We start from the raw sequence: 144,179 nt of genomic DNA on the forward strand, positions 1-144,179 counted from the left end.
AGCAGCAGGTGCAGGATTTCATTCAAAGCTGCCGCTGCGGACTGAGCGGGGGGGACTCAGAGCGGGGGTCCCCCTGTACCCCCAGTCTGGGATTATAACGGGAGAGGCCAGTGGGGGCGCGATTGAGCGTCGGGGGAGCAGAGCCGGAGCCGGACCGAGGGGAACAGAGAAAAGCTGCGGAGCGGGAGGAGAGGGCATCGCTCGCAGTCCGGATCCGGCGGGACCAGAGGGACCCACCCCAGAGCGCCTACCCGGAACGAGGCTTCTTCTGTGCGCTGGGGTCCCCCTCAGCTCCGGGTTCGCCCTCTGCCTTGGGGGCTCCCCTGGCCGCTCTGGGGGTCCCCTCCCGTCCTCTTGGTTCCGTGGGGTCGCTGAGCGCCCCCTCGCGTTGGGAAGGCACCGGGGCATTGGGGGTGGGGGGGAGGGGAAAACTCCGCTACCCGCCTGTCCTGGCTCCCCGTCTCCTTTCTCGAGGTCCGACCCCCGCTCTCCCAAGCCGGGCTCTGCCTGCGTTTAGCAGGGCGGAGAGTCTCCCCTCTCGCGTTTCCTTGGGGGTGAGAACCTTTCCCATCTCCATTTTGGGGGTATCGGGTCTCCTGGGCTTGGGGGCGCCCCGGCAGTGAGCGGGGGTCTCCCCTCGGAGGCAGGGAAGCGACACTCGCTCCTTGAATTTCTGGGGTTGTCTCTACTCCGCGGCGCTGGGGTCCTCTCGGTCCGATTGTGGGGTGACGGGGGGGTTCTCCCCTCACCATGGCCTTCACTTTCGCTGCCTTTTGCTACATGCTGTCCCTGGTGCTGTGCGCTGCCCTCATCTTCTTCGCCATCTGGCATGTGAGTATCCGACACGCCCTCCCCGCCCTGCAACAGCGCCCCGCCCCCAGCCCCCCAAAGCCCGGGACAGGAGCAGCCCCCTCCCCACCACATCTCCCCCTGGCTCCAGGGCAGGGAGATCCGACGCTCCCAAGATCCCGGCCCGGCTCAGCTCCTGGGAGCGCAGGAGACAGCTCAGATCCACAGCCCCACTCCCCCCCCCCCCCACCCCCCGGTGCTGCGATGAGTCGAGGGGCGATAACAACGAGACGCTGGAAAATGCCAGCCTCGGTGGTGGGTGCGTTTAGAAACGATTCCAGACAAAGGGAAAGAAACAACCGATGAGCGCGGTGGGGGAGGGGGACGAGAAAGGAAGCGTGTGACAACTGCAGAGGTACACGGGACCCTTGGGCTGAAGGAAATGGGAATTTACAGCACCCTCCGTTTTCCTTCGTGCCTCCGAGACGTGGCCTTTGTTGGCCTGGGCGCTGGTGGAAGTGCTGAGGCCCCGGGCTCAGCGCACGTGGCGTGACTGAGCCATCAGAAGCTGTAGGAGTTAGAGATGCAGGAAAAAAGCAGCAGGGCGGGTGATAGTGGCGCGTGCTTTGCAGAGTAGGAAAGTTAAATCCCGGGGCTTGTCTACACTCAGCCCTGCACTGCCGAGAGTGAAGACCTGCCCAGTGTACAGGGATAAGTAGGACCTTTGGCTGAAGATAAGGGTAATTTACAGCGCACAGTCCGGGATGCTACAAAGGCAGGAGATGAGCGGAGACAGCCTTTGTTGGCTGAGCAGTAAAGCCGAGGGCCCGACCACTTGGTAAAGACCCCCCGGTACTTCTTGCTGGAGCAGGTGTGCGAACCTTTGTTTCATATCCAAAGCCAACTCGGCCACCTCAGGATAAAGTTGCCCCTAGAGTTGTGTTTGTATAAAACAAGCTTTTAGGAAGCCAAAGACCAGTACAGTAAAAAGATCCTCAGGATTTTTTAAAAATCGCAATAAGGAGACCTTTGAAAGGCATGTTCCCTGAATGCTGGGCCTGATCCTGTAAAGTGCTGAGCACTCTCCACACCCGCTGACTTTTATGGAAATCAAGGGCGCTCAATGCCGCCGTGTCCGGTTTGGGTCCATTGATCATGCTAATACATGAGAACTCAGAAGTAAAGTGCTAGTCATTTTCATTGTCCAGGAAAGGTGGAGCATAAATAATGAAGAGTAAATTAGATTGTTTCAATTTTTTCAGTTTTAATAATGTAATGTGTCACTAGTTACATAGATGAGGGCATTTGTGTTAAAATGTTGAATTTATTTAACCTGAGATTGCCCCCTTTCCCCACCTTTTTTAATTTTCCAGCAGTTATGGATATGGGGTTCTTCATTTCCTGTCCTAACTGTGTAGCTGTGTGGTGTTAAACAGATTGTGGGGGGGGGGGGAGGTGGAAGGCAGGGTGCGTTTCAGTGATGGGTTATAGTTATCCCTATATATAATTTGCCAATCAATTTAAAATTGTTACATGTTTTAGAAGCCTTTGGGATGAAGATGTGCTATATTAATAATAATTAATAATTTCCTTAATGTCATAAAAAGACCTAAATTGGGACCAGATAGAATAAAGCAAGATAACCTGGAAAAGGGAGAAATCACCATATAGAGCTTATGGAACAGATGTCTGATGGAGCAGGATAGAGGGACTTAGGATTTATTATTAATGAAACATGAGAAGGATAGAGCTGCTAATTTAGGTCTGCTTAAGCATTTCAGGAATATTAAGTGAAAAGATAAACACATCTATATAGTGAAACAATTTTTGAATCGTAATCATTCTAGGCTAATACAGGTGCAGTAACCAGGTTTCTAAGTGTTAATGCAACTGTAAAAGTTTTGTGATAGGCAGGGCCGGCTCTGGCTTTTTTGCCGCCCCAAGCAAAAAAAAACAAAAAAAAACTGCAGGGGGGCTGGAGTGGCAAAGCACACACACACACACACACAAAAAACACCTGCAGGGCGGCCGGAGCAGCAAAGCACACACACACACACACAAAACACCTGCGGGGCGGCCGGAGCAGAAAAGCACACACACACACATACACACAAAACACCTGCGGGGTGGCCGGAGCGGCAAAGCAGAAAAAAAAAAAAAAAAAAAAACCTGCAGGGCGGCCGGAGTGGCAAAGCAAAGCAAAAAAAAACCAAAAAACCTGCAGGGCGGCCGGAGCCAGAGTGCAGGGGGACTCCCTGTGCTGCAGACGTGCAGCAGAGTGCGCGCCTGGTCTAGCGGGGGGGAGGGGAAGGGAGGGGGAGGGAGAGAGAGAAGGGGGGGCAGCCAGGGCTTCAGCGGGGCGCTCGCCACGCGGCCCCTCCTGCCGCGCCGCCTGCCGGGAGGGCTCTGCGCCGCTCCGGTTGGCTGGGAGGGAAGGACGCAGGCTGCCCTGCCGAGTTTGCTGCAGGGCGCTCCCCTCCTCTGCGCCGCCGCCCCCTACAGGGCGGCTGGAGCGGCAAACCAAAAAGAAAAAGAAAAAAAAAGGGCGGCCGGAATGCCGCCCCTTGGAATCTGCCGCCCCAAACACGAACTTGCTCGGCTGGTGCCTGGAGCCGGCCCTGGTGATAGTTACTACCTCTATAAAGACATAGAGCACCTGCAGCCCCTGGGCCAAATTTTTCTGATGAACTGGTGTAAATCAGTAGAACTACTCAATTTTCTCCAGTGTAATAAAACAGAAAGTGGCCTAGTCTCTTCTTGTAGAATGATAACAAATAATACTACTTAAATAAGCGGTTTATGAAAGTAGTAGAATAACAGAAGATTAAATCCCACACCAACTTTTAAATGTGCCTTCCGTATATAAATAAAAAACCTGACAGAGCTTTTATTATTCCCATAGTGAGAACAGTAATACTCCAATTTGTTATGAGATTTAACTGGAAGACGAGGATATATGATGCAATATATTTACTTTAGTCTTTTATTCTAAATATTTCAGTGCAGAAACCTTCCCATCCTTTCCCCAGAATCTGACTTTGGTTCTTATATATTTATAAGGGAGAATTGATGTATTCCAAATGGATTCTCATATTCACAACAGAGGATCTTTTTAACGATTAAGTTGGCTTGATTGTAAGTCTCCTTAAACAGTTTGGCTACTATGACTAAACTGAAGATTGATCCAATACCCAAATACTCAATAACTTTTGAAAGAGGTTGGGAGATTCAAAAACTGAACCTGAATCTTAATTTTGGAATTATTTTAAAGAACCAGAACAAAATCCTATATTCAGACTTTGTGGTGTTCAGAGCCAGATCTGAAATGTGAGACTTCGGCAAGTTTTTAGAATGAATCCATAGAGGTTCAGAATAAAATTAAAGTTCTCATTTTCATCCGTACCTCATGCTAAAAACATTAAACTGTACTAATGGTTTGTATAATTATTATTAGTATTACTGTAGTGCCTAGGAACTGTGAAACCAAAATAAAAACAAAGACTGACAAAGGCTATTGTTTTATTTTTATTTATTTTTTACTTCCATAGTGCTTTTTATCTGAGATGCTAAAAGTTCTTTAGAAACATTAATACTTGCAGCATCCTAGTGAGGGAGATCTAATAATGGTATATAGTATTTAAAGTAAATTATTTGAAGTGTGTGTAAATCAAAATCTAGATGAAACTCTGTTAATTATCTGGAAGGGTCAACATTATCTTTCCTACTTAAGGGCTGAGTGCACCATCCCTGCAATACTCCCAATGTCTGCTTGCATGGAAAGAACTCTCTAGTTAGATGACCCATTGATTCAAAAAAATCCTGTGCACGGTTTACACTCGTGATACTGTTGTTATCACTATTGAAATTTCACTGATGCTAAATTAGTGGTGGAAAAGTACTGAAATTTCACACTGTCAATGCACCCCATAGTACCAAGACTTAAATCCAGGGCCTTGTCTACACTACGAGAGTACTTCGATTTTAGTTAATTCGACTATGTGGAATCGATATTACTAAGTCGAACGTGTGTGTCCACACTAAGGACAGTAATTCGACTTTGTGAGACTTTGTGAGTCCACACTAACGGGGCAAGCGTCGACATTGGAAGCGGTGCACTGTGGGCAGCTATCCCACAGTTCCCGCAGTCCCCCCTGCCCATTGGAATTCTGGGTCGAGCCCCAAATGCCTTCTGGGTAAAAAAATGTGTCGAGGGTGCTTTTGGGCGCCTGTCGTCATCCGTCCGTCACTCAAGCCCTCCCTCCCTCCCTCCCTGAAAGCGCCGGCGGGAAATCAGTTCGCGCGCTTTTCTGATTACTGACAGCGCGGACGCCACAGCAGTGCGAGCATGGATCCCGCTGCGACCATCGCTGCAGTTGTGGCAGTTCTCAACGCCTCGCAGCTTCTCCTCCACCTGTACCAGAGGCAGCTGCAGATCAATCATGAGAGGAGGCTACGGCACTACCGTGACGGCATGAAGTCGGACACTAGCTCCGACCTCTCTGAGAACATGAGACCCAGCGCCCAGGACATCTCGCTGTCACTGGGTCTTGTTGATACTGTTGAACGGCGATTCTGGGCCCGTGAAACCAGCACGGAATGGTGGGACCGCATAGTGCTGCAGGTCTGGGATGAATCCCAGTGGCTGCGCAACTTTCGCATGCGGAAGGGGACTTTCCTCGAACTGTGTGAGTTGCTGTCCCCTGCCCTGAAGCGAAAGGACACCCGGATGCGGGCAGCCCTGACTGTCCAGAAGCGAGTGGCCATAGCCCTCTGGAAGCTCGCAACGCCAGACAGCTACCGGTCCGTCGCTAACCAGTTTGGCGTGGGCAAGTCTACCGTGGGGGTTGCTGTTATGCAAGTAGCCAGGGCAATCGTCAAGCTACTGCTATCTAAGGTAGTGACCCTGGGAAACGTGGAGCTCATCAGAGATGGCTTTGCCGAGATGGGATTCCCAAACTGCGGTGGGGCTATAGATGGGACTCACATCCCTATCCTGGCACCGGACCACCAGGCTAGCCAGTACATCAACCGGAAGGGCTACTTTTCCATGGTGCTGCAAGCACTGGTGGACCATCGGGGACGTTTTACCAATATCTACGTTGGATGGCCTGGCAAGGTTCATGACGCTAGGGTGTTCAGGAACTCTGGTCTGTGTAGACGGCTGCAGGAAGGTATTTACTTCCCGGACCACAAAGTAACTGTTGGGGATGTGGAGATGCCTACAGTCATCCTCGGGGACCCTGCATACCCGCTAATGCCCTGGCTCATGAAGCCCTACACTGGCGCACTGGACTCAGGGAAAGAACTATTCAACTACCGGCTCAGCAAGTGCAGAATGGTGGTGGAGTGTGCTTTTGGCCGTCTCAAGGGCAGATGGAGAAGCCTACTCACTCGCTGTGATCTCAGCGAGACCAATATCCCCATTGTGATAGCTGCTTGCTGTGTGCTCCACAATTTGTGTGAGAGCAAGGGGGAGACCTATATGTCGGGGTGGGAGGTTGAGGCAAATAGCCTGGCTTCTGATTACGTCCAGCCAGACAGCAGGGCGATTAGAAGATCACAGCGGGACGCACTGTGCATCAGGGAGGCTTTGAAAGCCAGGTTCCTGACTGAACAGGGTCTCCAGTGACTTTTTACTTTGTGGACACAGATGCTGAACCTGCCCCCGTTTCTTTACCCAGTTACTGTTGACTATCCTTCCAAGTTACATACCCCCTTCCCCACCTTCCCAACAAATAAAATCTGTTCTGTTAATGAACAAGGTTCTCTTTTTTACTGTTTTCGCGGGAATGTTTTAAACCGGGGACGCAGACTGTGGCGGGGGGCGGGCTTACTGTTTTGATGCAAATGATGCTTCTAAAGTCCGGGAATGACAGGCTCCGCAGTGCTGCATTGGTTGTTTCAACGCAGCCTGCCAGCAGTCCTGGGCGGGACTGGATGTATGTGTCGGCCAAGTGACTTTCTGGCAGGGGGCGGAGGGTAACAGATCCCCTGCTGCGTGGCTCTGTGATCCAGGATAAGGACCGCGGCATAGGATCTCTAACTGCCCTCCCCCGACACAAAGTCACAGATCAATCCCCCTCGCACCCCAGAACAAGAAAACCGCCTCCCAGACTGACCAGGGTAACTGGTGACTGTGCTGTGTATGTGTCCTGATGCTGGACCTGCCCCCGCCTCTGTAGCCTGCTACAGGTGACTGTCCTGTCCAAGTAACAAACCCCTTCCCCCCCTTCAGACAGAATCCCCTCCAAAAGACACTCTCGGAAACAGTACTTAACAGAAACCGATGTTTTATTACGAACCGCACATGAAAAGGGGGGGGGGGGAGGAAACTTGGACATGGGCTAGTGTGAGATGGGTAGGAAAGGACTTTTCAAACTTTGGAACGAGAGCCTTCCATTGCTGCAGCAGTGTGCAGTGGCCGACTGACAGTTTTAACGGCCCTTGCCGCCCCTCCTTCTTTGTACTTTTGGTGAGGGGGGTGTGGGACTTGGTGGCGGGGGAGGGCGGTTAGAGATAGACAGCAGCAGTGCTCTGTCCTCCTGCCTCCGGTCTTGCAGAACATCCACTAGGCGCCGGAGCGTCTCCGTTTGCTCCCTCATTAGTCCAAGCAGGGTTTGAGTAGCCTGCTGGTCCTCCTGGCGCCACCTCTCCTCCCGTTCCATGACTGCTCTGTGCATTTGTGACAAGTTCTCCCTCCACTGTGTCGTCTGGGCTGCCTGCTCTCGTGAGCACTCCATAAGTTCATAAAACATGTCTTCACGAGTTTTTCTCTTCCTTCTTCTAATCTGCGCTAGCCTCTGGGAGTGTGATGCCAGGCTGGGTTGGGAGACAGTCGCAGATGTGTCTGTTGGAATGGGAAAAAGGGAGTAAATTCCTGAGACAGATAAATGAAGTTGCTAACAAAGAGCATAGTCTTTCTCTGTGAACAACACCATGCACTGCACCTTTCACATGCGCACTCAGGACAAGGTCGAATTTTCGGCCCTCGCCTTATGTGTCTGGGGTCCTGCAGTTGCGATCAGAGAAGCGTTGCAGGACACCTCTACTTCTGCTGCGGGAAAACATGGTAAGCCGTAGACTTGTGGCAGCTTAAACATGTAATAGTAGCACTGGGCTCCTTTCGCACTGAATGCAAGGCCACTCTCTGCTGGCAGCAATCAGGGAAGCATGAGCTCTGCCCCTGTCCCACCACCTCGCGGCTGTCCCCGGGAAAGATCCCTGTATGCTGCCCCTCTGCCGCCTCCACCGCGTGGCTGTAAAGCAGTCCAAATACTAACATTCCCCTCCCTAATTTAAAGCAGGGCGTCATGTGTGACATAACCCTCATGAGGATCTCGGAGACCGAGAGGGGAAGGATGCTGCGTGAATGCATGCAGAGGCCTGGGCCATATGCCGCCATGCTGTGCCGCGCACTGATCCCCGACTACCTCATGGACTCATGGCGTGGGAACGTGTGCTACCACGGGGGACCAAACAAGATTGCCCTGCCGTTGAACCTCGTGCGCATGCTGGAGCGGTACCTCCAGGAGAGCTATGCGGAGCTATCACAGGAGGACTGTCTGTCCATTCCCGGGCACATTGACCGCCTTTTCCTTTAAGTTGAGCATAACGGACTACAGAGTGGAGGGGCCGTGTTGTGGACTAATCATGAATATCCGGACAGTACTTGATTTTCTATACATAGTTAGTAGAAAAAAGTTTACTAAGCCAACTAAATCATGAACAACAAATTACTGATATAGTTATTATTCCTGTTTTGTTATTAATAAAAGTTTCTATGTTTAACTGAGTGACTGAAAAGCCCATTCTTAACAATATAAATATTCCACTTATGTTAAAATGAAATGTTTAGATGTTTAAAGCACTCACTGCTTGATCCTTCCCCTGATTCGGTGTCCGGGGTAAGGGCTGTGGACGGTTGGTAGGGGATCTCGGTAAGGGTGATGAAGAGCTCCTGGCTGTCGTTGAAATCAGCGGTGCAAGCGCTGTCGACTGCCTCGTCCTCCTCATCTCCTTCCTCATCTTCCCCGTCACCTAACATTTCCGAGGAGGAACCGGCCGTGGACAATATCCCATCCTCGGAGTCCACGGTCACTGGTGGGGTAGTGGTGGCGGCCGCACCTAGGATGGAATGCAGTGCCTCGTAGAAACGTGATGTGTGGGGCTGGGATCCGGAGCGTCGGTTTGCCTCTTTGGTTTTTTGGTAGCCTTGTCTCAGCTCCTTGATTTTCACGCGGCACTGCGTTGCATCCCGGCTGTATCCTCTCTCTGCCATGGCTTTAGAGATCTTCTCATAGATCTTTGCATTCCTTCTTTTGGAGCGCAGCTCTGAAAGCACGGACTCATCGCCCCACACAGCGATGAGATCCAAGACCTCCCGATCAGTCCATGCTGGGGCCCTCTTTCTATTAGATTGCACGGCCAACTCTGCTGGAGAGCTCTGCATCGTTGCTAGTGCTGCTGAGCTCTCCACGCTGTCCAAACAGAAAATGAGATTCAAAGTGGCCAGACAGGAAAAGGAATTCAAATTTTCCGGGGCTTTTCCTGTGTGGCTGGTCAGAGCATCCGAGCTCAGACTGCTGTCCAGAGCGTCAACAGAGTGGTGCACTGTGGGATAGCTCCCGGAGCTATTACCGTCGATTTCCATCCACACCTAGCCTAATTCGATATTGCCATTTCGAATTTAGCGCTACTCCTCTCGTTTTCGAGGATTACAGAAGTCGAATTTAAAAGAGCTCTATTTCGAACTAAGTAGCTTCCTGGTGTGGACGGGTGCAGGGTTAATTCGATGTAACGGCGCTAAATTCGATATAAGCTCCTAGTGTAGACCAGGCCCAGGTCTCCGTGGCATGGCAATCATCACACCTCTCAGAATTATTTTTATTTGGAATAACATAGTACTAAAGTAATTCTGTATTATGGACATTCTGTCCTGCTCTCGTGGAAAAGTACTAGAGAGGGTGGAAGAGAAGATGACTTCTCTATAAATTTCTTTTAATCATTTTATGGAATTTAATAGAAAATTATATTCCTGCTATATGATGGTTAAAATAATCTATAGAAAGGTTAGCATTTTCTGTGAAATTCTGTTGATGTTAGAGTAAGTTTTACAGACCCCTAGTGACTTAGTCCTTTTCAAATTCTCTCTGTCTTTTTCATAAGGTTAACCTACCCAGGTCCTAAAGTATTTCCAAGAGCTTGTTCAAGATCTCTGACAGGGCCAGATTGTGAGACACTTGCTTATGTTTTGTTGTACCTTACTCCTTGAATAGTTACTTTGAATTCAGTGGGACTTCACATGGAGTAAGGCACTACTCAGTGTAAGGAAGGGTTGGGCAATTTGGCTCATAGATAATAAATGTCTGATGTAACAAATATTACAAAAATAATTCTAAATGTTAAAATATGACAAGCTGGTATGTCTACACTGACTGTATGGATATGTCCAGTTAGCTCAATTGTGTTAACATGATTGAAAAATCCTATTAAGATGCAGGCTATCATGTATGAAGCCAGGCTAGTTGGCTGTGTTGTTGTCTGGTGGGAGCCTGGCTTCAAATGCGTTAGCCTGCATTTTAATGTGGCTTTTCAGTCATGTTAACCTAATTTGATTGAGATAACTCAACTGAAAAACTCACCTTTGCCCATCAAGGTATACTCTATGGGATTGTAAAACATTGCAAAAAATGTAGCAAGCTAGAATATATCCCTCAAATATATCTATTTTGAATTACTAGCTGAAATAGCCTCCGTATGTAGATATTTGGCCCAATTCTGCTCTCAGCTGCACTCTTGCAACTCAGCTGACTTCAGTAGAGTTGCATGGTGTAACTGATAGCAGAATTTGGTCCATTTGCTATATAGTTTGGTATATTTTTCTGATTTAGTTATTAACCCAATAGAACAATATCATCCTCTTTGCTAAAGATCAAAGTTAACTCTATCTCCTCCTAAATCTCAGCTCTCATTGCTTCTCCCTTTAAACAACTTTCCAACTATCCAAATCAGGATTACTCTTTGTCCTTACACTACTACCCTCAACTAGGATTCCGCTAGTTACCATTTATCTAAGCTATGTTAAGTCTTTTTGAGTTCCTAGCAGGACTTAAGGTGACACATTCATCCCTGGTATAACTCCATTGATTTCAGTGAAGTTACACTTGGATTGAATGTGACCCAAGATGTCTTAAATTGATGTTTATTCCCAGTCACTTGAAATGCGACTCCCTTATACAAAGTCCTACAACCTTGACACTCGCTTCAGATTACTATATTTGAACATCCATAAGTGAGGCCATCCTCTTTCAAACGTTTTAAGATGAAAGATGCTTATGCTTTCAGGTTTGTCACATTAAAAGCTATGTTATCAATGGAGAGCATGGCTTTTTTCAAAATCTCTTTTTTTTTATAGTACAACTTAGTAACAATTCATAAATGCAAAGTACTGTACTATTAACATTAATTAATTGTATACAATTTTGAGATCACACCACCATGTTTCTTTGGCGTTAATGGAGTGTGTCCTGTGAATGCATAACAGTATTTAGCGCTCAGTACTATGTAAGAATATATTAAGAATACAATTTTAATGGACAAAACTCATTTCACAATATTGAATATATATGTATAGAGCTAGTAAGGTTCATTCAGTGCTTGCATAAAGAATAACATAACATCACCTAAGCATACGGGGTATTTTGCTACAACCTTAGGTCCAAACAAGCCTTGGACTCCATTAGCCTAGTTCTCTGACATGGCAAAAGTAACAATCTTTGAAATCAATGGGAGTTACTTGTATCCTGGGGCAGGAGAATAAGACCCCAGAGCATGACAATCCACATTCCTTTCCCTTATATTTAATGTCATATTTTTTTAAGAGAGTGGAGGGAGAGGGGAAAAACATTAATCCTTAACAAATTACATTCATATAGTTCTGAGCCTGACTTAAAACCACAAATATACATTTGCAGTTATATTTGTGACAGTGGCGCTGGAACAACTTGTATAGTGGGGGTGCTGAGAGCCATTGAACCAAACTGTAAACCCTGTATATGATGGAACCCCCTTCAAGCCATGGGTGTGGCAGCACCCCTAGTTCCAGCACCGATTATTTATGATGTATTTCCCCCCCACCTGTTGTGCCTAGACATTATGGGGGCAGTTATTAATGCTACATACCTTGGCACAGTGATATGGATTAAAGTTGGCATTTCAGTTTTAACTGAAGATAGGGAATGATAACAGCAAGGAGGTATGACTCAGGAATCCTGTGTTCTGTGCCTAGCTTTGCAGCTGACTCACTGTGTGATTACTCGGCAAGTCATTTATACCTTTCTGTGCCTCAATTTCCTATCTGTTAAAGGTGGATAATAGTACTAAATTCTCAGGGATGCTGCAGGTGGTCTTGGTCAATTTATATCTTCAAAATGCTTTGAGATCTTCCAGTGAAAGGTGCAGTGTGTATACATATAATTTTGTTATTAATCACTGTATTTTCTTGCTGGTATAGATTTAATTTTATTGGAATTCAATGTTTAGTAGTTTATGCTGGGATTTTCAAAGGCATTTGAGAGAGTTAGGTACTCAACTCCTTGAATTCAATGGCTATTAGACAGCTAACTCCCAGAATCTCCTTTAAAAGTGCTGGCTTTAATTTTTGTCAACCTGCATAAGCTTAATTTCGGAGATGGATGAAAAGAGCATAAGGGGATGTCTTAAAGTTCTGTGCTGATAGGGAAGTCAATAGTTCATTGCAGATAATCAGTGTACTTTAGTAACCAGACATATATGAGCAAGTCAGTATTTTTCATATATAATGCCTCACCTATCTCTTTAGCCATGGCTTGGAGGGTACGTGTCTTACCTGGAAACTGTTAATGTGATTTGTGAACTAGCTTGACCCTGGGCCTCTCTTGTGTAGAGGTTGTCATTGTCAGTCATCTTGGTTCAAATTATTTGCAATGCATTAGAGTATGCGTTGGAATGAAAGGCATTTCCTTAAGGGGTTGAGGTTAGCCTTGAATTTACCTCCAATTATACAAGGTTAATACCATCCCTTAATGATTGATTACTGGTAATTTATCTGAGTACACTTTATGATTCTTTGGAGTTAAGGCAAGGGTGGGTCAAGGTTGAGGCACATGGACAGAAAAGGTACACTGCCACTGCCTGTTTTGTACCTGTTTGTTGAAGATTTTTCTTCCCTTCCCCCTCAGTGGCTGAGCCCATTGATCCCTGCAGATTTCCTAACCTCTCCAGTTTAAGGCATGAGACTGAGATTGAAACCTTCTCTCATGGTTCTGTAGAGGCAGAGCACCACCAGGCTGGGCTGACCATAATGCATTTTAATAGTCAGCTAATAACCACCTTTGGAAAAGTTTGTCATATTAATGCTGACTTTAGCAGCCCCAACAGCATCAATATGATAGACAAATGAATTTTGTATCTTGAAAAAAGAAATAGATTTCAGTTTGTTTACTTTCTCATTTAAATAAATAAATCTTTGAAGGATTTATGAGTTGTCACAAAATTAAAAATAGTAAAATCATTTAATGGGTCCAGAAAAAAAAGCCAGTGTGTATGTTTGAACTGTGCACATCCAGATTATTCTGGGGAGGGATTCTAAATTGTGAGTGGGTAACCATCTTGAGTTTAGAAGTAGCTCCAGATGCTTTCCAAGTCACAGCCACTTCATCATCAATGAGCCATGAATTATTCTGTGGAGTCTTATGTGCATTTTTATTGGAGTCACACAGAACTGTTATAATGTAATTTGAACACTGGCCAACACTGTATCTGAACTTATGTTGGCTGTAGAAGGAAAATCTGCTTATTGCTGGGATTTTTCCTCTTAGTTGGTTTAATATTTTTTTAAAAGCACAAGCAATATGCCTATTATTACAGTGTTTCCTAATAAGCAGGGTAACACCACTGCCACGTTTTATTGGACCATTAACACACCTCTCAGATGGGTTGGGAGGAGTGAAGTTATAGGCACCTGTTATATAAATTTGCATCTTCAGCCACACAAGATATATGTTAATTCACCCCTAGAATGTCTTAATTCAATTATAAAATGGATCCCGTGTTTTACAGTTGATTTTTCTTATAAATACAAAAAATCTTTTTATCAAATATCTTTCCAGTAAATGGGGAAGTCTGCACTGCCATTGTTGTGCCTGTTCAATGGATAAAAAATACTTACCCCCGAAGGAGCGTGAGAGTCAGTGGAGAATCTTGATCCTAGACCTCTAGATATTGGGGTATCCACAAGGATTGTCAACTCCTTGACCTCTCTTCCTTCCCCAGCTTCCTTGACAGCACAGCTCACTTACGAGCAATATTGCCACTGACAACCAGCAGGGTCTCCATCTTTTCCAGACTGTCCTTCAGCCGGGTCATTCTCATTGAAGTCTCTATCTTGGCCAGTTACTAGGAAAGCAAGGAAGCTGTGCTGTCCAGGTTTGCTGGAAAGGGGATATAGGTTGTACATCATCCGGGTTAGAACTGGTCTGGAATTTTTTTGACTAAAAGGGGAGAGAGAAAGAAAGGCAGCCACCTGTGAGTCACCCGATTTGGAGCAAGGACCTGAAACTGAGTCTCTCACATCCCAGGTGATTTCCCTAACCACCAGCTTATTCTGGAGGTGGCTCTTTCTTAAACTCTCCTGTAGGAGCTATTCCACTTTGTATTAATAATTAAATATTCAGTGGGCCAAAGAGATTGATTCTAGAGCCCAGTGGTTATGGCCCACACCTGGGACATGGGAGAGTCAGCTTCAAGTCCCTGTTTTGAATCAGGCAGGGCAAGGACTTGAGCTTGGGTCTGCCACATTCCAAATGAGTTCCACCAGGCTATAGAGTCTCTCCCTGTCTCACTTCTTGTGAAAAATTTCATCCCAGTGAGGAATGGGCAAATGTTTGAAATCTTAAAAATTACTGACAGCATGGTAGCCCTAAATATCTTTCAGTCTTTTCTGGTGGCCTACGTATTGCACAGGGAGGGTGACAGAATCCAACCTTAGGGACTTTGTATGAGAAAATCTTTGGGGTGAGTGAGGCGCTGTCAACACCAACCTTTGACACAACACAGGAAGGAATGGAGCCACCAAACAATAACCTCCTCCAGCCCTGTCAGTTGATATTTCAGCAATTACGTGCCACACATAGTCATAGTGATACTAAAAATGTATGCGCTTTCTCTCTGGCTTCCTTGTGTCCTGTCTCATGTATTTATTTTACCACAAAGGCAGTTGCTAATTCAGCACTTTTACAATATTGTTACCCAGACAGGCTAGTTCCATTCTAATATTTTATGATTTACAGTGCCCTTTAATAGAACCTTTATCAATTATATCCCTAAAGTACAGTTCTGCTTCCTATAGTGCAGTTAAAATGATTTTATACTATTAGAAGTGAAGAACATTATAAACTCTCCTCTGCATTATGCTTTGATGTTTCACATTTGGATTTTGTATACACACACCGAAACAATGGGCAACAAGGAGGCTCCTTTGTTCTGGTAGAGCAGCATACAGCCCAGGAGATCAGCATCTCCTTCTTTTGCTTTAATCCCTGGTAATTTTGTATTAGCTTCTTTTGGTGTGGCAATTGGGCATTCCTTAAGGGTTAATTACTAGCTGCAGCAAATACAGACTACAGTAGTCATCCCACTGAAAAGAGTTGCATGACACCCCTGCTAAAAACATAATTGTTGAGAATTTAATTATTTTTACTGAATAGAAAAATAGTGGACAGTTAGGAGGCAGTGTTGTCTAATGGTTAGACTGGGAGCCAGGATTCCTGGGTTCTGTTCCAAACTCCCCCACTGATTCTACTCTGTCACCTGGGTGAATCACTTAATCTCTATGTGCCTCAATTTTCCCTTTTTGTATAATGAATATTATACTTACCTACCTCACACAGGGATGTGATGCTTTCTGAATAATTTGCAGCATTGCCAATTCCAAGCATTCAAATATAATGACTCAGGCCACCAAAATCATAACTGGATTTAAAAAAAAATATTAAAAAAAATAAAGTTAGAGTTATTTGCCTTCTGGTTTTTGAGATTTTAAGTTGCTCTCTGGTCACCTTTTCAAGGTTTATTCTGCAACTAGAAGGGCTAGAAACTTATTTAAAAAAAAAAAAAAAGCAAACTGAGAATATCACCTAATCACTTGAATCCAGGAACTGGAGCTTTAAGAAAAATACCAAATATTGTGACAACTCAGGAAGAAATGGAGACAATTGGCAACACTCTTTGTACAGTCCTTTGTGATTCTTTGATGATAGATACTATGTAAATGTCAAGTGTTGTTATATGGGCCAGCTGCTTAGGTGCAGTAAAGTTCAATTTCCTATAAATTTAAATGCCAACCATCTTCATGCTGTGAGTCACTCTTTAAGTGTTTGAATGTTTAAAGTCAATGTTCTATCTTGTTATTATGTTTTCAAGTTAAGAGTGCTGGCTAAGTAGTGTAGAGGTTCATAGCTAACGTCACTATGCATGATTTTTTCCTCCCCTTAATAACATTTTAAAGAGAACTTATTGCTCACATATTGACAGCCCAGAAGGCTAAAGCTCTTTTATACATTCACAGGATGGGTAGAGAGAGACAGAAATGGTGAAAGTTCTACCAAGATCATTTGGCTACATGCGCTTCAACCTTGACCTGCCGTTACTATTACTAACTCGGCAATTACAACATATCCTCAGAGATGCCATTTCTGTTTGGATGCAAGTTCAAGGCTAACCACATTCCTTAACCAGACCATATCCCTTTTATTACACGAATGTGTTTCATGAGAACATAAGCGACTGGAGGAATAGAACAGGAAGATGCTTTTAAGACCAGCATACTTGCCACTTCTGTGGTTATCTTAACCTCACCTTCCTGCTTTACCACCTAATCCCTTTCTTCTTATTTATGTCTACGCTTTTCTTTGATTGCCCTCCTCCCATAACCACAGGTGCAACCACTGCTGGAGCAAACATGTGTTTTCCTTCCCTTGTTCAGGGCCGGTGCTACCATTAAGGCAAACTAGGCGGTTGCCTAGGGCGCCAAGATTTGGGGGCACCAAAAAGCGGTGCCCCCAATTTTTTTTTATAGCGTTCCTGGCTGGGCTGCCAGCGGCGCGCTGACACGTGCGGCTCAGACTCCCTTTCCCAGCGCAGTGGCCGCTCCACTTCTCCCTCCTCCCAGGCTTGCGGCGCCAATCAGCTGTTTGGCGCCGCAAGCCTGGGAGGGGAGGAGAATTAGAGCGGGGGCGGCGTGCTCGGGGAGGAGGTGGAGCAGAGGTGAGCTGGGGTGGGGTGCTGCCGCACGGCTCCCCGGGGGGGGGGGGAGCTGCCATGGGGGCGGGCGCCTCAGGGCGGGGGGGGGAGCTGCCGTGGAGGGGGCACCTCAGGGTGGAGGGGGGGGGCGGGGAGCTGCAGCAGGGCTGCGGGGGTGTGTGTGCAAGGTGGAAGTTTCACCTAGGGCGCGAAACTTCCTTGCACCGGCCCTGCCCTTGGTGATGTCCACACCCAACTCTGCATGCTCTGTGGATGGAGAGGAAAAAATGGAAAGATCTTTGAACCTTTCCCTGAAAGGCCCCTTTGCTGCTGCTCATCTCCACTTAATATCCCTGGAGTAAAGCCTGTCTCCCCTACCCTAGCTCCCGCTGGAGTCATTTGGCTCCTGCTGTGCTGCAGATGGCAGAACCTGCAGGGGGAGGAAGAAGCACAGATGCCCCAGCACTTCCTTCTGGGGCCCCACAACAAGCTCCTTTCCTCCACCGTGGGAGGACTACAAAGCACCAGGAGGTTGAGTAGGGGCATGGGGAAGAGAGCACCTGGGCAGGAAGGAATCTGGGGATAGAGGGAGAAGGAGGAGGTGAGGAGTGTGACAGGGTGACATCTCTCTTTTGCTATGTCTATACAGACTTGAAGACATTCATTTGTCAAGCACCCAAGTGCAGTGTATTTTCATTTGCTCTTCCCACCACTTTACTGAGCCATACCTCATAATTATTTACACTTTCAGTTTCTCCTCAGTTCTCTGCCAAGGAGTGGAAAGGGAAAAGATCTCTCTACTCAGCAATCCTTCTCAGTTCTGGCTTTGCTAGCCTGCCCCTCTCTCTCTCCCCTGCACTTCCCTCTTGTGCTTTTACGCTTACTATGTTAATGGACCAATTGCTCATTATTCCTCCCCCAGCCCATTCTAATCCACTTATTAGGCCCCATCATGTCCACCCTGCAGAGGAATTAATTGGTGTTTAAGTGACCAGAGTGCTGATTCAGCTGTTGGTTCCCAGCACTCAGTCATAAGGAGAAGAGAGAACATGTATGTGCATGTGTGGGTGAGAGGGAAAGAAGGAGGGGATAGTAAGCATAACAATTCTTGGGGTTGGGGATAGGAATGGAAGAGGAGAAAGGTGGAGAAGAGGAGGCTGCATGAGTCTATAAGGTGAAGCTGAATGTATGTGTATGTGGACTCTCTTGGAATAACCTGTGTAATGAGTCCTGTGTAGTTAGGGTGGGGGAGCCTGCATGTATGTGTGAATGGATGTGTGGGGGAGGCAGCCCACAGGTGTGAGTGGATGCTGGGGGACCTTCAGGTGTTTGTGTATTTTGCTGGAATTTGGGGGAAGGCAGTAGTGCATGTGTGAGAAAGTGGGAATGGGAGCACAAGACAGAAGAAAAGAGTAGGGAAAGAGCAGGGCCAGCCTCAGGGAAAATGGCACCCTGGGTGAACTTGTATTTTCGCGTCCCTGGCCTCCGCTGCCTCCCCATCCATCTCCTGGCTCCCCTGCCTCTCCCCCATTCCCTCCCCCCCAATTGGCCTGAGCTCCCTTCCACGGCCTCACACCCCAGGCCCACCCTGCTCCTTGCCTCTTGATCACAGCTCCCCCTGACCACTGTGCCCTAGGTGGTCGCCCAAGTCGCCCACCTATAAGGACAGCCCTGGGAGAGAGATGGAACCATTGGGGGATGGAGGAAGAGAACACAGCACAAGAAAACGAGAGGAAGGGATGTGTGGGAGGAGAAGGAACAATGTTCACAATATAGAAATAATATTGAGATGGACTGAAAGACAGAGAAGATAATAAGGGAACTAAAAAAGTGAAGGAAGAGAGGAGATGAATCTAAGGGAGACAAAGTCACGTTTAAAGTGTTCACTTAATAGAAAATATAAATGCCAAGAAAGTATAATCAGTAACAGAATATAGGAAGCTTTTTAAAAAGAAAATGGATGGGATAAAATGGGCTGTGAGGGCGAGACTGGAAACTTGCTAAGGGTCAGCACTGACTAGCTGTCCTGCCTCTTTCCCATGATTTTTGTCTTTCTTATGCTGAACAAAATTCCTTCTCCTGGTCTCTCTCCTCCCTCCCGTCTTCACCTGCAAATATTTTCTCTGGTTGCACCTAGACCAGTAACTTATTCCATCTGTTTATTACCCTTTGCTTGAAGTGATTCTGGAGAAACTTCCCATTTACTCTTAGCTTTGGGTTATTATGTCCCTAAGCTTTTGAACCCTTATATAGAATATACTCCATTTCCTTCTAAGAATGTAACTCAGGAAGAAAAGACAGTGTGGATTTTATGCATTTGTTTTTCCTCTTGATGTTCCATGGGGAATAATTGATATATACTCTGTGTGTGATAGAAAAAAAAGAAACAAAGGAAAGTGGGAGTATTACACAGGAGCATATTGCACAAATAAGCTGCAAACGATTTTGAATGGGGAGAGAAAACAAGGGCAGAAGAACATTTCCTTTCATGACCGTAGATGGGCCAGTAATGTGGCCCCCGGTCAGAATTAATCTGGGAACCACATGGCTGATGGTGTGAACTCTTGTAATACGCACACTTTTTGGAAAATTTCTTTCTTGTTAGAGATGGCTCTTGTTGGCTGAGAAAACCAGAAGACTGGAGAAGCCTGATTTCCACTGAAATCAGGCCCACAGAGTGCCCATTTGGACTTTGGTGCTGCAGGCAGAGGAAGCCCTCCACTGCTGCTTACACATATCACAGCCATCAGCTTGCTAGAAGATTGCACACCTCGTTGTTTATGTAGGCAGAGCTGTTAGCCCAGCTGGTCCCTTGCCCCACTATGGCCTGCCTTCCTAGCCAGGCCCTTTGCCCCTTGCCCCCAGCTCTGGTCAGCCGTGATAACACACAGCTCAGCCTACATAAGCAACACAGTATGCAGTCCTCTAGTAATAAACCTGTGATGCACAGATATGTAGGTAATAAATTTTAGTTGTTTATTTCCTGGCTGCAGCTTCCTGATCTGGGCCTGGGGTGTAAAACAAGGAGTAACAGGGGGCAATGCAGCTCCCCCTCTTATATACCTCTACCTCGATATAATGCTGTCCTTGGGAGCCAAAAAATCTTACCGCGTTATAGGTGAAACCGTGTTATATTGAACTTGCTTTGATCCGCCGGAGTGCGCAGCCCAGCCCCCCCCCCCCCCCCCCCCCCGGAGCACTGCTTTACCGCGTTATATCCAAACTCGTGTTATATCGGGTCGCGTTATATAGAGGTAGAGGTGTACTAAAGCAAAGGGAAGCCCTCCCTTCTCTGCCTGTCTTGTTGTCTTGGATAAACAGCAATTCCCTGCAGCTCCCTCTTCTCCTTTGCTGAGGTGGGGACAGCTCCCGCTCCTGGCTCAAGCTAATGGACCCACTGTATGGGTGACTGTCAAAAAGGTTAATGCTGCTGCCACATGACAGTGGTCAGTGTTCTTTGATGCCAGTGGTTTCTATTAGATGCTTGTGCTGCAAAATTCAAATCCAAATTTTCCCAGAATTTGGGGTTGTTGGGATCTGGGTTTTCTGGGATGGTACATTATAGAAATTAGGGCAAGCTGCAAAGTTTGGATGTGGATTTGAACTTCCCATAATTCAATTGTTTTTGGGTATGGGTATTTGGTTCAGACCCATCTTTATTATGGGCTTTCCAGGCAGGAGGAGAGAAGAGAAACTGATTGGAGGACTCGTTGAATAACACAAGAACGAGTTCCCTGCTCACCTAGCGTGAGACAGTCCCTGAGAATTCATCCCAGGGTATTTTGTGGCATTCAAACGTCAGAGTAAACTAGTTCATAAACAATAAGTCATGGCTTTCCTGATGTGTGATGTCAATGTGTTGTCACCTGCCCAGTCAATAAAGTATTGCATTGGGTTTTCTGGGTGTAGTCATACCTGCCTGTGAACCCTTTAAAAAAAGTTAAGTTACACCAGGGAGGTGTTTCACCCATTGTGTAATGCAACTTTCTACAACAAACTGTTGGCTTCCCTGTACTGCATGTAGTAATAGGAGGGTTCTAAATAATAATAATAATTAATAATGGAAGAACTGTGACAACAATATGATGAAGTCCCTCCAGTAAAGAAAAGCCTGACAGTCTGGGCTTCAGAAATTCTTCCTCAACTTGAAATTTGTTTTGAAATGTATTCTGACTGCAGATATAGTAAGTAAAATCATCAGCCTGTTTAGGAACAGGCTCCGTACAACTACATTTGCAATGTCTCTTCCACATAGCTTGCTTGTTTTCATCTCCATAATGAACACCAGTTTATCAGTGCACAGCTGATTTCCCCAGCTGAATTCACTTGGTGCTGCGTGAAAGTCCATGAGTGAGTTTAAAGCTATGGTGGAGGCATAGAGAATTTCTGAACCTCTCTGTGTGGATTTGGTGAATAGTTGGATCCTCTTTCTCCCCCTCACTAGAAAAGAAGGTTGAAATCCTCCAGTTTTGGCAGCCATCTGGGTAAACAAGGAACATATTTCAGTGGCTGGGGCTGAGGAGGTGGAATGTATATGTCAGTCCCATATCTGCCAGTAAAACCTCCTCTTTCAATTGCCATTGGATAAGATGGTTTTCACAGCAGTTATAAAAATCTGTCAGTTGTTGCCTGTCAAGTCAGCCATCTGTGAACATCATGTTCTCAACCATCTTATGATGCTGGAAAGCTCCCAGTGGCTTGGACACAACCAATAACAAGTGAATACGGATTCCTTTAACTTCCAAAATGTGTTTGCTTTTCCCAGGCATTGCCTGTAGTGTTACAATAATAATATTTAATAACTTACATGGAGACAGAGTCCTTCAAGATAAAAATTGCTATCTTGAAGGATACTATTGCATTCCTTAAAATAAACATCCTTATACACTTCCAAAACTTGGGTTTTCATGACAGAGTTCTTCATTCTCAGACTAACAGATGAATTCTTTTAAGTGACTGCCACATAATGATCCTTAGGAGTTTGCACTGTACTTGTCCACTGGCTTGGAAATCTGACTTTGCTCTAGCTGAGGCTGCGTGCCACACTTGTATGTCCATACAGTCATGTCTATATGGGGAAATTTGCCACCATAACAATACCACTGTAGTCATACCGGTATAAGTTTCTGTGTGGACACTCTTATTCCAGAATACAGGATGGTGTATAATTATGCCACCAAATTTTCCTGAGTAGACAAGCTGTTAAAATCATATTTACAGAGTCAAGACTGAGCCTGTATTGTGAATATGTGTCTTAAATTTGTCATACTGTAATGCCATATAAAAGACATAGTAGGTTAGCTTAAATCACTGAGAAATTAAAATGAGATTTTCATGCCTGTTGAGTTAGCTAAAATACTACAGTAGTTAGTGCCTAAGAGGCAAAAATCATGTTTGGTAGTTGGACTAAACCTGATACTCTTCTTTCCTTAGCACAACCAAACAACAAACCTAGAATTTAATTTCAAGAAAAAGATTAAGACCAAGTGGCTGGGTTTAAATGGGTGCAACTCAGATTGGAGCCAACAGAAATTGTGCCTGCTTACACCAGGGCTGAATTTGGCCTTCAGTTCAGAAAGATGTTTTTAAGTGGTGGCAGATGCATTAGCAAGTTCAAATCAGATGGAGCAAGAAAGTGCCATACGGTTATTGATGTGAAATTTGACAAAAACAGTTTAAAACCACCCAAGGGTGAGAAATTGCTATTTTCAATCTTAACCCAAAAGGCATTGCCTAAAGCAGACAACTAACAATACGTGTTAGCTATGGGGGTTGCATTTATTACATTTTATATTAGTCAATTACTATTAGCCTCTTCTGCAATGTAGTATTCTGCAGGCACTAATCTGTTTAGGCTTAGACATTCTTATTCTTCTAACATTCCTGCTTTTCTATGTACTCCCAGGCTCATTCTCTTGCCCCCCCTCCCCAATAATTTATAGGTTACAGCTTTCTCTCCCCCTCCCATTATTATTCTGTGGGTCACTTCTACTCACCACCAAATGCATTAACCAAGTTAGACATGCACCCCACAAACACATAAAATGTACACAGCTCCAGCTTTTAAGTGGTCCAGTCTAGAGTTGGGCCAAAATTGGAACTGTCAATCTGTACTTCTTTGACTTTCTAGATGTGTAGGTTCAGATTCAAATCCCTGGATCTGAAGCTTCTGTAAAATATTGGCCTTCAGTCAAAGCTGGAAGGAAACCTCGGTTCTGTGTTTGGTTGGGGCACAGACAGAATCTCGAAGTGTTCTGACAAAATTTCAACTCAAGATCACAGAAATTCCACAGGATCAGTTGATCTTTTGAGAAAAGTTTGTGAGATTTCGGTGCCAACACTACCCACATCTAACTCTGTCTTGACTGCCAAAAAAGGTGTTTTTACTGTGGGATAACTAACCCATGTTAGCTATCCCACTGTAAAATCCTAATGAAAGCAGGCATTTGTAGTTTTTACTGGGAGGTAGCTAGGTGAGGTCAGCACTCCACTCCACCCCACCCCCCCACTATGCTTGACCTTACCTAGTTTATCTTGTGGTAAAACTATAGTGTCGTGTTTCCACTAGAATTTTTATGCGAATTAGCTATTCCACAAAAACGCACCTTTTTTTGGCAGTGAAGATAAACCCTGAATCTGAACCTTGAACTACAGCTTATGCCTGATTCTGAACACTACCTCCTTGGCCCATGTACAATTCTGACTAGAGCTAGTTGGCTTTGTTTGAGTTTCAAAAATAAAGGCATTTTGAAATTTTAGTGATTTTTTTTTCCCTCCTGTTTTTTGACATTCTCTAGAACTCATCATCTGCCTTTATCAAATACAAATGTCAAATGTTGAAATGTTTGTATTGCTAATTATATTACATTAGTGCCTAGTTTTGGATCATGGCCCCCTTGTGCTAGGCACTATACAAAATGTAATAGAGATGGTCCCTGCCCCAAACAACTTCCAATCTTAAGTATAAGATGAGAGACAACAGGTGGATACAACAAACATAATTGGAGATTTTTAAGAGCAGGTTAGACAAACACCTGTCAGGAATGGTCTAGATAATACTTAGTCCTGCCATGAGTGCAGGGAACTAGACTAGATGTCCTCCTGAGGTTCCTTCCAGTCCTATGATTCTATGAGTCCTGACCCCTAGGGCATTTCTCTAGCTCTAGATTACATAGTGAAGCATGGAGCCAAAGAGAGGCAGTGTGATTTAGCTGTTAGAATATGGGGCTATGTGTGAGGAGGCCTGAATTCTGTTCCTTCTTCTGCCACTGATTCAGATCATTTGGCAAATCATTTGATTTTTCTGTGCCCTGTTTTCCCCTTATGTAATGTGAGACCAATACTTTCCCCACCTTTGCAAAGTGTTTTAAGAGCCTTGTTGAAAGGTGATTTATAACGGCAACACTTTGTTTTTATTATTATTGCAGCAATACAGAACTCATGGTTTTGACTTCCTACAGGACAGAGACACCTGTAAGACAAGGCTTGGTGTACAGGGCAAGGCCATACTTTGCATCGTTTGTTGTGGCAATGAGTTCATAGCCACAACATTTTGTATCTTGCAGCATCCTCATAGTCTGCAGAATAACAACATCAATGTTATTCACCTTGAGAACTCTTGAAACCTACTCACACTTAGCATGTGACAGATCTTCTACATTAAGCTGGTATACACATAGAGCTGGTCCTACAGTTCTTTGATGCTGTCCCAGAAAGGCCTCTTAATAAATTTCACATTGCTATTCGTACCTGGAGATTGACAAATCAATGTCCAGTAGCCTTTTGACAACATTCATTGTGTTAATTAATAACACATAACAGGAGCTCCACTTGAAGGTTGTCATCTTGACTCAGTGTCACCTTTTGTGGTCAACAGATCCAAAGTACTTGGGGATAACGTTAGAAAGAAGCTTGACTTTTAAAGATCAGCTGGAAAAGATATGTGAAAAGGTAAAAACGAGGACTAGCCTTGTCTGAAAACTTGCGGGCACAACATGGGGTACCAATGCACACATATTTTGAACAGCAACGATAGCGCTGGTATACTTGACCATTCAATATTGTACACCAGTCAGGATGGGCAGCTCCCATACCAAATCTCTGGATGCACAGCTTAATGCCACGATGTGACTCATAACAGGAACATTAAAATCAACATCTGTTCAATGGTTGCCTGCTCTGGCACACATACATCCCTTCCCCAAAATCTGGAAAGACACTCAGCTGTGAGTACAGTCAAACCATGGCCAACATGAACCTACCAATTAATCAGGACTTCCCAAACCTTCTGAAGGCACCTCTGAAATCTTGCAAGTCTTTTGGGGATCGTGCTAAAGCTCTTTAAGCACCCTCATTCAAGCCTGAGGCACACTGGAAAGCATTCTGGGATAATGCTACAGTCCCAAACAAACACCTGATTACCAACCCAAGTAAAGAACTTCCAGGCTTCTGCCTACCCTGGAAACAATGGTCTTTGTTGAACCATTTCAGAACATTAACACCAGATGCTGTCATCTTTTACACCTCTGAAAGATGAGACATGACACACAATGTGACTATGAACACTAGGTGCAAACTATGGACCATGTAAATCAGTGCTTGCCTCAGTCATTTGTTGGTGGCATCTCAGACTTACATCCAGTCACTTCCAAAGCTATTCAGTGATTCACTAATCTGGACTTGGTTATTTGAACGTTGTGGATTTATTATTACTATTATTATTAACCCAACCATGAATTAATTATTTTAAATATACTGCTCGGGAAAATATTTAAGTAGCGGAGCAAAAGGAATGTCTTTGATCTCCTTTTCCCTTCCCACATTTCAGTTGGCTGTAGTGGGCTATTAATCAAACCAAGCATTTCAGACATGCTTGCTCGGGGAACCTAGGAGTTACACAAGAGGCTATTGCTGAAATCCAAGATTTTTCTTTTTTTCTTTTTTTTTAAACTTGAAATGTTTAAAAGGATTTTGTTAAGTAATAAAGATAAAGAAATATTTAAGCATGAGATGCTGTGGCACGTGAGGCAGGTTGCTGAAGATTTTGAATGATCACTCCAGGAAACAGCTGTCTGTCATTTCCTAATGGAGGAGAGAAAAACTCTTCATAATAACAGGAAGTCAAGAGGGTTTATTTCCAGTGAAATTATACTTGACACTGCAAAAATTACCCCAAATTATTTTGCTTTATGTCCGGTACTTGCTTCAGTGATCATGCAAGTCCAATTTCCAAAGAGGTCTAAGACCCACTTAAATATTATTGAGATGCAAATGTGCCCTGCTACAGTAACTTAAAGCATTAGGCAAGTTGTAGCTGAGATTGTAAGGAGAAAAAAAAAAGGAACTAAACCACTTGAGATTATACTGAGAAATTGGTCAATATACCCATCTGGCAAATGGGGAAATGCTGTTACAGAAATAAAGGTACCTTCTGGGTTTTAAAGATTAGCAGTTAAAAGAACCAAAATAGGGAATATTGTTGAAGATAAAGAGTTGATGCTTTGATGGTCTGATAATATAATGCAACTGGAGTTGCATACTTCAGTCACCAGAACAAAATACACAGCAAAATCAGATAATTTTTGGCAAGCTTTAAAGTGAATGGTCTAACTTTATCCCTGCAACTTCATCCAATGGAATTACACTAGGCTTGAATTTTGCCAGTCTTCATACATGTTTTGTAATGAATCCATGTCCGATAGAAAGAGTTAATACATGAATCACATACATCCCTGGGTTGCTGGCAGTAGAACGCTAGGGCTTCAGCTCTAAAAGCACAGGTCTCTACTACTTTACCAAAGGAAGTGATAGCCTTGGGGTGCCAGTAATCAGCTCCCTATCTGACACACAAACAAATCTGATATATGATTACACCATGCCTGCACAAATACCACATAGGGCCTGGATTTGGTCTCTTAGCTTTTGTACTACCATTCCTTTGAATCTGAACTTTGGTCTTAAAACTAGATTTCACTTTCTGTTTAATAAGAGAAAAGAAATCATAGGTACCAAACCCCATGCAGTTGTTTCTGTATAATTGTCCACGAATGCAAAGCTTTATGCCATCTCTATATGGTAAATTGAATTTGGGAAGTGAATAGTCACTCCAAAAAATACTTATGATGACACGGCAGTCATTCAGAGAATTAAGCCTCACACCTGCCATTTGTAAATACCAGCAGCGTGACTTTGATGTGAGAGAAGAGATTAAAGCTATGTCAAAACTCCCAGCTCATACAGCCTCTAATCAAACTGGAGCCTTCGAGATTCAGTGAAGTTGGTAGCTTACGAGCAGCTTTCCTTATCTCTCTGGCTCCAGCTTGGTTCACGCAACTGATTTCCCTGCCTTCTGAAGAGTCTGAAGATGAAATTCCTGCTTCGTTTCCTTGCCAGGGACTCTTGTTATTTTTGAGGATTTAGCAGCAAATGTAGAATTGAGCAAACTCCTTTTGGAGCCAGTCACTGAGTAAGTCATCATCAGCACTATGTGTCCCTCCCACCCCAATATGAAGGGAGCCGAGTGCTGGATTTCCAAGAGAAGCCAAAGTATGTAGGCCATACTTTCAGGATGGTTACTCTGTCCTGGGAAGCAGTGACTCTGAGAGGCTAAGCCCAGGTCTACACTAGTGGTGGGGGGGGGCAGTCGACCTAAGATACGCAAGTTCAGCTATGCGAATAGCGTAGCTGAAGTTGGCGTATCTTAGGTCGACTTACCTGGCCATGAGTACGGCGGAGAGTCGACCGCTGCCACTCCCCCATCGATTCCGCTTCCGCCTCTCGCAAGCTGGAGTTCCGGAGTCAACGGGGAGCGCGATCGGGGATCGATTTTATCGCATCTACACTAGACGTGATAAATCGACCCCTGATAGATCGATCACTACCTGCCAATCCAGCGGGTAGTGAAGACCTGCCCTTAGGGGTCATCCTGGATGATCTGCTGAACTTGAGCTCCCAAAGTAACTATGTGGTCAAAAGGACTAATGTGTTCCTTGGATGCATTAACAGGGAAATCTTGAGTAGGAGTAGAGAGGTTATATTATCTCTGTATTTGGCACTGCTGCAACCACTACTGGAATTTTGCATCCGGTTCTAGTGTCCACAACTCAAGAAGGATGTTAATAAATTGGAGAGGCTTCAGAGAAGAGCCACAAGAATGATTAGAGGATTAGAAAACATGACTTATTAGTGGGACACTCAAGGAGTTCATTCTATTTAGTTTTAACAAAGTGAAGGTTAAGGGGTGATTTGATCACAGGCTATAAGTACCTCCATGGGGAACAAATATTTGATAATGGCCTCTTCTATCTAGCGGACAAAGGTATGAGAAGATCCACTGGAAGTTGGTGCTAGACAAATTAAGACTGGAAATAAAGTGTAATTTTTTAACTGTAAGGGTAATTAACCCTTGGAATAATTTACCAAGGGTCATGGTGGATTCTCCATCACTGACAATTTGTAAATCCAGTTTGGATGTTTTTCTAAAAGATATGCTGTAGTTTAAAAATGAATTATTTTGGGAAGTTCTATGGCCTGTGTTATGCTGGGGAGCAGATGAGATAATCACCATGGTCCTTTCTGGCCTTAGAATCTATGAAATATTTATCTGATTTTACCTCTTTTTACTTAAGTAACATCGATTACCATGATGCTACAGCACTAGTGTCCTTGGTCCTATCATGAGGACCTTCTCCTCTGTCCCTAAATCCTGGCAGGATAGGATTAATAATGCTGTGACAGTGCATGGGATTAGTGCAGCAGAATTTGATAGGTAAGTGGGGAGTTTAAGGTTTGGGTGGTTTTGGTTTTTTAAATGAGGCTGGTTGCTTTTGTTTTTTATTGGTAGGTGTGACGCTGGTAGATATGGTGCCAGCTCATGCCATGGCCCCAAGCCTCACTAACCACTGACAAATGCATAGCTGGAAACCAGTCTGGTTCACCTGTGTGTTAGTATTGTTAAAATAGATATTAGAGTTATAAGAATGTGTATAATGTTTACATTTTGGAATGCTTGTAGGATGCTGCATGTGTTAATCCTACTGATAGTATCCGTATCCCATGTTATAGGGTAATGTTTAAATGTTTGCTTTGTAACTATAAAAATGTTTTTTAAGACTAAATCACCCACAATCAGGGCAGAAGCATTATCAAGTATGAAGTGCTAATTTACCTCAAGTGGTGTTTTCTCCTCCCCAGCAAAAGAAGGTCTACAGATATCAGACAAGCCACTATGGACAAAAGACTTTGTTGATTAATTAAGGAAATCATCTGCAAACCCTTGGAAGGTGGTAAGGTGATAGGGAACAGCCAGCATGGATTTGTAAAGAACAAATCATGTCAAACCAATCTGATAGCTTTCTTCGATAGGATAACGAGTCTTGTGGATAAGGGAGAAGCTGTGGATGTGGTATACCTAGACTTTAGTAAGGCATTTGATACGGTCTCGCATGATATTCTTATCGATAAACTAGGCAAATACAATTTAGATGGGGCTACTGTAAGGTGGGTGCATAACTGGCTGGATAACCGTACTCAGAGAATTGTTATTAATGGTTTCCAATCCTGCTGGAAAGGCATAACGAGTGGGGTTCCGCAGGGATCTGTTTTGGGACCGGCTCTGTTCAATATCTTCATTAACGACTTAGATATTGGCATAGAAAGTACGCTTATTAAGTTTGCGGATGATACCAAACTGGGAGGGATTGCAACTGCTTTGGAGGACAGGGTCATAATTCAAAATGATCTGGACAAATTGGAGAAATGGTCTGAGTTAAACAGGATGAAGTTTAACAAAGACAAATGCAAAGTGCTCCACTTAGGAAGAAAAAATCAGTTTCACACATACAGAATGGGAAGAGACTGTCTAGGAAGGAGTACGGCAGAAAGGGATCTAGGGGTTATAGTGGACCACAAGCTAAATATGAGTCAATAGTGTGATGCTGTTGCAAAAAAGGCAAACATGATTCTGGGATGTATTAACAGGTGTGTTGTGAGCAAGACACGAGAAGTCATTCTTCTGCTCTACTCTGCTCTGGTTAGGCCTCAGCTGGAGTATTGTGTCCAGTTCTGGGCACCGCATTTCAAGAAAGATGTGGAGAAATTGGAAAGGGTCCAGAGAAGAGCAACAAGAATGATTAAAGGTCTTGAGAACATGACCTATGAAGGAAGGCTGAAAGAATTGGGTTTGTTTAGTTTGGAAAAGAGAAGACTGAGAGGGGACATGATAGCAGTTTTCAGGTATCTAAAAGGGTGTCATAAGGAGGAGGGAGAAAACTTGTTCACCTTAGCCTCTAAGGATAGAACAAGAAGCAATGGGCTTAAACTGCAGCAAGGGAGGTCTAGGTTGGACATTAGGAAAAAGTTCCTAACTGTCAGGGTGGTTAAACACTGGAATAAATTGCCTAGGGAGGTTGTGGAATCTCCATCTCTGGAGATATTTAAGAGTAGGTTAGATAAATGTCTATCAGGGATGGTCTAGACAGTATTTGGTCCTGCCATGCGGGCAGGGGACTGGACTCGATGACCTCTCGAGGTCCCTTCCAGTCCTAGAATCTATGAATCTATGAATCTATACCCCTGAAGAGTGTACATGCACAGGCTCTTGTTCCATCACTAGGGCCCTACCAAATTCATGGTCCATTTTGGTCAATTTCACGGTCATAGGATTTAAAAAATAGTAAGTTTCATGATTTCAGCTATTTCAATCTGAAATTTCATGGTGTTGTAATTGTAGGGGTCCTGACCCAAAAAGGAATTGTGAGGGGGTCACAGGGTTATTGTAGGGGGGGTTGCGGTACTGCTGCTGCTGGCAGGGCACTGCCAGGGCCGGCTCCAAGTTTTTTGCTGCCCCAAGCAAAAAAAATTTCCTGCGCTCCCCCGGCCCCGCCCCAACTCCACCCCTTCCCTGCCCCATTCCAACCCCTTCCCCAAATCCCCGGCCCCACCTCCTCCCCCGGACGCGCCACATTTCCCCTCCTACCCCTCCCTCCCAGGCTTGCCTGGGAAGGAGGGGTGAGAAGCGGAGCGGCGGCGTGCTCGGGGGAGGAGGCGGAGATGAGCTGGGGGGGGAGCGGTTCCTCTGCCCCCCCCCCAGGGTTACTTCCTGCAGCCCTCCCCGCGCCCCCCACCACTGCAGCTCACCTCCGTTCAGGGCCGGTTCCCGGCTTTTTGCGCCCCAAGCAAAAAAAAAAAAAAGGAGCTAGAGTGCCGCTCCTTGAAAAGTGCCGCCCAAAGCACATGCTTGCAGCGCTGGTGCCTAGAGCCGGCCCCGGGCACTGCCTTCAGAGCTGGGCGCTCAGCCAACAGCCGTCGCTTTCCGACCACCCAGCTCTGAAGGCAGCACAGAAGTAAGGATGGAAATACTGCGACCCCCTGCAACTCCATTTTGAGTCAGGACCCACAATTTGAGAAATGCTGGTTTCCCCTGTGAAATCTGTATAGTATAGGGTAAAACCACACAAAAGACCAGATTTCATGGGGGGAGACCAGATTTCATGGTCCGTGACATGTTTTTCATGGCCGTGTGTAGCAGGGCGGTCACACTGCTCCAGCTTGGAAAGGGTTAAAAGCCAGCCCTTGGAGAGGGCTGGGGCTGAAAGCAGCCAAGGGAGGCTGATTGGGTTGGCAACCGCAGGTGTGGCCACACCCAATTAGGGTCCAGCTGGCCCTGATAAAAGGGCTGGGAGCTAGGCAGGGGGAGTCTCACTCCAGTGGTGGAGTGGAAAGGACCTGGCTAGAGGAGGGTATCCCAAACAGAGCAGTGCTGGGGAAGGACAGGCAGAGCTGGGGAGCTCTGGCCAGGTGAGTCCCCAGGCTGAGGCCAGGCTAAAAGGGCCTGTGGTGGTACTGAGGCTCTAGCGGTGCAGCCAGGCCAGGAAAAGGCAGCAGGTCCAAACCCTCTTGCCAATGATAAGCAGCCATTGCAGACTACAGTTTGCCCCTGAGAAAAGGGGCTAGATGAAGACTGGCCATCGGTCACTGAGGCAAGGTGGGCTTCAGGGAATTGGGGTTCCCAGGGAGGGGAAGTCCCCTGAGCAAAGGGGCACCGTGGGCTGGGGGGGGACGTGGGGCCTGACCTAAAGTGTGGTGGAGAAAAGGGAGAAGCAGGTGGCAGCAAGGGAGACATTGGCCAGCAGGAGGCGCTCTGAATCTGGAAGAGGTAATTCCCAGACCAACCAGCAGGATGTGCCATGCCAGTGAATGCGTTCCGCCTTGTTACACCGCGAATTTGGTAGGGCCCTACCCATCACAGCTTGAATGTTGGGGGAAGGGAATAAAAATTCCTGTTAGGGAGAAATTGTTATCCCTATGCTGCTTGAACTCTGAGGGGCAAAGATTTCTAAGCATAAGCAATGAGTCTCCAGCTGTTTAGCTTGGGTTAGCCCTGAAGGACATATAGAGCTTGCTACTATCATCTTTCAGAGCTTAAGACTGTATCTTGTTTGTGTGTGTGTGTGTGTTTACCTGCTCCAACCTTCTCAATAACTCTCATTTCTTTTTCCTAGTTAATAAATCTTTAGTTAGTTAAAGGATTGGCTACAAGTGTTCTCTTTAGAGCCCTGTGCAGATACAAAATTTGTATCCACATCAGATCCGTGATCCGCAAAAATGATCTATGGATATAAAGTGGATATTTGCAGATTTTCAGGGCTTTAGATATAAAATTTGAATCCGCATCTATCTGCAAAATAGTCTGTGGATATCCTCATCCACATCTGCAGATGTGGATATCTGCGGATATAAAGTGGATCTGTGGATTTGCAGGATTCTAGTTGTCTTTGATTTGTGATCTGAGTACAATTGACCTGGGGTAAGTGACTGATTCTTTGGGACTGGGAGTAACCTGAATATTGTTGTGATTTTTGGTGTAAGGGACCATCTATCACAGAGGCAGGCTTACCTGAGTGGCAAGATGCACTGAAGTACCCAAGGGGACCATCTGTGTCTCCCTATTAGGGTTGTTATAGTGCCTCAGGAATTTACACTTGTTACTTGGTTGGTGAAGTCTAAATATAAAACACCCAACCGCTTTGGGGTTCATGTTCCATTTCTTGGCAGTCTGCCCTGAGGTTGGCACCCATGGTCATGAGTAAGGCTGAGAGGCTGCCACAGGGGTTGTGGAAGTCACAGATTCCGTGACCTCCGTGACTTCTGCAGCTGCGGTGGCCAGTGTGGCTGACCCTAGGGCTGCCCAAGCAACGGGAGGCGGCCTCGGGGACCGCTGAAGTAGCAGCGGTCCTGGAGGCTGCCCTGGAGGCGGCCTGAGCAGCGGCTCCGGGGGTGGCTGGAGGTAGCCAGCCCCCACCGCCAGAGTATGGGCAGCCGTTGGGCCCCAGGACCTCCCACAGCAGTGGTGTCCCAGGCTCCCCAGAGTAGCAAGACCCTAGAAGCAGATAAGATTTAGTCAGGGGTATTTATAGTAACAGTCATGGACAGGTCGGGGCAGTGACTTTCTGTTTATTGTCCGTGACCTGTCCATGACTTTTACTAAAAATACCTGTGACTAAACCTTAGCCTTAGTCATGAGCCAGTTAGGCAGTGTAACAGTAGGTTTCAGAAGAGAAAGCCCATGGAACCTGCCCAGAAACCCAAGAATTAATTCATTTATAAAATAAAGTTTGAAGTGGAGATTTAGTGCAAGCACTGCGTGGGCCTATTATTAATCCTGACTCTCGTGCAGAGATTTTAATGCACTGGCTTTGTGTGTGTGTATGAATGTCGATATCTTGTGCCTGGCCCACAGAGAGAATGAAGAAGCTGCTGCTAGTGCTAGTTAAGGGAGTGTTGCCAAAGGTGGCGACTTGGTGTTAGGGGGCACTGCTGCTGGATGCTGTTATCTTTTTGTAAGAGACATAAAACTAAAGGCCAGACTACCTGAGGTCATTAAAAAATCTCCTGGGATGTATGGGTGTTGATTCTGTGTTTTGGTCAAATTGAAACTCTGGTAATTTTACATTCTGCCAACCTAAATCCTTCACTCCCTGCAGTTTCAATTGGATAGGCTATTCTTCATTTCCTGCTGTAAACTGTTTACAAAGCGTTTCTATTTACTGCTAAACAGCTGCTGTGTTCTACCCCAAAGATCGTGAATATCACTGAGCCATACTGTAAAGCACTTTGGGATCCCTACTGAGGTGCAACTGCATGCAGAATTTGGCATACATTGTGCAGATTTAAAACCACCCGTTTACTACAGTGTGTGCTACTCTAATGCCCAGGAAGATAGAAATCTGGGTAAAAACAGCCCCAAAATGTTGTTCTGTTATCCTGGAATGTACCATAACCCAGGGGCTTAAGCACCAAGCTAGAAGTCAGGTGCACCTGTGTTCTAATCCTGGCTCTGGCATAGATTTCTTGTGTACTATGGGCAAGTCACTGAATTTCCCTGCCTCAGTCTCCCCACCTGTAAAGTGGTGATCTCACAGAGCTGCTGTGAGGATTAACTAATATCTGTAAAGCGCTTTAATTTATAAAGTGCAGTAGCATAGGAAGGTAAAATCAACATCCTCTAATTAATACCAGCCTTCCAGTACAATGGAAAGCTTGATTCTAAGTTTCTGTACTTAGGATTGTAACCTTTGTAAATGGTTTTCTGCTATTCCAGTGGGTCACAGAACTAGATTTGTGAGGCTGAAAATGGAATTGCTCTGTAGCCTGTAACAAAACAATCCTTAAACCTTATCAGCTCCAGATCCAAAGCTCGATCCCAGTAATATGTGATAGGAATGGGAGTGACTACAACCATGAATGCCTTCCTCGTGTACAGATAAGATAATGGAACAATTTCAACTTTAGGGAGTGACCACTGCAGAGTTTTACTGGTCTGATTTTTCAGAGATGGGCAAAAGTTCAGATCTAGACTTGGAACCAAACTTTGTTGTTTGGGCCTCAGTCTGCATATTTTGTGACCCTCTCCAATATTACTCTCTGTGTTTAGCCTATTTCTTTCTTTTTTTTAAAAATGTCTCGTAAACAGCAGCAGCTGACTTTGGCCCATGCCCTGGAGAAACCGGATGATTTGAGAATTGATTCTGAGGAGATAGTCTCCTCTGCAGATCTGTCCAGCTCTGGGTATCTGGAGCAGAGAGTCAGCTGATACGCTCCCGCCTTTCTTAGCTCATGTGAGCCTGGCTGCAGTTCAGGATATGAATTTTGTGGTTATGTAATTGTTATGATCTTGTTTTCTCTCAACTGCACTTTTGAATTTCTAAGGAATTTCTAAGCAGCTGGTGGGGCAGCTGCTATTTTGTGAGGTGATGGGGAGGGGGGCTGTGTTTTGGGGTAGAAGCATCTGAGTTCTATCACCTAGAAGCTCTGAGTGGCTGCAGCATGCAGCATAGTGACAACAATGGAGTTCTAGAAGGCCTCGGATTTGTTACAATATAGTTAAGCCCCTTTGTTTTCAGTTTAAACAGAAAAAATCCTGGGTTTTACAAAAAATATTTGTTTTATTTTCACCCTACTTTTGTATCATTCAAATATTTAAAAATCACTTGTTTTATTAGGAAAATACAATACATTGCAGGAGATATATGTATTATGAAAATACATTGGTCTGTGTGTATATGCAAAGCTGCCTGTTGAAGTAAGGCTATGGATTAGTCTAGAAGATACACACAATAAAGAAACAGGCATGCACACAAGGTCTGAAGTGTGTGTGCCTCTGAATGTACTGATGAATCTCATGCCCACCAACTAAACATTTCAAGCTGTTAGCAGATAATGGTTGAAAGATCTGACACACTAAAATGGGAAGAAAACAAAAATCTGTGTCAGAATACATTTCAGAACACAAGGAAGTATTCAAAAGTTTTAAAAAAAACAAACAGGAGAAAAAGATGCACTGCAAATGGTGTGGCCCAATTATTAAATGTAAATATTTATAGACTAATAGTTCTAAGTCCACAACGGTAAACTGTTTATTCAAATGAAAAGTTTTATTTGGGGACTAGAGATACATTGTTTTCTTAACTCAGAGGTGGCATTGTGTTTTGAGTTCTGTTTAGTTCTGCAGCAAACCACATTGAATTCCATTAACAAAGCATCACTCTACTGAATACTTTCCCCCGCCCTTCTGTCCACCAAAATAAACCCTAATATTCACCCAGAAAAATTAATAGTTTTTTCCACCAATTTTCACTTATTATAATAAACACCAATAAATTTCCAGGAAAAATTAAATAAAATAAAAACCAAACATGAAGGGCCCTAAATATAGTTTGAAACAAGAACTGAAAACTAGTTCTTCCTATACTTACCAGCTAACCCCTGACTTCAGGGTCACTAGACACCAAACATTTAGCAACATTGCTTAAGATATTAGCAATCTTATCCAGCAGTTGAAGAAGAAACAGTTTTTCAGTTTACATCTCAGCTACACTCCATCTCTTGCCTTCACCTGCAATTAGTTATCAAATGTCAGTGGGCCAAACTACCCTCAGATGTACACATGAAGCTCCCATTAGAGACTTAACGAAGTTGCTAGCATGCAAGGGAGGACAGAGTTTATCTCTAACTTTTTTGCTGTTCCCATTTCAGGCCAGTATCAATGTTATGCCATTTTAAAGGCTCAATAAATGGCCAAGGCCAGAGGAGAGGAAGCATTCCAAGGCATTAGTAGTTGGATGGGTGGAGGAAAAAACAGGAGACTGATCCTTTAAAGGCCTGTAATGTAGCAGGGTGGGTGTGCAGGGGAATGGGCTTCCTTATTTCCCAGCCAATCAGGAGGAGCTCTCTGAAGGAGGGCAGTATATATATGCTGTCTTCTCTCTCAGCACAGGGAAGCTGCTGACAGGAGAAGTAAATCAGAGGTGGAAGGTGGAGCTCCCGCTAGGGAGGGCTAGGAGTGGAAACTTTGTGAAGAGCTTACTGGGACAGAAGAAGACCTCCCTGTGTGGTAGAACTAAGAGCCACAGCTGAGTATGAGCTTCTGGGATGTGGTGACAGACTTTATTTTGAGGACCTTAAGGACTGTTCTATTATTTAACGAGCCTCAGATGGGGGAGTGGGGAGTTGGGGTGGGAAGGGTGTTAGCCACGAGAGAGACTGTGGAGATCTTAAGGCCCTAAAGATGGAAACTAGAGGCAAGCTGCTGCAGAACCTCTTCTGGCCATGAGGGGGCAACCAGGAGACAACTGCCTTGATACAAGGTCCCACACTGAAGTTTGACTAGAGCTGGGGTAAAGCCATACATGCAGCTAAAACTCTCATCATCTCACATCTTAATTACTGCAACATGCTTTTCTCTGGCCTTGACAAATTCAATCTTGTCCCAATCATACCCATGCACAATGCTGCTGCAAATATTATTTTCCTAGTGCTTCACTTCAACACTTTCACAAGTGAGATGTCAACTCCTGCCTCTGATTGGCCAATGATACCACTCTCCATCACCCACTTGTAAAGTTTTCAAATGAGTACCTTTGTTTTCTCCCATCCTGCCCCTCATGCTTGGGAGGCCCTCCCCATAAACATCCACAAAGCTATCTCAATGTCCTCCTTCAAATTGCTCCTTACAACTCTTTTTTTACAATGGTGCCTACAAACAACTGGACATCAGTTAGACTGCTGGTGTGCTGAGACCACTGCCTGTTCTGTGTTTGCTGTTCTCAGATTAGTTCAGCATGGACAGATGTTCACCACATTATTCAGCACTAACTTGGCACCTTTGCTGGCAATCTGAGCAGGCAAGACACAGTGAATGGGCTATGAATGGACGATGAATGTAGTCCCTCCAGGTCAGGGCTGTGGTACATGTTCATCTCAGTATTTTATTTTTAGATTTTTCTAAGATGCATATAAATTATAATTTTCAAGCCCAAGAGTTATCAATGCAGCGCCTTTTACCTGCCATAAATTCACCTTAAAGAATATTCTCAGCAGATTTCCTATCCAGAAATCAGTCATGGTCAGTTTAATAACAAAAAAACAAACACCTGCGCTCAAGTCAAACACACCTGTAAGGGCTCAGTGGTCAAAAATTAGAATGGCCTCACTAAAACACAGAGATCTGGATTCCTTCCTGCCACTGCCAGGTGAAAGTTTCAGTTAGATCTCTGTGTAAAGAAATAAATGGAGAATGAAAATCAGCCTCAATCTCATGCGAATGCTTCTGTATTCAAAGCTGTCATTGTCTGGAGAAACATGCATGTGGGTGGTGGTGGGGGGAATTCAGGCACATCTATAAATATCTTCCTAATTGTTGCTGTTCTGAAACAGGTGATGCCAGCACAGAATCTGTAAACTATTCAGCATAAGAATGTCTAAATTGGGGCAAATTCTGTGCTGATTTACACTTGGAGTTAATGGCCTTGCATGGGGAGAAAGTCACCACAGAGCGTGGCCAGTATATTTATAAATCAAGGGAACTTTTATTCTGTTTTATTAGATGCATAGTGTAGTGTGAGGTCATAAACACAGAGACATGCTTTAAGCAGCAACTAGAGAACCTCCTAACCAGGAAATTCCTACCTTTATTAAGCTCTTTGCTGCAACACATTCTGGTCCACTCTAGTAACTGTGGAGAACCAGGAACTTTATAACCACTCCATAGGTAGCTCTAATACTTACCTTTTGCTTCCATCCACAGAACAAGTACAGCATAGGCAGTGGCAGTACAAGCTTCCAGCCATGCTGTGCCCGACAAGTATTCCTCAACTCAAACCTGGAAGATCTCTTCTAGGAGTCAGAGGATAGTTCAGTGTCCATAGCCCATTCATTCTCATCTTAGTGCAAGGATATTAAATATTGCCAACTGTGATGGTGTTGGTTTTTGTTTTTTTGTTTTTGGTGTGATGTGGACACTAGTCCACCAGTAACTAGACCACTCACTTATGACCTTAGATGAGGTGGGGGAGATAATTCTGTGGATATCAATGGCTCTGTGTATTATGCTTTTAGAGAGACAAGGTGGGTGAGGTATTTATTGGACCAACTTCTGTTGGTGAGAGAGACAAGCTTTTGAGCTTACACAGAGCTCTTCTTTAGGTCTGGGAAAGGTACTCAGAATGTCACAGCTAAACAAAAGGTGGAACAAATTGTTTAGCATAAGGAGTTAACATCATAAGAGACCATTTTAGGTGAAATGGGCAAGTAACACTTCTGCAGTCACAGAACAAAGGAGGCTTAATGGGTTATAGATTGTTGTAATGATCCATAAATCCAGTTTCTTTATTAAGTCCGTGATTTTTAGTGTCCATTAAAGTTATGAGTTTAAATTCCCAGGCTTGTGTTTTGAAGGTGTTGTGCAGGTTTCCTTTGAGGACAAGAACTGAGGGGTCAAATATGGAGTGATCATTTTGTGAAAAGTGTTTGCCCATGGCTGATATGGTGTTTGTCTTTTATCATTTTTCTGTATGAGTTCATTTGCAGGCATAGTGATTGCCTCATTTCACCCACAGAGTTGTTTGTTTGGGGCATTTGATGCATTGCATGAGGTACGTAGGACCCATGGATCTTGAAAGGTGTAATCATCATAGCAATGGAGATATGTCTGAGGTTTTGCATCTATTATGGCAGGATCTGGTGCCACATGCCTATCACAACAGGCGGTATACCTCATTCAGTGCACTAAATGCCCCAATAACAACTACGTGGGTGACATGAGAATCACTACACTCTCGAATGAACTGACACAAAAAATGATGTTGTCTATTCTGGCATCCTTACCTGTCATATATCACTTAAACTGTACACTGCTTTGGGCAAGGACTGTCCTACATTTCTTTGTGCAGCACCTTCACATCAATAAGACTAACAAACATTTAATAATAATGCTGTGACATGAAGAGTTATCAGCTGAATACATTGCAACCTGTAGTTTGTTATTGAAAATGCCACAGTTGTTTAATTTTAAATGTTCTATAACTTGGTAGAAACAGTGTTGTTAGAGCAGGAGACTTGGAGTCCTTGATTTTATTCTCATTTCTGCCACTAGAGTGCTATATGGGCTCTGGTCTGGCAAGTCTCAACCTTTCTGCACCTCTGTTTCCATATTTGTAAAATGGAGACAATCATAACTACTTAACAGGATTGTTTTGAGGCTTACTTGTTCATAAAGCTAGGCAGTTTCCATGTTGTGGCCACTGTTTATTTCAGTTTCAGAACAGCTATCTCATTGGATATGTCTATGCTGCAAAAAACCAACAGCAGTGAGCCTCAGAGCCTGGTCAACTAACTCGGGCTTTTGGGAATCACACTACGGGCTAAAAATAGCAGCATAGATGTTCCTCCTTGGACTGGAGCTTGGGCTCTGAGACCCTCTCCCCTCACCAGGTTTCAGAGCCCAGGCTCCAGTCCAAGCAGCCATGTCCACATTTCTGTTTTTAGCCCTGTACCGCAAGCCCTGGGTTCTGAAATTCACTGCCACAGGTTTGGGGTTTTATTCAGTGTAGACGTACCCATTACCTTTCTGCATTCACCATCTGTTGTGTCTACCTGTTGTCGACTCTGAGGAAACCATACTGGGAATTGTAGGCCCAATTCTTGTCTCATTTAAACCAATTTTACACCAATGTGTCTGTAGTCACTTAAATGGAGTTACTGAAGATTCCCACTACTGTAAGGGTATGTCTACACTACAGGATTAATCCGAATTTATATAATTCGAATTTAGGAAACCGATTTTATAAATTCGAATGTATTCGGCCACACTAGGCACCATTAATTCGGTGGTGTGCGTCCAAGCTACCGTAGTAGCATCGATTTCCAGAGCGTTGCATTGTGGGTAGCCAATAACATCTAATTGCCAATAACATCGAATTGCGGCCACACTAACCTTAATTCGGATTAACAATACCGATTTTGACGCTACTCCTCTCGTCGAGGAGGAGTACAGAAATCGAATTAAAGGGCTCTTTAATTCGAATTAAATGGCTTCGTTGTGTGGACGGTTCCAGAGTTAATTCGAATTAAAGCCACTAAATCCGAATTAAAGGCGTAGTGTAGACCAGGCCTAAGTAGAACAGATTCAGACCCAGTGTGTTCAGGGTACTTAAACACCAGAAGGATACAGACCAAGTGGGTGGAGTCAATAGGAGAACAACAAAAATAATGAATGGACTGAGGTGACTGACTTATGAGGCAAGGTTAAAAGAGCTAAATCTATCCAGCTTGGCTAAGCAGTGACTAAGGAGATGGTGGTGAGGGATGTCAGAATGACTGAAGAGTGTAAACAGCAAAAGCCAGATCACCCTCCCCAGAGGGAAAATCCTGAGGGGTTGTCATCAGCGAGGAGTTTTCCTTAGAAAGTTCTGTCAATGGGACAGAATTTGTTCTCCACCTCCCCAGACCTCTTGCAGAACAAGCAGGAAGTTCAGCCTATATAATCCTCAGATGACCTCTCAGATCTTCATTCTTCTTGGAAGAGCCACTGCAGGCAAAGGGCCATCCACACCAAGACCCTGTGCTTCCAGACTTTGAGGCTCTTTGGTGGTGGCGGGAAGACAATACAAATCCCCCGCTTGGTTCTGACCCTTTGTGACCAGGTGAGAAGTGAGCCAATCTCTCAGCAAAGTGTGGGCTACGCTAGAGCTGTTTTTTAAAAGCATATTTTCCCTGAAAAATTTAGGAAACAAAGTGTGTGTTTGTTTAAAAAATTGTCATGGAATTTTCTGTTTGTTTTTTTTTCCAGTGAAGCAAAATGTTTTGTTTGAGTTTTCACCCTCCCCCCCCCCCCCCCCCGTGACAGTTTTCAATTTTTGGCTTTCAAGGGGTGTTTTTATGTTTAGTTCCTGCCTTTCTTTCTTCCTTCTACTTTTCCAGTGGGAAAGAAAAGGTAGGGGAGAGGAGAAAAAGGTGGGAGGGGAACAAAACTGTAAAATAAAAAAAATCTATTTTTGAAAACTAAAACAGTTTTTTTTTATTCAAAATAAAAAAATATATATAAAAAATTGGAAAATTGTGAACAAAAACAATTTTTTCATTAAAAATTTCCTATTGAAAAAGCTGTAAGGAAACAAAACAAAGAAAAAGGCTGAAAAAATGTTGACCTGGTCTTGTCTACACTGTATGAAAATTTGAGACTCCTTGCTCTATGGATCAAACTTTTTCTGGCTGGGGTGAGATGTGGGGGTGTATGATCTAACTGGCATAACAGGTCTTTTTCATTTCTAATTTGTCTGATTTTGTGCTTAACCCCCTTAATGTTCAAATAGCAAAATAATCCTCCACTTCCAATTAAATCAAGTTGCCTTCTGACTTTTCCTTATTTCAATACAACACCCTTTTCCAAAACTCTCAGTGTTAGGACTATGGTTTATCACATTTATCTGTAGACAAATGAATTCCTTTTTAGAGTTTTGATCTCTGAAAAATACTATAGTAGCACATATTTATTGGAGGAGTGATTCAACCTGGCAGCGGGTCAATATGTATGTCCTGTTATAGCATGACCTATCACTATTACTTTGTATAGTGATCTTGTGGCTGAAGGTAGCTTTGTGAAATGTGTATATATATAAATGTGTATATGTTTAGTTCTGTAAAATGATATAAAACATAATTCATTAGTTATATTTGGTATGAATTTCAACCAAAGTTAATAAGAATAGATTTTAGTAACTACTATAAAGAAAAAGACCTGGATTCACTGGCATTACTGCTGTCATTACAATGTTTGAAAAAATTATTTTGCAGATAATCGCCTTTGATGAGCTAAGGACAGACTTCAAGAGCCCAATAGACCAGTGCAATCCAGTTCATGCAGTGAGTACAGCCTGAGATTTGCCAAACATTAGATATTGAATGGAAGAAGATGTGCTGAGCTGTCAATGGAAAATATACAAATGGATTTAGGAGTCCCTTATGAATGTAGTTGTAGTCCGTAAGAGCAGCTGCTATTTACTCTTGATTTAGCAACCCATCTTAGTCTGATGGTCTAAAGGGATCTTTACTCAAGTAGTTCCCTTTCTTGCTGGAGATGGCATGAGAGCACTTAGAGATTCAGAAAGAGAAGTTGAAATGTGATTGTAGGGGTTTTGTGCATCTCTTCATTTTGAGGCACACTTTTCCCCCTTTAAAATCCTTTTCCTCCTCTGCACCCAAGCGGTGGGCTGACCATTTTCTTCAATGTTTGCAGTGGTGTTGTAGCTGTCTCGGTCCCAGGATATTAGACAGACATGGTGAGTGAGGTAATATCTTTTATTGGACCAATTGCTGTTGGTGAAAGCTTGAAATTTGTTGACTCTCTCACGAACAGAAGTTGGTCCAATAAAAGATATTACCTCATCTTCTTCGAAAGTGACCCATTGTCTGTACTGACTACTCAAGGACTTTGATGAGGAATGCAATCATCACCTTTCTGCCTGGAGGTCTCCCCTACACTAAAGGGGAATAACTCACTGAAGTCAATGAGGTTCCACCTGCTTACAGTAAAGGATAATTTGACACAGAGGCTGTAAGCTCTGCTATGCTCCAGCAATCTGTCAATTATGTAGGAGTCTGGGAGAAATTTAACTAAATGTAGACTGGAAGAAAGGGGTGCATCTCCTTTGAAAGTCTGTGGGACAAATTCTCTGGGGACAGAAACAGTTGTATAGATTACATATTGGATAAGTGGCAAAGATTTGGCATCAGCTGTGTGACCGCAAAACAGGTAAAATTAAAAAGTAAGGGCATGTATCAGGAGGTCCAGCCAATGGGCAAGAGACAGCTTTCCCTCTTCCCTTATTTTAACATATTCTTGACCTCTTTCCAACATTCCTGGTTTAAGCAGGTGCAAATTCTGCTCTCAGGTGAGCCAGTGTTAATCAGAGTGATTCCATTGGCTTCAGTGAAGTTACCCCACATTAATACCAGCAGAACAGAAGGCAGAACTTGGCCCATTGACCTCATTGGGAGTTGCATTTGTTTTCACTACAGGCTGATTTTTGTCACCACATAATATCAAATTGGTGTATAAGTTATACATATCTTGCACTGCCACCAAATGCCAAACAGATTCGAATTACAATACTTGGCCACTTAAATCCGTTTCATGACTAGTTTATTCCCAAAACGTAACTTATGCCACCTTTTATACCACCATCGAATATGACATCTTAAGGGTAGTCTTGAACCTGAGTCTCCCAAGAAGCTTTGTACTACAGAATCATCGAGCCAGTCTAAAGTTAATATGTATGTTTATGTAAGTAATTGTATCTGTTAATCTACTAAAATAAATCCACCCCTAAAATAGTAACTGAAAATGGAAACTGTAGGGAACAATCTCAACTGAAATATATTACAGCTTTTTCTATTAAAGTAATATTTAGGCCTATTTATCAATGTTTCTTAATTCTCCTCATGCATTTTTGTCCTCATCTTGTGATACAGGCACACTTTCTGTGCCTATCTCTGCATCACGTCCCAGTAATATATTTTGTTCCTAAACTTGTATAGTGCCCTAGAGAGAGAAATTGCTTTTGTTTTAGAATGCTAATGTAATTGGCTTCCAGGATAAGAAAGTCAATGTCTGTGTGTCCCTGTTCAAATCATGTTAGTGATTTAATTAATTAATTAATTAATCCCAGAATGTTCAGGAGTTTTCATTTACTCTGAACAAACATTACACAGACAGTGCCCAATAAAATCCTGCAAGTTATTCTGTATCAGTAGCACCATTTTGACTCTCACCTAGCAAACTTTCTGTAATAGCTCAAACAGTATTCTCATGATACTTTCTCCTGTTCAGTGTGGATGTTATTCTAGCACACTAGGAGAGATTTTTTATGAGAGTAGGCATTTGCTCTGGTGTCATTCACCAAATGTTTTTCCTTCTTCCCCTATTGTGTATCAGTTGGTGCCCACATTTCCATCTAGCTAATTGTGTGGACTCCAGATCATACTATTTTAATGTCTGGTACTAATCAATTTATTCTCACAGCACCCCTGCTAGGTAAGGGAGTATTATTGCCCCCATTTTACAGAGAGGGAGCTGAGTCACAGAGAGATCAGTCAGGAAGACTATGGCAGAGTTGAGACTCAAACTCGGGTCACCTGACTCCCACTGTAGAGTCTAAAGCACTTCCTCTTCCAGAAGACCAGGCATATTTAGCCCCAGACCTGCAATGGGGAGCTATGTTGGCAGAACCTTACATCAACATGGACTTCCCATTGAAGCCAATGGTGCTTTGCGCAGGTGTAAGAGTCCAACCACATGGACCCCATTGCAGGATAGCATCATAGTCTGAGGAGCTTCTTGACATAAAAGGTGCCATGTTAAGGCAAAATATTTCTGTTGTACCTTCCACTGTCTCCCCAGACTGAAACCTTTTTTTAGGAGAAATATAATCCTCACAAAATGGAATCAGCTTAAAACAGTTTGAAAAACACAGAAGGTGTAGAGAGAATTGGCTTCACACATTGGTTCATCTCATTATTTGTTTCAGAAAGGTGACTATACATAGTAGCTTTTGCAATGTCTAGAGAAAAAGCTTAACATCCCTCAGGAGACCGTACGGTATACACCAAGCCACTTCTCTAATTTATTGTAAGAAGAGGTGTAAAACTTCTCTTACTTTTGAATTGCTCACTCCTCTTGGGCACAGTGCAACAGAGTCTGTTCTGTGCTAGCTGCAGTAAATGCAGAATAATTCCATTGAGTGTCATGGCGTTACTTTGGATGTACCCTGATGTAACCAAGAGCAAAATCTTGCCTGGTGGCTTGAGTGATGTGTCGATGCAGAGCGGGAACATTGTTTTGCTAGTGAATTTCTCACCTATGATCCATTTAACAGAAAGCCTGTTAAAGTTTTTGTTTTGACTTTCCTTGCATCAGCTGAGCCTGCATTGTCCTAAACACTGGAATCCTCAAGTGCAGTATCTTTCAGTTCATATAAATGTCTTCTGTTTTAAAAGGATATTTCTAGCATATTACAAATACACTGTAGTAGCCTGATCAGCTATAAAAGTTGCACATTGATAGAGCGTCTTGGCAATTGTTCTCTGTGTGGAACCACTACTGAAGTTAGTGGGAATCTGAAAGTTTGTGCCTCAGTCTCTCTGGACCAATTCAGCCTTAGTGTAAGAAGGCACAAATAGTGACTTCAGAGTTGTTGCCCTGCTAACTTTAGGGCTAAGTTTTGTCTCTGGTTTGTTTTCTCATATGTTATTGGGAATAATAATTACCTTCCTCACAAGGGTGTTTAGACAACTGAGTGAATCAATTTTAAAGTAATATCTGAGAGATAAATATTACTAGGCCAAATTCATCCCTGGTGTAACTCTGTTGATATCTGGATATAAGCCATGGGTGATTTTGGCCCATTATGTTTGATATATTTTCTTCAATTAATTACACAATATAACCTCCCACCACCTTTTTCCCATCTTTCTTTGACAGCGAGAGAGACTAAGAAACATTGAGCGCATCTGCTTTCTTCTGCGAAAGGTGAGCATAAACCAACACAGGCTCTATGACATTGAAGAGAATTAAGACCATCAGATGGCTGTTCTGGGTACGTTCATTTCCCCGTCCCACTGATCCTCCACCATCACTCATGAAATCTGAGATTCCAGTGCGGAAATTGGAATCAGTGTTACCTTTGAAAAACAAAGTGGAGGTAATGAGAAGGGGCTGCCATCAGTCAGGATTTCCTGACAAGACCTGAACGTTTCAGAACATTCTCAGGTTCAGATTTAATAACCTGCTTTTTGAAGGTGGTGATTGGTTTCTGGAGGTGTAACTTGTGAAAGTTATGGCTACATGCCCTGTGCTGCCATCAAGATCTGAGGTTTATAATTATTCTTTGCTGGACAGTCATTTACTAATTATTTGATAAATGGAGCATTTTATTTGTATGAGTTCAACCTTTAGAGTTTCTTACAGGCTGAATGAGAATGTTGAGATTATAGAGGCTGACCCTATGATGGTGCTGAGTTACTTCAGTTTATATGGGAGTAAAGGGTGCTCTGCTCTCTGTAGGACTCATCCAGTAATGGGTTACACATTCTACTGTAATTTAAGAATGGAATTTTAAAAAGCACTCAGTGTTGGCTTTACTCTGTTCCCATTAAAGTCCCATTGATTTCATTGGATGCAAAGGCCTGGTCCACACTAACCCCCCACTTCGGACTAAGGTACGCAAATTCAGCTACGTTAATAACGTAGCTGAATTCGAAGTACCTTAGTCCGAACTTACCGCGGGTCCAGACACTGCAGGCAGGCTCCCCCGTCGATGCCGCGTACTCCTCTCGCTGAGCTGGAGTACCGGCGTCGACGGCAAGCACTTCCGGGATCGATCTATCGCATCTAGACAAGACGCGATAAATCGATCCCAGAAGATCGATCGCTTACATCCGGACCAGGAAGTAAGTATAGACGTACCCAAAGTTAGACCAACACTGAACATGTTTGGTTTCCTTAGGGTGGAGTTTTCAACATAAGCTGTAACGTAAGCTCATCAATGGGAGAATAGCACCAGTGACTATCAGGACCAAAATCACAATGCCCTAACACATGTGCTAAAGGAGCAACATGGGAGTGAGTACAAGGCTCTTAACCTTGAAGCAGGCCAAACACTAGCTGTAGACATGATCACATGTACTTAGCCAGTATATTATGCAAGCTGCTTACATTGTCTTTTTAAGCCATTCTGTCTCTGAACAGATGAAGAAAAAAGACCTGACCTTGCAAAAAAGTTTTAATAAGTGTACCTATGCACTGTGTTATAGAATTTAATGCAACATCATGATAATTAGCAAAACATTCCAGCCCTTAGAAGATGTCATTAGAATGTCCAGACTAGAAAGTATTTGTTGCTGCATTGTATCCATCCTTAATAGGTGATCAACTGTGTTTAAATACAGTGGGCCAAATTTATCTGTGCTGCAACTCCCTTGATGTCAATAGTGTTAGACTGGGGGGAATTTGGCTCAGTGGCCAAATTCTGTCATGAGATACATCCTTGCAACTCCTATTGACTTCATTGTGAGTTGGACATGTATTGGAAAGCAGAATCTGGCACAGTTTCCCAGGATATTGTAGGTAGGAGCCTAACTCAGAGGACAGATAGTAGAAGGGAAAGGTGGTGGGACTCAACTCAAGCTGCAGCCACAGTCCCAAGCTATTCTACTCTAATGTACTCAGGTTCCTATATAGTGCTCTCATCACCATTGTATCTGAGCTCCTAATTCTGCCTGTAATTGCAGAGTAGGTGGATGGTTCTGCTACTGTGATAAGCAATGAAATAGCTAACACTATTGACTGCACATGACTATGTTCAGAACAGCTGGGAAACTCAGTTTCAAAATGTTGTGATCTTGGCAGTGCTAAGTACTGGCTCAGCTTGATCCCAGGGCCTGATTATGTTATAAACAACTGTATTTGCACTAGGGAGGGACCCTACTTTATAAAACACTTTGGTTGAATAACTTGATTTATACCAGTTTAAATTGATCATGGGAACAATTGTGAGCACACTGCTATCAAGAACCGTGTGTAATCACTTGCACTAGGCATCCGACGAGAGAAAATATTAATCCATACTAGCTAAACAACATAAAAAAGAATCAGTTCTTTTCCAGAAACCATTTTGCTGACTTAGCAGTCAGCTAGTTTCCAGCTGTGTCCCAGTTTCTCTGACAGAAAGCAACAGGTGGGTGGCAAATGTATTAATATATGTGAGTCCCCAGGGGAGTCCTTGCCCATAGGAAAGTTTAATTTTTATTGAGCCTGAGCCTCATTGCTAACAGCAAAGATGGTGCCTTTAGGCTAATTACTGATACTGCATACACCAGGGATCAGACTTCTAACTCACTTAAATTGTTTGTTAATGAAGCTTCTCCTCCCAGGTTCTTTGGGGACACATTTGTTTTAATTGGGAGATGTGATACAGGAAGAGGAAGAAGGAATAACTACAGAGATGTGCAGTCTTTTCAAGTCCAATATTTACTAACAATCGCTTTTGTGTACATAGCAGTTCTGGAGCATTCATGGTTAGTGGCAGAGCTTTGGGGAAGCAATTAAAATACTAAGTGTTTTAAGGACATAGGAAAATGTAAGGGAATATGTAGTTTGTAATGAACTCTAAAAGACCTTCTGATTATTATAACACTGCTGTGTGTGGCTGTGGGTAACTAACCTCAGTGTGCCTGTTTCCCTTTCTATAAAATGGGGAAATAGTAACATACCTGTTTCCTAGCGTGTTGGGGTTGGCTAACATTTTCAAAGCACTTTACAAACATAAAGCCAGCAGTCTTACTGTTAATGCCACTAGAACTGAATTCTTGATTTTTGGCTATAAACCTCTATTTTAAAGGGATTTATAAGTGGGCTGTAAATATGCGCTTCATTTCACTGTCCCAGGGTTCGACAGGGGAGTCTCTCACAAGTGATCATGAATACAGCTCCATACAAGTCACATATAGTGAGCCCCAATGGATGAAGAGACTGGATGGTTTGTCAGAATTATCTTGTAAATCCTTAGGTTTTTTTTAATGTCGTGGAGCTCATTAACAGGGCTTGACCATAGCTTGTGTGTAAGTATTTGATTATACTAGAAGATGTTACATAATTTGACTGAGTTTTCAAGCATGGTGGGGTTGACAAAGGAGGGATCCCACTACAGCCAGAACATTCACAAACATCACTATCTGATGTGAATTACTTTTGGAAAATGTTTACATACCATGAAAACAGTATCTCACTCAGGCGGTATGTAAAGCAGGTGGCATGTATGTGATGTTCTGGCTTTTATGTATGTGTATCACTGCCCTCTGCTGGAGAGACCTGCTCAAATTTTCTGCTAGACAATAAAGCTTTGATTACAAAGAGGCTATGAGCTTTGTTCAGACTTGAGTGATCCCTTGGATCCAGGGCCGGCTCTAGGTTTTTTGCTGCCCCAAGCAAAAAAATTTTGGGCTGCCCCCCACCCCAGCCCTGAGCTTTCCCCCTCCCTTCCCCCAACTGCACCCTCCTGCCGCCCCAGCCCTGGGTCACTGGTAACTCGCTCCCAGGGCGGGTCATTCAGCAGGAATTTTGGATGTGCACAGAACACAGACAGGATTGGTTCCCATATGGTTACAGAACTGCAGTAAAGTGGAACAATTTTCAGCTTGTGTGACTGGAGGATATCTGGATGCATATTATAAGACTGTCCTACATATATGAGGAAAAGTTGAGGTGCCTTTATTATTCTTTTGTTCTTTGTTTCTATGGGGAATGCACTATCACGGTCTTCCTTTTAAACAAATAAAACTAAAACTTAAAAAAAACAAGCAATGGCTGTTGAAAATAGCAATTCCAGTCCTAATAACCACTGGGAAGCATTTCTTGCTCAATTTATTCTACTTTTTCTACAGCAAGTTACAGTGGATCAGTATATTTGATTTGGGGGAAATGAAGTAACAGCTGCCCAAATTGAGCTTGAGCACTCCTGAATTTTGAGGGTGTTCAAATCTGGAAGGCAGGTGCTAGATTCCCTTTCTGAATATTAGCTATATCTGGAAAGGAAAAGTCAATTTCTGCTTCCATGGCTCAGAAGTGGAAATCCTCCTAAGTGCCTGGTACTGTATCTAAAGCTGCCCAGGTCCAGAGCCTCCCCTCCCTTACTTTTCATTTTAAATTCTAGTGAGATCCACATACCTCCCTTGCTAGGCTTCAGATAGAGAGGTGCACCGTCCATTTAGTCCCCGCAATTCCTTCTTTGGGGGAGAGCCCAGGGCTGGGGTGGCAGGAGGTGCGGGGGGGAGGGGGGGGGAAGAGCCCAGGGCTGGGGGAGCAGGGGAGTGCAGGTGGGGGCCAGAGCTGGGGCTGCAGGGGGTGTGGGTGGGGTGAGAGCCCAGAGCTGGGGCGGCAGGGGGTGCGGGTCGGGGGGGAGAGCCCAGGGCTGGGGCAGCAGGGGGGTGTGGGTGGTGGGGGAGAGCCCAGGGCTAGGGTGGCAGGGGGTGTGGGGGGGGAGGAAGAGCCCAGGACTGGGGCAGCAGGGGAGTGCAGGTGGGGGCCAGAGCTGAGGTGGCAGGGGGTGTGGGCGGGGGAGAGCCCAGGGCTGGGGCAGCAGGAGGGTGCAGGTGGGGGCCAGAACTGGGGCTGCAAGGGGTGTGGGCGGGGGAGGGTGCAGGGGGGGGGCGGCAAAAAACCTAGAGCTGGCTCTGTTCCTACCATTCACAGCAAGCTGCAGATTTCAGTACCATATTCCTTCCCCCACCCTTTCCTGTTGCTAGTGGCCAAGGGAATGCTGGGAAATGTAGTTCTTTCCCTGCTCCAGGGCTGGCTCTATAGGCAGGGAGCTAACCAAGGAACTACAGCTCCCAGGGCCCCCTGTTGGTTCTCAGCTCCCATGCTGGATTCTTGCGCCCCTTGCAAATCTGCCGCCCCAAGCAACTGCTTGCTTTGCTGGTGCCTAGAGCCGGCCCTGCTTGGATCACAATGTAAATGCCTTAAAGATATTATTTCCTGAAGCCAGTTTTAAAACTGGCTTCCCAGTGTGATACTGAAATTCTCCTTTATCTCAGAGGCCTGTTTTTTGGAGCTCTGTAGTATGATCTTCCAGTCATATGTGGTTTAGCTGGAAATCATACACTTTTTGTGTATGTACATGCCCACATATTTATTACATAAGCTGATTTACTTAAAGTATGTGCTAGTGATGCTGATAGCCGTGCAGGCTGGGTCTACATTAGCTTTCCCCCCCCTAAAATTTGTTACCAATTTTGCAGCTCTGCTGGTGAGAGCTCTACTCTAGGCAATGTGCCAATGGTGTTTTAACCATCACTGTTTGCAGTGTTGTTGTAGTCATTTTGGTCACAGGATATTAAAGAGAGTACCTTTCCCAGCTCTGAAGAAGAGCTCTGTGTAGCTCAAAAGCTTGTCTCTCTCACCAACAGAAGTGGGTCTAATAAAAGATATTACCTTACACACCATGTCTCTCTTTCAACCATCATGTCATTTAGACCAGCTATGAGTAGAGAAAGGCATGGTAGTTAAAATGCTAGTGGCGTACTTGCTGTTGGTACCATGGGTGGAGCTGAACTGGTGTTAGCAACACTGGGAAATTGTAGGAAAAAATGGCTAGTGTAGACACAGCCACAGTGCTGGCAAGAGGTAGAAAAGCTGTGGATTTCCCCTCAGCAATCTGGATGCAGAGCAGTGCTGTGAAGCATGTGTCTGACTTGGAGCAAGCTGTTCTCATTCTACATTACCATGGCAAGTCAAGAGCTTACTCCTGCATCATCCCTGGGAAGGTGGAGGAAGGAGGAATTGAACTGGCAAGAGACACTGCAGCCTGCTATGCCAAGTAACTGCTATGAGATTTTTAAAAGGTAGTTTATAATACTTAGCGTATACCATCTGTAGTCACAAGGCTTTTTCCATAGGTGAGTAGTACTAATGTTCCCATTTTACAGCCGTGGGAACAGAAGTACAGTGGGAAAATGAATTGCCCAAATTCACACATCAAAGCTGTGGAAGAGCTGGAAATAGGGCTCTGTCCTGGTTCACTGGACTCTCCTCATGCAAATGATCTAATGGGGATTTTTCTCATTTATATTAATTTTTTCTAATTTGTAGCTCATTAAATACCATAGTATTTTTTAATATTTTACAGTTAATTATGATGACTATATTACATTATTGGTGCACTGCACAACATTCTCAAGAGAAACTTATTTCTATGACAGATGCCTGTTGGAAACTTTTCTTTTCTTCTGGTTTTAAGGGCAGTTAGGATTTTCCTGTATTAACACATTTGGCAATGCGATGGAGCGTGAACATTGTAATACTACGACACTGCCCCAGAAGACAAATTTTAAAAGTGGCAACTTTATAGCAGGTAGCAATTCAGATGTGACTATGGACTGCATGGATTGGGAACAATGACTGTTAACCTCATTCCCCAACAGGGAAGTCCTTCCAGGTTAAAGGAAAACATTGTCTGGAAGGGAAATCTCCCATAACATCCTCTCTCAGAAGATAAATTCCAGACCCCAGTTTGCTCACACCCATCCTTTCATGAGCAATAAAAATGACTCTATGCGAAAAATGACTGAGGGTTTGTTTTTAAACCTAGTTAACTTCAAGCAAGATAGGGATACAAGAAGCAGAACTGGAATTGGAGTCTGTGTGGAAGGGGACTAAGATTGATAAAAGACAGATCTTTCACCTTTTCTACAGCTGTAAAGAAAGCATTTATGCTAGGCCAAACATAATATCTCTGGAGCTACAGGATTAGAGACATGCTGAGTCAGATCTTTATCCTTTTATTTATTGTTGGTAAATTCAGAAAGAGCAACAGGGAACAGTGCAAATTTCCAGAGTCAAAGCAACTGTAACCACAAAGTGACTTCGAGAGGGACATTTGCCCCCAGAGATGTTCCAGATAATTGTAAAAAAGAAAAATAGGGTTTTGGGGAGGGGGTTTACAATTGAAAGATAAACATTGCATCTTTCTTTTTATTTTTGGTGTATTTATGTAAGACAATCCTGGAGACTAAAGTCCTCTTTTGTAATTTACTATCACTTTTCCACAGAAAAGCTAGAGCATGGACAGCAGTAGTGCTAGGTTCACCACACTGCCCTACCAATGTCCCTCAGCCATAACCTGGATGGAACACTTCTAGGGGTGAGAGGCCCATAATGATAATACGTTGCACTTCTTCCAGTTTGCTCCATTGGAAGATCTCAAGACACTTTGCAAATGTTAATTTCTCACAGCAGCCTTATGAGGTAGGTAATTATCATTAGCCCTATTTTACAGATGACAAAACTGAGGCACAGAAATGTTAAATAACTGGTACAAGGAGGTCACCTAGCAATTTACTGGCAGAGCAGAGATTAGAACCCAGAGGTCTTGATTCCCAGAGGTGAAAGATTAGTGTACTAACTCACTGCCTTACCTGAAGAATAGTTCATGACAGCGAGAAGAGAAAGCTACACTAGCTTTTTTACTCCTAAAATTTCCCAAAATTGCTACCATAGTTCAGCTCCACCAATAGTAGACATGGTGGCACCCTAGTGTAAACAAGCTGCTGGTGTTTTAACCACCTTGTGATCTCATCCTGCTCAGTGCCAGTCTAGGCAATACAATAATTAAAATGCCAGAGCTTGCTGATGCTTTATCTGTTATAGAGTTCCCACCATTGCTATCATCAGTGGAGCTGCCTCAATGATGGAAGAAGTACTGTAGACAGGGCTCGGGTGCTCAGATATGATTTTACCACTATAGGGTTTCAGCTCTGTCTATACTAAATCCACCAAAGTAGCTACCACTTGTGGAACTGCACCAATTGGGGAATTAGGGATCTGAAAAATCCCAATGTAGACACAGCCTAATGTCTAGTGTAAACAAGCCCAACAAATCAGGCTATGTCTATGCTACAGTGGCACAGCTGCAGCTACACCGCTATCATGTAGATGCTTCCTACGCTGATGGTTTTTCCATTGATGTAGTTAATCCACCTCTCCGAGAGGTAGTACCTGCCTCTACAGAAGAATCTTCCATCAACCTAGGTGTGTCTCACTGCGAGTTTGGTCGACCTAACCACAGTACTCAGGGCGTGAAATTTTTCACAACCCTGAGCAACATAGCTAGATAGACCTAATTTTTAAGTTCAGAACAGGCCTCAGTTGCAAAGCTGGGAATAGAGACTATACCCCTACCTTTAGTAGCACTATAAATCATTTTCAGCACTGATTAAAAATGAACCAGTTCCTAATTTAGACAGGGATTAATAAGGAAAGTAAACGTTATAGCATAGCCATACTGTAAAGATAGGTCTGCTTTAGAGAGAATCTTGTATTGTCTTCACTGCCCGGTTTGTAACATACCAGGTGCTGTCTCCTGCTCTAACGAATAGTAAAAAATTTCGTCTTGCAGTTTAGGTGCCTCTGTCATCAGAGAGGGAGACTGAATTGTTGGCCAGTGAAAATCAGGTAAATTAAGTCTGTGGCAGTAGCAGAACTTGCTGTGATATTTCACAGAACAATGCAGGATGCATTTTGAGTTTTGATAAATTGTTCGTAGGACGAAGACCATAATGAGAACAGAAACTGGCATTACATGAATCCCTTCCATTGATAGAGACTGTAACAAAGATGGAGTATATGCACTTTGTCCACTCTTGTTAGAGTCCAAAGACTGCATCCTTGTTAGTGGCTTCTCAATGCCTGCTATATTTCCTGGCATACCTAATGCTTTTCTCTTTCATACCTCATGAATATCATGACACCGCTGAGTCTGACTCACCAGCTGGGCAGCAGGAAATCCTGCAGGAGGCTCCTCCTGCTGTGTGATTGGTAGCTAAAACTCACATCAAAAGGCAATGTAAATTAGTTATGAAGAATAATCAATGCTTGTACAAACTGTGCTGGAGCTATTTGGGCAATTATTCAGTTCACATTTTAATAGCTTAAGTGTCCTTTTAAGACAATACAGATAGAAGCTTCTGCCCTAGCAGACACTGCTGCACATAAAATGATTTGAATCAGTATTATAATTTTAAAGTTTTTAAATATTTATCATCTCATATTATTTTCTTGAGTATTTAAACCATTTGCTTCTAACTTTGAAGCACAATTGCAAACTGGTTCTAGCTAGAGATGGCCCTGAATCACAAAATGTGATCTGAATAGCTGTGGATGTAGGGAAATTTGGGTTCAGATCTGAAGTCCATAACTCCTTTCTCTAATGATGGAGCATACTGACACTCCAGATATGAACACCCCGAAACTTCAGGGAAGTTTGAATCCCTCTCTGAACTTGACAGCCTGGACCCATCTCTATTTATTGTACTGAGTTGAAATAACTGTTGCCATTAAAACCCAAAACCACGATGAATGTGCCTGGTTTCAGTTTTTGTTACAAACTTGAAGCTCAGATCTGTTCGGAGAACTTTCCATCTAGGGTTTTAGTTCAAGCCGTAGTTTGAGGGAGGTGTGTCAGACATAAAATACAGCTGCAGACCCAAACTTTCCCAAAGTTCAGGTTGTGTTTGGATCTGATTTCGGGCTCATCTCTACTTTTAACAAGGGTTGGGTCCTATAAGGACTGACCAGCTAAACCATTTTCCCCTGAAGTGGGTTTATACCATTTTAAACCTTTTCAGGAATCCTGATTCCTTTACAGGTTTGGATTGGCCTTAAATATGTACTCTGTGACTGGGACCACAAAGACTTTCTTAAACTATTTGATTACCTGAAAAAACTTAATGAAATTGATTAACAAGGGTTTTGTGTGTGTGGTCTTATTCACCAAGCTGCTCACTTGAGCATTTTGTTACTATCGCTGTTCTGATTCAAGAAATAACCAGAAACTTTTACCTATCTAGCAGCCTACAAAAATGTTGGGTAAATATACTGAAGGGAACAATTCTGTTTTGGTCAGGGTGTGGATGAATAGCATATGTAATAACTTTTTCTTTCTAACTTCTGTGTTGCCATTGTTTACTTTTCCCTTTCATTTTTGCTTCCATTATTTAAAATGATTGTTGGCAGAAGTGTGGACTCTTCCACATTTATCATGATAGCCTGATTCTTATTATTTGTATTACAGGAGTACCTCAAGATCCTAACCAAGATCAAGGCCCCTTTGAGCTAGGTGCTATACAAACATATAGTAAGAAATTGTATGCTTTTCAGGGCAGGAACTATCTAAATAAACAAGACAGACAAAAGGTGGGAGATGAAACAGAGGTAGGAAGGCCGACAAAAGGACTTAGACACCTAGAAAATCACTGGAACAGCACTGTGACCCACAAAGCCTGAGTTAAGTGCTAGGCTCCCTATGCAATGCCTGGGGAGAGATAGGCACTTTAGAATGCGATCCACAAAACCCAGCACACTAGGCAGGGAGCCACCTAAGCTAGCCAATGGGAGATGCTGAGGAGAGTGGTGTATTCAAAGCCCTGCCCCTCTTATGGAGGTAGGCACCTAACGTCAACTACAGGGAGGTGCTGAGCTCTGCTAGTGATCGGTGAACAGGGAAAGAGAGGTGTTCATCTGTCTAATGCGCATGCAGGCCCGATCTGGTAGGTGTGCTCAGAGGATGCCTATCTCCAAACAAAACAACCAACCAGGGAAGAGACCCTCCCTTTAGCTTAATAGTTAGGGTACTTGCCCAGGACGTGGGAGATCTCCTGTTCAAGTCTCGTCTCTGCCCTGAGAGGCAGAAGGGATTTAAACAGGGCTCTGCCACTTGTCAGGTGAGTGCTCTAACCACTGGACTATGGGATAATCTGATGTGGGGCCTGTCAGTCTGTCATATTGAAATTGTTCCATTTGAATTAAATAACTGAGCCAGAGAGAGAGACTGACACTATAGCCCAATGATTAGAGCACTCATCCCTATTGAAATTCCTTCTCACTGGGGTAAGGGAAGCTTGAACTGGGGGTCTCCCACATCCTTAACCACTGGGCTAAGGGTTATAAGAGAGGGCTTCCTCCTTCCCACCTTATCTTGTGTGGAGTTAAGCGGCCTCTGAGTACAACTACTGGATCAGGCCCCACACGCAAGTTAGGCAGAGGAACGGTTTGTGAATTGCACTGCAATTCGGGCAGGTGATACCCATCCAGACGCCTAGGGTGAGGCAGCTGTGCACGTGCTTGGGGCAGAAACATGGGCACCTAGGGAGCTTTTACTGCAAAAACTTACTCACAAAGTGAGTTTAGGTGCCTATAGGGTTAGATGGCAGCCAAGCAGGAGTTTTGTGGATCACAGTGGTGCCTAAATCAGAACTTGGGCACCTAAGTAGAGCCAGGCCAAAGTGGCTTATCCAAGGTCACACAGCAAAGCCAGGAATAGCACCAACATCTTCTGAGTGCTAGTTTACTCCACTACCCACTAAACTCCACTGCCTCTCCAAACCAGCATGAGCCTGCAGTGTGTTGAGTGCCTCCCACAAGGATGCTTCAATAGATATTAAGTGGATTAAGAATTCAGTACCTTTCACAGGATTGGGTGCTGCCTGGTTTAGTCTCAGGTCTGTCTGCAGATGCTGTAAAAAGGCTGTCTCTGGAGAATGCTGCATCCAGAGCTGCTTGTAATACTAGCTAATTAGATCATGTTTTTTCTGGTTTGAAAATCTCATCATTGATCACTAGTGTAACTCTATATGGATTTTTAAAATACACTTGCTTACTTTGGTAAATTTCTTAATGATAGCCTGGAATATCTCTCTGATATGTAAAAAGCAACAAAGAGACCTGTGGCACCTTATAGACTAAGAGACGTATTGGAGCATAAGCTTTCGTGGGTGAATACCCACTTCATCAGATGCATGTGGTGGAAATTTCCAGAGGCAGGTATAAATATGCAGGCCAGAATCAGTCTGGAGATAACGAGGTCAGTTCAATCAGGGAGGATGAGGCCCTCTTCTAGCAGTTGAGGTGTGAAAACCAAGGGAGGAGAAACTGCTTTTGTAGTTGGCTAGCCATTCACAGTCTTTGTTTAATCCTGAGCTGATGGTGTCAAATTTGCAAATGAACTGGAGCTCAGCAGTTTCTATGATATGCTTTCTTTTTATTTTCTTAGCTGTTTTTGAGCTCTCAATTTACTGATTTGTCCAAAACAGATCCTGGAAGAATTTGGGGCAAGAACTTTCAGTTTCTGTTCCCCGTGATTATGGTATCAGCTTTCTGTTAGCATGCAGAAAGCTGCATTCCTTTTAGTTTATAAATCATAACTGAAAATGTCTGCTGCTTTTTGGGGAGTTGATGACTTAGGGATTTGATAATGGAGCATGGGATCTTTCATCTTTAGGACACCCATGCAAATCCAGCCCAGCTCTGTACTGACTTACAACTATTAGTCTGATTGATGGCTCGTGGGTGTGAAATTACTTGGTGGTTTTCAGTGTTTAGATACTTTGGTGATGTGTGCTGTACAAAACCCCGAGATTATGTAGCTAGAATGGTCTCAGCCCAGGTTTTAGTGGGCAGGAGTCCACAAAGCTACCACCTCCACAATTAGTCCTTTTGCAGACTGTATCAGCAGAGACTCCAAGGATTGAATATAGGCATAGGGAGGGTAGTATCCTCTTGCCCCTAACGGTGTTGGTCAGCTCCGCAGAAGATCAGGAAGGCCATGTGGAGACGCTTGCAGTTCCACGATACATGCTGCACATGTTCTGTCAATGCACTTCTGTCTCCAGGGCTGACAATGCAGCCTCCTTCCCCCCCCCCCCCCCTTGCATTGTAAAGCCAATGTTTACCTTGGGCTTAAGGAAGTTCTAACAACATGTTTAAAACACTTATAATGGGGTGTAACTTTGTTAGTCTTACACGATTGAAAATAAGATTTTTAAGTAGGTTAAAATACATTAGTACAAAATTTTCAGCTAGCTCATGGAAATCTTGCCTTATGTGTAATTTATTTTTAGACTGTTTCTGTAGAGAGTCTCTTGTTAGTCAGAGAAGAAATGGAACAATTTGCAGTTTATCTAAACAGCAGGACTGTCACCAGTTTGCACAACTTGGGGAAAGAGATTTCTTAGCTCTGGAGGGAGCATTATCTCCCTGCAGGGGATGTGGGAGGGAATAGGAAAAGCAAATGAGATATTTTGAAAGTGGTTTGGACTCTGCCCGTTTATGCATCTACATGAACTCCATTTCCATTATAGTGCTCCCTCTGCAATCCACATAGCTAGCCAAGTCTTTCTGAGTGGAAGCAGCAATACTGGTATACGCCACAGTATAAATTCAGGGTTGATCAGGGTATGATGGTCAGACCCAGATCCAAAGGCAGTGAGAGGTTTTCAGATACAGGCTTTTGCTTTGGGCCAGTTGCAACACTTGGAATTAAGCTTCATCAAAATGGGAGAACTTGGTCCAGAACCACTTCTCGTACAAATGGGCCAAATCTAGAACTGGTATAAACTGTTGTAACTCCATTGAAGTCAGTGGAACTGAGTTTGCTTACATAAAGTCTGATTTTGACCCCATATTTATAGTTTGACACTGGCCTATTTATGTCCTCTTTATTCTATTTCAGATTATAACTATGCCCTTCACTCGTCTCAAGGCGTATCTGTATGGTGAGTTTCTGCACAGCAAGTGAGGGTGTGAATCAACACTGCACCAGCTTGCCATGCAGTAGCTCACTGTGTGGACACCACTACAGCACAGTGAAAGTCCCGGAATGCAGCTTAGCGTACTACACTTTCAAGCACCAATACGCTAAGCCTGTACTCTGAGGCTTTACCGCGCTGTAGCAGTGTCCACCCGGCGAGTTACTGCACAGCAAGCTTGTGCACTGTAGCTTCACCCTTTGGCTTGCTGAGCAGTAATTCACCATGCCGACAAGCCCCCGGTCTCTTAGCTTTAACGTGCCTAAAGCTGTCACTGACTACTGGAGGCAGGCTGTACAGGATGCAGTGCCCAATGACTAGAGTAAGTTCATAAACTGTATGGAAGCGGGCATCTGCATGGTTTGGGGTTCAGGAACAAATTATTTAAAGAAGCCCTGTCAAATTAAAATGAGCTGAAATTGCAATCGCTCTTGTCCACTCTTTCTTGGACTGTGTGTTGCATTTGCTTTGTACTGAACAGGACTGGAATGGAAGAAGAGAAGTGAAAAAGACATAAGGATGAGTTGATAAAGAAAGGGATGAGTGTAAGGGGAGAGCTCTAAGTGATAAATCAGAGATGAGGTGCATCCTCTCCAATCTCCCATTGGATGTGGGAGGTATGTCTTTACTACATATCCCCACTGCAGAAAGAAAAAGAGAAAAAGGAGACATGGGAGATGAGGAACAAGGAGGATCTTTCTATTTCTATTAGGTATTTATACGGTTTCATTACCATAGTATCTTTGCAGTTCAGTCTTTAATGTATTTTCCCTCACAACATCCTTCTGAGGTAGGGAGGCACTATTGTCCCCATTTTGCAGATGGGGACTTGAGGCAAAGATGAACAAAGGAATTGCAGTTCTGTGATCAATTTACTTCATATCTTGTCACCAACAGTGGCCAGTGCCAGATGTTTTAGAGGAGGGTGCTAGAAACACCACTGTCGACAGATGTGGGATAATTTGCCCTCCATGAAGGTCTCATCCTATTCCCTAATAAAGTGTTTCAGCTCTGGCTGAGCTCCTCCTTGTGGTCAGACACCAGGCTGCTGTATTGAATACTATGTGCTTTTAAGCCTACTGAATAGCGTCTAGACACTGTTTCTTAGTCTAGCGACTCAGTCACATTCCCAGGGAGCAGACCCCTGTCTAGTATCCCTTTTTTTGGGCTATGGGACTGTCAAGGTTCCTTCCCCACTCTGAACTCTAGGGGACCTGCATGAGAACCTCTAAACTTAACTACCAGCTTAGATCTGGTTTTGCTGCCACTACCCAAATTATTTATGAGTTATTTGGGAAACTCTGTCTACCTCCCCACCCAGAATATCTCCCTCCCAAGTACTATAACCCTTCCCTGGGTAGCCTTGAGAGACTTCTCCACCAATTTCCTGGTGAACACCGATCCAAACCTTTGGATCTTAAAACAAGGAAAAGCCTTAAAAAGAAGGCTTTTAATTAAAGAAAGAAAGGTAAAAATCATCTCTGTAAAATCAGGATGGAAAATAACTTTACAGGGTAATCAGATTCAAAGAGCCCAGAGGAACCCCCTCTAGCCTTAGGTTCAAAGTTACAGCAAACAGAGGTAACCACTCTAGCAAAAGGAACATTTACAAGTTGAGAAAACAAAGATAAACCTAACACGCCTTGCCTGGCTGTTACTTACAAGTTTGAAATATGAGAGACTTGTTCAGAAAGATTTGGAGAGCATGGATTGATGTCTGGTCCCTCTTAGTCCCAAGAGCAAACAACCCCCAAAACAAAGAGCACAAACAAAAGCCTCCCTCCCACCAAGATTTGAAAGTAACTTGTCCCCTTATTGGTCCTTTGGGTCAGGTGTCATCCAGGTTACCTGAGCTTCTTAACCCTTTACAGGTAAAAGGATTTTGGAGTCTCTGGCCAGGAGGGATTTTATAGTACTGTACACAGGAGAGCTGTTACCCTTCCCTTTATAGTTATGACAGGGACTCTACGTTGCAGCTGTCATAGGCCCCAACACCAGTTCTGACCCCTGCAAGTCTCCCCAACAGCTTAAGCACACCCTTATGGGTATTCTGGGTTACTGTTTATCCATTTAAGGACTTTGTAACAATTAAAACAAGGGAACATGCAGACCGTAGAAAGGAATTCTAAACTTTGTCTCTGAGTAAAGATACACTTTACTCATAGACAAAGCACAATAGTTGCAGATCTAGGCAAAAATAACACACACCTCCTTCCAGTATTCTCACCACTCCAAGAGCCCTTTGCATTTTGATTAATGTCCATTCAAAATCCCAGGATTCTCCTGCACCACACTCATCCTTGTCAGTCTTCCTGTTGTCAGCCAGTGAGACAACCTCCAGCTTGAGAAGATCCAGCCCTTAAATAGAATTCTGGCTTCCACTGTCAGGTGATATCTTGAGCAGCTTCAAAACCCCCATCAGGTTTTATCATGTGTAAAACATTTCTATTTAAAGTTAATTTTTCTTGAATAAAAACAAGGATACAGTCAAATCCAGGGCACTCAAATGTCCCTGAAAACTAGAAATGTCCAAGCTTTCAAGACCTATCCTTGAGAAAAATAATTTGAAATTCTGCTCCCTGTTGACTTAAACGGGGCCAGGATTTCACTCAGTGTGTTTGTCCAAGTTTTTGTAAACTCTCCGAAGACTCTTCCCTTTGAAGGAATCTCTGGCCTGCTGAGCTGGTGAAACTGACAGCAGGTTGGGTGAGTGCATATGCAATCCAAGAGTGTCTCCATTCAAGTCTGTCTCATGTTGATTGATACCTGGTCGTCCCTCCAGAGCTTCCAAGGAGCTTTCTCCCTCCCCAAATCCAAATGGTGGCAGGGAAGGAGTGGGAAAGAAATCGGTGTAGAGAAGAAGTAGGAATCCTTTTCTCTCACCTGATTGTGCACATCTCCTTGATGCCTAACATCACTGAAGTGACCTCATGCCACTCCAGCAACATATGTCATGACTTGGAAAATCTGGTCTCCCTAGTCCAAACCCTCTTAGAGAGAATATTTATCATAGCACAACTTTACTCTGATCATCAATTCATGATGCAGGAAACCACGCCCCCTCTATTGCAAGTCCACAAACACCAAGACACAGTAAATGTGCCATGGGTGGCAATCTACAGAGAGGCCAGGTAGGGGGAATTCCACAACCTCTGTGAACCAAACTCCAAAGCTATGTAGCAGCTTCCTCTGGAGGACAATGGAATCAGGTGCTGTGGGGCTGTAAACTAGGTAGACCCGTCTGCCAGAAACACCATGTAACAGAAGCCTAGTGGTCCATAGCTGCTACTACCACCTGGGTGGTGCTGGAAGGGACCTGGAGGGGAAGCTATATGGGAACTTCAGGGGCAGAGGAGGATTTCACCTCTCCCATCCCTGTGCATACCCTTGATGCCTCACGTGAAGCCCATTCACTCAGGGTTGGCACAACATAAGAACGGCCATACTGGGTCAGACCAAAGGTCCATCTAGCCCAGTATCCTGTCTTCTGACAGTGGCCAACGCTAGGTGCTGCAGAAGGAATGAAGGTAATCATGAAGTGATCCATCCCCTGTTGCCCAGTCCCAGCTTCTGGCAAACAGGGGCTAGGGACACCATCCCTGTCCATCCTGGCTAATAGCCATTGATGGACCTATCCTCCATAAACTTATCTAGTTCTTTTTGAACCCTGTTATAGTCTTGGCCTTCACAACATCCTCTGGCAAGGAGTTCCACAGATTGACTGTGCATTGTGTGAAAAAATACTTCCTTTTGTTTGTTTTAAACTTGCTGCCTATTAAATAACTGACAAGGAAGCTCTTGCCCCGTCAGAGGACTAATAATTTACGTATTGCAGGGCATTGATACCATCCAAGAATTTCTTTCTAGGCTCCTGTAAATGGTATCCCTGTGCCTGAGTTAATTGCAAGCAGTTCATTTTTGTTTTGAAGCATGTTGAATCATGTTTCATAAAGAGAAAGGGAACAAAATATCTGCCTTATTGTAACATCTATTTCAGGTAAGACAGAAAGAAAGCTAAAGCTAAATGACAAGTCTGTTTGAAGCAGAAATATCAGAGCTTTGAAGGAAGGTGCTTTTGAGCCTGAGTCTAAGGTTTTTACATAATAGATAAGAAAAAATGATCTTTCGGGTTTGGGGTATTTTTCCTCCCCATTGGAAAGAAGTCATTGACAGACTGATACCAATGAAGAAATAAATATGCCAGTCTCGTAGGTTTGTATTTTGTCATATAGCATAGGTCAAATCAAATGGATAAGTGGTCTATTATCTGCTGTGAGCTCAGGTTAAAATAGTTGAGTGATCACCTGAGCTTTAAATGAATGGATAGAATGTACCCCTGCCTATCTGGGAAAGTGACCCTTAACCAGTGAAGAAAGAACATATAGCATCTAGAGAAAGTCCAGCCCTTGTTTGTAGGCAATTCATTCATCATTGAAATTGATTTATGTATGCACCTTGCCAGCACAAATCAAACTATTTTCAGTGAAATTTTGCAAGTTGCTGAGTTCTGCATTTTCCAAAGGTTAAGAAAATAATTATTTTTATTTTTAGGTATTGTTACCTCAGGGTCTCTGAGTGCTTAACAAAATATAATGAAAAGCTACATCCTTCTTGTGCCTGCAAAGGTGAATAAGGAAGGGATAGATCACAAAGGTCTAGGTTGTATGGTTACCACAAGCCTTAATAAGGAGCAGCCCATAGCTGTGACCCAGAGTCACAATTCTGTTTCAGCTTCCCCCTTGCTCCAGGGAGGAAGCTGTGCCAGCCATATACCCGGTCCTGCTTACTTCCCCCTCCATGCTGGCCCAGCTGTGCTGTCCAGCATGCTGGGGCTGGTGGGATGGAGATGAAGCCAAGTCTCTGCCCATTCCCTTCCCACTTGTGAAGGAGAGAGAGGGGCAATCCCACAGCTGATGCTCTCACCATGCACACAGATCAGTGCAGGTTGAGGAGTCGGGGAGGGGAGGGGACGGGAAACGGGATGGGACAGATTCGTGTTTCTTCATTCCTCTTCACAGACACATCAGGCAGCTCACAACTGAGCCCAAAGTCACTGTGGAAACAGCAGTGTGCATGTTGCAGATAATTAAAAAATGCTAGGTGCTTCAATAACACTTTCCATCTTAGACTCAAAATGCATTTTATAGATACTAATGATTTCAGATTCATAACAGATTGAGGTAGGAGAGAAGTAACTCCATTTTGCAGATGGGAAATTGGGGCATAGAGAGGTTTAGTAGTTTGCTCATGATCACACAGGAAGTCAGTTGCTGACATAGGAATAGAATCCAAATCTCCTGGTCCTGGGTCTTAACCATAAGGCCATCCTTCCTGCCTGTGAGCTGTGAGAGATGAAATCCTTTCATGCAGTGGCAGGTATGTATGCTAACATGGCAAGATGTCCACCATGGCAATGAGAATATCCTTTGGGGAAAGGGAACCTGCTTATTAATCATATTTATCACGTCAGTATTTAAACATTGTACTGTAGAGATCACTCTCTTAAATTACTCAATATTGCTTTTCTGCATCCTCCTTTTTTAAAATGTTTTTTGCAAGGATTAAGGTGCTAAACAAAATACAGTCCTTTATTAGAGAGTCTGAGACTGCATCTCCAGGTAGAGGGGCAGGGAGGCAGATACCAGGATGGGAAGATAACCAACTAAGATCATAGTGTTTGTCCCTCTTTCCTTATCAGAAGGATTGAGGTTAATGGTTATTTTATTAAAAAACACCTATTTTATACCTTATAGGCATAGTAGAGTAAAAGTTATACAATGCTCACAAAAACTCATATAGTTAAAGTTGGCAATGTGTTTCAGTGGCATCCAGATACCACCCCAGAATCAATGTTCTGAAATTTTTACAAAACGTAGACACCATTACAAAAATCTGGGAAGTCTGGAAATGAAGAGTTAAGGGATACAGCTAATTCCACACTGGCATATAATCCTTCCTCATTCACTATCACTCCCATTTGTTTACACTGGGCAGGCCACCTTTGCTTTGCTCTCTTGTTATCTTATTTAATAGAAATGCACTTTGGGAGCCTACTTGTGATTTAATATGTTTTTTATCAAGAGCCACATTCTTTCATCTTTACTCACTGACTAGCATCTTATTCCATGAGTAATCCCATTTTCTTCACTGGGACCACTCACAGGGAGTAGGGTCCAACTCAACTTGAGTTTTTATCTATGCTGAAAATTGTGTTTTAAGTTTTACACATACAAAATTTGAAGCGTTTCAACATTTTAACATGGATAAATGACACTCCCTCTCCCTGTTCCTCTTCATACCCACCCCAGCCAACTGCACCCAGGCATGCCCTACCCCAATGCCCTGCACACCAGTACTTAATTTGTAATGAAACAGGTGCTGGACTCAAGCAATTTTTTTACTTGCATAACTGACACAGCAAGTTCAGAGGTGCCATGGATCAGCCCTGGCACAAATGAAGCACTGCTACACACCCACTCCATGTCCTCCATCTCCTGGTCTACTATGTCCCCTCGGTGCCTCACCTTGTCATCTGCATCCTTACTCCATGCCTCTGTCATGACTGGAAGGGAGTCCTGGTTTCTGGCACAAATGTGTAATTCATGTAATTTGGATGAGCATCCAGACCTAGGGACACTTGCTATCTCTATTGTCATCGGGCCCTGTGAAAAGCTTCACCTCTTGGTCCTCTCTTCATGTGTTCAGCTCATATTCTTCATTTCTAACTCAAGACAATGTTAATCATCCCACTGCTAATGTCGTAGGTCCGTTGAGCTATTGCTCTTGTGTCTGCTTCCTCCAATACTTTTCACACAGCAAGCCAGAATGGATTCTTTTAAATATGTCTCCTTGCAGTGATAATAGAGCAACAAAGGAACAAAGTTGTGCCAAAAATAAGCAACCACGCTGCTTCTAATGGCCTCCTGAGAACAGACTCCTAAGCAGCTCTCAGGAACATAATTATACACCTGATTCTCTGATGAGCTGTGTATAAGTTACTGACAAACTTTGAATCACTAACCTGACAGATTTGTTTGATATGAAGAAAATAAAAGTTTGCATATTATCCAAACAAAAGATTTAGGTTCTCTTCCCATTGAGTTCAATGCAAGTTTAAGTGGAGTCAGGATCAGACTCTTAATCCCTCAAAGTAGAGGCTCTATGCAAATGAGTAAAATAAGTACAATAGGTAAAGTGGATTGAGTTAACATCTCTTCCTGTTAAATGGATTGGAAAGCGGTTACAGCTCCTGCTCAGTTTCCCACTGGGCTTCTGCCTCATCAGGTGGACATTCATTGTACTTGAGACATGTCGGTGTCTTTCTTGTGAGCATGTTACTTGATGTTCATGAAACTGCCAACCTCAGGCAGACCCCAGGGATGTGGCCTTAGAGCCCTTCCAGTACTATGCAGATGTTTGAACTTCATTTTACTGATCCCTGAGGCCCTTTCATCAATATGAACTTGTCTGTGAAATGAGATGGTGGTTTCCCAGTTCCTAATGAATGGATGTGGTACTAATTGTCAATCTTGCTGCCAATCTCAGAGAAATGGCCAAAGACTGGCTGGGTTTGGGGATTGAATCATCCTCTCGCCCCATAACCAGGTCCTGCCTGACTGAGGCACATTGGTGAGGCAGTGCAAGGAAGCGTGCACCTCTGTTCCCCAGGCATGTACTTATACTGCAGATAATTAGAGGACTTCGATCTCCAGGGCTGCCAATCCAGCCTTTGTCACTATTGCTGAATTACTTGAAAACAAAGCTGGTGTTGATGTCACCTGCACTCTCTTGGGGATTCTGCTGGAGGAGGGAAGCTATAAGTCCTGTCATGGGCTCAGTATGGACTTCGTAAGCATGCAACCCAGGGGCCTCGGTCAAACCTGTTCTTAGTGCCAACCACTTTTTGCAGCCTCCCAAAGAAAGTGGTGGAAGCTGTGTTGCTTGGGTAGGGTGACCATATTTTCCCAAAGGAAATTTTCCCACTTCACGTGGCTGGAGTGAGGCCCCTCTCCCCACCACCACCCGCAGGGCCAGCCTGAGCACGCCCCACCACCCCACTGCCTGCTCGCACAGGGCTGGCCCAAAGCCACCCTCTCAACCGCATGCATGGGGCTGGCCCAAGACCCCCTGCTGCCTGCCCGTGCAGTGCTGGCCTGGCCCAAGCTGCTCACCTGAGCCCTTTCTCCTGCGCGGGGCTAGCGTTGCCGCTCGCTCCCCCCGACATTCCTCCATGGCCCACGAGGGGTCGCACCCCACTTTTTTTGGCAAAACTGTGCATTTGTCAGTTTGCTTTTACCAACTGATAATCAGTCGGCAAGAGCAAACGGGACAAACGCCCAGTTTTGCCCAAAAAATTGGGATGTCGGGACAGGGCTTAAAAAAGGGACTGTCTTGGCCAAAACAGGACATATGGTCACCCCACGCTTATGGCATTTAAGGTGGGCTGGAGAGACACCCAGACAGGTGTGGGTGTCGCAAGAGGGGAACTTGCACTTGAATAAAATATTTGAGATTGTTGCAAAAGCTAAAATGTAATATATATACAATGTGGTGTGTTTATACACAGTTCATCAACCGTCTCGGTGCCTGTGACAAAGGGAGCAAACATTTACAGTGTATGCGTTCCAGATGTGTGCCTGTTGCAGAGCAACGCACACACTTCCAAAGTGCCACTATTTTTCTGTATAATCCAGTTCATTTTCTTCCAGTAGTTTGCACTGAATTCTTCCAGCTTGGTCTGTAGCTTGCAATTAGCACAATTTAATAGCTGTTAAATAGGGTAATCACTTGTTGTTATTCTCACAAAGGCTTTAATCTGGCAACTGATATTTCTCAATAAACCCATGCTCGCACTGGGTGAGCTCTATTAAGATGGACTCTAAAGTGAAATTAAATTAACTCTCTGCTCTGAAAACCATGGATTCCGCTCCCCCTCCCTTCTTCCACTGACATGAAAGCAGATAAATTCCACCACTCAGCTTTAGTAAGTGATCATGTGGAAAAAAATGGCAAACTTCTCAGCACAGACCTCATCGGGGAGGTGCTTCAGACACTTCCAGACTCCCACAGGAGATGGATTGGGGGGACCTGGATTTTGTCCATTCACTGACTGTTCCTGCAGTGTGGAGGATAAAAAGAGTTGAAGTTACAGGGCGTGGAAGGGAAAAGAGTCTCTAGGCCAAACACAGACTTGGTATAAACTGATGCATCATCACTGATGGAGTTGCACCCTATTACATCAGGCCCAGATTTGGGTCTTTGGCTGATTTTATGCATATGAAACATTTGCAGTTGCTTGTTGCTGCTATATGGATGGAAAGGGACCAATCTACTCTTAACGTAAACAGACTTGTTTCCACTTGGCTAGTGAACAGTTTTTGTGTCACATGAAGGAGACCTAGCTTCCAGTTCCATGTCCTTTCCCCTTTTATTCCTCAGGATGGGAATGATAGGGAGGATGCAGGCTCAGAGGGATTGGGATAGTTTATGTCACCTAACAGCTGGATAAAGAATGGCATGGATGGGCTTGGAAGGGAATCCCATCTAGCCATTCTCTGAAAGAAGGAATGGTGTCTGGTATTTAGGGCTTTTGAAATCGGAGGTGTAAGGTAATAATGTGGAGAGGGGGAGCCTTTCACAGGGATGCAGTGGGTCCTCCTCGAGAAGTGGGAAAATTGTGGAGTTTCCAATTGCACTGGGATATTCCGGGGCATTAGCTCTGAGCTAAGGGCTTCTAATTAGTATCAGATTCTTAGCACTTAAGTGAGTGACTTAGCAATAATTGGGTGAACAGGCTGTGATAGGTGATTTTCCATAGGTGCAGGATCCATTAGTAACAAGGAAGGTTTTGTAATATTTATTCCGCCACCACTACACTTTTACAGTTGTAATTACTATAATCTGTCTTCTGTGTTGGTTCAAACATGGCATTATTCAGCAGTGGACCAAGTTAGAATATTCATTTCCCATGAAAATGATGTAATGTGCTATAAGTGTTGGCACATACAAGAAAAATCAATTCCTATGCAATAGAATAATGACAAAAGGGCAAATAACTATATAAAAAGCCAGGGATGTTTTGTAAAGAGAACAACAACAACATATATACAGAAAACAAGAAGCCCAGTGGTTTGGGATTGAGCTTCCCGAGAGACTGCCTCAGGTAGCTCATCTGCAGCAGTGGGGGAGTTCAAGTTGCTAGAAAAATGAGGGAGCTGCTGGCAGGGTATTGTTTGAAAGGGAGACTGACTCTGAAACTCACCTTCCCGTGCCATAGTCCAGCAGAGCCCAGATCTGTAAACTTCTGGAGTTGCTGCAAGGCTCTCTTTTCTCTTAGAGTTCTGAGGAGGAGAGTACGTGCGTGTATGCACTATCTGGTGCACTGGGAGATTAGGTATTTATGATGAGATGAGCGATTTTTTTTCTGTCTATATTAAATTGTACGTTGTAATTGTTGTAAGGGCACCTGGTACAAATGATGGGTCCTGCACCTTCACTTCTCTCAGGGCGGAGTCCCCTGACTCACCCCACTTTTACACCGCGTCTCCAGGCTATCACATTCTGTGTACCAAAAATGATTAGTCTGCAGGCCTGACTGTGTTTGGCTGCCTGCATGGATCACCTTTGGGGACTGTGACCAGTAGGTGACACACTGACTCAGATCAGCTTCTTCAAAACAAAATATTATTGATATACATCTAAAGGAATGTAGCATTTGGGGAAAAGGGTTAAAACAACAAGCAGCCTACATGCTTTTGTCTTACCTAAAGGTTACGTCTAATTTATCCAAGACTCCTCAGCCTCAGGGAGTGAACATCAGTCTGCTCCCCAGCACTCACTGCTTCCTTGTGTGTCCCTCTCAGCTTCAGGACTGAGGTTTTTTTACCCCTCCACAATTCTTTGTTTCATTTCCCCCAATTGGATTTCCTTCCTCTTCCCTCCCCCATGCCCACGGTTACCAGCCAGCCTATTGATCAGAGCATGGTGGAGGTAAAACTTCAAAGGAATTGATACCTGTATTTAAGTACTAGTCAGTAGGTTATCTACAGCCATTGTCTGCCTCCTTGAGGGTGAGCTCCTGCAGTAGTTAACCTTTTGAAACTGGGTAGCAAACAGCATAACGATAATTAAATATACAGAGGTACACATAATATTCATTAAAATAATACAGATGTCTCCCACATTCTTCACAGACATAGTCTCCGAGAAGTGGTGGGGGGAACTTGCACTGCTACTGGCCTTGGCAATCCTGATCCCTGGATAAACAGAGGACTTTGGTCTCCAGTGGCCAAATCCTGCCCTGCCTTATGCCCATGTAGCCTCAGTGAGGTCAGTTTCCCTCCAGATTTACCAGTTTTGTACATTTTACCGATAATGGATCACTTAAAAGACTAAAACCCTAAAAAGGCTATTAAGAACAGGTATATGGGAATTGTAACCCACTTTCAATGCTAGGGTGCTTAGCCAGCTATATGTTCACCATTAAGCACTTTGTATCTACAATTTGTGACTGTGATGAATCCTCCTTGCTAGAAAGGTTACCGCTATACTATAAATCAAATTCTGAAAAGGGGGGGGGAAAGCAGCAGTGATAAATTACCTGAGTCTGGAATCAAACTGTATAGTTGGGCCATGATTTGTCATCTGCCTAGGACAGGGGTTCTCAAACTGGGGGTCATGATCCCTCAGGGAGTCGCAAGGTTAGTACATGGGGGGGTCGCGAGCTGTCAGCCTCCACCTCCAAACCCTGCTTCACCTCCAGCATTTATAGTAGTGTTAAATATAAAAAAATGTGTTTTTAATTTATAAGGGGGGTCGCACTCATAGGTTTGCTGTGTGAAAGGGGTCGCCAATACTAAAGTTTGAGAAACACTGGCTTAAGAGATAGAGCTTTGAGGGTACTATAATTGAAGCTACTGGCACAGGATAAGATGTCTCTAAATGTGTTACTTGCTATGGCAAAAGTACCAAAGATAAATAAAAGTTCTGTGACTGTGAGATGAAAAGATTCCAAAAAAAGAAAAAGGTTGGGCTCCATTACAATACAGTGATATAGCTAAAAAGAGGGGTCACTGTGGCAGTTGACAGGGTCCATGATGAACTATTACCAACCAAACTCCAAATGCCTTTTGTGGTGCAACCTGACCTTAGCTGAGGTGGCTCCAAGACACTGCAAGAGATGAAGCCAAGATGCCTACAAAGGTTTCTGCCTGGTGAGAAATGATTGCTGTCGGCAAGTGAATCTTTATGGTTGTAAAAAACAGCACCTGAGAAAATGAGAGAAAAAGACTAACTAAGAAAGGAGGAAAGCAGTAGAGATAGTGACAGGACTCTACGGTCTTGTCTACAGTAGCCTTTCTTCCTTAAAATTAGATTTCTCTGTTGCTACCTATTCAGTTCCACCAGCATTGATGGTGGGAGCATTTCTAATGTCCACCCAGTTTCTCTCTCACGAGAAATGACCCACTTCTTGGGTCCAAAGAGCACTGACACTTGGAGCCATGTTGTTACTAAGGAGAGACTTTTCAAGGTTCCCTTTTCACAAGATTTTGGCTCAAACTGCTCTCTAATATATACATGAGTCTCCCAGTGATTTAATCCTGTTATAGAAAATCAAAATAGTTGGAAACAATCTTCTGTTTTTTTCAAGGGCACTTTAAATCCCAAACAAAAGTGAAACTTCAGTACTAGATCTCCACTTTTCAGTGGTTCAGTTATAATACGTAGCACTTGAATAGCTCTTTGTAACCATTCACTCATTTATTCTCAGAACACCCCAGTGAGATAGGCAAGTATTATAATCCCCATTTTACAGACAGGGGAAACTGAAGCAAGAAGAGGATAAGTGACTTATCCAGGGTCTCGCAATAAGTCATTGGAGTAGAGTCAAGATTAGAACTCAGCATTCAATCTTGTGCTCATTTCTTTAGACCATATTGCCTCTCAGTTAAGATGCACCCGGGGCAGGCACATACACCGATGAGACTTGCACATATGCTTAGTCTCCTGAAAAGCTGTGTTAAACTATAAAAATCACAGAGGTGATTTCCTGTTCTCTTCTGCCTTTTTTTTTCTTTAGCTGGTGCTGCCTGAATATTCTATCCATAGCCTTTTCTGCATCATGTTCTTGTGTGCTCAGGAATGGCTAACCCTGGGGCTGAATGTTCCTCTGGTTTTCTATCACTTTTGGAGGTAAGGCTGTCTTCTATGTACTGGACTATTGTCACTCTCATTTGCCCAATCAACATGCATGCATATGGCATAATGAAAACACAGCAGTAACACGAAGGATGGATTTCTTTCTCCAATCTCCTTTTCTGTACCATTAGTTGCATACGTAGATGAAACTCAGTTCTGCTGTGGGTTCATACTTTTAAGCTGAAAGGGCCTCGAACTTTAATAGTCAATCTGGAGAAAGAGGAAAACATGAGGCATTCAGGTTCCAGTGAAGAGGATGGAATGGATTTTAAAGTTTCTACAAACCTGAATATTAAAAGAAATATTTTTATGGAAAGCAGTATATCTTTTTTTTTTAAAATCTTAGATTAAGTTAATTAACTGTTCCTATACAGTGTTGGAACACAAATACTACAGCAGCGTAGTAGTGCATGAGAACTAGGAAATGAAATAGACTAGAAGATGACAGTGAAACTAACCATTGCACTAGGCACTATACAGACACAGGGCAGTCCTGGCCCGAAAGAGCTTGCTATCTAGGAATTGAATGGGTGTGGAGATGAAACTACCCTCTCAACCCTTCCATCAGGGTTGTGGATCATTGATGCGGGGAGTCTGAGGGATGTTTCCACTTTCACTCTCTGTATTTGTGGTTAGGGTTGCCAACTGTCTAATCACACAAACCCAAACACCCTTGCCCCACCCCTTCCCCAGGGCCCCACCCCATGCTCCACCCCTTCTCTGAGGCCACCTCCCCTGCTCATTCCAGCCCCCCTCCCTCTGTCGCTCACTCTCCCCCACTCTCACTCACTTTCACTGGGCTGGGACAGGGGGTTGGAGTGCAGGAGGGGGTGTGGGGTGCGGGCTCTGGGAGGGAGTTTGGGTGCAGGAGGGGGCTCGGGGCTGGGACAGGGAGTTGGGGTGCAGGAGAGGGTTTGGGGTACAGGCTCTGGGAGGAAGTATGGGTGCGAGAGGGGGCTAGGGCAGGGGATTGGGGTGTGGGAGGGGTTCTGGGGTGTGGGCTCTGGGAGGGAATTTGGGTGCAGGAGGGGGCTCAGGGATGGGGGTCGGGATGCGGCAGAGGGTGCAGGGTGCGGGCTCCGGCTGGGTGGCACTTATCTCTGGTGGCTCCCAGAAGGGACCAGCATGTCCAGCTCCTACACTCAGGGCAGCCAGGTGGCTCTGCGTGCTGCCCCTGCCTGTAGGCACCTCCCATCCCATTGGCCGCAGTTCCCCGTTCCCGGCCAATGGGAGCTGCGGAGTCAGCGCTCAGGGTGGGGGCAGCACGTGGAGACACCCTGGCTGCGTCTCCACCTAGGAGTCGCAGGGACATGCTGGCCACTTCCGGGAGGGGCATGGAGCCAAGGAGCCTGCCTTAGCCCCGCTGCGCCACCAGACTTTTAGCGCCCTAAAATCTCCTGGATTGGCCTCAGAAGCCTCCAGGCAATCGAGCCCAATTCCAGGAGACTCCCAGCCAAAACAGGAGGGTTGGCAACCCTACTTGTGGCCAGATTCTCTGATCTTCTCCAGCCACTTTGTGCTGCTCTGGCTTTGCAGAGTGGCCGGATTCTGGCTGTAGCTGTCTGCAGGCAAGCTTTCCATTAGCATAAAACTGGCAGAGGCAGCCTCCCCCATCCCATCACAGTGGGAGGGAGGGGGCATTGCAGGAGTGGGATGTGGTGGAGTGGAGCTGCTCTATGCCTGATCTTCCACTGGTTAAGGTCACTTAGGGACATTAAGAATTAGTTGCTTAAGGTAAAGTTTCTCTTCAGCAGCTCTAATTTACGCTAGAGCCAGACAATGTAGGATCAGGGAACTGCAGCCAGCTCCCTGGTAGCCAAGCCCCCAGTGCACCCTAGCGAAGAATCAGTCCTCCATCTGTCCTTAGGATAACTAAGGGACTTTAATTTCCAGTGCTGTCAGTATAGCACCTTTCAGTAGCACTACATTCCCATAAAAATTTTAAAAGACGTACATGATTTTTATCTTGTCTGGGTCTCTTTATATCAGGAGGGCTAAAGAATGTAGCAGAGACCAACTGCTGTGTAGCAGTGTGAAGAGCAGTGTTATAGTGAAGAAAATAATTAGGAGTTTCTTGGCTTGGAACTAAAGAGTGGGAGCTCTCTCGTAGTATTTGCTACAAAAGCTCAGTAGTAATTTTGAGTGGAATGGCACAGTGTATTATTCTGAGTTTAGAGTGACAATCTAATTCTCAAAAGCTTGATGGAGTTGTGAATGTGCTTTCTCTCTGGTGGGACTGAACACATGAAAGCTAATAGTATTTCCAGCACAATTTTCGCAGAGGGGAACACCTCAAGTGTCACAAGAACAGGTGTCTGGCAAGTGTGAAAATTATATTTAATGTGCAAGGCAAAAATGTTGTTTGTGGATGGCGAGTGTTTATAGTCATGCTGGGGGGGGGGAGTGTAGTAGATCTTTATCTGCAGAGATGTCTGTGTATGTATGCTATTACTCTTATTATTATGCCTCCAGTAAGGATCAGGGTCCATTATGCCAAGTGCTGTACAAAGACACAGGAAGATGTGGGGAGAAATCATAGCCCCAATGAAGTCAATGGAGCCAGAATTTCACCTATGGCCCCTTTTGAAGAATCTGCAGTCTATATAAAGGCCAGGTCTACACTACCGCGGTAGTTCGACAGCTGGCAATCGAACTTCCGTGTTCGATTTATCGCGTCTGGTCTGGACGCGATAAATCGATCCCGGAAGCGCTCGCCGTCGACTGCGGTACTCCAGCTCGGCGAGAGGAGTACCGCGGAGTCGACGGGGAGCCTGCCTGCCGCGTGTGGACCGCGTCTGAACCGCGGTAAGTTCGAACTAAGGTATGTCGACTTCAGCTACGTTATTCACGTAGCTGAAGTTGCGTACCTTAGTTCGAATTTGGGGGTTAGTGTAGACCAGGCCAAAGATGAGTGAGTGTGACAAATGCTAGAAGGGAAGGAGGGAGAGAGGACATGGTTAGCATTAATGAGAAGTTAAACATCTGGTTCCACAAGTTGGCTATGTGCTGGCTCTGCATCATTTAAAAGGATGGATGGGTTTTTAAATAAACATGTAAATATAATCAGTTCCTGATCCCATCAATCTCCATATATTAGTTTCTATACTGTATTTTTAACAGTAATAATAATACTTCATCTAAGGATCTCAAAGCATTTAACTAGAATTGATCTGGAAATTATTTTTCCTCACAAAATAATTTAGACAAAAACAATGTCTTTTCTTCAACATTTTTCTTCATTTTTTTGAGCTTTTGTTGAAAACCCAAACATTTTCAACAAATATGGAAATTTCCCTTGTGTAGAAAAGTCATTTTCCATTCAAAGATTATGTTGGTGGCAAATTTTTCAGCCATATAACAATGCAACTAAGCCATATAATGCATGCCATATGAGTAGGGCCCTACCAAATTTACGTTCCATTTTGGTCAATTTCACATAGGATTTAAAAAATAGTAAATGTCATGATTACAAGCTATTTAAATCTGAATTTTCACGGTGTTGTAATTGTAGGGGCCTGACCCAAAAAGGTTGTGAGGGGGTCACAAGGTTATTCTAGGGGGGGTTTCCAGTACTGGTACCCTTATTTCTGCACTGCTGCTGGCGGCAGTACTGCCTTCAGAGCTGGGCAGCTGGAGAGCAGCAGTTGCTGGCCAGGAGCCCAGCTCTGAAGGCAGAGCCGCTGCCAGCAGCAGCAAAGATGGCATGGTACGGTATTGCCATACTTACTTCTGCACTGCAGCCTGCAGAGTTGGGCCCTCAATCAGCAGCTGCCACTTTCCGGCCACTCAGCTCTGAAGGCAGCAGTAAGGGTGGCATGCTATGGTATTGCCACCCTTACTTCTATGCTGCTGCTGGCAGGGCACCGCCTTCAGAACTGGGCACCTGTCTAACAGCCGCCGCTTTCCGACCACCCAGCTCAGAAGGCAGCGCAGAAGTAAGGGTGACAATACTACGACCCCTTTTGGGTCAGGACCCCCAATTTGAGAAATGATGGTTTCCCCTGTGAAAACTGTATAGTATAGGGTAAAAGCACACAAAAGACCAGATTTCACGGTGGGAGACCAGATTTCATGGTCTGTGACACAATTTTCAGCTGTGAATTTGGTAGGGTCCTACATATGAGATATGCAAGTATTATTATATTCTTTTTACAGATGGATAAACTGAAGTGCTTATTGGTTCAGAGAGAATTACCTGTTGTCATACAGTTAGTCAGTGACGTAGCTGCTATTAGAATTCAGGAATCTTGATTACCTGTTCTGACCACTAGACAAGACTGCCACTCATAACATATTCGTATTAGAGAGTAAGTCACAGTCACATAAGGAGGATGGAATGTATTGTTCTAAACAGTTAATAGAACATAGGGAGTCCACAAGAATTAATTGCTACAGGGATATATGAGTAGTCTGTTTAGATTGGTATCAGATTTCAACAATGGCCAATGCCATATGTTTCAGAGGAAGATCTAAAACGGGTTGGCAACGTTTGGCACGCGGCTCGCCAGGGTAAGAACCCTGGAGGGCCGGGCCAGTTTGTTTACCTGCCGCATCCGCAGGTTCAACCGATCGCGGCTCGCACTGGCTGCGGTTCGCCGTCCCAGGCCAATGTGGGCGGCAGAAGCGGCGGCCAGCACATCCCTCGGCCCGCGCCGCTTCCCGCCCCCCCATTGGCCTGGAGCGGTGAACCGCAGCCAGTGGGAGCCGCGATCAGTCAAACCTGTGGAGGCAGCAGGTAAACAAACCGGCCCGGCCCGCAGGGTGCTTACCCTGGCGAGCTGCATGCCAAAGGTTGCCGACCCCTGATCTAAAACCTCCAAACTGAACCTAACTGTGGATTGCTATGTCATGGGAGGAGATGGGATTTCTTCCTGACTCTGGGCTAGTGATCTGGGGCATGAGGACCTGCAACCTGTAAAAATTGGATTTAGAATATTAGTGTCACTCCAGATGTTTTCTCTTGCTCTTTCAGGTATTTCCATTGCCCAGCGGATAGTTCAGAGCTTGCATATGATCCACCTGCAGTCATGAATGCAGACACCTTGAGTTACTGTCAGAAAGAAGCATGGTGTAAACTAGCTTTCTATCTCCTTTCCTTCTTCTACTATCTTTACTGGTAAGCTTGATCATTCTCATGTGGAAATGGTACGGAGCTGTTTTTCAAGTAAAAATTAAGCTTGCACTGTGGACCAACAAGAACAGGCAGCCTCATTCCCTTTATCTGGAGCAACCATTTCCGTCCCTGATTCAGGCAACATCCCTGTTCAGAACAGCACTTAAGCATGCGTTTAAGCCCCATTGAGGTCATAGGACTTACAGTTAAGCATGTACTTACATGCTTTCCTGAATTGGGGCCCAATGCATCCCCAAGGTTTCCAATACAATTTTGTTCAGCCTTCAGTCAAAGAGCTATTTCTGCTAGGAAATAAAATTTTTTTTTTTTTGGTCCTTTGGATAGTCTGTTTAGATGGATGTCACTCTATATTGATATCATAGCAAATAAGTTACATCAGCTGTTAATAATATACAATATTAGGGTCAAATCCTGCCCTGTGCTATGCGAGTTGATTCTTACCTAACACTCAAAAGAGCACTAGAACGGGGGCCCAATAGCTGCAGGTGCACCTGAGCAGCTAGCATGCTTGCTTTGGTCTGCAGCAGTAAGGTGCACTTGGCAGTACCTCTCCCGTGGCCTATCCTGAGCCAGCCTACCTTGCATTATAAAGATAGTTCTAGTGCTAGATAGATAAGGCCTCATCCGAAGGTCACTGTAGGTCAAGGAAAGACTCCAGGTCCATGGACAGCTCCACCCCACTCCTCCCCCTTACACTCTCACATTTACTAAGGGCAGAGATGCAAATGGCTGATGCAAGGAATATGCAGGGATCATGTCTAGTTAAGGAGACACCTGCATGATCCTTGCACTTTTTCTGGTAGGGGCCATGTAATTACATTAAAGCAGCTTGACAACACAAATTCATGCTTTTAATTTTAAATGAAGTTATTTTATTTTAGTTTTCCCTCTACTCCTCTCATAGCTGGGATCATGTCCAGTACCCCGTCTCCAACACCCTTATGTTGCATAATGCTTTGTAAGATGGGGCTTGTTCAATCAGTACACTGCTGTGGGAGGCTGAATGTCCCTTCCTGATTAGCAATAGTGATAATGTAATATCTACTCACTTGTCAATTACAGCATTATCTTGAGGTCTAAATGCTGCAGGCTGCATGTTAAAATTTGTGGCAATTAAACTGAAAAGTAATTACTAAGAGCAAAATTATGTCTGGCCAAATCTGTGTGAGAAGGCACAAGGGTCCTCCCCCCTCTTACCCATCTGCTCCCCTTGGCATGAGTCAGATACTGTCTGAGTGGGAAGGACGGGGATTATGCTTTGTTAGCTCTCCTGGCAGTGCTAACTTCACCCATCCCTTCCTTGGCCTGTTTGGGGAAAGCAGAGCCATCGTACCTTTACCTTCACCCTTTTGTACTGGCCAGCAGACTAGAATAAGTTAGTTACAGTGTTTCAGAATTCCCTCTGGGGCCGCTCATTTCTGTCATCCTAAAACATGGCCAGAAACTTACAGTTGCAATCTGGCCCTAAGCGATCTAGTGTAAATTACAGAATCACCTATGCCACCCCTACCTATATTATCAGAGATGGAGATACAATGAAGCAGGTCTGTGGTAGTATAATACGATTTCATAGTTATACAGAGTTACACTTAAGATATATGTATCCTATCCAACTGATCTCTTTATTTTTGATGTTTCCTCCATTGCATGAAGATTTTTTTCTCTTAAGAAATGAAACAACACCATTTCAGTGGAAACCCTGCTTTTCCTTCTGGGAATGGCTGGCAGAAATTTCAAAGATCAAACACACTAGTAGAGTGGTTTTATTTTCTTCACTTTTCAGACTCAGATATCAGAAGTACACTATTAAGCTCATACGAAGCTTGTAGTATGATGGAAAATGCTAATGAATTCATAGCATCTCGAGTGATTTCTGATACTAATCTTGAATCCACCATAATTCAGTTGCTATAGAGAGAGATGGAAGGAATGTGAGCCAGTATAGCAAAGGAAGGCATAGGCCATTAGAGTCAAAAATTAGAAATGGAGGGTAAAGGTTATAAAAATCAAAGTGCTTTGCATACTTCAAAGGGACGCTTTCATATTGGCTCTTTCTCTTTTGCATTCAGCATGATCTACACTTTAGTGAGCTCTTAACTCAAAAATCATCATTAAAGACTGAGAACAACAAAGGATGGCGAGCAACGACAAGTCAGCCTACAGAGACGCTTGGTAAAAAGAATAGCAAGGAGAGGAAAGCTTTGAACCCAAGCAGTAATACAGTATATGAAAGACGTATGCAGTAAGAATAATGGCCAACTGTGGATCTGGAGTACCATGGAGAATAGGCTGAGTAAACTATGCTTATCTTCTGTTTCTCTGTGTATCCCAGTCTGTGGCTTTAAAAAAAAACAAGCAAAAAATTATCACATGTGGAGGCAAAGTCAAAGAACCATCTGCATCTGATGGGAGATGCTGCTTAGTGAAATTGGTTCATCACAAACTGCTATTTCACAAGGAGCAAAGCTTCTCAATGACTATTTTGTACTGAAGAGTGAAGGGGGAGTATCACCATCCATGGGAATGGTGGCTAAGGATGCTGCTAATACACCTGTTAAATACACAGCATTCTGAGCATGAACACTCGTCGGAATCAAGGTGGGATTCATGTCAGTTATCCAAGGATGTTCATCTGACTCCAAGGAAAAAGAGTTATTGTATCTTGACAATTAAGTGATTTTAATGCGTTTTTTCGCACCCATGACAAAGAAATTAATAACTTGCACTGGTAGTGCAGTGATTTCCAAAAATATACTGTTCCTGTGATTGAATATCCAGTGGTATATATTTTTATATTCCATCTGTGATGCAACAGTTTATGTATGGTACAATTACGTCTAAAATGCATTCAGTTATGACCTAATTCTGTCAACCATTCAGTAGCATAGTTTTCCTCTTACTTGGGAAAAAAATTGTTAAAAATCACAATATTATGGAATGGTGTAACATGAATATTCTACACACCAGAATGGTGTATGCAAAATATTGTACCTGTAAAGGACCAGATTATTTTAGTCTGTAATTTTCTCATGCTGTTTCATGTGTGTTGTCCAGTTTAATCTGAAATTAATGGGCTGTTTCGTGCTTGTTTTCCCACATATTGGACAAGTATTGTGAAGGATGGTCAATCCTTTTTAAAATAATTTAATGCAAAGGTTTTTGACTTCATCTTAGAACACAGGTTGATATAGATGGACTGTGTATGCTTATGAATGAATAAATATATATGTACACACACACAATCCAGCTATAAATATATATTAAGATAAACTGTTTGTTTAAAATCTGTGACTAGGGAGCTGGGCTTCTGGAAAGTGTTTTACACACCGGCTATTGTATTGAAAACAAAAGGTAATGTAAACAGTAATTTAATTTCTCATCTCATTGAGAAGTCCAGTCTTATACTTCTTAAATGAAAACTGCAATCTAATACAGAGATATTCGAACTACACAATTCCAAAGAAGAGTAGGTCACTATAAAGAACATTAATTGGCATAAATATTATTTGGCCAAATCCTGTTGGCTTTACTCACACATAACCCTTATTCTCCCAAGTAGTCTCCTTGACCTCAGTAGGATTGCAGGATGGGCCATTTGTCTCTACTCAAGGCAAAACTTTCAATCAAGTCAAAGGGTGAAGTGTTTGAATATGGGGCCAGATTCTGACCTTCACTAAATTTGCTTTGAACTGCGCCAGAAATGCAAAGCAGACTTAAAGCTGGCCTAAGTAGCTAGCTAAGGATTTCCTTGATGTAAGGGGAAGCCTTGAGTGGCATAGGGCTGGCTACATCAGCCCTACTCCACCCTGCTTGTAGCCTTAAGCATAAGAGCTGTGTCAGGTGCAGGGTCTGAGGTCAATGGGATTTGAGGAAAGATCCCTCACAGTATCTTGCAGGATCAGCCTCCAAAGAAGCAAGGACCACATAGTAGCAAACCAGCCCTGTTTACTAAATGGAGATGCTAAAATAGTGGCAGGTATATCTGAATACTATATTCTTAGCTCTTCAGACATATACCAGATCTTTGCAGTTTTCTTGTAAAGGCAAGTTTGATTCCATAGAGTTTATCAAATGGTACAGTAAGTAGAACAGATTGTTTGTTTTGTTTTTAAAGTAAAATAGCTTTGTTTTATGATAAAATGTCTCGTTACTGTAAACGGTCCAGAAACTTAATCTGAATTCCTTTGTATTGTGACTGAATGGCCTAGCATCGTAACCAGTATAAGGAGCTGAGGGATGTGTGTCACAAAGGGCAAAGAATAAAAACGTCTGCAAGACTTAAATTATCTTTTTTTATGTCTAGATTTGCCAGCCTTACTTTAAGAGGGGCATCATGAGTGAAGCAAGAGACAAGAGATCTGGGTTCTGTCCTTAACTCTCCAATTGATCTGCTGTGTGCCCTTGGTCAAGACACTAGCTAGAATCAAACCTGAGTCAGGGGAGTGTGTGGCAGGGCTGAATTGTCTCAGGACCTGGGTAGAAACCAACTGTGATTCTGAGAGTCACAATCTGGTTCCTGCTTCTCCTTTGCTTCAAGAGGGAAGTAATTTGTGCCAGCCCTTTGCTGGTGCTGCTTATTTCTCTCTCTTTGCTGGCTCAGCTGTGCTGGTTGGTGCATTGTGGGGGGCAGGGCATAAACTCTGACCACTCTCTGCCCACCTTTACCTTTGCTCACCCTCAGTGGCAGCAGGTTTGTATAATTTTTGGTGGTGCCCAGAACGGGTCCAAGCCCTGCCCCTCCCCGTCCCCCTCTGCCACACCTGCCTTGTAAGCAGATATATATTTTTTAAAATAATGTAAAAATGGACTGGAAATAGTAAGCATTTAACAGTTTCCCTATATTGCACAATATCACTATCATAAGAAAAAATATTTAACTAAGAATATCAGCTTTATTAATACTCTTTTGAATATGGAAACAGTCAAGCACTCTTGGATCAATAACCCTCAAAAGCAAATATTTTCTAAAATTAAAACAAAATGTAGCCCCTTCTTTTGCAGTGTTCTTCAGGAGGCAGCAAACAGTGTTTTCCATGCAATTTAAAAGAATAACGGGAACATTTTTCTGTGGGTCTTAAGGGTTTGTTTTTATAAAACTAATTTTTTAGATAAAGTGGAGTTGTCACCGTACTAAGGGCTTGTCCACACTGGAGTTTCACACTGAGATGAAACTGTGCCAGCACAAGTCAGGGTTAACTGGGCCTGGATTGTCTACACTAGGGACTTGCACAAATGCAGATATGCTGGTGTAAAATAACCCAATGCAGACAAGGCCTACAAGTCAGACAGTCTAGCACCCACAGCAATGTACACCTAAGAACCACTTATAAAGAACAAAGGAAAGAAATGCCAACTTCTAAGCAAATGTAAGCGGGGGAATGGTCCCGCTATTGTGGGGAACTTTCCTGGCTTCTGCACTACCCCGGTGAAATGGGCTAGCGGAAGGATCTGAGTCCTCGCTCCCACTTTCTTTACCCAGAGGCCTCCCTGCTCTTGAGGACTCCCCTTCCACTCTCCTGTCTGGCAGAGTCCTTGTAACCCCAACAAGGCTGGGCCCAGGATTCCTGGGGGGCTCAACCCCCAACTTTGCTGTGGTCACCTAGGGCAGGGGTGGGCAAACTTTTTGGGCCGAGGGCCACATCTGGGTGGGGAAATTGTATGCAGGGCCAGGGCAGGAGGTTGGGGTGCAGGGGGGAGTGTGGGTTGTGGGAGGGGGTGCGGTGTGCAGGAAGGGGCTCAGGGCAAGGGATTGGGGCAGAGGAGGGGTGTGGAGTGCAGGAGGGGGCTCAGGGCAGGGGTTGGGGTGTAGGAGGGGTGCGGGGTGTGGAAGGGGGCTCAGGGCAGGGGGTTGGGTGCAGGGGGGAGTGCGGGATGTGGGAGGGGATGCGGTGTGCAGGAAGGGGCTCAGGGCAGGGGTTGGAGTGTAGGAGGGGTGCGGGGTGTGGCAGGGAGCTCAGGGTAGGGGGTTGGGGTGCAGGAGGGATGTGGGCTGTACGAGGGGGCTTAAGGCAGGGAGTTGAGGTGCAGGAGGGGTGTGAGGTGCAGGCAGGGGGCTTAGGGCAGGGAGTTGGGGGGTGGGGTGCAGGAGGGGTTCGAGCTCCTGCCCAGGGGCTCAGGGCTGGGGCAGAGGGTTAGGATTGGGGGGTGAGGGCTCTGGCTGGGGGTGCGGGGTTTGGGGTGGGGCTGGGCCGGGGATGAGGAGTTCAAACTTTGGGGTGCAGCAGGCAGGCTGCCCTGGGGCTGGGGCCAGAGAGGGGGACCCCCCCAGCCCTCTCCCCACCAGCAGCAATGAGCTCCAGGAAAGGACCGCCCTCCCCTCCCCTCCCCTCCCCTCCCTTCTGGCATGACACACCCAAGCCCCAGGATGCTGCCAGGAGGTCTCGGAGTTGCCTGCCGGGGGGGGGGGGGGGCGGCAGCTTCCATGCCACTGCATCTCCTCCCCTCCTCCCTCTGCAGGTTCAGCAATCAGCCTGCCGGCGCCGGCGCCGCTCCCTTAGTCAGCAGCGGCTGGTGAGGGAGTGCAGTGCAGAGCTTCAGGGAGCAGCTGCCCACTGCCCAGGGCGCAGGTCACAGGTGAGGCAGGGTCCAGGGATGCTCGGGGGAGGCACACAGAGGCAGCAGGAGGGCTGGGGGAGAGATCCGGCCCCGAACGTTGGTGGAGCCAGGCCCCCAGGGCCCTGAATTTGCTAGAGCACGGGCACCACGGGCCCATACAACTCACTGCCCCTGCTCACCCTCTCTGCCCATCAGTGTGGGAAGGTAAATAACAGCTGGGCACCAGCTTCCCTCCCATTGCACAGACTCTGGTGAGGCAGGTAGCCCAATCAGGGAAACAAAAAGGTTCCTTATGCCCCCTTATTCCTCTGAATGCGTGTATAGCCCAACGCATGACTGAGCCATTAACCTTTCAGTGCTTCTGTCCTCACCTGTAACGTGGGGATAGTGGTACCTACCTTGTGTCAGTGCTTAGAGCTCTTTGGATGAAAGATGCGTTAGAGGCAGAAGGTTTTCATACATAACATGTTCTTTGTTTATGGGAGATGAATATTTCTAAAGGAAGGAGGTAAGAGATGGAAATGAACCAAGTGTGGGGAAAACAAACCTGAAGGAGGTGCCGGTACATGGAATCTACCTAGATAGTTTGGGTTCGTTGAGATCCCCAAAGAGTGGGCTCACTGACATGGCCACACAGTACCCTGGCCTTGTTGTTACTAGATTTGCCCGTTACTTTGGGGTATGCTCATTTATTAGAGTTACTCTTCTGAGGAGGGGTTCTGTAATTCTATCAATGTACTGCTTGTGTCATGTGTGTTTTCATACTCCTCCCTTCTGCAAGTCCCCTCCCAATGGAGACACACACACACACACACAAAATGTCTGAGCAGACCAGGTCAAGCAGCACTTTCAAGCTGCCCCCCCTTATGTGCCGCTGGGCCAAGCAGCACTTTCAAGCTGTCACCCTCATATTCCCCATGTTTAACATGTCCCTATCCCCACTTTCATGTTACAATTGTACTGGTAGTAACCCACTTGATGAGCAAACCCCACAGGATTTTTGGGCGCTACAGGGATCTTTAGCTTAGGTAAAAGAAGCGTTGCTGCAGAGTAAATGGGGAAGCTAGAAAAACAAAAGAGTAAAGTTCAGAGAGAGAGAGAAGCAACCAGCTTAACCATACAAGTTATTTATTGAATAATAGTGATCACTACACAAGGAGAGCCTAAACCAACATAAGTTACATTATTAAAGGTTAATACCTGAGGTAGAAAAGAAAACAGAGAGAAAGAGGGAGGGCTCTCACCCACTCCATGAGGCTTGAACTGGTCGGGGTTCCCAGGTGATGGTGGTAGCTCAGGGTCCTGAGTGCTGGAGACAGGCAGAGCCCCCAGCACGATCAGTCAGGAGATGGAGTCCCAGTGGAACTGATGCAGAGTTTGGGTGCATGCATCAGAACACTGACTTGAACATAGGTAGGGGGTTTTGTATAGAAACAACAATGGTTCAAGGAAGAACACTAGATTTGTTTATGAGTAAACTGATGACTCAAGGGTTTTCTTTAGGCTAGACAATAGGAGCTGATCACTCTTGGCTATGGATGGTGTTTTCTTCCAGGGAGCTCACAATGCAATTAGGCTGCGTCAGTATTTTGGATATCAATAAAGGATTTATTACTAGAATTGGTCTGATAACTGCTGAGCTGGGTGTGTGCAGGTGTAGGTTCATTAACATCCAGAGCAGAGATCCCCCATGATGCAGTGCTTCCCTGCTTTTCTGGTCCCAGAGTTCAGTGCGAGTCTCTGTTCTCCATTCTGTATGTAAATTGAGATGTCTCCCTGTCCCATCTTTCATGCAGATGAGGCTAGGGGAGTTGTCTCTGTTCTCCATTCTGTATGCTAATGGAGATGTCTTAATATTGTCACCCTTGTCAGGAGGGGTCAAGGTGTGTCTCCGAACGCCCTTCACTGCTCTCTGCAAGCCTTTTCTCTGATTGGTTTTGGTTCAAACAGAGACTGATGGGGGCGTGTCTTTCATGAGTCAGACAGGCTGGATACTGCGCCCTGGTTCCCCAAGGACACAGAGCTGACTGGTATCATTGTAGCTGCCTTTTCATGCAGTTGTGCTTAGCTGAAAAGGCAGCCCTTGGAAGGAGATTTCTATTCTCCAGCCTTATGCCATTCTATTTTTAGTCACAATCATTGCAATGATGTTGAATAAACTTGTTGCTGTTCTGACTGTTTTGGTCTCGAATACAACAAATTAATGCTGATAGCAAAGTGCTTTGACTACAGATAATTAACTGCACTTAGGCTGTCATTACTTATGTCTGTTTCATCCATTTCCTTGGGCCTAACCCCCTTGTACAAAGCCTACGTAAGGAATCCTCCAGGCCCCCAAAGTCACATAGAAATTACACCAACCCCGAGGCTGCTGTAAACCCGCACTGCTATTGGGGAGGGGAATAACTGCTAATGAATCAGCATAGCCGCTAACAAATCCATTGCTCCTGCTCCCTTCTCTACACCTTAATGTGCAGGGATGTGAGGCTGGAATCCAGCATGCAGAGATGTGCACTTCCCTTATGGAGTCCAGAAATCCTGCTTCCACTCTCCAGCAGCAGAACCACTCTGGTTTCTTAACTTCTAGGAACTCTTGACTTGTGCTCAGAAGGCCTAATCCAAAATCCATTGAAGTCAGTGGAGGTTTTTCCATTGACTTCAATGGACTTTGGATCCGGCCCATAGATTGCTATAGAAATGTGGGAGTATCCCCACTGCAAAGCCCTTCCTCTGTTACTGTGTCCCATCTGTGCAGACTGAACTTTGCAACAATGATCTGATCCATATTACTGCTCTGGTGAGTTATTCAGTCACTCGTTACTTGTGAAAATGCTGCTATGTATTGTAGTCTGTGTTCCACTGGGATTAACTAAGGCTAAACACTATGAATGTTTAAAAAAAACCCAAATGTTCAAAGGCATTTTATTTTTCTGCATTGACACTAATATAGACATTTATAGTAACACCATATACATTCTTGAATCAGCTACTTAGACATAGTGGGGGAAAGATAGGGTCAAATTCTGTTATCCTGCACAAGGCCAGAGTTAATGGAGTTTTCTGCAGGGGAGGGGATACTGGCCCCATGGGAGGGGGAACAACCCCAGATGACTATCCATATTCACAGTGGTAGCTTTAATCTGGTTAAGTATACATTTACAGGCATTAATCCACTGATCCTTAAGAGTAACCTCTTGACTTTAATACATGGCTCCAACAAAATCCATTATGGTTTCTGGGAACTCTGCTTGAAAAATGTGTCCAGATTATACAGTAGAGAGACAGTGTAGTTCATACACCAGTGCAAAATGAATATAAAATGCTACCAAACTGACATTTTCCACTCATACCTGAAATAAAGTTTGACCACCACTTTTCACAGATGTAAAAAATCTACACAAAGTGAAAGGCAGAGGATAATCAAGCTGCCAGTGTTGGCTAAAAACTCTGCAGTGCAGATCAGAGAGGAGCATTTTGACCATAGTTATTTATTATTGCACAATATCATTTCTGTTTCTCTTGCAGTGTTATTGACAACTCTGCAGAGGATGGGGTTGGGGCAGAGGTGAAAGTAAGCCGGTATGTCCCGGTGCGCGCCGTACCGGACTGGCTTCCCCAGGTGGCAATTTAAAGGGCCTGGGGCTCCCAGCAGCGGCTGGAACCCCGGGCCTTTTAAATCGCTGCCAGAGCCCTGCTGCTGGAGCCCCGGGGTAGCAGTGGCGGCCGGGGGCTCTGGCGGTGATTTAAAGGGCATGGGGCTCCCAGCCGCCTCTACCGCAGTGGAGCCCTGGGCCCTTTAAATTGCCGACGGAGCCCCAGGGGTCCCGGAGCTCTAAAGGCCCCACCCCTTCCGGCTGAGGCCCCGCCCCCTGCTCAGGACTCCGGCGTACCGGTAAGTCCTTTAAGTTACTTTCACCCCTGGGTGGGAGGGAATATGGAGTTAAAAGTAAATATTTACTTAAAAAATTAAGTTCACATTTATTGAAATGAGTATTTAAAATCCATGTAGTTACTTTAAAACACACGCCTGATATATTTTCACATAAACCTTAACTGGTTCTTTGATTGTGAATTACACAATCCAGCAAATGGAAGAATGGATACTTTAACAAAGCTTCATGGAGCATTATTATGTGAAGATGTTTTCTAATTGTGATATTTCCATTTGCTGTTCCGGGTCTCCCAGCCTGACAGAGCCCACCATAGTGATGCCCTTTGCCCGCATATCTATAACAACAGTGCCCCAGCGATATGAGAAAAGACAAGCGTGGTTGTGCCTTCCTACCTGCCAAGTAACATCTTGTCATGTAACCATATTTACTCCTGAACAAATTGCACCCGCTTTGTCACTTTGAATCACTTGCCCTTTCAGAGGGTGAGGACTTCATATTCAAGAACTTGTACTAGCCACATGCAGCAGTGATTTTAAACTATCTTGACTTTATAAGCACTCACTGGTCATCATGCTGAAACGTACCTTAAGCCAAGGGCAATTTACACTGACCTATTTGTTCTTGAGTTTCAGCTTTACTGTATTTCTTGAACTGGAAAGGAGATTTATCTCTTAAACTTTATGATCAACCTCAGTACCTTGTGTTTGGAAGTCTCCCTCCCCCTGCCTTTCACAGAGTGAATTTTAGTACACATTAAAGTGATTGATAGCACTAAACACACTTCTCTGAAAATGCTCCTCAATTCTGACCTTCAGCTTCCCTGCAATTTCAGTCCTGAACAGGCTTGGAGGCAGTAAGAGGGGTATAAATGAATGATGAAGTTACATAAAATAACCAATGGAAGAGAGAAGTTAAACTGGGGGCTCTTATTTACCCTTTTTCATAATACAAGAACAAGGGACCATTCCATGAAATTGAAAGGCAACAACTATGAAACTGATAAGGAAATAGGCATATAATTAACCCGTGGAGCTCATTGCCACAAGAAATTGTTGAGGCCAAGAGTTCAGTATGAGTTCACAAAAGCTAATACCTTTATATAGATAATGAGATCATCTAGTTACATGTGAGGGAATAAAAATGAATGCAAGATATAAACCCACACGTTGCACGGTATAAGCTAGCTACTAACTGATGGAGTTTAGCAGACAATTTACCCTACGAACAGGTTATTCCATTATGAAGTTTTATACACCTTTCTACGATATCTAGAAACAGTCACAGTCAGAGACAGGCTATTAAACTAGATGGGCCATCAGTCTGATCCAGTATGGCAGTTCCTACATTCAGATTCTGTTCTCACATGGTTGCAAATCCAAAAAAAGTCTGCTGAATTCAAAGTTGCTTTTTAAATTATTTCATTTTCTACACTGAGGGTGAAATTTTCAAAAGCACATAAGGGACTTAGGAGCCTAAGTCCCAATTTCAAGAGACTTGTGTGTTTAATAGCCTACGTCTCATGGAAAGTCACTTTTGAAATTTTACCCGGAAATTAGTGTACATGTTTATTTAACACCATAAATGTACTTGAATCAACTACTTAGAAATGAAATAAAAATAAGGCAAAATCCTGTTTTCCTGTGCAAAGTTTCTGTAAAGCAAAGAAGCATGGTCATGTGCTTAAGGCAGTAAACTAGCCCTCACAAAGTCTGAGTTCAGTTCCTGCCTGTGCACAAGCTTCCTGTCTGACCGTGGTCAAGTCACTTAATACCCCATTTTACACATGGTGAATTGAGACATTAGTACTTCTTTTCTCCCACCTTTCTTTGCCTTGTCAATTCAGATTATAAGGTCGTCTGGTCTGAGATTGTCACTTACTATGTGTTTGACTAGTGCCTAGCACAAGGGGGCCCAGACTGGGCTGGGTTAACAGAATGCTACTATAATAAAAATTATTAATAATATTTTTTCCATAGGAGGAAACAATCTGAATTCAATGGAGTTAGTCAGGATTTATTCTCACCAATGTAACTGAGATCAGGCTTTGACCTTTTGGGTTGCTGCTCAGTAGAGCCCTAGCAGCAAATTTAAAGGTGACAGAAATGGTGGTGTACATTACCTATTGAGTGGAGGGAATGTGATGATCTACTGTAGCAGAAAAGGCAATTAACAAAAAGAATAAGTTAAAATAGAGAGGGGTTATGTTATCCTACACCCTTTTGCACCCTTCTGTTGCCTTTTTTCTTAACCCTTTGTCCACCTTCTGAGCATATAATTTACACTTACTTACACTGACCTTCCAACATTAAATGTAAGGCTGGGCTACACACCGACTCACACTGAAATACCTGTTGTAGAGATATGTTTATGAAAGATTGTGATTTGGAGATGCTCCCTCAGAAGGGACAGCATTGTGAGTGTGGGAATTTGGAGATGGGCCCTTTGAGGTGGAGGTTGGGATCACAGCATGGCTATGTGCAGCAGCTCACTCTAGAAGTGCTCCAGTTTGTTTTATTAAAGTTTTATTCCTTTCTCATTCTCTGGTTTGTTATTTAATGAACCTCATGATTGTTACATGGCGTCAGAAGTGCTGAATGAGAAGGAAACTGCAGTCATTTTGAAGTTAACTCCTGTGTTTGCAACTGAAAGCAGAGACAAAGGGAGGCACCAGAGAAGCACGGTGGAGCACCAGGCACAGAGGCTTTTTCATGTATTTGGTGAGCACAATAGTAGATTGACGTGCTTAAGGGGGTGTGTGTGCCAAAAATGGATGTGTTGCAACCTCCATCAGTCTGCCATTGTCAGGCATTGTTGCAGAGAACTGGAAAAAATTCAGCCAGAGATTTGATTGTATTTAGCAGCCATAGGGGCAGAGGAGAAAAATGATAAAGTGACATCATCCTATTTTTTTTTTGCATGTTGTTGGGGAGGAAGCATCTGATATTTGTAACAACTTTTAAGTTTGAAGAAGGTGAAAGCATGAATTTAAATAAAATACTGACTAAATGTGAGGAACATTGCATGCCAAAAAGGAATGAGACCTTTGAGAGAGAGACTTTTTTTATATGCATGCAAAAGACTGATGACACCATACAGCTGTGTGTCACAGAATTAAGGACCCTCAGTAAAACTTGTGATTTGGTGAGTTGACAGAGTCTGTGGCAGGAGCGATGGAAGCTTTCTAAAAGTGGGGGGACCATGGGCACTCGAACCATGGCCCTGCCTTCCCACACTGCTCTTTCTCCCTGAGGCCCTGCCCTCATGCCACCCCTTCTCCCTGAGGCCCCTCCCCCATACTGCCTCTTCTCCCAAAGCCCTGCTTCTGTGCCGCCTCTTCCCTGCCAAACCCTCTCTCCGCTACTTGCTCCTCTGTGCCTCCTTCCCCCGTTTGCCCTTACAGCCAGTAAAAAAGTGATGGGGCCATTGTCTCCAGGCCCCTGCTTGTTCTAGTGTCCCTGGTTTGTGGTCAGAGACAGAATCATTTGTGGCATTAAAGACAATTTGTGAAGAAAGCGACTGCTCTGTGAAGGAGATTTAACTTTAAAAACATCTCTCCAAATATGCAGGGCAGCGGAAACTGTGAAAGCACAAGCCAAAGAGCTGAATTCACCAGAAGGGGTCATTCATGTACTAAGTAGTAAAGAATATAGCCAGAATAGATCAAATCAGAAAGTAGAACCACTCACTATGAAAACCACTGCTAGGGAGAAGACTGGGTACAGATGTTTATGCTGAAGGTGTGGATCACAGCATGGCCCCAAACAATGTGCTGCCTTTGGAAAACTCTGTCATCAATGTGGGAAAAATAATCCCAAATGCAGAAAAGTAAAATACATTTAGTTAAAGACAATCTGGTTGAGGAGCTTTTCATAGATGTACTGGGATCTACCAAGCCTGAGGAGAGGGATTGCCTAGGACAGTGAATGGAACAATTATTCCACTGAAACTGGACACAGGAGCTCAGGTTAATATTCTGTCTGAAAAAGATTATGAGAGACTGAAAATAAGACCAAATATAAAAGACTAAAATATAAATACAAATATAAAAGACAAAAATAAAAGTAACTGGTTATTCTGGAACAAATATACCAGTGAGCGGGAGGTGCATTGTTAGCATCAACCATAAAAACACCATATACAGGCTCACATTCATTGTAGTGCCAAAGGAAATAACACCAATTTTAGGCTTTGCTGCATGTGAGAAACTCAAGCTGGTAAAACAGGTACTCTCACTACAAGGTCATACTAAACCTGGCTATGAGGCACTCTTTGGGGAATATAAAGACTTGTTTCAAGGGTTGGGTTGTTTGCAAGGTGAACATACAATCTGAATAAACAAGCAGGTCTCTCCAGTTATGCATCCATGTAGAAAGGTATTATTTGTACTCCGTGATAAACTCAAGGCTGAGCTTGCAAGAATGGAAGCAATGCAAGTAATACAAAAAATTGAGGAGCCAAAAGAATGGGTGAGCTCCCTAGTCATCATGGAGAAAAGTAAAGGCCAGCTTTGCATATGCTTAGATTCCAGAGACCTCATCAAGGCTGTAAAAAGAGAACATTTCAAACTACCAACCGGAGAAGAGATTATGGCTCAATTTGCAAATGCTCAATATTTTAGTAAATTGGATGCATCCTCGGGGTTTTGGCAGCTAAAATTAACCAAAGAAAGCTCGAAGCTATGCATATTTAATACCCCATTTGGAAGATACAGTTTTTTACGCTTAGCCTTCGGCATACCTTCAGCACCAGAAGTGTACCACAAAACCATACATGTGATCTATAAACATATTAATGGTGTTGACACCTCAATGGATGAGATCATCATCTGGAGCTCAACAGAAGAGGAGCATGATCATAGATTTCAGGAAGTCCTGAATGCAACTAGAGCTGCATACTTCAAACTAAATAGGGAGAAATGTGTTTTAGGGGTTACAGAACTGACTTTTGTTGGGAACATTATTTCCAGTGAAGGTGTAAAACCTGATAAGAGGAAGATTTCAACCATTGAAATGCCACATCTCCAGTCAAAGAAAGATGTCCAATGGTTCCTGGGACTGGTTAATTATCTTGGAAAATTCATATCTAATCTATCTACCAAAGCAGCGGCTTTGAGAAAACTCCTCGAGAATAAAAATGAATGATATTGGGCTGCAGTACAGGAGGAAACATGGGAAGGTTTAAAACAATAACTGATACAAGAGCCAGTGTTGAAGTTCTGTGCACCAGGAAGGCCTATTCAAATTTCAGCAGATGCTTCACAGTCTGGGTTAGGTGCAGTGATTTTACAGAAGCATGAGGATTGTCGGCAACCAGTGCCATATGCATCCAAATCATCGACCGAGGCAGAAACCAGATACACACAGATCAAGAAGGAGCTTTTAGGAATATTGTTTGCCTGTGAAAGAGTCAATGAGTATATTTATGGCCAGTGGAAGTTGAAACGGACCACGAGCCCCTGATAGCGTTATTTAGCAAACTACTAAATGACTATACCTTAAGGATTCAAAGAATGATGATAAATATGCAAAAGTATGGTTTGGTTGTGACCTACATGTTCACTGCAGATGCACTTTCCAGAGCAGTGGCTCCTATGAAACACTGGTCTACAATTTTTGAGAAGTCGTCTGCTTCAGAGATAAAATGTGCTATTTATTATGTATTTTGATGTGCTGAATTCAAATATGACAATTAAAACAACTGATTGGCTACTGTTTCTAAGATATTTAAGTTTTTACATTTTAGGTCTATGTATATTGTGTAGATAGTAGAGTTTTAATCATAAATTGTAAACCTAGGTCTTTTCATGTGTTTATGGTTGCTTTACATGATAATATTTCAACTGTCCTGTTTATGGAACACTTTAAAAATCAGCCAAAGGGTTATATAAATAAAATGTGTTATGAAACAAAAGGCAAAAAACTATTCTGTACATAGTTTAGTCCTATTCAGTGTCTACTCGGCGCTTCTTGGCTTGTCTCTTGTATTCATTAAATGGAGCATCTCTTGTCACTGTCCAGCAATAGTCTGCAAGCATTGATGGGCTCCATTTGCCCTGATAGCGTTTCTCCATTGTTGCAATGTCCTGGTGAAATCGCTCGCCGTGCTCGTCGCTCACTGCTCCGCAGTTCGGTGGAAAAAAATCTTGATGAGAGTGCAAAAAATGTATCTTTAGTGACATGTTGCAACCAAGGCTTTTGTATGCCTTGAGGAGGTTTTCCACCAACAACCTGTAGTTGTCTGCCTTGTTGTTTCCGAGAAAATTTATTGCCACTAACTGGAAGGCTTTCCATGCCGTCTTTTCCTTGCCACGCAGTGCATGGTCAAATGCATCATCTCGAAGAAGTTCACAAATCTGAGGACCAACAAAGACACCTTCCTTTATCTTAGCTTCACTTAACCTTGGAAATTTTCCACGGAGGTACTTGAAAGCTGCTTGTGTTTTGTCAATGGCCTTGACAAAGTTCTTCATCAGACCCAGCTTGATGTGTAAGGGTGGTAACAAAATCTTCCTTGATTCAACAAGTGGTGGATGCTGAACACTTTTCCTCCCAGGCTCCAATGACTGTCGGAGTGGCCAATCTTTCTTGATGGAGTGGGAATCTCTTGCACGACTATCCCATTCACAGAGAAAACAGCAGTACTTTGTGTATCCTGTCTGCAGACCAAGCAAGAGAGCAACAACCTTCAGATCGCCACAAAGCTGCCACTGATGTTGGTCATAGTTTATGCACCTCAAAAGTTGTTTCATGTTGTCATAGGTTTCCTTCATATGGACTGCATGACCAACTGGAATTGATGGCAAAACATTGCCATTATGCAGTAAAACAGCTTTAAGACTTGTCTTCGATGAATCAATGAACAGTCTCCACTCATCTGGATCGTGAACGATGTTGAGGGCTGCCATCACACCATCGATGTTGTTGCAGGCTACAAGATCACCTTCCATGAAGAAGAATGGGACAAGATCCTTTTGACAGTCACGGAACATGGAAACCCTAACATCACCTGCCAGGAGATTCCACTGCTGTAGTCTGGAGCCCAACAGCTCTGCCTTACTCTTGGGTAGTTCCAAATCCCTGACAAGGTCATTCAGTTCACCTTGTGTTATGAGGTGTGGTTCAGAGGAGGAGGATGGGAGAAAATGTGGGTCCTGTGACATTGATGGTTCAGGACCAGAAGTTTCATCCTCTTCCTCTTCCTCATCTGACTCAAGGGAGAATGATTCTGGTGCATCAGGAACTGGCAGTCCTTCTCCGTGGGGTACTGGGCGTATAGCTGATGGAATGTTTGGATAATGCACAGTCCACTTTTTCTTCTTTGACACACCTTTCCCAACTGGAGGCACCATGCAGAAGTAACAATTGCTGGTATGATCTGTTGGCTCTCTCCAAATCATTGGCACTGCAAAAGGCATAGATTTTCTTTTCCTGTTTAACCACTGGCGAAGATTTGTTGCACAAGTGTTGCAGCATATGTGTGGGGCCCACCTCTTGTCCTGATCTCCAATTTTGCAGCCAAACTAAAGGTGATAGGCTTTCTTAACCATAGTGGTTATACTGCGCTTTTGTGATGCAAAAGTCACTTCACCACAAACATAGCAGAAGTTATCTGCACTGTTCACACAAGTACGAGGCATCTCTGCTCACTTTGGCTAAACAGAAATGTGTCCCTTTGCAAAATCAAACACTGACAAATAAGAGAGCACGACACTGTATGATTTCTAGAGCTGATATAGGGCAATTTGTTCAGCAGAGTGATGTAAGCTTCATTATGATTGCATCATCCATGACTTCTAGGAATAACATGATGCAATTCATATCATGTATGACGCAATACCAGCTTCAGATTGCATCATTCATTGTTTTGCCTAAAAAGCAAGTACTGTCCAAACCCAGTCATAGATTTATTCATAGATCCAGTCAAAGATGTATTTTAGTCATTTCTGGTTTAAATTGAGATCCCTTCCCTTTATAACTCACTTATCCTCCGCCCTTCCCAAGTCAAGGGTCATATATACTGACCCAATAGCATATCTTGAAAACTAGAGCCAATCAACAATTTTAAGCATCATTTTCGTTCTCAGTGACCCAGAATTAGTAAAGTTTGACTACATTTATTTCAGAAGCATTTTGGCTGTAGAGCAGTGAAATCAGAGAAGACTTTAGAGACAGAGATGCAAGCCTATAGATCTGATTGTAAAGTCAATTCCCATGGCTAACAGGAAACTGCAACAAATAAGAGAGGAAACGGAGAAAGAAGAATCACTGGGAATCCTTAAAGAAGTGATAATTAAAGGGTGGGCTGAAGAAATAAGCAATTGCTGTTCAAATATAAGAGACTATTGGAACTGCAGACATGAACTTACTGTGATAGATGGGGTGATTTTCAAGGGCAGTAAGATTGTAATCATGAGTGGCGTGTGAACTGCCAGTTGGGGGAGGCCAGCCACCAGCCCCGCCCCTTCCACCCGAAACCCCCTTCTGCGCCCTCCCTCCCTGCAGCCACCAACCCCACCCCAGGCTAGTGCTTCCAACCCTCCCCCCCCAGCCCCAGAGCGACAGGAGGGCAGGCGGCATGGCTGCAGCCCCTCCTTCCCCCCCCCCAGCCCCGGAGCGACAGGAGGGCAGGCGGCATGGCTGTAGCCCCTCCTCCCCCTCAAACCCCAGAGCGACAGGAGGGCAGGCGGCATGGCTGCAGCTCTCTCCCCCCGCCCCCCCAGCCTCAGAGCGATGGGAGGGCAGGTGGCACAGGCCAAGCCGGGGCCACCCCACAGGGAGATTGCAGCCATGCCAAGCGGGAAGCGGGGGGGGGGGGGGGAGTCTGGGGGCTGAGCATGGGCAGGGCCACGCCTGGCTGTTTGGGGAGGCACAGCCTCCCGAACCTATGATACCTGCCACCCATGGTTGTAATTCCAATGAGCCTCTGAAAAGAAATGCTACAGAAGATTTAGGAGGGTCATTTAGAAATTGAGAAGTGCAAACAACGAGCACGAGAGGTGCTGTATTGTCAGCAGATCAATCACAACATTGCTAATATGATAGGAAACTGCTTTTCCTGCTTGAAATACAAACCACACCAACAGGCAGAGCCACTGAGACCTCATCCAGTTCCACAAAGGCTTATGAGAAGGTTAGCATTGACTTATTTACCTGGCAATCAAAGGATTATTTAATAGTCACAGATTATTATTCTCTGCATCCAGCAATTTTCACACTTCGCAGTACTAATAGTAAGTCAGTGACAGCCAGCATGAAGAGAATCTTCTCCAGACATGGAATTCCACATGAAGTCTTTAGTGATAATGGACGCAATTTTCCAGTGAGGATTTTAGGCGATTTGCCCTAGATTGGGATTTTCACCACAAAACATCAAGTCCAAATTACCCCCAGTCAAATGGACTTGCAGAAAGGTCGATACAGATGTTAAAGAACCCTGTGAAAAAGACTTTTGACAGTGGGAGTGATTTGTACGAAGCGTTACTGGTTTACCGAAGTGCACCTCTGGAGTATGGCTTTTCTCCAGCTCAGCTGTTAATGGGAAGAAGGATCAGATCTAATTTACCAATTACTGGTAACTTGCTGAAATCTCATAACAATGCCACCGTACAGAAGATGAAAGAAAATCAGAAATGGAAGCAGAAATATTATTTTGACAAAAGGGCCTGTGATCTCCCATCTCTTCACCCAGGTGATAGAGTGTGCCTGAGGAATCACACCTCCAATACTTGGAGTCAAAGAGGTACCATTAAAGAACAGCTGCATCCAAGATCTTATGTAGTCCCGACAGACCAGGGGGACACATTTTGACATAGTCTAAGGGATCTACAAGTAATCCCAGAAATTTCCAACACATTGACAGCTGAGGTGGACTCTGGCATTTCCCATCTGACTGATCCTTTATCATCAATGCACAAAGGAGAAACTGTCAAGGAACAAGAGAACAACTCAGACTCTAATGAATGGCTGATACTGAGAAGATCAGAGTGTGACGGATTAGATCACAGAAACCGCCTTGGGAGCTGCCACCTGATGTGCCAAGACTAACTTCTACCCTTGCTTTCCCTGCCAGCTCAGGACCCCAGCACCCTGTCTTGCTGAGCCAGACACGCCCGTCTGCTTCAACACAGACCCAGGGTCTGACTTACTCACCCCAAAGCTGCAGACTTAACTGAAAGCAGCTAACAGAAGTGTTCTTGTCTTTAACACTCAGATGCCCAACTCCCAATGGGGTCTAAACCCAATAAATCCGTTTTACCCTGTATAAAGCTTATACAGGGTAAACTCATGAATTGTTCGCCCTCTATAACACTGATAGAGAGGTATGCACAGCTGTTTATTACCCCCTGGTATTAATACATACTCTGGGTTAATTAATAAGTAAACAGTGATTTTATTAAATACAGAAAGTAGGATTTAGGTGGTTCCAAGTAGTAACAGACAGAACAACGTGAATTACCAAACAAAATAAAATAAAACACGCAAGTCTATGTCTAATACAGTAAGAAACTGAATACAGATAAGATCTCACCCTCAGAGATGTTTTAATAAATTTCTTTCACAGACTGGACGCCTTCCTAGTCTGTGGGCACAATCCTTTCCCCTGGTACAGCCCTTGTTCCAGCTCAGGTGGTAGCTAGGGGATTCCTCATGATGGCTGCTCCACTTTGTTCTGTTCCACCCCTTTATATATATTTTTGCATAAGGCGGGAATCCTTTGTCCCTCTGGGTCCCCTCCCCCCCTCCCCCCCCCGTCAATAGAAAAGCACCAGGTTAAAGATGGATTTCAGTTCAGGTGACATGATCACATGTCACTGTAAGACTTCATTACCCACTTGCCAGCACACACATATACAGGAAGACTTACAGGTAAAACAGAGCCATCTCCAGTCAATTGTCCTGGTTAATGGGAGTTATCAAGATTCCAAACCACCATTAATGGCCCACACTTTGCATAATTACAATAGGCCCTCAGAGTTATATTTCATATTTCTAGGTTCAGATACAAGAGTGGTACATTTATACAAATAGGATGATCACACTCAGTAGATTATAAACTTTATAATGATACCTTACAAGAGACCTTTTGCATGAAGCATATTCCAGTTACATTAGCATATTTTCATAAAATCATATAGAGTGCAACGTCACACAGAGCTGGAGATTAAACATCCGCAAAGACTCATGGAGACTTGCTAACTTGCCTGGACAAGGGGTATTTGAGGAAAGTGAGTGATAAAGACTCACTCAAGAGTGAGGTGCTGGTAACCTCTCCTCTTTAGGTACTTGACACATTGGGTTTATGGAAATGTACTACATGGGTTGAGAATTTAATGTATGTGTTATTAGATAGTTGTTAACTGTTGATATATATGCATATAAGAGTTAATTAGTTTTTCTTTAAGAGGGAAGATGTAGAGATATGTTTATGAAAGATTGTGATTTGGAGATGCTCCCTTATAAGGGACAGTGTTGTGAGTGTGGCAATTTGGAGATGTGCGCTGGAGGCAGGGGTTGGGAACACCGCATGGCTGTGTGCAGCAGCTTGCTACAGAAGCTCTCCAGTTTGTTTTATTAAAGTTTTATTCCTTTCTCATTCACTGGTTTGTTATTTAATGAACCCCAAGATCGTTACACCTGCATCGATTTTAATTCACACCTTTTGTTATTTCAGTGCAAGTCTGTGTGTAGACATTCTTATTTTGGAATAAAAGTGTTCTATTCTGATTTTTTTTAAATTGGTAAAAGTGACATAAGCTAAAACAAAATAAGTCACTTTTATTCTGAAATAAGTGTGTCCAAACAGACTTGCCCTGATATACCAAAAGCTGCGAATTAAAATCTGTTTAGTTATTTTAGGGCAAGTCTGCGTATAGCCCAGCTCTGAGACCTTGTCTATGTATAGAAGTTGCACCAGTTTAACTAAAATTGAAATAAAAGCAGATATAAGCCAGTGGTTAAGCAACAGAAGTGTGTCCTCACAGGAATTTGCACCAGTTTAAGTAAATAATTTAAAAATCAATTTCAGTTAAAGCAGGTAGAATTTCTGTGTGTAGACTTGGCCTTATGCTACCATTTACATCAGTCCTGAGATTGGGTCCTGGACATTCTCTTCTATTATCTCTGGGTTCAAGTTCCACATAGGCTGTTTCTGGTGGTGGTGGTGATGGTTTTTTTCTTTTTGAAATATGCATATTTTCCTTTTCCTTAAGAGATTGTATGATACGAACTGTGAACGGATTTGAATATATCTCTACCTTCTGTAGCCAACCTTATGTATAAAAGCTATATATAGGTAAGACATAGGTATTATAAGGCTGTAATGCAAGGACTGTATAACAATTAGCATAATCAAGGGCTAGCGACATGAGCAGCTTGGGAATAAGGAACTAACTATTAAAAAGACCCTAAGTCATAAAATAAGTATCTCAGGCCTGGTCTACACTACGAGTTTAGGTCGAATTTATCAGCGTTAAATCGAATTAACCCTGCACCCGTCCACACAACGAAGCCATTTACTTCGACATAAAGGGCTCTTAAAATTGATTTCTGTACTCCTCACCGACGAGGGGAGTAGCGCTGTAATCGACATTGCCGGTTCGAATTAGGGTTAGTGTGGACGCAATTCGACGGTATTGGCCTCCAGGAGCTATCCCACAGTGCACCATTGTGACCGCTCTGGACAGCAATCTGAACTCGGATGCACTGGCCAGGTAGACTGGAAAAGCCCCGCAAACTTTTGAATTTCATTTCCTGTTTGCCCAGCATGGAGAGCTGATCAGTACAGGTGACCATGCAGAGCTCATCAGCATAGGTAACCATGCAGTCCGAGAATTGAAAAAGAGCTACAGCACGGACCATACGGGAGGTACTGGATCTGATCGCTGTATGGGGAGACGATTCCATGCTAGCAGAACTACGTTCCAAAAGATGAAATGCCAAAATATTTGAAAAAATCTCCAAGGGCATGATGGAGAGAGGCCACAATAGGGACTCACTACAGTGCCGTGTGAAAGTTAAGGAGCTCAGACAAGCGTACCAGAAAACCAAAGAAGCAAACGGACGCTCCGGGGCAGAGCCGCAGACATGCCGCTTCTACACTGAGCTGCATGCAATTCTAAGGGGGGCCGCCACCACTACCCCACCCCGACCGTGGATTCCGATGAGAGGTTACTCTCAGCCATGCCTGAGGATTTTGTGGACAGGGAAGATGAGGAGGAGGAGGAGGACGAGCTTGCGGAGAGCACACAGCACACCGTTCTCCCCCACAGCCAGGATCTTTTTCTCAGCCTGACTGAAATAGCCTCCTAACCCTCCCAAGGCGGTATCCCGGACCATGAAGCCGTAGAAGGGACCTCTGGTGAGTGTACCTTTGTAAATAAAAAACATGGTTTAAAAACAAGCGTTTTTAAATGATTAATTTGCCCTGAGGACTTGGGATGCATTCGCGGCCAGTACAGCTACTGGAAAAGTCTGTTAACGTGTCTGGGGATGGAGCGGAAATCCTCCAGGGACATCTCCATGAAGCTCTCCTGGAGGTACTCCAAAAGCCTTTGCAGAAGGTTTCTGGGCAGTGCAGCCTTATGCCGTCCTCCATGGTAGGACACTTGACCATGCCATGCTAGTAGCAAGTAATCTGGTACCATTGCATGACAAAGCCTGGCAGCGTATGGTCCCGGTGTTTGCTGGCATTCAAGCAACATCCATTCTTTATCTCGCTGTGTTATCCTCAGGAGAGTGATATCGTTCATGGTAACCTGGTTGAAATACGGGAATTTAATTAAGGGGACAGAGGTGGCCGTTCCTACTGGGCTGTTTGCCTGTGGCTGAAAAGAAATCCTCCCCGCAGTTAGCCAAGTGCGGGGGTGGGGGGAACATTGGCGCTGAGCTGCTCGCGTTTGGCTAGCAGGGATTTTCCCTGATACCAGCCACGTGGTGGGGGGAGGGGTAAAGCGATCATCCCAGAGAATTGGATGGGGGGGGGGGGGTTAGTTTGGTTTCTGCTGCTGCACATTAACACGAAAACCGCAGCACTCAACGGGGTTTGCTTGGTATGGGAAAGGAGGGCGCTGCTTTTATGAAGGTTGCAGAAGCCGAAAGACAATGGTTTACCATGGCCGCATGCAAGCTGAATTCTGTTGCCCGGCCCTGCGTCTGTGATCTCTAACACCAAGCCGCAGACACTCAATATTAAGATGCAAAATGCGACCTTGGACTGAAATCACATGTGCTATGTAATGTGAATAGTGTTGTTCACCGTGAAAGAGTATACCCATTGTTCTGTAACATGTATCTTTTTAAATACTTCTCTCCCTTTTTTCCCTCCCGCAGCTGCAAATTTTTCAAGCCTCCCTCCTCCGTCCCGAAGGCTATCTCAGATAAGGCGGCGAAAAAAACGCACGCGAGATGAAATGTTCTCTGAGATCATTCAGTCGACCCGCAATGAAAGAGCTCATCTGAATGAGTGGAAGGACACAGTATTACAGTACAGGAAAGCGGCCAATTAATGTGAGGACAGGAGGGATGAACGTGAGGACAGGAGGGACGCTCGAGATGAGAGGTGGCAGCAGGAAGATCAGAGGAGGCAGGATGCAATGCTGGGGCTACTGCGGGATCAAACGGACACGCTCCGGCGTCTGGTGGAGCTTCAGGAACGGCAGCAGGATCACAGAGTTCCACTGCAGCCCCTGTTTAACCGCCCTCCCCCCTCCCCAACTTCCATAGCCTCCTCACCCAGACGCCCAAGAATGCACGGGGGTGGGGGGAGGCTCTGTGCACCCTGCCACTCCACCCCAGTGGACAGCCCAAGCAACAGAAGGCTGTCATTCAACAAGTTTTGAAGTGGCCTTTTCCTCACCTCCTCCCACACCCCACCCGGGCTACCTTGTCAGTTCTTTCCCTGTTTTTATAATCAATTAATAAAGAATACATGGTTTTTAAACGATAGTGACTTTATTTCCTTTGCAAGCAAGCTGTGATCAAAGTGGGGAGGGTGGGTGACTTACAGGGAATGAGTCAATCAAGGGGGCGGGTTTTCATCAAGGAGAAACAAACAGAACTGTCACACCGTAGCCTGGCCAGTCATGAAACTGGTTTTCAAAGATTCTCTGATGCGCAGCGCTTCCTGGTGTGCTCTTCTAATCGCCCTGGTGTCTGGCTGTGCGTAATCAGTGGCCAGGTGATTTGCCTCAACCTCCCACCCTGCCATAAACGTCTCCCCCTTACTTTCACAGAGATTGTGTAGCACACAGCAAGCAGCAATAACAATGGGAATATTGGTTTGGCTGAGGTCTGAGCGAGTCAGTAAAGTGCGCCAGCCACCCTTTAAACATCCAAATGCACATTCTACCACCATTCTGCACTTGCTCAGCCTATAGTTGAACAGCTCTGGGGTGTATGGGGTGGCCAGGAAGGGGTAGTACCTCTGATGGGGGGGACTTGTCGTACCCTTTGGGAGTAGTCCGTCCACTTTGGTCCCCACCTGTCACTCAGCTCTCACCTGTGGCTCCAAGTAGCTGCAGCATGCGCAGCGGCCACACCCCGGGCAACGGCTTCGACAGGCCGGCCAAACCAGGTGAGTGTAACTGATGGGACTCAAACCCTCAGTGAATTTGGGATATGCCTACCCTGCATGCGACGTCAGCTCCGGCGGATTGGGCGAAAGAGATCACTAAGATCCAACGGCCAAGAAGGCGGTTCTGCAACGCTTTGTGGAAAGCGAAGGACTTGACGAGGCACGAAAGACGTCAAGGCCATCCACTGCAACCAAAGAAGTTACCAGTCGTGACGATTTTTCGTACCATTGGTGTCTGGCTTCTAAGGTCGAGAGAGTGGGATTGCTCCCGTGCAATGGCTCTACCACTCAAAAGCTTTCATGCACAGGTCCTGTGCAAATCATCAAACATCATCATCATCATAGTACCCAAGTCCTGCGGCGATGGGGGAGGGGCAAAGCGACAGGTGGAGGTTACCACTGGGAGTCGTAGTCCCAATCCTGCACGCAGGCGGCCTGTGGATAGGTGGTCGTCCAGCTCTGTACTTGGGGCAGCAGAGTTGCCCGGCAGCATTCCAGGCGTCTGAGCAGCCCTCTTCAGGACAGCACTGCTCACCCTAGTAAGGGAGGGGCCTAGAAAAGGTGGCATAAAAATTGCCTGCCCTACAACAACTGGCCAGCAAGCCGTGGCTGGCAGTTCAACCCAATCTGCGGCCGAAACCAAAAGAAAAATTTGAGAAAACTTACCATTGGTGTATGGAATGTTCGTACCCTCATGGATCGAGAAGCTGTTGCAAGACCTGAGAGAAGGACAGCTCTCATTGCTCGAGAACTAGTCCGTTATAACATCAATATAGTGGCATTAAGTGAAACAAGATTGCCTGGGGAAGGTTTCTTGAGTGAACCAGGAGGTGGTTACACCTTCTTCTGGAAGGGTAAGACTGTGACAGAGGACAGAATACACGGAGTTGGTCTGGCAATAAAAACCTTATTGATGCATCAACTCCGAGACCTTCCAGTGGGTATCAATGAAAGATTGCTGAAGCTACACTTCCCACTAAATGCCAAACGTCATGTCACCATCATCAGTGCATATGCACCCACTTTAACATGCTCTGACAACTCGGAGGCCTGTATCCCGAGAAAGGGAAAACGGTTCGTAGGCAGGAGATTTAGACCGAGCTGGATGAACGAGCGTCTCAGAGGGGTGATTAAGAAAAAACAGAAAGCGTACAAAGACTGGAAGAGGGGAGGGATCAGCAAAGAAACCTACTTTATTGAGGTCAGAGCATGTAGAGATGGAGTGAGAAAGGCCAAAAGCCGTGTAGAGTTGGACCTTGCGAGGGGAATTAAAACCAATAGTAAGAGGTTTTATAGCCATATAAATAGGAAGAAAACAAAGAAAGAAGAAGTGGGACCGCTGAAGACTGTAGATGGAGTGGAGATTAAGGATAATCTAGGCATGGCACAATATCTAAACGAATATTTTGCATCGGTCTTTAATGAGGCTAATGAAGGGTTTAGGAATAGAGGCAGCGTGACAGAGGGGAATAAAGGAGGGGGGGTTGACATTACCGTATCCGAGGTAAAAGCCAAACTCGAACAGCTTAACGGGACTAAATCGGGCGGACCGGATGATCTTCATCCGAGAATATTAAAGGAACTGGCGCGAGAAATTGCAAGCCCGTTAGCGATAATTTTTAATGAATCTGTAAACTCGGGGGTGGTACCGTTGGACTGGAGAATAGCTAATGTGGTTCCTATTTTCAAGAAGGGGGAAAAAAGTGACCCGGGTAATTACAGGCCTGTTAGTTTAACATCTGTAATATGCAAGGTCTTGGAAAAAATTTTGAAGGAGAAAGTAGTTAAGGACTTTGAGGTCAATGGCAATTGGGACAAATTACAACATGGTTTTACGAAAGGCAGATCTTGCCAAACCAACCTGATCTCCTTCTTTGAGAAAGTAACAGATTTTTTAGATAAAGGAAATGCGGTGGATCTAATATACCTCGATTTCAGTAAAGCGTTTGATACGGTACCGCATGAGGAATTATTGGTTAAATTGGAAAAGATGGGGATCGATATGAAAATCCAGAGGTGGATAAAGAACTGGTTAAAGGGGAGACTGCAGTGGGTCATACTGAAAGGTGAACTGTCAGGTTGGAGGGAGGTTACCAGTGGAGTTCCTCAAGGTTCGGTTTTGGGTCCGATTTTATTTAATCTATTTATTACTGACCTCGGAACCGAATGTAGAAGTGGGCTGATAAAGTTTGCGGATGACACAAAGTTGGGAGGTATTGCCAATTCGGAGAAGGATCGGGATATCCTGCAGGGAGACTTGGATGACCTTGTAAACTGGAGTAATAGTAATAGGATGAAATTTAATAGTGAGAAGTGTAAGGTGATGCATTTAGGGATGACTAACAAGAATTTTAGTTATAAGCTGGGGACGCATCGGTCGGAAGTAACGGAGGAGGAGAAGGACCTCGGAGTCCTGGTTGATCGCAGGATGACTATGAGTCGGCAATGTGACGTGGCCGTGAAAAAAGCTAATGCGGTCTTGGGATGCATTAGGCGAGGTATTTCTAGTAGGGATAAGGAGGTGCTGCTTCCGTTATACAAGGCACTGGTGAGACCTCATTTGGAGTACTGTGTGCAGTTCTGGTCTCCCATGTTTAAAAAGGATGAACTCAAACTGGAACGGGTACAGAGAAGGGCCACTAGGATGATCCGAGGAATGGAAAACCTGTCATATGAAAGGAGACTCGAGGAGCTCGGTTTGTTTACCCTAACCAAAAGGAGGCTGAGGGGGGATATGATTGCTCTCTTTAAATATATCAGAGGGATAAATACCAGGGAGGGAGAGGAATTATTTCAGCTCAGTACTAATGTGGACACGAGAACAAATGGATATAAACTGGCCGTCGGGAAGTTTAGGCTTGAAATTAGACGACGGTTTCTAACCGTCAGAGGGGTGAAGTTCTGGAACAGCCTTCCGAGGGAAACAGTGGGGGCGAAAGACCTCTCTGGCTTTAAGATTAAGCTTGATAAGTTTATGGAGGGGATGGTTTGATGGGATAACGTGATTTTAGTCAATAGGTCAATAACGTGCCATCGCTGGTAATTACTATCAATGGTCAATGTGGGTCTGGCTGGAGAATCTTGCCCGCATGCTCGGGGTTCTGCTGATCGCCATATTTGGGGTCGGGAAGGAATTTTCCTCCAGGGTAGATTGGCAGAGGTCCTGGAGGTTTTTCGCCTTGCTCCGCAGCATGGGGCAGGGGTCGCTTACTGGAGGATTCTCTGCGACTTGAAGTCTTTAAATCATGATTTGGGGACTTCAACAGCTGAGTCAAGGGAGGGAATTATTCCAGGAGTGGGTGGGTCAGCTTTTGTGGCCTGCATCATGCGGGAGGTCAGACTAGATGATCATAATGGTCCCTTCTGACCTTAAAGTCTATGAGTCTATGAGTCTAACTCAAAGGAACAATTCTATGAAGATCTCGACAGACTGATCAAGGCCACACCTGTAACAGATAAACTACTCCTACTTGGAGATTTCAATGCCCGAGTCGGGGCTGACAGCAAGAACTGGAAAGGAGTAATCGGGCCACATGGTGTAGGCAAAATGAACAGTAATGGACTACTTCTTTTGAGTCTTTGTTCTGAAAATGACCTGACCATTACCAACACTCTGTTCCGACAAGCGGACAAATACAAAACGACGTGGATGCACCCTAGGTCCAAACAGTGGCATCTGATAGATTATGCCATTGTTAGAAGGCGAGACATCTGAGACGTACTGATTACCAGAGTAATGCAAGGTGCAGAGTGCTGGACAGATCACAGATTAGTCAGGACATCTCTTCAACTCTACATCGTTCCTTCTCGGCACAAACGCCCTAAGCATGTGCGACCTACTTTCAATATAGCCAAACTGAAGGATGCTCAATGTTTCAACAAATTCCAGAAGAGTCTTGATGACAAACTGACATCCCACGGACAACTGATCGGTATTGTAACCGAAAAGTGGGACCAGTTCAAGCAGATAGTGACTGACACAGCAATAACATCTCTTGGACCAAAGAAAAGAACACATCAGGATTGGTTTGATGAGAACCAAGAAGGAATATGCTCAGCATTGGAAGTAAAGAGAAAAGCCTTTATCGAATGGCAGAATGACCCCTCCTCAGTCTCTAAACAGGACCATTTCAAGTACCTTCAGAGCAAAACACAGAAAGACCTCCGTCAGATACAAGACAACCGGTGGGAGAGCAAAGCCAAAAAAATTGAGCACTATGCTGAGACCCACAACTTAAAGATGTTCTTTAGTGCTATTAAGACTGGCTATGGACCCTTTAAACCAAGGACCACCCCATTGCTCTCATTAGACAACACAGTGCTGATTAAAGATAAAGAAGGCATCAACGAAAGATGGCGAGAACACTTTAGCAACCTTCTCAATAGACCATCAACCGTGAATAATAATGTCCTTAATGAAATTCCACAACAACCTGCTCTGACAGATCTTGACTTTCTGCCCACTATAGATGAGATTAAGAAAGCTGTTAGCCAGATGAGTTCAGGGAAAGCTCCTGGAAAAGATGGGATACCAGCAGAGATATATAAAGCAGCAGGTCCAGTAGCACTAGCAGCATTCCACAGCGTGATCATCAACATCTGGGAGGATGAAAACATACCACAGGACCTTCGTGATGCTACTATTGACTCTCTTTTCAAGAACAAAGGCAGCAAAGCAGAATGTGGAAACTATAGAGGCATATCCCTCCTCTCTGTTGGAGGGAAGATCATCGCCCACATCATCTTGAACCGCCTAATAGCCAGTATTTCCGAGGCAAATCTACCTGAAAGTCAATGTGGTTTTCGACCTGGCCGGAGCACAGTCGACATGGTGTTTGCTGTCAGACAAATACAAGAGAAGTGCATTGAACAGAACATGCACCTGTATGCTGTCTTCATAGATCTGACAAAGGCGTTTGATACCATCAACAGGGAAGCCCTTTGGACCATTCTAACACGACTTGGCTGCCCAAGAAAATTTGTCCAGATTATACGCCTTTTTCATGACAGCATGACAGGCAAAGTATTGTCTGATGGAGCCACATCAGCCCCCTTTAACATCACCAACGGCGTGAAACAAGGATGTGTTCTTGCTCCTGTCCTATTTAACCTGTTCTTTGCATGTGTCCTTAACCATGCAATGAAAGATCTGGACCGAGGTATATATTTGAAATACCAGCACGATGGTTCACTTTTTGACCTCCGTCGCCTGAATGCAAAGATTAAGACAGTGCAGAAACTCCTTCTTGAGGCACTCTTTGCTGACAACTGTGCCCTCATGGCTCACACTGAAAATGATCTTCAGCACATTATCAACAAGTTTGCTGAGGCCTCGCAACTTTTCAGACTAACTATCAGCCTCGGAAAGACAGAAGTTCTCCATCAACCTGCACCTGGATCAAATGCTTCTGTCCCGAGTATCTCCATCGACGGCACTCAGCTGAAAGTGGTGGAGAACTTTAAATATCTGGGTAGTGTCATATCCAGTGATCCATCACTGGATAATGAGATCAACGCACGAATATCCAAAGCAAGCCAGGCACTTGGCTGTCTGCGTGTCAAAATTTTAAATCACTACAACATCCGGATGTCAACAAAACTGCTTGTGTACAGAGTTGTTGTTCTTTCATCTCTTTTGTACAGGTGCAAAACATGGACACTATATAGGCGTCACATCAAGCAGCGCGAAGCATTTCACATGCGCTGCCTCCGCAACATCATGAAGATCCGCTGGCAAGACAAAGTGCCCAATCTCGAGGTCCTCGAGAGAGCCCAGATGACAAGCATCGAAATGATGATCATGAAGTCACAGCTACGTTGGACCGGTCATGTTAGCCGCATGGATGCCAACAGAATCCCCCGCCAGCTTCTGTATGGTGAGCTCTCCCAGGGCATCCGGCATATAGGTCGTCCACAGAAACGTTACAAGGACACCATCAAAGCCAATCTGCAGTACAGCAGTATCAAACCTAGGGACCTTGAGGACGCCGCCAGCGACAGAACACAGTGGGGTGCAACAGTCAGAAATACCTGCATCACCTTTGAGGAAGACCGCTGCCGGCGTCTACAAGAGGCATGCGAACGACGTCACAGAGCATCAGCAGCGCACAATCCACTGACCGCAAACTTCCCATGCACCATCTGCAGCAAAATGTGCACCTCTAGAATTGGCTTGTATAGTCATCAGAGGGCACACCATAAGACCAACAACTGATGATCTGCACAGATTTGTCGTCATCGGATTCGATGGACTACCAAGGAAGGAAGTTGAACAGCTCCTGACTACTGTCCAGGCTGCCTGTGTATGGCTTCATGAGCCATGGCATTAAGGGGTAGGCTGGGTCCCCAAGGATAACTATAGGCATGTCAACATCCCTAACAGTTATTTTCTGGTCTGGGAAGTAAATCCCTTGCTGCAGCCATTTAAACAGACTAGTGTTCCTGAAGACGCGAGAAACGTCCCTTGTGATCCACCAGTGCTTGCAGCACCATTGAAAAGTATCCCTTGCGGTTTATGTACTGGCTGCTCTGGTGGTCCGGTGCCAAGATAGGGATATGTGTTCCATCTATCGCCCCACCACAGTTAGGGAATCCCATTGCAGCAAAGCCATCTACTATGACCTGCACATTTCCCAGAGTGACTACCTTTGGTAGCTGCAGCTCAGTGATTGCTTTGGCTACTTGCATCACAGCAGCCCCCACAGTAGATTTGCCCACTCCAAATTGATTCCCGACTGACCGGTAGCTGTCTGGCGTTGCAAGCTTCCACAGGGCTATCGCCACTCGCTTCTCAACTGTGAGGGCTGCTCTCATCTTGGTATTCTGGCGCTTCAGGGCAGGGGAAAGCAAGTCTCAAAGTTCCATGAAAGTGCCCTTATGCATGCGAAAGTTTCGCAGCCACTGGGAATCGTCCCAGACCTGCAGCACTATGCGATCCCACCAGTCTGTGCTTGTTTCCCGGGCCCAGAATCAGCATCCCATGGCATGAACCTGCCCCATTAACACCATGATCTCCAAAGCGCCGAGGCCCGCGCTTTGAGATAATTCTGTGTCCATGTCCTCATCACTCTCGTCGCCGCGCTGCCATTGCTGCCTCCTCCTCGCCTGTTTTTGCAGGTTCTGGTTCAGCATAAACTGCACGATAATGCGCGAGGTGTTTACAATGTTCATGACTGCTGCATTGAGCTGAGCGGGCTCCATGCTTGCCATGGTATGGCATCTGCACAGGTAACCCAGGAAAAAAGGCATGAAACGGTTGTCTGCCGTTGCTTTCACGGAGGGAGGGAGGAAGGGAGAGGGGGGCTTGATGACATGTACCCAGAACCACCTGCGACAATGTTTTTTTCCCCATCAGGCATTGGGATCTCAACCCAGAATTCCAATGGGCGGGGGAGACTGCGGGAACTATGGGATAGCTACCCACAGTGCAACACTCCGGAAGTCGACACTAGCCTCGGTACTATGGACACACACCGCCGAATTAATGTGCTTAGTGTGGCCACATGCATTCGACTTTATACAATCTGTTGCCAAAAATTGAATTCTGTAAAATCGGAGTAATCCCGTAGTGTAGACATACCCATAGTAAACAATAGTTTTATGTGCTGGGAAAAGGTGAAGTATGGAACCTGAAGAATATACTTTTGGAATTTCAGGGAAAGCTTAAAAAACATTGAGCTTAACCAAAACTTACACGTGCTAACCACAGATGTACCATGGCAACTAATTGACATAAATGCTAATGACTTAAATGCCTAAGTGATCTGTCGAAGTTAGGGACCCTGATATTAACGAGGAATGGAAGTACATATAATGAAAGGAGGCGGAAACCATCACTGGATATGTATAAGATATGGAGGGCATTAATGTAACCCATTTATAAAAGGAATTACCCAGCCTGTAGGCCAGTGGTGCCCAAATTTTTCCATTCGCACCCCCACCCCCCAGTAATGGAATCTGTCCACACCCCTCCTCCATCACTGCACAGTTGGCTCAGCAGAGGAGCTTGGGCTGAAGGTGGAGCTGGGGGTAGAACTGCGGATGGGGTCGGAGAGGGAATGAGGGCAGAGTTGGCCTGGGGTCATAGCAGGGGCCGGAGTGGAGCTGTGGCTGTGGCTGGAGCTGGGCTGGAGGCCGGGAGCGGGGCTGGGAACAGAGCTGGGGGCTGGGAGCAGAGCCGGGACCAAGCCAGGAGCAGAACCTCAAGCGAGGCCAGGAGCTGAGCCAGGGCTGGGGATGGAGTGGGGCTGGGTGGCGCTCCCTTCTCACCCCCCGTGGGGGCTGGCCCAAGCCCCATCGTGCCCCCCAGAATGTTCCTCCATGCCTCCCTAGGGGGGCATTCTCAACAGTTTGGGGACCACTGCTGTAGGCAGTGGGATATGTTGGGACCTGTTGACCTGATGATCACCCACTAATTGCCTCACCTACTTCACGGTTCTCTGCAAGGGATGATGTGAGTAATGCAAGTATTAGACAGTCTGTATTGGCTCTATCACCTTTACTATATTATATTTTGTTATTCTGTTTGTTTTGCTAATAAACTTTATAATGTAACTAGTCAGAGAACATGTAGTGGATTGTGTCTTGTGTGCTCCTCGAGGTCCTCATTCTAATGACAATGTCACCACTGTAGCTGATTCAGAGGCAGAACCCTCTCAGACCACTGCATGGCCGATAAAATTAAATATCCCCTGACAGATCAGGCTACACTTCACTGTTAATTTCTGTGCTTTTAAATACTTTGGGTTTTTTTAAAGTGCAGTATTCCTTGGGGTGCATGTCTGTGCGCGCACGCACAAACACACATACATAGTAGCCACCTTGAAGTTATATAAATTTGTTGCCTGATAATATAATGAATAGATGGCAATGACTCTTCTATCATCTCCATGCAGCTGCCACTTATACACAGCAAGCCCCCAGTCATAGAATTATTTATGAAATTACAGTCAGGGAGAAGAAAAACTGGTGTTCATGCACAGCAGTGGCTTTTCTAACAGGTTCATTTGAAATCTGCTTTTGGGAAGCATCAGTGAAGGGTCTTTGTAGAGCTGCTGCTCAGTTATTACCAGCTCCTACCACCTGCTGCTGTTTCAGAGTCTTTTTTCCTGGGAAAGCTGAAGGGTCAGCTCTAAAGGGTGCTCATTTTCTGATTGCTTGGCCTTCAAGAGCTAAACCCAGGATAGTGAAATGAAACATTTCATCTGACCATGTTTGATCAATCAGATCTTGCATCCAGTGTAATAACCTTAAATCATCCCTGAGAATGCACCCTGTGGGTTTGTGAGGGAGTCTGATGCTCCAGGGTATCTGCTTTAATGTGTTTGCCTTACCAGGGAAGCTGAAAGGCCTTTACCTTGGACACTTCCCTTTAATGTAAGCTTTTCATATGCTAATAAAGTGTTTCTGAAAATGCAAAATGATTTTTCCAACACCTGCTGCCCTTAAACAGCAACAAAATCTCCACTTCAAGCATATTCTTAAGTGGTGCAGGATTTTAATGGGCCTTTTCTCAATCCTGGTGGAAAGCCAGTAACAATGATTTTCTAATCTTCAAGGGATTTCTTTCCATTTCAAACTCCCTTCTGGTGCGCTTTGACACTTAGCTCAGCCTCAAGAAAACTCAGAATGTCTCCTTAGGGGGTCCTTACTTTTCCTCCGCAGAAGTGAGCTACTCTTGTTATGCTCAGCACAGTACTCTGATACATCACATAATTAGACTTCCCAATCTTTTAAGTGTAAATTGAATATTTATACATATAAAATATGAGCAGACTATCCAAAGAAATCTCTTTGAATCCTGGGAAATGCAGCAAGACATTATCAGACCGTACACGCCCCTATAGTAGGGTGACCAGAGGGCAAGTGTGAAAAATCGGGACGGGGTGGAGGGTAATAGGAGCCTATTTAAGAAAAAGACCCCAAAATCAGGACTGTCCCTATAAAATCGGGACATCTGGTCACCCTACCCTATAGGATCCCATTTTATTCTAGGTCTATGTCTCGAAGGGCACGTCTTCACTACCCGCCAGATCGGCGGGTAACAATCGATCTATTGGGGATCGACTTATAGCGTCTAGTGAAGACGCGATAAAATCGATCCCCGATGGCTCTGCCGTCGACTCAGGAAATCCACCGCGGCAAGAGGCGGAAGCGGAGTCGACGGCGGCGCGGCAGCGGTCGACTCGCCGCCGTCCTCACAACCAGGTAAGTCGACCTAAAATACGCAACTTCAGCCCCCCCCATAGTGTAGACCTAGCCCTAGCCTAGTTAGGGGACTTCACTTTGTATCCCCTTTTCCTCTGTGGTGTGGGTAGCTATGAACCTGTGATGCTTTTTGTTTTCTCTGTATAGCACTTTATCATTTACCATAAGTTCATTTCCCCTGCACAGAGTTTGGCAGCCATTTTGTTCTCAGAGCATAGTACAGATTTTCACAGGACACAGACACTGTGCTCTCTAATAGGGACTTCACTTTAGTTAATTCTTGTTTTGTTATTCTCTAAGGGCCTGACCTGGACAGGTGCTGTGTCTCTGTCCGGATACAGACACCCTCAGGAGGCACTGATTTGAAGCCTGAGATTTCTTTACCATTAGCATAGCCTTCATAGTCAGATTTTATTGTTTATCTCTTTTTAAACTCCAGCCTCAGTACTTTGTGATTTTTCTGCATCCATGGGCCCAGATCTTGGGCCATGTTAAGATAGTTGTGTATCACTCCCTTGATTCAAAGCTGCTCTAAACCCAGCATAACTGGCTCCTGGAATATTCCTAATGCATCAAGGAATCGTCAGGAGGGCAGAGCTCCTATGTTACCTCTTTCCCTGTGGCCAGGGGCAAAAGGGTATGGCTAGAACTTCCTTCAACCCTTGTGATCCCCAGCTGGTGGAATAGCCCCTTGGGGCCACTAACAGCAGGCACAATTAAGAGCAACTTTCTTGATACTCCAGGTGATGGGCTGCTCTGTCAGTCCTAGATGTAGCTTATGTTCTACCCATGAATCTAGTTCAGAAACACAATGGAATGATCTAGTAGCCTTGGAGATGTGCAAAAGAAAATAAATAAGTAGAAGATGTTTAATGAGCGTCTGCCAACGTAATAGTAAGAAGAGCGAATGACTGTAGATGCTTTATATCCTATTAAAGGACACTGATATTTTTGTCAACCGGTCCAAACCATGAACAATTCCGTTAAGTCTCAGTCAGTGAAGGTTTGACCTGCAGGCTGCATCTGCTAAAGCATATTTGTCAAGGAAGATGATAGCAACAAGGAAAATATGCTTCTGCAGCAATACCAGATGTTGATATGTAATGGTAGGATTAAAACAGTTTTTTCCTGCTTCAGCCTGACAAGTGACTATGGTATGGTTCACAGATTCCTTTGCTGCATTCAGAAAATTCTCATAATATGGGGCTATGTAATTCACATGATTATGATCAGTGATCTTCCAGGTCCCGCTCCACAGAAGCACCTGACCCACTAGTTAGAGCACTATTCCCGATTCCCTAGCTGACTGTGGAATTTCTGCTTTTTAATTTAACCAAATAACCACCTGTTCTTGTATTATGAAAAAGGGAGAACAGATGTTCGTGCTCTTTCTTCGCTACACTATTCATTATTTTATATACTTTTATTATGTCCTCTCTTATTTGTCTCCTTTTTTAGGTGAACAATCCCATTCTTTACAATCTCTTTCTATATGAGTTTTTCATGCTCTGGATCAATCTCATCATCCTTCTCTGAACTCCCTATAGTTCTGCAAATCCTTTTTTGAGCCGGGTACTTCACACAACATAACAAATGAGGACACATCATTAATTTATATAAAGGCGCTTTAATATTCTCCATATCATTCACTATCCTATCTGTTATGCAATTTAACATCTTATTTTTGTTTTTGGATCACAGCTGCACATTGAGAAGAGATCTTCATTAGCTGTCTATAATGACCCCCAGATTCCTCTCTGGAATGGAAATTGAAGTAAGCCACTCTGAAATTGAAATTAGAATAATATAAATGTAGGACTGGAAGGGACCTCAACAGGTCATCTAGTCTAGTTCCCCTACACTGAGGCAGGGCTAAGTATTTCTAGATCATCTCTGACAGGTGTTTGTCTAACCTGTTCTTAAAAACCTCCAATGATGGAGATTCCACAGCCTCTCTAGTCTGACCTAATTTTCCCTAATGTTTGACCTAAATTACCCTTGCTGCAATTTAAACCCATTACTTCTTGCCCTCTCCTCCCTCAGTGGATAAGGAGAACAATTTATTACCCACCTCCTTATAATAATCTTTTATATATTTAAAGACTGTTATCATGTCCCCCTCCTCATTCTTCTCTTCTCCAGACTAAAAAAACCCAGTTTGTTCAGTCCTCAGAGGTCATATTTTCTAGACTTTTAATCATTTTGGTTTCTTCTCTGGACTTCTTCAGTTTGCCCACATCTTTCCCGAAATGTGGTTCCCAGAACTGGACACAGTACTTCAGTTGAGGCCTCCTCAGTGCTGAGTAGAGTGGAAGAATTACTTCTCATGTCTTGCTTATAACACTCCTGCTAATACATCCCACAATGATGTTTGCTTTTTTGCAACTGTATTATATTGTTGATTCATATTTAGTTTGTGAGCATCTATAGCCCCAGCTCCTTTTCTGCAGTACTCCTTCATAGGCAATCATTTCCCATTTTGCATTTGTGCAATTGATTATTCCTGCCTAAGTGTAGCACTTTGCATTTGTCCTTATGGAATTTCATCCAATTTTATTCAGACCTTTTCTCCAGTTTGTCAAGATCATTTTGAATTCTAAACCTGTCCTCCAAAGCATTTGCAACTGCTCCCAGCTTGGTATCATCCACAAACTTTAAAAGTGTCTCCTCTATAAGTAGGGCCCTACCAAATTCATGGTCCATTTTGGTCAATTTCACGGTCATAGGATTTTAAAAATAGTAAATTTCATGATTTCAGCTATTTGAATCTGAAATTTCACGGTGTTGTAATTGTAGGGGTCCTGACCCAAAAAGAAGTTGTGAGGGGGATCACAAGATTATCGTGTGGGGGGGTTGTTGTACTGCTACCCTTATTTCTGCACTGCTGCTGGCAGGCCGTTGCCTTGAGAGCTGATCACCCAGCTCTGATGGCAGTGCAGAAATATGGGTGGCAATACAGTGATCCCCCCTTGCAACTCCCTTTTAGGTCAGGACCCCCAATTTGAGAAGCGCTGGTTTCCCTGTGTATAGAATAGTATAGTAAAAGCACACAAAAGACCAGATTTCACGGGGGGAGACCAGATTTCATGTTCCATAGCCGGGAATTTGGTAGGGCCCTATCTATAAGAGTGTTCACACAGTGGGCCGCACTAGTTTAACTATCTCAATTTAATAAAACTACTGGTGCAAGTTAGTATGTAGACCAAGCTCTAGGCCTGCACACAAATTTGCACCTGTTTAACTAAAGGAGTGCTTTTTAAACTGTGATAAGGGCTACTCCAGGTTTTGATAGCATCGCTGTGTCGGTCTGGGGTGTGAAACCCTTGTTAAACCCTCATGTAGATGCTTCCATTCAGGAGTATAGTAGCCTTTGTTATAAATTAATCCTGCTCCAAGGAAGAGAGCATCCACCCGAGAGGTTAATGTTTAATTTATGCACGTTGACTTCACACCTCTAATTGATTTGCCTTAACTTTCCTGAGTGTCACTATGTAGACCTGCTCTTACTTTTGAATATGCCACTTTCCAAGCCTAGGAGTCACTGCTATTCTCCTTTGAAATCAGACTATATGAAGGTGTCAGTGACCTGGCCTTGGGAGGTCATGCCTTGTGGCTAGAGCAGGAGTCACACCTAGTGGTTGGAGCAGGTGTCAGGGGCCAGATGCCAGAGTCTAGGGTCACAGCTGGAGTCAGAGGCCATATGTCAGACCCAGAGATCACAACTGGGTTACCCAGAGTGAGGCAGAGCTAGGGGTTGGGGCGAATGCTTTGCGTACCCACTGAACTGCTGCTGCTGCTGGGCTTAAGACTAACTCTTCCAACCAATCAGGCAGTGTAGCCTGGAAGTGAAAGAGTGAGAAAATTTGTTCTTGTGAGCTAGCAAATCCATTTCTTCAGATCCAGGAAATTTGTATCATTTAAATAAGAAACAAAGTGTTTAACTGCTTATCTGAACTGACCCTACAAATCTTCTGAGATTTACCTTCAGTGTCATTACAGTCACTTGAGAGATAAGTAAAAAGCAACAGAGTCTCCTGTGGCACCTTGAAGACTAACAGATGTCTTGGAGCATAAGCTTTCGTGGGTGAATACCCACTTCGTCAGACGCATGGGTATTCTCCCACGAAAGCTTATGCTCCAATACATCTGTTAGTCTTAAAGGTGCCACAGGACTCTCTCTTGCTTTTTACAGATGCAGACTAACATGGCTACCCCTCTGATACTTGAGAGATAAGAGTGCCCTAGACGAGGCACTCTTGTGTTTTAACCCCCCTTCTGACACTGACTCACTCTATGATCTTGGGCAAATCACCTAACTGCTCTTGCCTCAGTTTTCACATCAGTAAAATGGAGATAATGGTATTTCAATGACTCACAGGAGCGTTGTGCAAGGGGATTTGAAGAGATCAAGTGCTACACATTATTACCTACTAAGTGAAACCCTTTTGTATTAAAGGGAGGCAGCACTGTCTAACAGTTAAAGCCCATGAGATGTGGGTGTTATTTCTGACTCTCCCATTGACTCACTGTGTGGACAAGTTACTTCATCTCTCTGAGTGTCTCAGTTTTCTCTGTTTGTAAAATTGGGCTGACAATAACAAGATTCCCATTTTTGTAAGGCACTATGACATTGTCAGATGAAAATTATTAATATTACAACTCTCAAATACTGGATAGCTTAAAAATAAGGGATTTTTGAAGAGTTAATATCATAGTATGAAAGTCCTCTTGGCAGCATAAGCCTCTAAAACAGTAGCATGTAATTACTTGGTTTTAAGGAATTGTAAATTCTCATTTGCATAGAAGGACTCCCTACAAATTCATTTAAACTCATCTGCTGTTTGAAGGAAATCTAATGTGTTTTGTTAGCAATCAAAGCAGTTCATAGACCTATAGGATCTCACGGACTGTGACATGCTGTGTAGGAGTATTTCAGGTCTGACTGGGTGATAATTAACAGGAATGAGCAGAAGTTGACAGGCAGCTATCGGAATTATTTAGTTTTATTTAAATTCACAGTGTGAAGAGTAAAAAAAAAAAAAAAAAAAAAGCTAAGTTGAGTTAGTCTATAGAATGACAGTGTACCCGTAATTCTCTGATTTAGGCCAACGAAGTTAATACTGTTGAGAATCTATTCGAAGATGAAACCTTGCATAACTAATTTAGTATTTGACAAGCTACATCACATCTCAAGTACCATAGAGCAATTTGTGTAGGCAAAGTAACACAGTGGGTTGAGTTCTGGCTTACAGGAACAATTTGTAACGGATCAGCAATGCATTCATTTCCATTTGTAGATTCATTAGCAATATTTTATATTCCAGGCAAGTTGGTAACACAGTGATATATTAATTCTATTAAAGATATCCATCCCAAGAGGTGAGAGTAGAAAGCAAAACCACAAACAAGTTCAGATATTAAAAATTAGCATGAAACCATCAGTGATAAAACATTTATTGAGAGTATCACTTTTTTTGGCTTTTAAATATGTCTTATTTTTATTATTTAAACACTAAAATCTTGACATACAGGACTTTGCAAGGTGAAAAAGGTTATGCGATCCATTTGACTGACAGTGTTTCTGTTTAAAATCACGTATTGTTTTTCTGCTTCTTCACAGACAAATGGCAAAGAGATACTTTCCATCTGAATTTTTTTATAGATTAAGAGAACAAAACAAGAAAGAACAAAGTAAAGATTTTCCAAAACAGTATACAATACCCTCTGTGACAGTCTGCTTTGCATTTAAATACAAAATGGCTGCCTGTTTCTATAGCCAGCAGAATGCTTAGAGTTCAAAATGCGGTACATAGAAAATAAAGGAAAACCAATTACGTAACTAAGTATATCACACAGTGGTGGCTGGTCATTAGGGACTCGTGGGATAAACCCAACAGATAGTGTTATAACTGTGTCATTCAGCTGTTGTACTGGAGGCTGCAGTATCACATGCTATCAATAGGAAACTCCTTGTGGGTTTCAGCTGCTCTAGCCCAAGGAGGCTACAGCAGTGCTTCTCAAAGTCAGGCTGCTGCTTGTGCAGGGAAAGCCCCTGGCGGGCTGGGCCGGTTTGTTTACCTGCCGCGTCCGCAGGTTCGGCCGATCGCGGCTCCCACCGCTCCAGGCCAATGGGGGCTGCGGGAAGCGGTGTGGGCCGAGGGATGTGATGGCCGCCCTTCCTGCAGCCCCCATTGGCCTGGAGCGGCAAACTGCGGTGGGTGGGAGCTGCGATCGGCCGAACCTGTGGACGCGGCAGGTAAACAAACCGGCCCGGACCGCCAGGGGCTTTCCCTGAACAAGCGGCGGACCGGCTTTGAGAAGCACTGGGCTACAGTACATCTAGCTGCTACCAGGTGAAGGGAAAGAGGCTTCTGGCCCTGCATCACATAGATGACAGGCAGCAGATGGAGGAGAGGCAGAGTAAGGAATACTGTCTTTGGTAGGGCTAGCCCCACAGAGACAGAGTATAAGCCTGTCTGGAGCAGGGAGGAGAAAGAGCAGGAAATTCAGGCTTCTGTAGGGCTGTTTCAGGTCTCATGCACATACTTCATGCTGCCTCTGCTTTTCCAGAATCAGCAACAGGTAGGGATATTTTATGAGGAGAGGGTACTGAGAGTGGTGGAGAGTGTCGGTTAGAAGTGAGAGCTCTGGAGGTTGGTCCTGTGTTCTGAGGAGTGTGAGAGAGCTCAGAGCTGATGGGGGTGGTTCTGAGCTGTGGAGAGATGTAGGAAGGGAATGGGGGGAGTTCAGCCCGGGGAGGGGTTCTGAGCTAGTGGAGGGTGGGTTGGATTGAACAGAGGGGATCTGTGGAGATTCTGAGCTGGGAGGTGAATGAGTAGTGGGAATGTAGCCAACTGTGTGTGAGTGTTTTTGAGGGGGGAGAAGGAGGAGACAGTGTGGTGAGATGGTAGGGTAGATCGGATGAGGGACAGGCTGGATTAGGAGAGAACAGTGAAGGGTTACAGAAAAATATGGTTTTCACCTTCTTGACCATCTGTTGTAAGGGCATTCTGGTTTCCATTCTGAAAGGCAAGAGGGCTTGGAACAGGGGAAAGGGCATCCCCTTTCTTCCTGCTTGGTCATCAAACTCCCTTATCCCCTAGCAAAATACGTCCTTGTGCCCTCCCCACAACCACCATTTCCTAGTTTTTCATTTGAAAATATGATCAACATGTAGGGAGAAGACAGCTACTTAAAATCCTAACTTTTATTTTGGGCCTCAGTTGCCGTTGGCTTGCTCACGTGTGGCCAGATTGCGGGCTAAATGCAACCTATAGAATTCTACTGTGTGGCCAGGACTGCCCTCATCCTTGATACAAAAGTCTAGTCCTCAGGCCTAGGTCTTCAAAATATTTAGACACCTAACTCCCATTGGTTGAGATCTGGGCCTTAGTGACAACTGGTCCCAACATGCTATGCTCCAATAGTGAACGAGAGATGATAGGCATGATGGGGATATACGGTAGATTCTGCTTAATCGCAATCCTGATATTAGCAAATTCTGGTTAATGGCAGCATCTCTGGGAACCAATCCCACCCCATTAACATCAGCGTTAATGGGATTCGGATATTGAAAATGGCATGTGGCTTATTAGCAGCTTTCTTTTTTTTTTTTTTAAAGGAAGGCCCCACCTGCAGGCAGGTTTGTGAGACTGCAGCCAGGGAAGGAAGTGGTAGGATGTAGCAAGCACCCCCCACACACACACACACCCACCCTCTGCAGGCAGCTTTGCGAGGCTGCAGCCATGGATATGTGGGGCACCCCTACAAGCAGGTGTAGAAAGCTGCAGCCAGGGAAAGGAAGTGCTGGGACGTGTCTTCGCTGGCTGCAGACCAGCAAACCTGCCTGCATGCTCCTGCCCTGGCCCCTGGAGAGTGCAGGGAGAGGTATGCAGGGCTGCCCAGAGGATTCAGGGGGCCTGGGGCAAAGCAATTTCGGGGGCCCCTTCCATAAAAAAAAAGTTGCAATACTATAGAATACTATATTCTCGTGGGGGCCCCTGCGGGCCCGGGGCCTGGGGCAAATTGCCCCACTTGCCCCCCCCCTCTGGGCGGCCCTGGAGGTATGATGTAGCCTTACGGGGTCCCCAGCATCCCTGTTCCCCATAGTAAGCCCTGGCATTCAGGCTGCAGCTCCCTCCCCACTGCTGCCCAGTCTGCAGGCAGGTTTGCAGGGCTGCAGCCAGGGAAGACCATCCCAGCTCTTCCTTCCCTGGATTCTCCTTTGCAAACCTGCCTTCCGCTTATTAGTAAGTGACAGATAATAGCAACTCTTTGCTGGCAACCAAAGGGTTGCTGAGAAGTGGAATCTATCAGGGGTGCTGAAATTGGCAGTACTGGGGGTGCCGTAGCACCCCGTGGCTTGAAGTAGTAATAACCAAATACATGGTTTCCGCTTTTAGCACCCCCACTATAAAAATTGTTCCAGCACCCTTGGAATCTATTGTACTGTGAAGGGCCTTTAAAGAGAAGACAAATAACTTATGTTTGATGCTGTAGAGAAGGGGGAGCCAGTGGAGAGATGAAAAGAGAAGGGTGACATGGTCAAAGTAAAGGACTAGGAAAACTATCTTTACAGTAATATTGTGAATGGATATGAGTGGGACAAGATTACATTTGTGAAGGCCAGAGAGAAGGATTTTATGGTAATCAAGACATGAGATGATAAGAGGTTTAGCTATGTGGATGGATAAGAAAGGCTGTATTTTAGAGATGCTATGCAGAAGTAATTGGCAAGATTTAGACCTAGCCTAAATGTGAGGACTTAGAGAGAGGTCTAAGCTGAAGATGACAAACATGTTATGGACCTGAGTGACAAGCAGGATTGTGGTGTTGTCCATAGTGAAAGGAGGTAGCGGGGATGACTTGAGGGGTGTGGACTATAAGGTGGATAGAAAGCTGGCTAGATTGTCGGGCTCAATGGGTAGTGATCAACGGCTTGATGTCTAGTTGGCAGCCGGTATCAAGTGGAGTGCCCCAGGGGTTGGTTCTGGGGCCGGTTTTGTTCAACATCTTTATTGATGATGGGATTCATGCACCCTCAGCAAGTTTGCAGATGACACTAAGCTGGGGGGAGAGGTATATATGCTGGAGGGTAGGGATAGGGTCCAGAGTGACCTAGACAAATTGGAGGATTGAGCCAAAAGAAATCTGATGAGGTTCAACAAGGACAAGTGCAGAGTCCTGCACTTAGGAAGGAAGAATCCCATGCACCACTGCAGGCTGGGGACAGACTGGCTAAGCAGCAGTTCTGCAGAAAAGGACCTGGGGATTACAATGGACGAGAAGCTGGATATGAGTCAGCAGTGTGCCCTTGTTGCCAAGAAGGCCAACGGCATATTGGGCTGTATTAGTAGGAGCATTGCCAGTAGATCAAGGGAAGTGATTATTCCTCTCTATTCGGCACTGGTGTGGCCACATCTGGAGTATTGCATCCAGTTTTGGTCCCCCCACTATAGAAGGGATGTGGACAAATTGGAGAGAGTCCAGCGGAGGGCAACAAAAATTATCATGGGGCTGGGACACATGACTTACAAGAAGAGGCTGAGGGAACTGGTGTTATTTAGTCTGCAGAAAAGAAGAGTGAGGGGGGATTTGATAGCAGCCTTCAACTACCTGAAGGGGGGTTCCAAAGAGGATGGATCTAGGCTGTTCTCAGTGGTGGCAGATGACAGAACAAGAAGCAATGGTCTCAAGTTGCAGTGGGGGAGGTCTAGGTTGGATATTAGGAAACACTATTTCACTAGGAGGGTGGTGAAGCACTGGAATGGGTTACCTAGGGAGGTGGTGGAATCTCCCTCCTTAGAGGTTTTTAAGGTCAGGCTTGACAAAGCCCTGGATGGGATGATTTAGTTGGGGTTTGGTCCTGCTTTGAGCAGGGGATTGGACTAGATGACGTACTGAGGTCTCTTCCAAACCTAATATTCTATGATTCTATAATTCTATGATATTGTTTTAGCTAAGTTGAGTTTGAGATGACAGATAGACATCCATGAGGCGATGTCAGAAAGAAAGGATTTTAGTTTGGACAGAAGGAGACAGGTCTGGAGTAGAGAGATAGATTTGTGAGTTGTCAGTGTAGAGATGGTAGCTGAATTTGTGTTTGCAGATGACATTTCCAAGAGATATAGTGTAGAGTGAGAAGAGAAGGGGACCAAGGACAGAGCCCTTAGGAATCCCCACAAAAAGTTGGAAGGGGGATGAGACTTGTAACTATACTGAAGCCAGGTATGGATTTGCCACATAATGGGGAGCAAATGTAAAGTCTGCAACACAGAAGAAAATTGCTAATTGAGATTAGCCTCAGAGAGAAGACTAGATTCGTGACCTTTTGTTCAATGTGATGTGCCATCACAGGTAATTAGTAACAATGATCAATGATGGGATATTAAAAGTTACTACAGAGAACTTTTTTCCGGAGGGTCTGGCTGGAGAATCTTGCTCGCATGCTCGGGGTTCAGCTGATCGCCATATTTGGGGTCGGGAAGGAATTTTCCTCCAGGGTAGATTGGCAGAGGCCCTGGAGGTTTTTCGCCTTCCTCCGCAGCATGGGGCAGGGGTCGCTTGCTGGAGGATTCTCTGCGACTTGAAGTCTTTAAATTATGATTTGGGGACTTCAACAGCTGAGTCAAGGGAGAGAATTATTCCAAGAGTGGGTGGGTCAGCTTTTGTGGCCTGCATCATGCAGGAGGTCAGACTAGATGATCATAATGGTCCCTTCTGACCTTAAAGTCTATGAGTCCATGAGGAGGAGCCTGGAAGGGACTCTGTGAAAGAGTGATTATAGAGGTAGGAGAAGAACCAGGAGAGGACAGAGTCACCAAAGTCAAGGGAGGACAAGATTTTAAGAGGAGGAGGATGGTTGACAGTGTCAAAGTGGCTGAAAGGTCAAGGAGGATGAGGATGGAGAACTGATTCTGAGACTTGGCTAGGAAAAGGTCGAGACTTTGGCAAGAGCAGTTTCAGTGGAGTGCAAGGGAGGGAAACCAGATTAAAGAGGGTCAAGGATGGAATTGGAGGAGAGGAACTTCAGACAGTGATTGTAGCCAAGGTGTTCAATGAGCTTAGAGATGAAAGGAGAGGGGAGATGGGGTAGTAATCGGAGAGGCAAGTGGAGTAAAAATTTTTCGGGGGTGGGGTTAAGATGGGAAAGACTAAAGCATTCTTGAATTTTGAGGGGAAAGAGAGGAGAGTGAGAGGTTAAAGAGAAGAGTAAGGGAGGAGATTAGTGGGCGTGAGGGACATCAGGAGATGGGATGGAATGCATCAAGTGGAGGTGTTAGAGGAGGAGCATTAATTGATGTATTGGAGGGGTGAAAGGCAGACTGGCCAGCATTAATTTATTGTGGGAGGATCTTAGTGTTAATGGATTTATTAGGGGAGGCTGCCCAGCATTCATTTGGTGGAGTGGGGATGATCCAGCTTTAATTGATTTGGTGGGTGTGTTGGGGGTGTATGTAACATTAATTAGCAGCTCATAGTGGGAGGTCAGATTCTTTAGGTCCAAGCAGAGGGGGTTACCTGTCCCAACGAGAGACCAAGCAAGAGGGGGCATGTCTTGGATGGTGTACCAGTGTAGTTTGACCTGGTGAGTGGGATTAGTCATTGGGCTAGTAGATGTGTGGTAAACTTTTTGGCTAGGTGTGTGTTGAGTTTTGTGATTACTGCTGATTGACTACAAATTGTGTACACAGCTAGTCAGTGCTAGAACATCTTATTATTTTGGTTAGTGTGTTCTTCTTTCTCCATCTATTTGTTAACTTTATCCATCTGTTATCTCTTGCCTCTTGGATGATAAGCCCTTTGGTCAGGGACTGTCATTTATTATATTTGTCAGTCACGCTTGGCAACTGACAAACACTCCACATCAAGTTGTAACACCCATAGAGCTGGACCAACGACATAAAAATCACCGGGCTGCACGTTGGGGTTGTCAGTGACGACAGCGGCGGGATTAATTGAGTTGGTGCTCATGGAATTCGGCTTGCTGGTTGGATCATTACTGGCAGGTGGCGCGACGAGGAACGCTGATCTATTGTCGATGAATGCCTGCTGACTAGGTTCAGCGGTGGCCTAGAAGAACTGCATCACACCACTGAAGATACCATCACTTGGCTAGACAACTAAGCACACGCTAAATAAATAATTATATTTGTACAAGGTTTTTACAATGGGACCCTACTGCAGTGTAAATGTTAATGTACAAGTTCTTGCCTATCGTATTCAGGTGAGAGTGCAGTGGGAGTGTATCTCTCTGTTGCAGCTGGAATAGAATTGCAGGATGAGGGAGGTTAACCATTTTGTCAACATCAACAGCATTACATTATAGAAATTGACTTGTGAAATGTTCATGACTTGCACACTATATAACCTTGAGATATGGAAAAAATGCTGCAACTCTCACTTCATTGAAAGGCAGGACTTTGAAGGAAATAGTGTTAGTGTTTTTCTTCTTTAATTGCAACTGATTTTCTTAATTACGTTTTTAATTCTCTAATTTCTATAAACCTTGGATCATTGTGGCACCAATGCTTCCATTCACCTTATATTCCTTTTGGGCAACTTGCCCATTATCTGTAATTGGAGGCAAATTCTGTTCAGTTGTCCTTTTTCTTTACTAGCTGCTGTACAATAAAAGAAGATCCTGTTTTTATGTAATTTTTTCTCCCCGATCTCTCACAGAGAACCCTCCGGGAGTGTTCGAAGTCCTTAGAAAAGTTTATTAGGCAGAAAGTTAAGTTGTGCTACACATTTCATACAGAACTGAGTGTGATCTATAGTGACAGTAATAGTCATAGACTGCTGTAATGTGGATTAGTGCTTTCTCAGATGCTAATGGCAGATGTTTTGAGGAAAGGTTGTTGATTGTCACAATTAAGTTCTTCTGACTACTGTAGTAGCTTCAGATTTAATTCTGACAGTATGGCATTTCCTTTGATTTTACTCTAATATGATACAAAAATCCATTTTTAAGGCTTAGGCAAGATATAATAATGTTTTGGGAAAGCAATCTTTTTTTTTTTTAATTCTCTCACAGTAAAGTTTGAGAAATGAACTGTCTAAAATGGTGATTTTTAGGAAGTGAAAATTGTTTAGTCTTGTCTCAAACTCAAAAAAATGGAAATGCTAGAAAAATTTGCTAATAACAAAAACGTTGATTTGTGTGTTTGCTAATATTTCCAAAGGAAGGCATGGTTATATTATACAGGGCACAATAATCATGTAATAACTCAGTGATTATACAGTGAAAAATGACCATGCATTAATCCACAGGGTCATACGGTGTTATTATTATTGTAAGCAAAGCTTTCTGTTGATTTCAGTGGAGAGGTCTGCTTGAAATCTGATAGCACAGTACAGCCTAAACTCATGATCCGATGACATTTTTTCTGTAGCTGCTATAGTATTTGAGTATGGTGCATGGAAAAAGTAATGTCAGGTGAGTATTAAGGAGATATGAAGGTAAATTCACTTGAATAGGATGGATACAGCAGCTTGGCTACATTCTCCCCACTCATTTTGAATGTACCTAACTAGTCTGAAGATCCCAATAAGCAACTATAAAATTAACTAGGGCAAGCAGATGTAACAAAACAGTTACCCATCCACTAGGCCCTTCATATGTATTCAAAGCCACTGAAAGAGTGAAATGGCATATGCCAGAATTGCACTGTGATGGTAGATAGCCCTGACCTTTGTGTTTCTCTTGATGTTTGTTAACAGGAAGTTAGTAAAGAAGACGTGTGTGCAAAATGTTTAAGGAAATTTGAGTCAAATCTTTTATCTCAAATAATATATGCACATATCGACACGTTGGTACAAAAATTATCTCACAGGAAAGATCATGAGATGAGACAGTTCAAACTTCCAGGAAGATAATGGCCTGATAATGGTCCATAAATAACAAAGGGACAGAGAGAAAGACAGTGTGTTACTGTGGATGACAGACTCCTTGCCTGCTTTCTTTTAGGCTTGGGAAATGGAAGAAACAATGAGCTTATAGTTTAATAAAAATTTTATGTAGGTGGAAGTCAAAATATTCCCCTTCTCACTAGAATTTGGTAGAATTGTGATCTTTGAAAGGAAGCCTCTCTAGCTGGAAAGTGCAAGAAGTGGAAAGAGAAAGGTAACTGGTGAATCTTTCCAGGGAACAATCAAAGAAGTTTCCAAAACCCAGATGGATGTCTCCTTTGACGTTGGGAAGAAGCCTCATTCATCAAAAGAGTGAAACAAGAAATGGGCCTTTGTGCACATTTCTTTGAAATGGGGTGTTTGATGGGACTGCAATATGATAATTTGTGGCATTCAGTGGCTCTCAAACTCCTTCTCTCTTGTGTGGCGAGGTGACCTCTTGCTAATATATTGTGCTGTAACTTAGAAATTAGGGTGGAGCAAAACTGCAGAACATTTTTTGCAAAATTATAGATTTCTGAAAATAGCTGAGAAAATGTTCCTCTCTCTTCCCCAATCTTGTTTTTCTGAAAAAGTGCCGTTCAGAGTTATAATGCTGAAGGTTCCGTCAGCAAGAACAAACATACTTTGTTGAAAGTCAGCCCATTTTAGCTTGAAAGTATCATGAAAATTGGGCTGATTTTGAATCCTCAGAGTGTGGCAGAGAGGGGCATCATCTGAGCACAAGACTGGGAGCCAGAATATCCTGAACTGTAATCTCTTACACAGTCTTTTTGTGGATCGAGTAGCCACGTGACCTCCTAGTCTCAGTTTCCCTATCTCTGAATGAGCACTGTAATTATTTGTATTTCAATAATGCTTAGAGGTCTAAATCAGTCCCACCCAAACCCTCTTATGTTAGGTGCCTTACACCTATATAACAAAAAAGAAAGTCTCTACCCAAAAGAGCTTACAATCAAATTGTTTATAACACTAGAACTCAAATCTGACCTCTGATGTTGGGGTCATTTTGGAACCTGTAGCAGCCATTTTAAAGACCACTCATTCTGAGACACTAGACGTGCAACCCAGGTCATCCAAGACAAACTACGAACTGCAAGTACATTTATATAGGGACAGATTGGCCTTAGCATTTGCATTAGTGGAGCTGGAAGGACACAAAAGATCTCTCTTCTTCCACACCCTGTGCAAGAGCTAGGGCCAATTGTAGTCCTAAACCTGGTGAAGCAGAGGGGCTGCTGCCTCCATGCATCCTTGGTGTGCAAACTGTTTACAAAGTGGTGAGGAAAGAGACCGAGACAATATTCCACCAGAAACCTGGCTGGGTGTGGAAGGGGGAGTACACTGCATTGTCTTGAATGTCCCCCCTTGTGACTGAGGAGTGGGGTTATACCTGTACTTTAACTGTACAGTCTGACCCACAACAAAATGAGAAAAATATAGTATTGCATGCTTTTAGTGAAACAAAGAAATATCTACATGGGGAATCCACAACTTGTACTCAAACCGAATGCATGTTGCTCTAAAACAAAGTGTATGATCATAAAATCAATGTGTTGTTCCACAGGCATTGGGTGGTCCTTTTAAAAATGTAAAAAGGAGGTGAACTTGGTGCTCACAAAAATGAGATAGACTGATGATGGTGGTCATATTGCAGGAATGTGCTGAGTGGGAAAGCTTGCACAAGAGCCTACACACCCACCATAATAGTTCAGTTCTGAGCCTTTTCTGAGGTGAGGCTGTCATTCATGTTAAATTATGTTTTTCATTTAGACAAGCAGCCACTGAAATGATCAAATTCACATTCACTTGTAACCTACCCTGAAGCCCAACTGAACATATCTTCAGAAGTAAAAGGCTAGTGCCTTATTCCACTCTGCTAACAGGGATGGGTGTAAATTAAATCTGTAGGGATAAGGTACTGTTTCAGGTCAGTGATATAGTGGTTCTCGAACTGTTGTTCATGGCCCAATTCATGGAGCTGCTTTTCTCACAATGATGAAGCCTCAGTAAGTCTACAAGCGATAATTAGCTGCCAGCTCTGCTCATTCTCACACTATTTAGTTTCCAGATGTTTTTTAATTATTAAAATAAATAATACAGGCTCTCCTCAGCACTGCGTATAGCAGCTTTATATCTTTCTTTGTCAAGAGTTTCCTTAGTGTATATTCAACTGGAATCAAACTTGTGCACTCACACAAACTGGAAGGCTAGCAAATGTACAGGATGACAGAAAAAAGCTGCAAAATGACCCAGAGAGATGGGAGGAGGGATTTACAAAGACATAAATATCAGTTAGACACCCAACTGCCATTTGTGCCTTCAAAAATCTCCCCATAGAGCAGCAGGGGTTGAAAAGACAAAAAGGAAAGGTTTAGTATTAATAAAATATGAATTCCTACAGTATATATGAATTCCGACAGTATAGCACAAATAAATAGCACAGATTGAAAATGGGATGACATAACCAAGCAGTCATATCCATCATATTAAATCAAGATTATTTTCATATTGTGTCCTCATTTAAATTATTGCTATTTCATGTAACCAAGCATGATCATTACTGCCATAAAGTAGTGGGATTGGGAGGTTGGGGGTGAGGAAAAAGTCTACCAAAGAATCTCTGCCTTAAGAAGTGAGTCTCAATATGAAAGTGTTTATTTGAGTGGCACTGATAAAAAAAGCAAGCTGTATTCTATCCACAAACAAGGAATTTCAGTAACCTGGTCAAACATCACAAAAATAAGAACCAGTCCTTTTTGATCACTTGCATGACGTAGGTTTTAGTTTTTCAAAATTGTATGAGTTATAGACCCAGGCAATCATTGTCATGAAGCAAATGCCAGGCTATTGCTATAAATAAGAACCACAAATGCAGTTTTGATTTCACATTGTCATCTTTCCTGTGCTTGGCTGCTTCCAAGTAGCTGTCACTAACTTTTGGCTCTGTGGAACTGGAGGGAAAGGAGTGTGTAATATGCTATAATTCTTTGTTGTTTTTTTCAAAATCAAGTTTATAATCTCCTTTGGTGTCTCCAGCTACTGTCAGCTTGCAATGCAGAATTAAATAAATCTAGGTAGTGAAACAAATAACTGGCATATTGTTTCCCTTTTGTGAAATGTGGGGCTATTTTTAAAACATATTTTAAACTCCACTGCTGATTAAAGGTGGACGATTGATTGCCTGAATCTTCTGTCTATCCATAGAAAAGGTTGTGGACGCTTAAGCATTCTTGTATGGGTCTTATCATACACCACCCCTGAACTGGATAGACTAGTCTCTGCTAAAACTGCCAATAAGATAACAGGTAGAGGAGATAGAACAATGTGTAGCCAATTATTTATTCGTTTTTGCTTCCCCCCCCCCATCTCGTTGCTAGTAAAATTTAATCACAGAATAAACTCAGCCAATAATTCTTGATTTGCAGATTATTCACAAGCACTGTATTGTATGTAAACAGTTTCTATTTGAAATCTAAATGGCATTGCTTAGCTTTGCTTGTATGTAGAGGTCATGTAGCATTCTGTTCTCTGATTCATAGAATATCAGGGTTGGAAGGGACCTCAGGAGGTCATCTAGTCCAATCCCCTGCTCAAAGCAGGACCAATCCCCAACTAAATCATCCCAGCCAGGGCTTTGTCAAGCCTGACCTTAAAAACCTCTAAGGAAGGAAATTCCACCACCTCCCTAGGTAACCTATTCCAGGGCTTCACCACCCTCCTAGTGAAAGTTTTTCCTAATATCCAACCTGAACCTCCCCCACTGCAACTTCAGACCATTACTCCTTGTTCTGTCATCTGGTAACACTGAGAACAGTCTAGCTCCATCCTCTTTGGAACCCCCTTTCAGGTAGTTGAAAGCAGCTATCGAATCCCCCCTCATTCTTCTCTTCTGCAGACTAAATAATCCCAGTTCCCTCAGCCTCTCCTCATAAGTCGTGCTCCAGCCCCCTAATCATTTTTGTTGCCCTCCGCTGGACTCTTTCCAGTTTTTCCACATCCTTCTTGTAGTGTGGGGCCCAAAACTGGACACAGTACTCCAGATGAGGCCTCACTAATGCCGAATAGAGGGGAACGATCACGTCCCTCGATCTGCTGGCAATGCCCCTACTTATACAGCTCAAAATGCCATTAGCCTTCTTGGCAACAAGGGCACACTGTTGACTCATATCCAGCTTCTCATCCACTGTAACCCCTAGGTCCTTTTTTGCAGAACTGCTGCCTAACCACTCGGTCCCTAGTCTGTAGCAGTGCATGGGATTCTTCCATCCTAAGTGCAGGACTCTGCACTTGTCCTTGTTGAACCTCATCAGATTTCTTTTGGCCCAATCCTCTAATTTGTCTAGGTCCCTCTGTATCCTATCCCTACCCTCCAGCATATCTACCACTCCTCCCAGTTTAGTGTCATCTGAAAACTTGCTGAGGGTGCAATCCACGCCATCCTCCAGATCATTAATGAAAATATTGAGCAAAACCGGCCCCAGGACTGACCCTTGGGGCACTCTGCTTGATACCGCCTGCCAACTAGACATGGAGCCATTGATCATTACCCGTTGAACCCGATGATCTAGCCATCTTTCTATCCACCTTATAGTCCATTCATCCAGCCCATACTTCTTTAACTTGCTGGCAAGAATACTGTGGGAGACTGTATCAAAAGCTTTGCTAAAGTCAAGGAATAACACGTCCACTGCTTTCCCATCATCCACAGAGCCAGTTATCTCATCATAGAAGGCAATTAGGTTAGTCAGGCATGTCTTGCCATTGGTGAATCCATGCTGACTGTTCCTGATCGCTTTCCTCTCCTCTAAACGTTTCAAAATTGATTCCTTGAGAACCTGCTCCATGATTTTTCCAGGGACTGAGGTGAGGCTGACTGGCCTGTAGTTTCCCGGATCCTCCTCCTTCCCTTTTTTAAAGATGGGCACTACATTAGCCTTTTTCCAGCCATCTGGGACCTCCCCCGATCACCAGGAGTTTTCAAAGATAATGGCCAATGACTCTGCAATCACATCCACCAACTCCTTTAGCACCCTCAGATGCAGTGCATCCAGCCCCATGGATTTATGCTTGTCCAGCTTTTCTAAATAGTCCTGAACCACTTCTTTCTCCACAGAGGGCTGGTCACCTCCTCCCCATACTGTGCTGCCCAGTGCAGTAGTTTGAGAGCTGACCTTGTTCATGAATACAGAGGCAAAAAAAGCATTGAGTACATTAGCTTTTTCTACATCCTCTGTCAGTAGTTTGCCTCCCCCATTCAGTAAGGGGCCCACACTTTCCCTGACCTTCTTGTTGCTAACATACCTGTAGAAACCCTTCTTGTTACTCTTAACATCACTTGCTAGCTGCAACTCCAAGTGTGATTTGGCCTTCCTGATTTCACTCCTGCATGCCTGAGCAATATTTTTATACTCCTCCCTGGTCATTTGTCCAATCTTCCACTTCTTGTAAGCTTCTTTTTTGTGTTTAAGATCAGCAAGGATTTCACTGTTAAGCCAAGCTGCTCGCCTGCCATATTTACTATTCTTTCTACACATTGGGCTGGTTTGTTCCTGCAAAATCAATAAGGATTCTTTAAAATACAGCCAGCTGTCCTGGACTCCTTTCTCCCTCATGTTATTCTCCCAGAGGATCCTGCCCATCAGTTTCCCTGAGGGAGTCAAAGTCTGCTTTTCCGAAGACCAGGGTCTGTATTCTGCTGCTCTCCTTTCTTCCTTGTGTCAGGATCCTGAACTCGACCATCTCATGGTCACTGCCTCCCAGGTTCCCATCCACTTTTGCTTCCCCTACTAATTCTTCCCTGTTTGTGAGCAGCAGGTCAAGAAGAGCTCTGCCCCTAGTTGGTTTATGACTGTTGTCATAAACAAGTGTTCAGTACAAATGCTACTATTTTGAACTGCATGTTCCAAACTTGCTTTACATGAATGTTCTCTCAGGCTTGTCAACACTTGGAAATGTACTGAAATAGCTATTCTGGAATAATTATTTGGTATATCTCCTCATGTGGAAGCTCTTATTTTGGAATAAGAATTTCCATGTGGGGTTTTACACCAAAATAACTATTCTGGTATAGCTATTCTGGTAAATTTCTAAGTGTAGACAAGCCTTTAGAGAACATTCATGGAAGGGGTGAAAGTGTCATAGGGAGTAGATCCATTACCAACAATTTCCCAGATGAAATGTAAAAGTAAAATATAGCCAAAATTCTTCCATATGCAGGGTTTTTTTAAATCCTGGATAGAAGGACCTTGTTTTAAGATGAGTGCCTTTTGAAAATAAACTTATCATCACAGGGCTCTGGCGTTTATTGCTTCTTATGTATCTAAATAAATATTACATGGAAACAACAGCTGTATGCTTTAACACAGAGGTGGGCAAACTACGGCCTGCGCGCCACATCCGGCCTGCTGGACCGACCTGCCCGGCCCTTGAGCTCCCGGCCGGGGAAACTAGCCCCCGGCCCCTCCCCTGGTATCCCCCTTCCCCCGCAGCCTCAGCTTGCCATGCCACCAGTGCTATGGGTGGCGGGGCTGTGAGCTCCTGCTGGGCAGCATGGCTGCGAGAGCTGCCGGCCTGCCTGGTGCTCTAGACTGCACGGTGGCATGGCTGGCTCTGGCTGGGCGGCGCCGCTGCCAGTCCTGGTGCTCTGAGCGGCACGGTAAGGGGGTGGGGTGCGGGGTGGGGGGGGTTGGATAAGGGGCAGGGAGTCCTGGGGCAGACAGGGGACAGGGGGCAGTTGGATAGACGTGGGAGTCCTAGAGGGCCTGTCAGGGGGAGGGGGTGTGGAAAGGGGTCTGGGCAGTCAGGGGACAGGGAGCAGGGGGGGATGGATAGGGGGTGGGGTCCGGGGGGGCGGTTAGGGGCAGGGAGTCCCGGAAGGGGGCGGTCAGGGGACAAGGAGCGGGAGGGTTGAATGGGTCGGGGGTTCTGAGGGAGGCAGTCGGGGGCGGGAAGTGGGAGAGGGCAGATAGGGGGCGGGGGCCAGGGCCAGGCTGCTTGGGGAGGCACAGCCTTCCCTACCCGGCCCTCCATACAGTTTCGGAACCCCGATGTGGCCCTCAGGCCAAAAAGTTTTCCCACCCCTGCTTTAACAAGTGTCAGCTCTGCATTACCACTTTATGATCGGGCACGAAAGTGAACTTATAATCATCTTTAATTTAATATGTAATATTGATGACTAAGGCTCTTACGTAAATTAAGTTGTCAAGGGATAAAAGGGAAGGTCCTTTCATGGATTGAGAACTGGTTAAAAGACTGGGAACAAAGGATAGGAATTAATGGTAAATTCTCAGAATGGAGAGGGGTAACTAGTGGTGTTCCCCAAGGGTCAGTCCTTGGACCAATCCTATTCAACTTATTTATAAATGATCTGAAGAAAGGGGTGAACAGTGAGGTGGCAAAGTTTGCAGATGATACTAAACTGCTCAAGATAGTTAAGACCAAAGCAGACTGTGATGAACTTCAAAAAGATCTCACAAAACTAAGTGATTGGGCAACAAAATGGCAAATGAAATTTAATGTGGATAAATGTAAAGTAATGCACATTGGAAAAAATAACCTCAACTATACATACAATATGATGGGGGCTAATTTAGCTACAACAAGTCAGGAAAAAGATCTTGGAGTCATCGTGGATAGTTCTCTGAAGATGTCCGCGCAGTGTGCAGAGGCGGTCAAAAAAGCAAACAGGATGTTAGGGATCATTAAAAAGGGGATAGAGAATAAGACTGAGAATATATTATTGCCCTTATATAAATCAATGGTACGCCCACATCTCGAATACTGCATACAGATGTGGTCTCCTCATCTAAAAAAAGATATACTGGCACTAGAAAAGGTTCAGAAAAGGGCAACTAAAATGATTAGGGGTTTGGAACCGGACCCATATGAGGAGAGATTAAAGAGGCTAGGACTCTTCAGCTTGGAAAAGAGGAGACTAAGGGGGGATATGATAGAGGTATATAAAATCATGAGTGATGTGGAGAAAGTGGATAAGGAAAAGTTATTTACTTATTCCCATAATACAAGAACTAGGGGTCACCAAATGAAATTAATAGGCAGCAGGTTTAAAACAAATACAAGGAAGTTCTTCTTCACACAGCGCACAGTCAACATGTGGAACTCCTTACCTGAGGAGGTTGTGAAGGCTAGGACTATAACAGCGTTTAAAAGAGAACTGGATAAATTCATGGTGGTTAAGTCCATTAATGGTTATTAGCCAGGATGGGTAAAGAATGGTGTCCCTAGCCTCTGTTTCTCAGAGGATGGAGAGGGATGGCAGGAGAGAGATCACTTGATCATTGCCTGTTGGTCCACTCCCTCTGGGGCACCTGGCATTGGCCACTGTCGTTAGACAGGATACTGGGCTAGATGGACCTTTGGTCTGACCCGGTACGGCCGTTCTTATGTTCTTAAGTCCAAGCTATGATACAGATGAGACAGTTCAAGTTTATATTCCTATCAAATTATGTTGGATTTCGAATGATAATATAACTTGCTCTCTAGGCTATTATAATTTGACAAGTTTCGACCTAAACTCTTGTTTGGTATTATCATTTCCAAGTGCATTTTTAACCCTTTGAAAAGACAAAAGTTTATAAATATTTTTCTTCATAGAAAAATAAAAATGTAAGAAGACAGTTTAATTACTACTGTGAATGATTTTTTTTTAATAAGAAAACAATATTTGAAAATACTTCACCACACCTATAACTCCTCAGTTTCCATTTTCTCTATGCAATATCTTGGGGGGAAATGTGCTGGTTTGACTCCACTCATTTGTTAATTGATGACTAGGCTGATGGAGCAGAGGGACAGATTGGCTTCCCTGCTGCTTTTGGTGCTGCTCAGGAGCACCCTGCAGTTTACTTCATACTGAGTCTCCAGCACAGTGTTATTGTATCTGACCTAATTATTGAATTGGAGTGTCCAAATCTTTACTCTCTCCCATTGTTCAAAAACAAAACTGTCTGAGGAAAGAGCCATTAAAATGCCATTAGAAATAGCAGGCAATAGGTGCTGAGATTTGTAAAACTGCTCTGAGACTGAGAGGAAGGTGATATTATACATTATTTACTTGAGTTTTCTATTTGATTTTATTAAGAAACTCATGTGTCTACCAACCAAAGTAACAGTGATTTTTTTTCTAAACTTAGCAAAGATGCCAGACCTCAATGAGATCTATGGACTATCCAGCCCATGTTTCAAACTTCAGTTCTATCAAAAAGTAGGTTTTTAAATGTTGTTGAAAATGTATGGGTTGGGGGGAATTTGGTTAAAGATTCACCTTGGGGTGGATACCAAGCATGGAAAGTTGGGAAAAGATCTAATTTTTGAAGCTAAGTACAGTATGTGAAAACAGGGTTATAATTTAAACACTTTTCAACTTAAACTATAAAGATGTATCTGGGAACTATTATAATTAAAAAATAGGTATCAGCAAATGCCCTGAAATGTTTCTACTTCCATCAGGGGCGGCTCTATGTTTTTTGCTGCCCCAAGCACAGCAGTCAGGCAGCCTTTGGCGGCGTTTCTGCGGGTGATCTGCCAGTCCCGCGTCTTCGGGGTACCCACCACAGAATTGCCGCCGAAGCCGTGGGACCGCGGACCTCCCACAGAAACGCTGCCAAAGGCTGCCTGACTGCCGCCCTCACGGCGACCGGCATGCCGCCCCCCGCAGCTTGCTGCCCCAGGCACGCGCTTGCTGCACTGGGGCCTGGAGCCGCCCCTGACTTCCACCTTTATCACACTTTACCTAAGTCACTTCAGCCCACCCTTTATAGAGTTTAGGAAGGTACATGATGTGATTCCTTCCATGTAGCTATTGCCTATGTGAACTATACATATAATTCATGGGCACTAGCCTTGTCTTTGGTCTGTAATAGATCACTGAGTGACTCTTAGACATCTGCAACTGGATATCTTGTGATATATGCAGCATTCTTCTCTCCCCCCCTCCCTTTTTAAAAAGAAAGCTGGTACTGTTAAAAGACACCAGATTGATTTTCATAGTTGCCAATCACAATTTCAGATGCTTATCTGAACTGAATTAAGCTCCAAACCTTTTTCAAGGCTGATCCTTTGAGAATGGCTACTCATCTTCTAGGGCAGTGCTCATTATTTTTGAAGTGGGGGACACTTTGGCAAAAAGCCTTCAATGTGAGCGCCACAGCAACCCAATACAGATGGTTGAACACTCCGAGTTCTTTGTTGGTTGATATGGTAATATTACCGTTATTGGTAATATTGCTTGGGCTCCAGGAGGGGGTATGGGGTGCTGGCTCTGGGAGGGGCCACAGGGATGGGGCAGGGGCTTGGGATGCAGGAGGAGGTATGGGGGGCTGGCTATGGGAGGGGCCACAGGGCTGGGGCAGGGGCTTGGGGTGCAGCAGGGGGTATGCGGGGGCTGGCTCCAGGATGCTGCAGGTTGGGTGGTGGAAGAGTTATTCAGAACCTGCCCATTGAAGGGAACGGCACTTTCTTCGGGCAGCCCCGGCTCCACACCACTCCTGGAAGGGGCCAACGTGCCCCTGCAGGAGCATGTGGCTCTGCGCTCTGCCCCTCTCTGCAGGCACTGCCCTCGCAATTCCCATTGTCCACAGTTCCCCGTTCCCGGCCAGTGGGAGCTGTACTTACAGGCAGGAGCAGCGTGCAGAGACCTCTGCTCCCCCCTAACCCCGCGTGGGCATGCTGGCCACTTCCGGGAGCGGCATGGGGCTGGGGCAGACAGGGAGCCTGCCTTAGCTGCAGCCCCACTGCCACCGGAGAGTGCGATCAACAGGGAGCCACACTTAAGGTCCATGGGAGCCACCACTGGCTCGCAGACCTTGCAGTAAAGAACACTGCACTGGGGAGTCATGTGAGACAAGGGCCTGGTGACCTCACAACTTTCATACGTGACCTTATCAGGATTTGAACAAAGGTCTGCAGCAATGACAAGCTGGAAAATAATCTATTTCATATTGGCCCTGATTAACTTTTAAAAGTTTTAAATAAAGTATTCTCAGTTGAAATTATCCTGAGAGGTTACTGTGTTTGTGTGTGGGAGAAGTAGGAATTTTTCCAGTGCCTCTAGGAAGGAACTGGAAATAGGCCTGGCAATTCTTATTAATTTCTTGAAAGTAACCCTTTCGTGTTAATAAGATTTTTCTAAATTTTAAAACACTCACAATATTATTATTCCAGATCATGGTCCCTATATATTGTACATAAGGGATCCTCCATATGGATTTTTCTGCTTCTGTGCAGAAGTGGTGGCTCAGCTGCTTTTGCAGCATTGTCTCTCCCTCCTTTGGATCCTGTGGAGGGATTTTAGGGAAGTTTGGTTACAGTTCTGGGTCAGGATCTGAACTTTGTAAGTCAGACTCACCTCTTGGAGGCCTCTTCAGCATAGCCACCGCTGAATGCTCCAAAATCATGAGTCAGATTCCTAAAATTATGAAACTGACTTAAAAATCATAAAATCAAAAAATCTTAAGTTCTTTTTATCTAACTTGTGGTGTTTGAGCCTTCAGGGTGTGCTTGGATCACATTTTCAACAGTTTCTCTGCAACCAAGAGAGCTATAAACTTTTTTTTTAAATGAAAACTGAGATTCTTACATATTAACTTTTCTCTTGGAGCTGAGGCTCTAAATAATCCATCAGCTATGAAGGTGCTACCCTGGCACAGTGAGGTCCAAATAACTGTTTATACTTACTATACACCACATGCAAGGCCTAGATACATATACATACTACTTCTCTGGCAGGATTTTGCTGGCTTCTGAAACAAACAGTGAGGCTGCTAGAAGGCTCACAAAATATTTAAGGAAACTAACCCATTTCCTATAAGCTATAGTCACGCTGCCTCTTCTATAATTTATATGATCTTTAATAATAATGCTTTGTGTTTATTTTGTATATTGTTTCAAAAAATCCAAAGTACTTTAAACTTGAATGAATAATAGTAATAAATGTGACATCCAGGAGTTTTGCTAAGAAATTTATCTTTATTTCCTTGTCTGGGTCACACAACATGCATCTGTTGCAAATGTCTGTGCTTCTTGTCACATGGCAGAGATCAGTATCAACTGACTCAGCGGTTACTGTTTCAACTTTGTATTATCTTCCTTTTAAAGATAACATTGGACACTTTGGCTCCAAACTCTCTGTGCCATAAACTTTAAACTAGCCCCCTGAAATAATATTTAAGCATCTAAATTAATGACTGGACCTCCATCGACTTCAATTGCAGATTGTAGGTGCTCAAAATCTGAGACAATCTGGCCATTTATTTAAGTGGCCAAATGTGATATGTCCTGCGTCAAACACCCAGTTGGTGTCAGAATAGAGCAGAGTTCTCCTGATTCCCCAGTGCTCTCACGGGTCTAGCCATTAGACCTCTCTCTGAAATGACTGATATCATAAAAAATTAAGAGCTAGATTAAAAATCTGATGATATCCTTTAAAAAAAAATCTAATATCCTTTAAAAATCTGATATTCTTTATAATGGATTTCTTTTAACATTTTATCCTTTAATAATCACTAAACTTTCTGAATAATAGTTGCTTGTTATATGGTAAACTGTTGATTGTTACAGTGATACTTTTTTAATATGGGTCAGTGGTAAAATATGATGTGATCTTGTTTTAATTATTTTAATCTGTCCTCTTCCTTTCATCATTTATCACTCTATCAATTTAAGCTCTATGTTGCTATGGAGTTTAATCCACATCTCTCTAGGATAGTAAAACCACTTGAGACAATAGTAAAGTGTGGCAAAGCACATGGTGAATACTAATGCAGATACAGTACTTCATATTCCAGATTGAGTGACTAAACTTCCAGCAGGAGGACTGGAAGAAAACATTTAAATATTGCATGAGCTTGACAGCTTTTATAAACTGCAAATCAAATCAAAGGAAACATGTTCACAAAAATGTGAGAATTTTTTTTGAGTAATTAGGAAATGATCAACAGAAGGGAAAGTTAATTTTAGTTTAGTCTGTTTCTGAGTGCAGCTGTGCATTTTTCACAAATGCAATATGTACAGAAAAAGTGAGCTTCATTCACTTGACTAGGGGCTAGATTGGCACTGCTGAATGCAGTGGTTTCTATGTACTTGTTGTAATAAGGGTGTGACATGCAGGAATGCTGGTAAAATCTTTATTTCCTGGTCCATTGCATAACATAGGTCAGTTACAAAAGGCTAGACTGCTGTCACATGGCAGAGATCAATATCCATTGACTCCAGTGACTACTGGTATACTTCTATGGATCCTATTACTGTAGTATCTGGGCACTTCGCAAAGACTGAGTTTATATTCACAGTACCTCTTTGAGTTAGCTGGAGAACTGAGCTACAGAGAGAGAAGTGACTTGTTCAAGATTATACAAAAAGCTTGTAGCAGAGCTGGGAATTGGACCCAGTCTTCTTAGTCCTAGTCTATTGCCTTAAATACAAGGCTATGCTGCCCTGGAACAGGACAAGGTTGTCTTGCACTGCCTCACTAGGAAGCAGCATGGGAGGCTATTTTACATCTGGAGATGGGCTCAAGCCATGCACTTTGGATGCAGAATTAGAAGTTAATTTTGACTTTTCCCAAAATGCAGAGGGTTTCAGTTTGTGGCTTCAGAATCAGTATGGATTAAATATAATTTTGCACTGTTTGCAGTTTTAACTTCTCTTGACTTGTGTATGACAAGCAAGTATTAGAATAATAATAATAATAAAAAATAAAAGAAAAGTATTTGTTTTATAAACTATGTACCACATAACTTTCCCCTCATTTCATTATGACAACTACATCATAGATAAATGTATCACAGAAAAAGGGTTGTAGACAGTACTGGTTAAGACAACTTACTGACTTGACATGTACAGGCACTACTCTCCGTTGTCCTGTAAGACACTGGCTTTTGTTTTCAAGTGCAACACTATGCTATACTTGGACATTGTGGAGCCTCTTGGTGGCGCTTCTGTATCGTACATAGATCAAGGGGACAATTCCCAAAGATCTCAATGGGAATGCTGCTAGTAGAAAGCATTACTGTATATAGCTGTCAGGCTTTTAAAAAACAAAGCTCCTCTACTGAACTGAACCAATTTGTTAACTGACTTTCTGTGGGCTTCATAGTAGGAGAGGCTTGGAGGTGGTGGAATTAGGAATAAATTCAGGGATTGTGTTTCCTGACTAGGAAGTGGCATGGAAGGAAAAGTGAAATCAGCAGTGGGAGAAGCAAACAGATCAGTGGTCAAGGTTGGTGTCATTGGTGGAATGGATGAGGCAACAGTCATCTGCTCTTGTCTCAAGTTAAGTAGGGAGTGGAATTTAAATGATAAATGGAATTTTTGTATTTCTTAAACTATTTGTGTGTTTTTGATGGTGGCTTGTGTTACCAGAAATGCATTTCTAACTATACAGGCTAGGACATAACAGGAAATACAGCCTGAGGAGCATGCAATTATTCAGTGCATGGAAGTGAAATAATCGTGTCAGGTACACTTCAGATTGCTGGGCCTGCTTGTGTCAACTTCTAATTAGACCTGTTCTGTGGCACAGAATAAATTATAATTACAAGCACTGCAGTAGGTTGTTGCTGTCACGACTGAAGTCAGATCATTATGCATCCACTATTTCATTAAACATGTACTTACAACCCAGATTAAAATAACATTATGGCTGAGAAGCTAACCTACAAGAGTAAGGCTGTTTTCCAGTTGGTTCTGCGGCACCTTTATCTCAATCCAGTTTTATTAGGGCAGTGCAGCAGGGTTGGTCCTATCTCATCTGAGAAGTTGGGCAGTGTGATGGGGTTGGGACTCACCACCTGGCGCCTCCTACTGGTTGCTCCGGGAATTAGCTCAGTCCAGTGGAGCGCCCCCTCCTGGTGGTGTCCCGTCCATCATCTCGCCCTTGGTTGGCGTGTCTGTACCCGCGTTGCTCCCAAGCTCACGGCGTCCGCTTCGAGCCACTGCCCTCTGGCAGTGGCCCTTAGTCCATCCTCGCCCCCTTCCGGGGCGGGGGGATCAATCAGCTGCCTCTCTGCATCCTGGCCAATGTGGCCAGCTGCACCCTCAAAGTCACTCCCCTCTTGGCAGGGGGTTGGTGCAGCTCTAGACGGCCGCTCCGTCGGCCAGGTGCAAGGCAAGGGGGGGGGGGACCCAGTCCCACCCGCTACTCTGGGTCCCAACCTAGGGACCCTCTAGTGGCAGCCATCCTGCCCTCCTTCTCACCCTCTGTCTGTCCACATCCCTGGGCCGCTTCCCCTTCGGCCCCTAGCACCGGCTAGACCCTTCCTTTCAGGACCTGCAGCCTGACTGACTCCGGGCTGGAGTTACCTTCTACTCCCCCGGGCCTGCCCAGCACTGCGCTGTCCTGGGTGCTAGTCTCCCAGCCTGGAGACAGTCCTTCCCCTGTCAAAGGCCTGGGACAGACTCCTTGCTCCTGACCTGAGCAGCCTTCTTATAGGGCTGAGCCTGGCCCTGATTGGCTCCCTATAAGGCCTTCCCTGATTGGCTCCCTGTCTGTGCAGGCCCATTGGCCTGCTGCAGCCCAAATTCAGGGAGTGGGGCAGCTGCCCCACTACAGGCAGTATTAGAGTATTTTTAGCTTATTATCTTTAAAGATAGACTCTTACATTGTAGTAGAACAGGTGGCGCTACCCACAAATTTGCCCTGGAAAAAGGGGTAAACC

At 44.3% G+C, this 144,179-nt stretch overlaps 1 protein-coding gene across 2 annotated transcripts; it reads left to right on the forward strand.

Moving 5' to 3' along the window:
* Nucleotides 1–750: 750 nt before the first annotated feature.
* Nucleotides 751–80,464, forward strand: CNIH3 (cornichon family AMPA receptor auxiliary protein 3). 2 transcript variants are annotated; one of them, XM_065401861.1, is made up of 6 exons: nucleotides 751–831; nucleotides 42,697–42,765; nucleotides 46,382–46,429; nucleotides 73,115–73,227; nucleotides 78,206–78,349; nucleotides 80,437–80,464. In XM_065401861.1, exons 1-6 carry the CDS (start codon nucleotides 751–753, stop codon nucleotides 80,462–80,464), a joined length of 483 nt encoding a protein of 160 aa, XP_065257933.1. The 2 variants fall into 2 exon arrangements, with proteins under 2 accessions (XP_065257933.1, XP_065257935.1); XM_065401863.1 differs by lacking the exon at nucleotides 46,382–46,429.
* Nucleotides 80,465–144,179: the final 63,715 nt, after the last annotated feature.

The sequence above is a fragment of the Emys orbicularis genome, chromosome 3, assembly GCF_028017835.1.
Source record: "Emys orbicularis isolate rEmyOrb1 chromosome 3, rEmyOrb1.hap1, whole genome shotgun sequence".
Classification (NCBI taxonomy): Eukaryota; Metazoa; Chordata; order Testudines; family Emydidae; genus Emys; species Emys orbicularis.

Coding starts and splice junctions, on each gene's coding strand:
- CNIH3 (XM_065401861.1), top strand. CDS start 751: ATGGCCTTCACTTTCGCTGCCTTTTGCTACATGCTGTCCCTGGTGCTG. Junction 832..42,696: donor TCTTCTTCGCCATCTGGCAT/GTGAGTATCCGA, acceptor ATTATTTTGCAG/ATAATCGCCTTTGATGAGCT. Junction 46,430..73,114: donor TCTGCTTTCTTCTGCGAAAG/GTGAGCATAAAC, acceptor TTTTTTCTTTAG/CTGGTGCTGCCTGAATATTC.